Source organism: Quercus lobata, chromosome 10, assembly GCF_001633185.2.
Source record: "Quercus lobata isolate SW786 chromosome 10, ValleyOak3.0 Primary Assembly, whole genome shotgun sequence".
NCBI classification, from domain to species: Eukaryota; Viridiplantae; Streptophyta; class Magnoliopsida; order Fagales; family Fagaceae; genus Quercus; species Quercus lobata.
This window is the reverse complement of record NC_044913.1, coordinates 28,539,238-28,677,357: the sequence shown is the minus strand read 5'-3', so window position 1 is coordinate 28,677,357 and position 138,120 is coordinate 28,539,238. Positions and strand designations below refer to the sequence as shown.

General features: G+C 35.4%; 2 protein-coding genes and 3 pseudogenes across 6 annotated transcripts; 2 read left to right on the top strand and 3 right to left on the bottom strand.

Annotated features, from left to right (window-relative positions):
- Positions 1-36,739: 36,739 nt before the first annotated feature.
- LOC115962829 (cytochrome P450 CYP82D47-like) lies at positions 36,740-39,318 on the bottom strand. The gene is made up of 2 exons (XM_031081702.1): positions 38,331-39,318; positions 36,740-37,533 (listed from the first exon to the last, which is right to left on the bottom strand). The coding sequence occupies exons 1-2, from the start codon at positions 39,282-39,284 to the stop codon at positions 36,910-36,912; spliced, it is 1,578 nt and encodes a 525-aa protein (XP_030937562.1). The 5' UTR covers positions 39,285-39,318; the 3' UTR covers positions 36,740-36,909.
- Positions 39,319-44,754: 5,436 nt separating this feature from the next.
- LOC115964015 (xanthine dehydrogenase 2-like) lies at positions 44,755-49,574 on the top strand. Of its 3 annotated transcripts, none has more exons than XR_004085981.1 (5): positions 44,755-44,993; positions 45,420-45,496; positions 47,922-48,045; positions 48,351-48,385; positions 48,960-49,574. XR_004085981.1 is itself a non-coding variant. In XM_031083301.1 (5 exons), exons 2-5 carry the CDS (start codon positions 46,470-46,472, stop codon positions 49,086-49,088), a joined length of 291 nt encoding a protein of 96 aa, XP_030939161.1. In that variant the 5' UTR covers positions 44,755-44,993; positions 46,204-46,469; the 3' UTR covers positions 49,089-49,574. The 3 variants fall into 3 exon arrangements, 1 of the variants encoding a protein (XP_030939161.1); XM_031083301.1 differs by lacking the exon at positions 45,420-45,496 and adding an exon at positions 46,204-46,476 and having other exon boundaries at positions 47,922-48,041; XR_004085982.1 differs by lacking the exon at positions 45,420-45,496.
- Positions 49,575-53,847: 4,273 nt separating this feature from the next.
- LOC115964013 lies at positions 53,848-58,357 on the top strand (annotated as a pseudogene). Its single transcript, XR_004085980.1, has 9 exons — positions 53,848-54,544; positions 54,794-54,840; positions 54,991-55,115; positions 55,653-55,754; positions 55,908-56,135; positions 56,380-56,461; positions 57,521-57,574; positions 57,821-57,960; positions 58,046-58,357. The product of XR_004085980.1 is annotated as a bifunctional UDP-glucose 4-epimerase and UDP-xylose 4-epimerase 1-like (transcript).
- Positions 58,358-60,951: 2,594 nt separating this feature from the next.
- Positions 60,952-63,934, bottom strand: LOC115964014 (annotated as a pseudogene).
- A 13,076-nt stretch (positions 63,935-77,010) lies between these two features.
- LOC115965618 lies at positions 77,011-79,536 on the bottom strand (annotated as a pseudogene). Its single transcript, XR_004086118.1, has 2 exons — positions 78,505-79,536; positions 77,011-77,720 (listed from the first exon to the last, which is right to left on the bottom strand). The product of XR_004086118.1 is annotated as a cytochrome P450 CYP82D47-like (transcript).
- Positions 79,537-138,120: the final 58,584 nt, after the last annotated feature.

Below are 138,120 nucleotides of genomic sequence, written 5' to 3'. Positions count from 1 at the left end.
AAATGTTATATGTCTTACATCTATTTACAAATTAAAGAGATTTAGAAGATTTAAGCTGGAGTTATCTTATTCTATCAAGTTATTGTTTGTTTGACTCTATGAGGGCGTTTGGATTCAGATGAATCCTGCGTCCACGTTTCCAATGCTGCGTTTTCTCCTTTTTTTTTTTTGGCCCGCATTTGTTGACTTTGGGGGACAAATTTTACTGTTATGAACAGTAAATATACTGTTCACGCACTGTGTTGATACTGTTCACGCATTAAAAAATGGGTCCCACGGTACTATTTACACATTTAAAAATTATTTTGCTACAGTGTTTTCAGTTTTCAGTTTTCAGTTTCAGCAACAATAAGCTCAATCCAAACGGACCCTATTATAGCTTGCAAGCTAGGATGGTAAAAAAATTGTATATATAAACTTGCTAAAAGATATATATATATATATATATATATATATATATATATACTAAACTGGCCTTTGATAGTTTGATAAAACCGAGCTATTTTGTAATAGAATTTAGGGTCTGTTTGGATAGAACTTATTTTGCTGAAACTGAAAACTGAAAACTGAAAACACTGTAGCAAAATAATTTTTAAATGTGTAAATAGTATCGTGGGACCCATTTTTAATGAAAAAGTTGCTGAAAAGTGAAGTTTGTGGGTCCGTGAACAGTAAATAGGACCCACGGGTGTGCATTCCACGGCTTATTTTGTTGTGAACAGTACCTGAGTTTGATGAAAAGTGTACAATAAATAGGTTGAAAAGTCAAAAACAACGGCAGAAAAAAAAAAAAAAAAAAAAAAAAAAAAAAAAAAAAAAAAAAAAAAAAAAAAAAAAACGCAAACGCAAACGCAGAAAAGTTGAATCCAAACTCTGCCTTAGTATCTTTTCTTTTCTTTTTTGGGAAAGAATATATATATATATATATATATATATTTATATTTTACATCAATATGGTTAGTGTCAACATTCGCTGCTTTCATACCTTTCGTGGGTTGCCATTATTTTTTCGTCATTGTCTTCATTGCCGACGCGATGATAAGCTTGGTGGTTAGCACTTTGGCCATTAGTCAATGCTGCTTTTTGTTCTCAATTGTCTGTTGAATTGATTTCCTCCATTACAACTATACTTTCTTCACCAGCCAATGATAGTTTCTTAGTAAGGAGGTGGTTCTTACAAGATACGTGCAAGCAAGCTGAAAAATAAATTTGGATTGTCATTTTACATCTTACGTACCCTAAGATTTTCTCTTGTCTTATCTCGATGTCATTTTACTTTGCAAATCCGGCCTAATATTCGTATTTTACAACAAATCCAAAAACAGAAACATTGATGGGAAAGGATCTTTGCATTAAAATCCTTCATTTTTCTCTAATTTTAATTCCGACACAAATAAGATATGTGATATTTAAAAAATCAATGGAGTTAAAAGATTCATATAAATCACACAAAATCAAATAAATGTTATATGTCTTACATCTATCTAAAAATTAAAGAGATTTAGAAGATTTAAGCTGGAGTTATCTTATTCTATCAAGTTATTGTTTGTTTGACTCTATTATAGCTTGCAAGCTAGGATGGTAAAAAAATGTATATATACACTTGCTAAAAGATATATATATACTAAACTGGCCTTTGATAGTTTGATAAAATCGAGCTATTTTGTAATAGAATTTAGTATCTTTTCTTTTCTTTTTTTGGAAAGAATATATATATATATATATATATATTTTTTTTTTTCTTTACATCAATATGGCATCGTATTTACCCGAAACCCCCCCCCCCTTTTCTTAGTGTCAACATTCGCTGCTTTCATACCTTTCGTGGGTTGCCATTATTTTTTTGTCATTGTCTTCATTGCCGACGCGATGATAAGCTTGGTGGTTAGCACTTTGGCCATGAGTCAATGCTGCTTTTTGGTCTCAATTGTCTGTTGAATTGATTTCCACCATTACAACTATACTTTCTTCACCAGCCAATGATAGTTTCTTTCATATCTCTTCTAGATCCTCTTCCATCTCACCTATCCAATGAACTTGAAACAAGCCTTTGTGGGTGACAAAAGCTTGTTCGATGACAAGAATACTCACTTCTTTAGAAACAGTAAGCCGAATGAGGCTCTTCTACAGGTTCAAAGTTTGGAGAAGAACGTTTTTTTTTAATACCATAGTGAATTATCTTTTCTACACATCTATCATTCCCAGTACGTACTAATACCATTTCATTTATACCATATCATTTCCTAAACCGATTGCATAGATGAAAGGCGTGAACCGTGGTTTTTAAAACAAGACTAAACCTGTTGATATGACCTGGTTAATTACTTGTGAACTGGTTCTCAGGCTATTCATATCCTAACTAAAAATCAGCCAATTTAAAGTTTGGTAAAAAGTACAGTGAAACCAGTTAATCCTCAGAGCTAGAACCAGTTTAATTTGAACAATTTTTTACTTCAAAATGTTTTTGACTGCGTAAAAGAAAATGTTTCACATGCAATTTAATATTTTTCTTTCACTAAGAATAAATGGATCAAGTTATTCATTTAACAGAAGAAGGCTAACTCTAATGAATGTTAGCCCTTACATTCAATACTTTAAATACTTCGATTGTCCTGTTTATTAACGAAAAATCATGGCATGTTCATTTGTTTTCCCAATATGGATCGACTTATATAACACATTTTCTGTTAAAACCTCCCCCTTAGTTGCATAGGAATAATCATAGCATCTTCCTTTACTCTTCCAATATGTGATGTGCAACACTTATGCAATAGCAGTAATTATAGTAAATTCACTTGTGGTTTGGCCCAAAATCAATTTACCTACCCGTGGTTTAAAAAGTGTCACTTTATCCACCTAAGATAAGCTCTATTAGTCTTCTGTAACCCACCTCTATTAAAAATAAGGGTAAATATGTATTTTTGCATCCCTTTTATGTCAGTCTCCTTCAAAAAGAAAAGCCGTAAAAATACTTGAGAAACAAGATCAAAAACTGATATTGGTCACTCCTCTCCATTCACACAGATATTGAACACGAAAAACATACCCCAGGAAAAATAAAAAACAAAAGGATAGTAACCATGTTTGTCAAAATCGCGGTTGTAAGATCGCACGATTTTACAATTCTACCTCATCAAAACGTTTAGAATCGCACTAAGATTGTAAAAATGGTAGGATCATATGTAAAATCATGTAAGATCATATGGGATCCTACCGATTCTACCGATCCTACCAAATAGCAATTTTTTTTTTTTTTTTTTTTTTTTTATGGAATAAATTTTTGGTTTTAATGAAACTTTAAGGGTTTTTTTTTTTCTATGTTGTGATGGTATGACTTTTTTTTTTTAATATAATTATGTTAACCTAAGCAAATGTTTTCTAGTTTCCAGTTCACTTGTAATCAAAATGAAGGAATGTTTCATCATATCTAAATGAAGAATTTATATTGGCTTTGCTACCTTTTAAGCTATAATGTTGTTAAATTTATTTGATCAATATACTAATTTGTGTTCTAATATTACAAAAAAAAATTTCTTGTATTTGTATATTGATTGATTGATTTTTTTTGAGCATGCTCTATAATTACTGCTGAGTGGTATAGCTTAAATAGTTAAGTGTGAACTTGTATCTTGATCTCTTTTGCAGCTCTTGTATACAAATATACAAATATACAATGTCTACATAGATGATGAACTGAATGGTGATGATTAGGACGGTGGTTATAAGAAACTTAGAATGAGAATAATTAAATGTTCACTTTACCTTAATATTCATCTTACTTTTAGAATTCATATTGTAGTTAACTAGTTTCCATTTGATAACTTATTTTGGATTTTAAACTTAGAACTTGGAAAATATTTCCATATGTGTTGATAAATATTTTGGTACTTGGTTGCTAATTAAACATTTATTGAATTTTTTTAGATACATTGGGTCAAAACTTAAATATATTTATTTTATTAGTATAGATGTTGAGATGTATGACATGTAAATTGCATCATAGTATAGACGTAGTGATGCAAATATTTGTTTTTTTATGGATAAAATCACAATTTACGTGATTATTAAACATACAAAGTTATTATCAATGTTGGATATATTTCAACAATTTAGTTTTGTGATAAAGCAAAAGGAACAACATACAAATCTAAATATAAGCAATAACACAAATAGATGTGATAGACAAAAGTAATAAACAAACACTGAATATATGTAAGAAGAAATCTGCAAATAATTAAAACTCACGGACCAAATGCGTAAAGGATGAATGATTCAAATCAAGTTTTGTGTTTAACATAATCTTTTTAAAGCAGATTTCGCTCCTCACACAATCACTGTGATGCTTTGAGACTCACGAACGTCTACCTCCCAAGATAAAATGATCTACAGCACGAAAACGAAGCACACAAGGTTATGCCCTACGAACTACTCAATGTCTTTTTCTCTCTCTTTGACACAAAATGAAAATGCACAAAAATATTCTCACTTGGAGAGTTTTCAAAAAAGTGGTTTCTTATGAACGAGGGACATTGAAAAATTATATGTTACTGAATAAGCACTCTGTTTCAGTAATAACTGTTGTGCACAGACTAACTAACTCAAAAATTAAAATAATAAAATATTATTATTTGAACAAATAAGCTCAGTCCACATATGCCAAAGGTCCAACCCAATGTCCAACTCATGAGCATATAAACTCATATATTACCTCTTTCCTTTCCTATGTGGGACTCAGGATTTTTACCACTTTTAATAACAATAATAACATCTTCAAGTGAATATAGAAAACATCAATTTCTTATTTACTCCATGCTATTTTTCTAACAATCAATGTGTTTTTTGCTTTAAATATGAAAATATGTAGGATTTTATGATCCACAATCCGATCCTATGATCCACGATTGCACCTACCTCTCACGATCCTATGTAGGATCCCGATTTTGACAACCTTGATAGCAACAAAGTTTTCTCGCTAAGGACTGAAAACAAGAAAGAGAAAACTCATCTTCTTCTTCACAGATACACAAAGATAGACAAAACTCAAAATGAATAAGAGATCTTATCATCTTCACTGCCTATGGCCTGATTCTAATACCCAGATGATGACGACAAGCTATAATGCCAAGCATAGCTACTGATTTCAATTAAATGTTCCTTACCAACATAGCTACTAAAAAGAAAAAAAGTCAAGGCACCCATTTAAATATTCAATATTGGAGAAAGAATCGACGAAACAAAAACAAAAATAATTCTGCACAAGATGCAACCCATCCGTAGTAAAGTTGAAAAGAAAATGAAAAGCCAAATGAAAGAAATGGAAGTGAAAAAGAAGAAGAAAACATAACCAACACTGTTGAAGCATAAAGATTAATTGAAAAGGAAAGAGAGATCAGATCAACCACAACCAAAACCCAAATTGTAAAATGGCGTGCTCCTACTTAAAACCCAGACCCAACCCAATGCAGCCACACTCCTCTTCAAAACCCAGACCTAACCCATTGCTGTGCTTCTTCTCATAACCCAGACCAAACCCAATGTAGCCACCTCATGCTCCTCCACAGTCACCACCGAAGCCACTGTGACCCAAAGCTACCACCGATCTGAACTAAAGTGTGAGATATGATAAAGACAAGGACATAATAGAGAGGGAGAGGCAGAAAGAGCACGAGAAATAAATTAATGTATAGAGAAGAAAATTTTGGCTTTTGTGTTATTTTTCTCATACATTAAGTAAATTTTTTCATTTGATTGTTGCCGGTTTGAGTAGTTTGATTATTTCCGATTTCATATCAATAACTCTCTCTCAGCTCTTTAACTTTTCAGTTTAATCCAGATCTCTCATTCTCAACATTTTGATTTATGTATCATATTTGTTCTTGCTTCATTTTAAAATGCATGATTTACATTCCTTAATATTAATGTCACTTGTAAGGATCTTTTTTAGTGTGTATCTTCGTTATTAAATTTTCAGATATCTAATCAAGAGCCTTTTTAGATCCGATTCATTAACATTAGAGAAATGCTATGTGTTGACGAAAATTGTTAACTCATCTTTAACAAAAATTGTTAAATTATGTTTAACCAAATTGTCAAATTATGTTTAACTTGTTACATTTTGTTTAACAAAGATTGTCAAATTATGTGTAACAAAAATTGTTAAATTATATTTAACAAAAATTGTTATTTAATAAAGTTCATCAAACATAATTTCACCCATAGGTCTTTTGGCATATAGGTTTTATTGATGTGAGTAATGCCCATTCAAGATAATGTATCTCTTAAATACGATTCCTTGTTTCAAGGGAAGACCCTTTGATTACAACCTCGTTGCCTTTCTACATAAGTTTTCTTCTTCTTCTTTTTTTGTGTTTGTGTTTGAGGGGATATGTGTTTTCATTTATTTGTGGCTGCACCTAATAATTTATTTAGGTTGCCTACGTACCTTTGACGGGGATTAAGCTAATTCGTAATTCTTATTTTGAGGTTTTAGATCTAAAATCCTCAGATATGCTTTTGTCCAATTTAAACGATGGACATTTAAGTCAAATACTTGGTGTTTAATTAAGCATTGACTTAATTTTGTTTTTTGGATGACATAATTGATTTTAATTTCAAGGGTAAGTCAAGGACCATGTTTTTATGGAAATTGAAGGATTCTTTTTTTAAGAAGTTGAATGTCCAAGCAAATTTCCCTTTCTTTCATTTGCCTCTTTGTAGGAATTTTAAAAAGCAATGATAGTTTGATTGAAGTTCCCAAATTTAATTAAGGGAAAGAAAATTAATTTGAAGCAATTTTATTTTTATGAACATGTTTTAGAAATTGGGAATTGGAAAATTTCCTCGCATCAATTTTATGATCATTTTATTTTGGGAATTGGAAATTCCAATTTTGGCTAAGGAATTAGGAATCCCAAAGAATTAGTCATATTGGAATTTGAAAGAATAGAAACTCCCACTCTATTTAAAATAATTTTGGGAGTCAAAGACTCCATTGAAACATATTATTTTAGATTAGCGGAGTCAAGAATTCCAAATTGTTTAAATGGTGGAGAGTCGAAGACAAAAATTGATAGAATTAAGGATTCTATAAATTTAATTCAAAATGGTAGAGTCAAAGACTTTGTTTGTTTGTTTGATTTGTAAAGTCAAAGACTCAATTGATGTAATTCAACATGGTAGAGTCAAGGACACCATCAAATTAATTCATAATGGTAGAGTTAAGGACTCCATTAATTTAATTACTGTAGAGTCAAGAACTACATTAATTTATTTAATTGGTAGAGTCAAGGACTCCATTGATGTATTTGATTTAATAGAGTCAAGGATTTTAATTGAAAAAATATTGGACAAAAGATTAAGAGAATTTTTATTTTGTAATTCTCAAATAGGATTTGTGAGTCAGGGACTCATACTCCAAGTTTTATATATGGAGTTAGGAACTCCTTATAAAACCTGATCCTATTTGTTTTACCAAACGAAAATTCGGTTTAGAGAAAGAGGAAGAGAGAGATTTAGAAAGGAATTGACATATTTCCACATACAAACCTATTCCTGCAATTTTTCCAAACCTCTGCGTGCTCCTCCTTCTCTTCTTTTTGCTCTGTCCATGTGTCTTTTTTTTTTTTTTTTTAAATGGTAATGACATTGAGCCATCAATTTGACAAAGAATTAACCTCACTTCTTTTGCACATGGGTGTGAGGTTATTCAATATATATATATATATATATATATATCAACTATTGACTTTGTTAATTTTGGAGAGGGCATTTATTTTGGGTGCCATAAACTTGTCCAAAATTTATATTCTTTGATAAATCTTGCTGGACATTTTTTTATGTAACCACATTTTGCTTTTAAATTTCATTTTTCAACACTATGTTTACAATATTTTTAAAACACTTTCATAAGAAATCCTAAGTATTAGATTGTTATTAGTTATTATGAGTGGGCAAAAAATTAATTTAAGTTGTGGATTCAAATTTATCTATATATATATATATATCTAAAAGTTGAAACGTGGCATTTATTATTGCTACGCTCTGGTTGAGCCACCTCATCCGCCACATCATTAGTCTTTTTCATATTTATTTTTTATCTTTAATTTTTTACAATATTAGGTATATAAATATATTGACTTTAAAAATTCATTTTAGGCGGTTTTAATTTTAAATATTCATCTATTTTAATTCTGATGTTATAACTAAACAATAAATCAATGGAAAATCAAAACAAAAGTACATATATTCCTCTTGAGCGGTTTTAAATTTAAATATTATTTTGCCTTTTTATCTTCATTTATTTTGGCTCTTCTTATTTTCATTCTCTTATTATAAATTTGCCACTTGCTTCCATTCTATGCATATGATTCCCATACAAAAAAAATTCTCTCTCTCTCTCTCTCTCTCTCTCTCTCTTTTCATTTTCTGTTGGATTTTGTTTTTTGCATTTCTTCTTCGAATTGATAAATATTTGTGTTTTTTAGAATTCTACTTTTGATTGTTTATAACTAAAAATGTATTTACAAGTCTTGCTTAATTATTGATGTTAGAAAAGATACAACCTGATAATTGCCCATAGGAGGATCTCCAACTAGAGGTTTGTACCCTCATTGTCCTATTATTGACTAATTCGTATGTGTTTCTTGATGCAATTTTTTTTATCATTTTATTTACAACACTAAATACATTTAATGAATGGTGTTATTTGTTGATCTAATTTGGGGAAAAATCATATTATAATATGTCATATTTGTTGTTAAGTTTTAGTTTATTTGGAAAACAAAAGGATAGTTTGGACAAGCTGATGAAGAATAGTTAATGCAGTTGAAAATAATGGTCTTCTTGCAATTTCCTTTCACTATTTATAAATATTTTGTTTAACAAATTAGTAGTAAATTGTTATGCCTTTGTTATATGACATTCTTAAATGCTTGAGTAATTGTTTTAAGTGTTTACGAATGTTTTATATTATTCTTCATCATCTATATCTTATTAGGGTATTCTTTGAGATTTTTAAGAAAAAAAAAATTAGGTTTTGTGTTTAATATTATTTATTTATCTATTCATTTTTCACATGTTGGATTAGATGTTAGATTAGATTAGATTATGACAACATTAACACAATACTTCCTCTAATTTTTTTTTTTTTTTTAATTCTCTACTTTTCCACCTTAGGAATTATACTCTTTGTTTTTTTTTCTAAAATAAAAAATAGTTACAATCTTTTATTTTTCCAATTCTTTTTTTATTTTAAATTTTAATTTTGTTGAGTTTTATTAATTTTTAAATACATTTCTCGGTGTTTTTGATTGTATGGTAGAAAATTTGGGTTTGAGAAATTTTGTTTAAAACTAAAAGAATAACTTCCAAATGTTATATACTTTTTAATGATACGCAAAATGAGAACATTTATCCTTTTTAAATTTTTTTATTTTTTATTTTTATTTTTTAAAGCGGATGCATGGTTCTATAGAATGGATTAGTTTGTATGATGAATCCAAGAAAATAAGTTTGGCAAATTACAACTTATAACTTACCTACTTGTGGTTTGGACAAAATTTAAATTACCTACTCATGATTTGAAATTTGACATTTTACCCATTTGAGGTTAGCTTAGTTAGATTTCTATAACCTATCTCTATTAAAAACTCGGCTAAATATATAATTTTGCTCCACTTTTATGTCTCTCTCCTCCAAAAATACAAAAAAATAAAAATACAAGATCAAATAAGATTAAAAAAAAATTAAAAAAAAAATATCTAGCAGAACTTGCATTATGAGATTTCAAACCACAGATAGGCAACTTAAATTTCAGTCAAATCTTAAATGGGTAAAATGTCAAATTTTAAACCACAGGTAGGCAACTTAAATTTCAGTTAAACTATAGGTGAGTAAGTTGTAATTTGCTCAAATAAGTTAGAAACCTGTCGAGTTTTTCAATTAACTTCTTCTCAATATTTTTAACTTCTATCTGAATTTTCTTTATTATATCATAAATATCAATAATTGTTATTATCATATTAATGGTTCAAGATCCATCTTACCTCGTCTGTAAAATGAAATTGGATAAAATATCATTTGGTAGGCATAAAATTTCTCTTTTACAAATGTGGCCGTTACTATCACTTTGATTATGATCAAAATACTTCACCAAATGCTATATTGATGTGGCTCAATAAGAGTGTAACAACAATAAATACTACGTTTTAACTTTAGATAATATATAAATTTCATTGTCTGTTTTGTATATTAGAAAATTGTAGTTGTAGAGTTTTCTCTTTGCCAACAATAAATGAGTTTGTTTGTAAACAAGTGTTTCAAGCTTCTATGAATGAGTTTTTAGTGTGTTCTAATAAACTTCCAGCTTTCTAATTATAAATAAGAAAAAAAAATTCAAACCTGTACTAGACTTGAATGAATAGTATTAACACATGAAAATAAATCAATTCTAGGTTGATATTGCATCTGGAAACTTTAGAGATAAAGAATTTTGACATGACAGATATTATTGCTATAAATATGATAGGATTTAAACTTTTTTTTTTTTTTTTTTTTTTGGGGATAGGAAACTGAGTTCATTAAGATGAAATTGAAGTACAAGGCCACTAAACTACTAAGGGTACAATTTAGGCACGTTCCAGTTGGAGGAGATGTTGAACCATAGGAGGATCAATCCACTTCCAAACCTGATAAGTACCATTACATCAAGCCTAACTAGCTAGCTCATGAGCTACCTTGTTGTATTCCCCAATGTTATGAATACGTTTCGGATCCCGTTTTGATTTGTCCATTGGAACGGAATATTTCGATACCGGCCAATACCGGTAAATACTGGTGTACCATTTTAAAAGTACCATCATAATATATATATATATATATATATATTTACCATTTTGATATATATTTTTGGTCAAACCTATAAAAATTACCATGAATCTTAAAGTTATAGGCCCATATTTAATATTAATAATTATTATTATAATAACTAACAAGTTTTTTAAAATATAATAACAATAATATTTACTAGGCCCAAAAAAAAAAAAAAAAAAAAAAAAAAAAAAAAAAAATCACAGAGGGTAGAAAAGACACAAAGCTTGCAACCTATTAACTCTCCTTTTGAATTGTATTATTATAATGCTAGTCATGTGGAGTGGCTCACAAAACTAAAAAATTGGAACAAAAATGCCAAAATACAAAGCTCAATGAAAAAAAGTGGAGGGCAATTGAGTAAACAAATGGGCGGACAACTAAGAAAATGTACAAAGAAAAGAAGAAAACGGAAAGGATGAAGTGCAGAAGAAAAGAAGAACTGAAGAAGGCCAAGTTGCTAAGGCTACTGACGAAATGAGATGAACTGTGATGGGTGGCTCTATTAAGGTAATAGCTATTAAAACTTGAAAATGTAAAATCGTTCAGCATTTATCAGTAGATTCAGTACCGGCCGAAATATGTCTATTGGCCGAAATTCACCGAAATATGTCTATTGGTCTGAGGTGGAACAAGAGGGTGATTCATACCAGTTTAAGGACTGGTACGAAATTTTCCAGCCGTTCTGGCCAGAACGAAACAGTATTAATAACAATGGTATTCTGTAAGGTTGAATTTATTCAACCATCTAGTTGGCTTTATTCCGTGCCAAATTTGGTTGTAATTCAGCATTTAGTAACCCTGTATTTAGGTGGGTTTGATGTAAGGGTAGTGAGTGAGATAGAGTGAAGTTTGCTCAAGAGTGTGCAAGAAAACAGAGACTCGCGGCTTGGCCTCGCGGTGGACTTGCGGCTGCAAGCCGCCAGACGCAGCACACGTGCCAAGCATGCTGGAAGGTGAACAGTCATGCAAGCTGGAGCACTACAGGACAAAATAGGACAACTGGCCATACGGTTATCTCGTGACTAGATCTCGCGACTTAGTCAAGCCACGAACCACCTCTGTTTTGTAAAACCTGACGTTTCACATTCCTCTCCCACTCCAGTATAAATACCCCTTTTACCCACGATTGTAAGAGAGCTTCCAGAGAGAATTTTGAGAGAGAAACCCTAAAGAAAAATAAGATTGATTCACCCACAATCTATACATTAGAGTCTCTTCAAATTCCTCAACTCTCTTCCTCTCCATTGTCAAATCCTTGAGAGACATTATACCAAACCTGATTCTCACCATTATCATTACTGTGAGAGAGCTGTTTGGATTTTTGGGAAGCAGTTAGGAAGGAACCAATCTTCATTGGTTGATGCTACGGTCTAGTAGCGGAATCCAGGAAGTTAGAAAAGAAAAAGGTTTGGCGCAACCTCGTTGGAGCAAGAAGCTTGGAGGGCTTAGGTGCACTGGGTAGATTAGAATTGGAGGGTCTATTGCTGTCCATGTATCCCAACTGTATTTTCTAGTGGATTGTTTACCGCTTGGAGGGCGGCGGAGAGGTTTTACGCCGAGGGTTTCGGTTTCCTCTTCGATAACACATCGCGTGTTGTCTTTATGTTTGCATCTTCCTTCCTCTCTATCTTTGTCTTTTCATTATCTGCTGTGGATTGTGTTTTGTTTCAGCTTAGATAGTTTTTACCAATTCCATATTATAGCTTATGTTAAGTTTCCGCACACTAGTTGTTTGACATATTGCTTGAATTGATTAAGTTGTAATTTGGGGGTCTAAACGTTCAAAGGTGTTTATACACGTTTTTGAACTTTCATATTCCCTTTTCAACTGCTGAATTTTCCAACAATTGAAGGTCTCAAGGATGCTATTAATCCCCTGATGCAGATGGCCAAGACTACCATTTGTATTCCCAACTTGAATATCTTGGACAACCATAAGAGCATCTGACTCTACATAAATCTATGACAGCTCCAGCTCCTTAGCCAAGAGCACTCCATTCTCAACCGCTAATATCTCCGTCTCTTCGCTAGAATGTTGGCCAAGGAGTCTTGCACATTGCTGCTATGGTGTCGCCCTTTCTATCCCTTATGACTACCCCAATACTAGCCAATTTGCCATCAGCTGAGGTAGCTCCATCTACATTTATTTTGAACACACCTAGAGGTGGGCCTTTCCATCCTAAAACCATTGGCTGCTAGTTTTGATAGCAGATAGTACTTGCTTCTTTGAAGTCAAGGATAAGTCTCCTTGCATAGTTATAGACCTATGCAGGGGAATGGTCAATATCTTCGAAGACTATTTGGTTTCTGTTGTACCAAATGGCCCAGGCTAGCTCAAAAAAAGTTTCAAGATATTGGGGGGTTCCATTACATTTATGGGTAATGAGGGTATATATAGTATGGGTGAAGGGTAAGACAGTCACTCTTAAAAATCCTCAAGGCAGAGAGTCTTGCAGGTATCTCGTGGGAAGGCCTTACCCGCGAAGTACTCGAGAAATTGATAGCCTGGCACGACTCTTTAGCTTCCAGTCATGTATTTCTCACATGCCCTTTTCGCGGGTTAGCTTCTCGCGAGCTTCTCGCAAAATCTACTAATCTTCAATTAAGCTTAAGTCTTCACCAACTTAATACTAAACCCAATACAATAAAATCTCACAAAATACAAGGAACAAAATTAAAGAAATTACAACACTTTTTGTCATGAAATAAAGCCAACATAAAATATAGTTGTAAATCACAACTTTACAGATTTAAACATGTAACAAGGCGTAGCTAGCAATCAGATGCTTCTCTAATAGGAGACAAGATTAATTCTAACGCCAAATCACCTACTTTGATATTGTAGTAGATTATTGATTATCCAAAAATTTAAATTTACGAAATAATAAATTTAATTATTTAAATAACACTCTAACTGATCTATTTTAAACTGAAGGTAATATTTAAAACTTTGACAGAATAGTTTTAGCTAAAGAAAACTAATGTATTTATAGTGACCTATATGAAGAAAACACCCAACTTTGTAGTACAACTCATAAGATCAAAGTTTTTTATTTATTATTTTCATATTACATATGATCAATTGATATGATTTATCATACAAGACCATTCAAAATACGTATATGCTTGAGTAGCAAGGCAAGGAGTAAGATTGACTTCCAATGGGGTGGCTTTTAGGTGGGTAAGTCCAACTTTCTCAATCATGTCCACGGGATCCTTAGATGGGTTTGCGATTTCAAAAGCATGCAACAAGTTACTTAGTATGAGTTGTGTAACTTGTAGAGCAAATGAAATCCTAGGCACATTCTTTTACCCCTGCCAAATGGCATCAACCCAAAATGTTGGCTCTTAACATCAACATCCTTGTGAGTTGTAAGGAATCTTTCAGATCGAAAGTCAGTTGGATCCACCCATACACTTGGGTCTCGATGGGGATTTGGAATATTAACTGATGGTGTTACAAAAAAACCAATCCCTGAGCTCGTCCATATGGCTCGTCCAATGAGAGACCAACTAGGGCGAACCAAGCGCATGTAGTGATCGTCCCAGTAATGACCTCGTCCGCCTTTAAATGGACGAGGCCCCTTGAGAAGCTTGTCCGTCCTTAGAAATATTTGGACAGACAAGATCTACACTTGAAAAGGGAATTAGGAAGGAGTGAACGCATCAATTAAAAAGTAATCCCTAATAACTTCGTTCGTCCTTAATAAAGGATGGACGAGTTCATTGGACAACGTGTTGGACTTTGGATGACTTTGATTTCCACTGAGCGTAAGGGACGAGTTAAACTGCTATGAGCCGAGTTCTGCATTAACCAATTATCGAACACAGGTCCAAATAAGGTAACTTCCATGGTGGTTATGGAAGTTACCCCCAAATCCTCCGGACTCCTCGACAATAGGAACGGTTATTAAACAGATAACTGTTTCACGTATGCTATATAAGCATTCATCGATAAGAAGGTAAGGGATATTTTTGAGACACTTTTTTCAGAGAATACTTCCTTTTTACATGGAATCACAAATCCACTAACTTTACCATCGGAGGACTTTTGGCGGGTCTCCACCGGTCCCCTCTGACTTAATACTTGTTATTTCAGGATCAAGCCCTAAGATTATCAGCGCCCGAGACTTTCAACCTACTAATTTCCAAGAAACCATCAGTTGGCACCGTCTATGGGGACAAGACTGTTTTGCAGTTTTCTTTTCCGTGACAAAAGGTTGATGGTTCGGACCAGATCGAGGGCTACTAGCCCAGGCCATCAGGGAAGTAGGGACGCTTCGAGCAACCCCCATCGTGATCGCCAATCTGCACCGGACATGCAGACATTATCCGTCCAACATGTGCAATCTATGGCGGCTGCAATGGCGGAGTTAACTCACCAAAACCAAGAATTAAGAATGGAGATTAATCTGAGAAGGCAGACACGTGAAGAGCGTGAAGGAGGAGGACAAACACAAAGTCATGATGATAGAGAAAATACTAAAATTGGAAGTCAGTTAAGAGGCACCACTTCATGAACAGTACCACACTTGAAGGAGAAGATGGACCAAATGAAGAAAGTCATGGAAGAAATGAAAGAGAACATAAGAAGGGCAAATCCTATAGAAGATTTGGCCCACAGAACTGATTCCCCCTTTACGGCTTCCATCAACGGTCACCCTCTACCATCAAAGTTCAAGTTGCCTTCTCTGGATTCATATGATGGAACGCGTGACCCGTTTGATCACATTGCTACTTTCAAGACCTTCAAGGAGTCCCTAATGAAATTATGTGTAGAGCCTTCCCTACCACCTTTAAAGGTCTGGCACGAGTCTGGTTCAGCAAAATACCCCCGAATTCGGTAAGTTCTTTTGAAGAGTTGAGCAAGTTGTTTGTTAATAATTTCATTGGGGGGACAAAGACACAAGCATTCCTCGTCCAGCTTGTTAACCATAGAACAAGGAAAGAATGAGAGCTTGCAGTCATTCATCACTCATTTTAACAGAGAAGCCCTGAGCATGGATGAGGTAGATGACAAGCTTTTATTGGCGACCTTCCATAATGGGGTGAATTCGGACTTATTCATACATAAACTCTATGAAAAAGTGCCTCAGTCCATGGCCGAACTCGTCCATTCGGCCCAAAATTTTATGAATGCAAAAGACACGATCATTGTTAAGAAGAGGAAGAGATCTGAGAGAATAGAAGCAAACCCCAATCGTCATTCCGAGTAAGGCTCTCGTCCAAAGAAGGGACGGACGGAAGAAAGGAAAGACCGAGATAATAAGAAGCCTGGCTCTTCGGCACGGAATCAATAGTATACCCCCTTGAACATGCCACTTGAGCAGGTCCTTATGCAAATCAAGGATGATCCTTCCTTGAAGTGGCCGGAGAAAATGAAGGGAGATCCCAATAAGCGCAATAGGAATAAGTATTGTCGCTTCCATAGGGATCATGGGCATGATACAGACGAGTGTTTTGATTTAAAGCAGCAGATTGAGAATCTCATAAGACAAGGAAGTTGAGGAATTTCCTTAGACGAGACCACAAGGATAAGAAATTGAAAGGGAAGATAGAAGAATCATCACGATAACCGCTCGGAGAAATAAGAGTAATCATAGGGGGAAGTTTGACAGGCCAGTTGTCCAAGTTAAAGAAAGCATACTTGAAGGTAATGCAGAGCGTCCAACTCTTTGGACGATCACCAAGGGCAAGGTCCATGGACGAGCAAGCGATCACTTTCACGGACGAAGACGCTGAGAGAATTCACCACCCTCACGATGATGCTATCGTCATCACCTTGCTTATTGCTGACTACACAACCAGAAGAGTGCTAGTGGACAACGAAAGCTCGGCAGACATTTTATATTATCCAGCTTTTCAGCAGATGAGGTTAGGACGAGACCAGCTTCGTCCAGTGAACTCCCCCTTGGTAGGTTTTGGTGGAATAAAGGTACAGCCTGTGGGTACTATTTCATTATCAGTGGTAGTGGGGGCATACCCGCAACAAATCACCAAGGATGTGAACTTCCTTGTGGTAGATTGTTCATCATCCTACAACGCCATAATTAGAAGGCCAATTTTAAATAGTTGGAAGGCTGTTACATCTACCTACCACCTATCAGTCAAGTTTCTGACAGAACACGGAGTAGGACAAGAGAATGTTACCTGGCCATGTTGGCCATGGATGAACAAGTTTAGACTATGAATATTGAAGAAAAGAGAGTTGTGGCAAAGCCTACCGAAACATTGGAAGATATTTCCTTGGATAAAAATAACCCTGAGAGGTGTACCAGGGTTGGAGCAGATCTAGAAGAGAAAATTAAAAAGGACCTCATCCAGTTTTTGAAGAAAAATATTGATGTGTTTGCTTGGAGTCATGAGGACATGCCGGGTATAGATCCTAGTGTCATTACCCACCGTTTGAATGTATTTCCTACCTCCAAGCCAATGAGACAAAAGAAGAGGGTGTTTGCCCCTGAGAGAGATAATGCTATCAAAGATAAAGTTCAAAAGTTAATTGTGGCGAAGTTTATTCGAGAAGTGTACTATCTGGATTAGTTGGCGAATGTAGTAATGGTCAAGAAGGCAAACGGCAAGTGGAGAATGTGTGTAGACTTCATCGATCTAAATAAAGCTTGCCCCAAGGATAGCTACCCACTCCCACGCATTGACCAGTTGGTAGATTCCACTGCGGGCCACAAGTTGCTTAGCTTCATGGATGCTTTCTCCGGATACAATTAAATAAGGATGGACGAGGTAGACCAAGAGAAGACATCCTTTGTCACCAATCAAGGCTTCTGTTATAAGGTGATGCCCTTCGGTTTAAAGAATGCGGGGGCAACGTATCAGAGATTAGTTAACCACATGTTTCGTCCGCAAATCGAAAGGAATGTGGAAGTCTATGTAGATGACATGCTGGTGAAGAGTCAAGACAAGGGAGCGGGAGGACGATATCCACAAATGGAAAAATTAGCCTTCGCATTGATAACAGCTTCCAAGAAGCTAAGGCATTATTTCTAAGCACATGTTATTAATGTCATGATAGATCATCCGCTCAAGAAGGCAATAAACAAACTGGAAGCTATAGGACGACTGATCCAATGGGCTGTAAAGCTCAGTGAGTTTGACATTAGATATCAACCAAGGCATGCTGTAAAAGCTCAAGCCTTAGCAGATTTCATTGCGGAGTTTACCCCAAATCATGATGATTTAGATGAAACGGAAAACAATAAGAGATGGGTTGTCCATGTGGATGGTTCGTCTACACGGTACGCAGGAGGAAATAGTGTGGTCCTACAATTCCTAGAAGGAGACAAAATGAAACTCAAAGTTCGTTTGTAGTACCAAACAACTAATAATGAAGTCGAGTATGAAGCCCTCCTCAAAGGGCTAGAATTGGCTAAGTTTGTGGAAGCCAATTCCATACTTGTCTTGGGGAATTCTTAGTTGATTATGGGCCAAGTGAATAGGATATATGAAGCTAAGGAAGAACGAATGAGGAAATACCTTAATAGGGTGATGCGCCTTATGAAAAGATTTGAGGAAGCTGACTTCGTTTAAATCCCAAAGAAGGAGAACGTGGAAGCTGATACCATAGCGAAAGAAGCCTCAACAAATAAATCCATGGACGAATTTGATGAGATTCAGTATATGCCAAGTATAGATATCCCAGAAGTACAACAGGTAGAGAGCAAAGGAAATTGGATGACCTCGATTGTATCATACCTGAAAGACAAACGACTTCCAAAAGAGAAAGACAAGGCCAGGAAGCTGAGGGTAAGATCGGCTAGGTATGTTCTTATGGACGAGGTGCTATACAAAAGAGGTTTTTCTCAGCCTTATCTTAGATGCTTGGCTCCGAACGAAGCGAACTACGTATTGAGAGAAGTTCACTCAGAAGCGTGTGGCAATCACTCAGGAGCCAGGTCTCTTGTCCACAAGGTCGTCCGTGCGGGGTATTATTGGCCAAATATGCAAGTTGATGCTAAAGCATACGTCAAGGTCTACGACCAATGCCAACGGTTTAGCAACGTCCCCAGGCAACCATCAGAGTACCTCACCCTGATGATGGCACCGTGGCCCTTTGCACAATGGGGACTAGACATTTTGGGTCCCTTCCTATTAGGCACAAGGCAGATGAAATTTCTAATGGTGGACATTGATTATTTCACTAAATGGGTGGAAGCTGAACCATTAGCAAATATCACACAACAAAATGTTAAAAATTTCGTATAGAAGAACATTGTATGCAGGTTTGGAGTGCCCAAGGTATTGGTGTCTGATAATAGACGACAATTTGACAATGCACTTTTCAGGGACTTTTGTGCACACTTCGGAATTCAAAATCATTATTCCTCGCTCACCCATCCCCAAGCCAACAGTCAGGCTGAAGTTGCAAACCGATCCTTGTTGAAAATCATCAAGACTCGGTTTGAGGGAGCAAAGGGAGTATGGCCAGATGAGTTACCAGGTGTTCTATGGGCGTACAGGACGACAGTGAGAACCCCTACGGGGGAAACTCATTTCAAGCTAGCCTATGGGAGTGAAGCAATCATACCTGCAGAAGTGCATATGGCCAATCACAGGGTGATGATGTATCAAGATAAGGATAATGAGGAGCAACTCCGTTTGAACCTTGATCTAATAGACGAGGTAAGGACAGATGTAGAGCACAGGACAGCAAAGTACAAAAACCTCATGGCTAGGCAATATGATGCAATGGTGAAACCAAGGCGGTTCAACATAGGAGATCTCATCCTGAAAAAGGTCTCTTTGGCAACCAAGAACCCAGCTCATGGAAAATTGGGCCCTAATTGGGAAGGACCCTACAGAATTATCAACTATAAAAGGCAAGGATCCTACTACTTGGAGGCCCTGGACTGGAGAAAATTGGAGCATCCTTGGAATGTGAAGCACCTAAGGAGGTACTATTAGTAAAAATGAGCCTGGACGAGTATTACTATGGACGAGCTTGGAGCTTGTCTGTCTACTTACGTTCTACTTATGTTTGATGTTGTTTGTGTTTGATACTACTATTTATTATTTATGTTGTGGTTATTTATGTCGTGATTATGGACGAAGTTATGGAGTTTGTACTTATTAAATAAAAAAGGCATTAGCATGTATGTGCCTTATCTGTGAACAATATTTATGTTATGTACAAAATGTTATGTGAACTTCAAATCTCCATGTTATTTTCGTTCAAGCTAACCCACAAGGGGGCTAAAAGATTCAAGATGAATAAATTCTTTGGACGCAGAGATGTAACATCTATAAGTTTTCCTGAGTAAAACAAGGAAAAAACTTAGGCATACTCGTCCAAGTCATGGACGAGGTAAAGCCTTATAAAGAATATTCGTCCAATTTAAGGACGAGAATCAAAAGCCAACTGAAACAATCCAACCCTTGGACGAATGAAAAGTTAGGCAAAAGAAACTGGTAGTATGTAAAATCAGCTTGCAAGTCTTAGGACGAATAAAGCTAAATGAAAAATACTACCCACAGAGACGAGTTACATTAACAAAAATAATATAATATATATATATATATATATATATATATATATTCACCATGGACAAGCCAAAGCAGGAGTTGATATAGATAACAGCATTCGTCCACACAAAGATAGAAAATAAACTTTCATTAACTAAAGGGTGGACCTCCTACGTCCAAAAACCCTTGTTAAGTCAAAACATACTGAAATAATTGTTTAAGGCCCCATCCTAAAACCATGGACAAGGCAAATGTACTTTAGTTACATAAAAAGGTCCCAAAACTAAGGACCAAAGAAAAACCAAAAGAAAAGAAAAGAAATACAAGGATTGCTTGTGTAAAAGTCTCGTCTTTAAGAAGAGGGGGCTTTAGCATTGGGGTCGTCTTGGGGTGGCTGAGTGCTGGCATCGTCTTCCACATTGACGTCCTCAGAGCTAGTTTGAAGAAGAGAGCTGGTAGCAGTAGCAAGGTTAAGCTTAATAGAGCTAAAGTCCACTTCTGGGAAGTTTTCCATAGCGTCCGCTCTGAAATCCTCAAAACCTGCTGCATAATTGGCATCCAAAAGATCAGTGTATTGCTTGGATGCCTTAAAGTTAGTCACTGCATCCTCTTTAGCCTTGGACAAAAGAACACTCAGCTCGTCATTCTTCTTCTGTAAATGGTCAAGACGAGTGCCTTTTTCCGCTGCATCAGTCTTCAACTCCTCAATCAATTTCTGGAGCTCTGTTGTGTTCTCCTTAGCCTAAGCAACCACCCCAGACCATTTCTTGGATTCCTCCTTCACCTCCTGAATCCTCGTCTCTAACAAGACTCTCGTCTTGTCCAATCCTGTAGCTTGCTTAGACGCTGCTATAAATTTTGACATAGCCTAAAAAAAAAAAATGAAATAAAGGTTAGATAAAAAATATATATTGGCAAAGACAAGGAAAAATATATAATTACTTACTTTGAAAAGATCGTGAACACCAGAATGTTCAAAATCCTTCAAGGACATGTCATAGCAAACATTTATGTCCTCGTCCAAAACAGCCTTCTGAAAACGCTCCCAAGCCAGGTCTTCATTTTCAATGATATTTGAAGGGACCTGTTGAGAAGGCTGGGATGTGGCAAGCACAGTCATCTTGGACGGAGGAGTCTTGAACGGAGTGGTTTCAATTGGAGTGGACGAGTCCACGTCGTAAATTTTGACAAACTATTGAGACGAGGAAATGTTGGGCTTAATTATTTGGGATGACCCATGCTTGGCCTTTTTGCCTCGACAGTTGGGGAGATTTCCCAAATCTAGATTTTTGGACAAAGATCTCTTTTTGTCCCTAGCCAATGGACGAACTTGTGACTGGGACTCAGGACGATCTTCTTCATCTACAATCTCTTTTCCCTTATTTTCTTTCATAGTTGACACTCCTAAAGGTGAAAAACAATGACGATAAGTGAGAAATTATAAGTAGATTAGGAAATAAGTTAAGTGTTCAAAGTAACATCAGGTAGAAACTTACTTCTTCTAACTGTGACTTCGTGAGCAATAGCCTCGTCTGATGGTTCAGGGCCAAGTCCTCACTTGGCAAGACGTTGTAGAGTAACTAAAGAACCAAAATCCCTATCGACGAAAAGACGAGCTCTATGGACACGATCACAGTGAAATTTGCTTAAAGACGGATGTTTAACATCTATTAAACAAATGATAAACAAAAGTTAGAAGCAAATAAAAAACAAGTTGAAAGAAAGAAAAATGAAAAAGGGGAGGGACGTACTTTCAGGACGAAAGTTCCCTAAGTCCCCAAAGTAAGGGGCAAAAGGGTCCCTACCAACGTCCACAGGGTTCCCTGCCCAAAAACCGAAGACAAAGATAAACTCCGTCTTCCAATTTCTGTCAGATGAGGCCAGGGACTTGATTAATCTACAATCTTTACCCCTAGTTGTGAACTGGTAAAAGCCAAGGGATTGATTTATCTTTGAAGGTTTATAACAAAAGAGGAACTCGTCCACAGTAAGGGAACGGTCCCTCCCAAATACTTCACTCCACAAAATTTACATAGAAATAACTAATCTCCACGCATTAGGGTTAAATTAACATATATCTAAACCTAACCTAACTAATAACTCTCTAGCGAATGCATTCAATGGTAACCTAAAACCCCCAAGAAATAAGCTTCATAGATGCCTACCCCAAAACGAGGATTGCAGCACCACTCTCCATGGACGGGCAACCTAGGTTAAGCTCATCCGGCATCTGGTACCATGCCCTAAGATTGTTAAGCCTTTGTTCATTCGTTTTAGAATGAACACCTACAGCACAACTATAAACTTTCTCCTCTTCGTCCAAAGGACTAGACGAAGGCACATTGGATGAAGTGCCAGCTTTGGAACCAGAGGCTTTCCTAAGTTGTTCTTGGATAACTTCTAAAGGAAGCCCAGGCACACCAGAGGTATACCCCTCATCCGTAGAGCTCTTCCCACTACTATGACTACTATTACTTGAACCACCATTACTGATTGTATCATAATACTCATCTACAACTTTCTCTGTACTATCACTAGACGAGGAAATAACAGTTTGAGACATTTTTTGGAAACCAAATACCTAAAGACGAGAAGGAAGAGTGTACCTGACTTTACACGAGAGAGGACTATGGACGCAGAGAGACTTCTAGACGAGGGCACTAGACAAAGAAAGATTTCAGAAATGTGAAGGGTAGGGGAGGAATTCCACTACCAACCAAGATATGACATGTGGTTGGCCCCTCGAAAAAATAAATCGACGAGACTGGATATTAGTGAAACTATGACACATGGCATGTACAGTTGACATTAAATGCACAAATCCTTTAGATGACCCATGTGGACAAGGGGACAACTGATGGTGTTACAAAAAAACCAACTCCTGAGCTCGTCCATATGGCTCGTCCAATGAGAGACCAACTAGGGCGAACCAAGCGCATGTAGTGATCGTCCCAGTAATGACCTCATCCGCCTTTAAACGAACGAGGCCCCTTGAAAAGCTTGTCCTTCCTTAGAAACATATGGACGGACAAGATCTACACTTGAAAAGGGAAATAGGAAAGAGTGAACGCATCAGTTAAAAAGTCATCCCTAATAACCTCATTCGTCCTTAATAAAGGATGGACGAGTTCATTGGACAACGTGTTGGACTTTGTATGACTTTGATTTCCACCGAGCGTAAGGGACGAGTTGAACTGCTATAAGCCAAGTTCTACATTAACCAATTATCGAACACATGTCCAAATAAGGTAACTTCCATGGTGGTTATGGAAGTTACCCCCGAATCCTCCAGACTCCTCAACAATAGGAACAGTTATTAAACAGATAACCGTTTAATGTATGCTATATAAGCATTCATCGATGAGAAGGTAAGGGATATTTTTGAGACACTTTTTTCAGAGAATACTTCCTTTTAACTTGGAATCACAAATCCACTGACTTTACCATCGGACGACTTTTGGCCGGTCTCCACTGGTCCCCTCTGACTTAGTACTTGTTATTTTAGGATCAAGCCCTAAGATCATCAGCGCCAGAGACTTTCAACCTACTAATTTCTAAGAAACCATCATTAACAAGAGCCATGTACTGGTTGGGATGTTATAGCCAGCCAAAGTACAGTCTTCCAAGGACTCATGTGGCACTAAGGGTGGTCTAGTAGGGAATAAACATATTGTTTCTTTGACGATAGCTTGGAGGTATTCCAAAATATTCACATTTGATTCCTTCACTTGCCTTTCTCTACCAACTTGGTTGTCTAATTCTTGTTGAGCTTTCTTTAGAACTTCACAATTATTGAGAAGTAAAGAGAGTCTATGTCAATGTTACTGTTGTTGTGTCTATGGCCGTTAAGATAAAGGAATGCAAAAGTAATATAATTGTAATGTGAGGAATTAATAAGTGGTCTGCGATCGATCTATTTGTTTTAATGGAAACCATTATGTGAAGATAATTTTTCACATCTTCCCGTATTTGGTAGTATCCAAAAAAATAGATCAAAGGAAAACTATCTCTTAACTTTCTTTAGTTACCTCAAAAACTGCTATTTTGCGTAATTGACGCCAATAGGGACCATAAGAGCATTCGCACTGGGGATTGCAAATGCCAAATGTAAGGAATTGTATATGTACACTATTGCAAAAAAAATTTGCAATTGCGCTATAGTGCAATTTTACATGTAGAATTGCACTGTAGCACAATTGTAAAAATAAAAACATTACCTTATTCCTTTTCTCTCTCATCTGCTCTAACTCTCCCACTCTCTCAACTATGTCCTCGTCTCTCTCTCTTTCAAATTTCTCCCTCTCCCTTTCCTCTCTCTCAATGCTATTTGCTCCGATGGGTTTGACGTGGCTTCGATGGGTTTGCTCCGATGTGGGGTGGTTTGCTCTGATCGATGTATCATGGGTCAAGTGGTGGATTAGTGTGGTGGGGTTATGGGTTATGGATTTGGGTTGATTTGGGTGTGACGGAGCTGGGTGTTGATCTAGGCATGGATTGGAGATTTTGGATTTAGGTGTTGATTTTGGATTTGGGATCGGCGTGACGGAGATAGGTGTTGATTTTGGGTTTGGGATTGACGTGGATTGGCAGAGATTGAAGATAGTGGTGGCGGTGTGGGTCTGGGTCGATGATCGGGTCACGGAAGAGGAAGATCTCAGTGGTGGTGGGAAAGGCTTGTTCTTGTAGTTGGGGTTTTGGGTTGAAGTGACTGATCTCGGTGAAGAAGGTGACGAATCCCGAGGTTGAAGAAGAAGAAGGGTTTTGTTGGTTAACGGGTTTTGGTGTCATGGTGGTTGCTGTGTGGTGGTGACCGGGTTGTTGTGTGGAGGTAATGTGGTTGAGAGGGTGGTTGCTATGTAGATTGGTGTATTGAGTTTTCTCTGGTACTTGACCACTGGTTGAGAAAGAGGAAGGGAAACAGAAATGAGAGAGAGAGAATTAGATATATTTTATTGTATAATTTATATTATTTTAATGTGTAGTGTGGTAAAATAAAAGTTGGGATGCTGGTGTATTGTAAAATGGTATTATATAATTGATAAAATGACTTTTTGAAATGGTAAAATAGAATAGAATACAGATATGAGACGCGAATGCTCTAAGGGCTGAAACCAAACATGCTATAATTGTTGCCCAAAAGTTTTCCAGCTAAAGCTTTAGGACAGGTGGCAAAGGCTTTATCATTGGTGGTAAAACATTCTTTATCTATTTCCCAATTGGTTACTACTAGCATTCGATGCACACCTAAGTAGATAGTGAAGAGTGGTCAGTACTTGTCAGCCAAGCATGTTACCCAAAGTTGTATAGGGCGGTTGTGACCCTCCCAATAGGTGGAACTGTCTTTTTACTAGCAGTTCTTTGAACTCTTCTTGATATCCAAAGTAGAAAGAAAAAAATCAGGAAAATGCCAAAAATGCTGGCAATAGAAGTTGTGTGGGATGGGTACGAGATGAGCATGGTTGCTGTTTCTTTTTTTTCTATTTTAAATGGGAATTGGTCGCTGTTTCTGGTCTTTCACACCGAGGTTTAGTATTTATTAAAAAAAAAGTGTGTTTAAGTAAATTTTATTCTAACTTGCTTTAAGGGCTAGGTAGCATAGAGTATAGACACGACAGAATGGGCTGCATGTCTGTGTCGAACACGGCTTCTTGCATGACTCTAGTGTCTGGCTAAAAAATAATAATTCTTTTAGGAATTATTTTGCTAACTTTAACGTTAAGTCTTTGTTCAATATATTTTAATCAGTGGCAGCGCCACGTACAGGTCAGGGTGTTCTATTTAATCCATATTAGGAACACCCTCAATCACAAAATTAGGAACACCCTTAATCACAAAATTAGGAATACCCTCAAATTAAAATATATATATATATATATATATATATATATTTGTTCTACTTTCAAGCCAAAAAAAAAAATTGGTAACAGAGCCAAGCCCACTGCCCTTGACAAGCCAAGCCCACGGCAAGCCCAACATAATACAGAGGTACCAAACCCATGGATTCTCACCTAAAAAAAGAAAAAAGAAAAAAAAAAAAAAAAAAAAAAAAAACAGTACAGAGCAAATTAGAAATCAAACCACGATCACGTCGTTGGTAGAGAAAAACAAACCTACAGTCTATACAGAGCAAAAGCAAACCAAACCCCATTACCCAATACTGCAATACAGAGGTGTTTATAAAAAATAAATAAATAAATAAATAACCCAATACAGAGCAAACCAAACCCACAGTGAGACAGTCACGTCGCTCGCAGGCGCAGCTCGCTCCGTCGCTCGTCGTCCTCGTCTAGTCGTCGTTGCTCGCAGCTCGCTCGCCCCTCGTCGTCACTCGTCGCTTGCCCCTCGTCGCAGATCATAGATCACAGATCACAGATCACAGATCGGTCTTGGTTGCTCCGGTGCTCGGCCTGACGCCTCAAGGTATTTCTCTCTGTCACTCTCTCTCTCTCTCTCTCTCTCTCTCTCTCTCTCTTTATCTCACTGAAATGAAAAATATGAATGTCTGATGTCTCTCTCTCTCTTTATTCTAGTCTAAGTTGTCTAACTCAGTAACTCTCTCTCTCTCTCTCTCTTGAACTGTAAGACTCTGATTGGCTGCCAAATCTTTACTCTCTTTTTTTTTTTTTTTTTTTTTTTTTTTGAGAACCAATCTTTACTCTTTAACTTTATTTTACTTTTTGCCTGTTTTTTGGCTTTATCTTGGCTTTATCTTATCTGTTGGTGTTGCTTGTTGGTCAGTGACTCAGTGTATGTTGGTGTTGGTGTTGGTGAGATATTGATTATTAATGTGTATTGTGATTGTGAAATTTTCTAATTGGCAGGTTGTGACTGGGGGACGGCTTGTGCTTGTCTGTTGAGTGAGGTGGAGGTAGATGGGCTGATGGGCACATGGGGCAGGGTAGTAAATAATAATTAAAGCAGTGTAATGTGCTGCACATTACACTGCTTTAATTATTATGTTGCACATGGGATGTATAATGTTTGGCTCTTTTAGTGTAATGTGCACGAGAGACTAAACAATATAACAAATTAAAGCAATATAATTAATGACAAACAAATTAAAGTAATATAGTTTATTGTTACACTAAACAACAATAATTAAAGTAATATAATTAATCAATACATTATAAAAGACAAATAAATTAAATTATGTTAGGCTAAATAATAATTAATAATTTTATAATTAATGAAACAATAATATAACAAATTATAGTTTATAAAAGACAAACAAATTAATGAAACAACTAAACAAAAATAATTAATAATTTTATTAATATTTCAAATAAACTTATAGTTTATTCTTTTGCTAGAATTATGGACAAATATTTGATAAGAAAACCACGTACCCAAGATTCAGCTCCTGTGCAAGATTCATCTTCATCTTCTAAGCGAATTCATGTTGATTTTAACTTAGAGAATCTTCCTTTAGATCCTGGGCTACGAGAAAAAATATCATCTTATCATCCTAATCATCATGATGAAATAAGAAGATATTATTTAACAAAAGGCCCTTGTCAACCTGTTTTACACAGTGATGCTGGAAAGCTCCGTCGATTTATATCCAAATGGTATAAAAATAGATACTGGTTGGAATATAGTATAGATAAGGATGCAGTATTTTGTTTTTATTGCTATCTATTTGGGCAAGATGTTGGTAAGCAAGGAGGAGGTGACACTTTTGTAACGAAGGGATTCAAACTTTGGAATCAGAGATAAGTTAAATTCCCATGTTGGAGGAGTTAATAGTGCTCATAACCAAGCTGTCCAGAAGAGTGAAGATCTATTGAAGGAAAAGCAACACATTCAAAGTGTTTTTGTTAAGCAATCAAATCAAGATAAAATTGAATATCGTATTCAATTAAATGCAATAGTTGATTGGATAAGATTCCTTTTATGCCGAGGATTAGCTTTTCGTGGTCACGATGAATCTCAAGGTTCAAGTGATAAAGGAAATTTCCTTGAGCTTGTACAATTTTTGGGGGATCACAATGAATCTATCAATGAAGTGTTGCAAAAAGTTCCGACAAATTGCAAGCTTACCCACCCTGATATTCAAAAAGACATTGTGAATGCAATTGCACGTGAAACATCCAAAGCCATCATCAAGGATCTTGACAATGGGTTCTTTTCAATATTAGTTGATGAGTCACGTGATATCTCAGTGAAAGAACAAATGGCCCTCGTTCTTCGTTATGTGAACAAAGAAGGAATTATTATAGAGCGATTCCTTGGTATTGTACATGTAGCAAATACTACCGCTTTGTCACTCAAACATGCTATTGAATGTTTACTTTGTGAACATAATTTGAGTTTATCGAACCTACGTGGGCAAGGTTATGACGGGGCTAGTAATATGCAAGGTGATATCAATGGTCTCAAAACTTTAATTTTGAAAGAGAACAAGTCAGCATTTTATGTCCATTGTTTTGCTCATCAACTTCAATTGACACTTGTTGCTGTTGCTAAAAATCACATTAACATTGCTAAATTTTTTTATGTGGTTAGTAATTTAGTAATTGTTGTTGGAGGCTCTTGTAAGAGACGAGATGCTCTTTGAGATACACAATTTGCCAAAATTAAAGAAGATTTAGAGAATGGTGTATGTAGAAGTGAGCAAGGTTTGAATCAAGAGACAAATCTTAAATGTCCTGGTGATACACGTTGGGGATCATATTATGGGACTATTCTCAACTTGATTTTGATGTTCTCTGCTGTTGTTGATGTACTAGAGATTATTGAAGAAGATGGCCTCTCCAACCAAAAAGTTGAAGCTCGATCTATTATGAGGTCAATTCTCTCTTTTGAATTTGTCTTTACTCTACACTTGATGAAAAATATTTTAGGGATCACAAATGAGTTGTCAATAGTATTACAAAAAAAAAAAAAAATCAAGATATAGTAAATGCTATGGATCTTGTTAAAGTGTCTAAGCAACGGTTGCAAGTGATGAGAGATGATGGATGGGCATCTTTATTGGCTAAAGTATCTTTATTTTGTAGCTCACATGATATTCCTATCTTGGACATGGAAGCGATATTTGTAGTTAATGGGAGGCCGCGACGCAACACCCAACAAAATACAAATTTACATCATTATCATGTTGAGCTATTCTACACAGTCATAGATATGCAACTTCAAGAGCTTAACAACCGCTTTTCTGAGGCAAATACCGATTTGCTACTTTGTATGGCTTGCTTGAATCCAAGTAATTCATTTGTGGCTTTCAATAAGGAAAAATTGATACGTCTAGCTAAGTTCTATCCCTCTGATTTTCTTGGGACAGATATTTTGGCACTTGACTTTCAATTACAGAATTACATTTTTGATATGCGCAGCAATGACTTCTTTTTAGAGTTTCAAGGAGTTAGTGAACTTGCTGAAAAGTTAGTGAGCACAAGGAAACACGAGACTTATCCATTAGTCTATTTGCTAGTGAAGCTAGCTTTGACCCTTCCAATTGCTACTACAACAGTAGAAAAAAGTTTTTTAGCAATGAAATATGTAAAGAATGAACTGCGCAATCGAATGGGAGATCAATGAATGAATGATTACTTGGTTGTGTATATTGAAAAAGATGTAGCTTGTAGCATTGATAATGAGACTATTATGCAACGATTTCAAAATATGAAAACTCGTAGAAAACAATTGTAAATTCTATGTATTTGCGTATTTTTTGATTGTTGTTGTTGTCAATATATAAAATTTTCTTTTTATTAGATTGTGTAATTTATGTTTGTTGAGGAACACCCTGAAAAAATTTCCTGGAGTCACCACTGATTTTAATTGTAAAAAATTATTAAGATTTGGTTATTAATAAACGATGGTCCAGTTAAAATTTGATAGATTAGATTTATAAAAAATAAAAAATAAAAAAAAATTAATTTTTTTTTTTTAAATTATATTTTAAACATCATTTTAGAGTCATGGACACCATACATATTAAAAAATGGGCACATGTCTTGACTATCCATCCAGTGTTTTAAAATACTGAACAAAAGTCTTCTCTCTTTTTCCCCCTCGGATGTCCCTCTCCTGCTCTCCATGATGGTACTTAAGAAATCTCTTGGCAAGGGTTGAAATTTCTTGAAAATACCCCTAGCCATCAAGACTGTCAATCATCTTGCGATGCTCTAAACCTACTAATGATATCATGAGTTACATACTTAGGTATGTGACAAGGATTGCACATCTATAATGATATCATGAGTTACATACTTAGATATGTGACAAGGATTGCACATCTATAATATTTTACCTTAGATCATTCTCATTGGCTTCTTAAAAATAGGCGGAAATATATATTTCGTCCCTATAGTTTGACCTTTTTTAGTTTCCAAAATAAAAAATGTATTTTATTTTGGTCCCTATCATAATCTCACTAGCGGAAATTGTCAACGTGACAGACGGAATGCACTATTAACATACTAAATATTGATGTGGCTATTAAAATTAAAAAAAAAAAAAAATTATTTGGCATTTAAAAAATGCCACGTTAGTTTCTTAAATTTAAAATTTAAAATTATCAATTTTAACTAAATAAAAAACAGAATTAAAATTAAACATTAGGTCCACGTTAGATTAAAGATGAAATTTAAAACCTAGAATTTGAGAACGGACTTGTACCTTCCCCAAATAAGTCAACAAAATTCCTTGTCCGTGAATGTCCTCAAACATGCGTTGCCTTTGTTGAATTCCATTTTTGGCTAGATGTCACGAATTTGATCTTCTTCTTCATTTTTTTTTTTTTTTCCACAAAGTTTGGTTTGCTTCTAGTGTGAGAGTGAATTGGTCTGGGCACCATACATATTTTAAAATGCCACATGTCTTGACTATCCATTTAAATGTCTTGACTATCCATGTTTTAGGTATTTTATTCCTAAAAGTTTGCCTATTATTTAGGAGCAATTTTCTCCATGATTATATAATCTATATATATATATATATATATATATTTGAAACTTTCACAATTTTCCATGTTAGCACAATATTTAAATAAAATGTATTTAAATTAAATTATCATTTTATTTAAAAAAAATTATTTTTGAAACCACTTCAGAGCTTGCCACATCATTATTATTTTTTTTAAAACCAAATTATTTAACTTTTATTTACCCCATACGTTGCTTAAAGAGAGTTGGAAACCAAAAATTACTCCCATAGGTTGCATAAAAATAGTTGGAAGCCAATAGGTTAACCAAAGTAGAGTTGAATACTGATTACAACTCAACAAATTATCCACCGTCTTACAACTATATATATATATATATATATATATATAAAACAATGTACAAGCTGAAAAAGAATGAAGAGCCATGATAATTGAAAGAGCTATATTTAGGATTTTTATTTCTGGCTTTTGCTTTTGCCACTACTAATAGAATTAGACATACAATGAAGTTGGTGTGGTTGGCTATTGCTAACATGCTCAAAGCTCAAGCATGGCTCCATGCAACCATACAGTACCTATGGTATTCTTTTTTCATGGTTTAATTTAGTTGTTTTAGACGCTATCGTATTGAGTTACTCTTTGCCTCAAGTCTCGCATCTTAAGCTTGGTACTTTTTTTTTTTTTTTGTCATCTACATTATTATTATTTTTTTAATCTACGTTCTTTTAATTCTTCTATTACTCCATTATCATTTTTTTAATTATTCTCATTACTCTTTTAATGAGTTTATATGAAATCACTTTTTGGTATTTGATTTTGTGCATATGATTGTTTTTGTTGTTTAGAGTTTACACCAGTAAAACTTATTGCTTTATATATATTTTTTTTAAAAGCAACTATTTTCCACAATTATCATTTTATTTAAATAAAAATATTTTTGTTTAATCCAAACTTATCAAGGAGTGAAACTCTATCTCTCTAACAAGTCCAACTTAAACTCAAACTCATCATTACCTTTTTTTTAAAAACAAAATTATTTTTGTTTAATCCAAACTTAACAAGGAGTGAAACTATATTTCTTTAACAAGTCCAACTTCAACTCAAACTCAAACGTTGATAATTTATCTCCAAATTTGCTAGGTTAATTATGAACACTATAAAAGCAAAGCACCAATATTTTTCTTTTTAAAGCCAAGCAAAGGTATGAGCTCTTTTTATGTTATTTTCTTCTCGTCTACTTTGTTTTAAAAAAAAATATATTTTTTATGGTTTTTCATGGTATTTTTTAAAAAGTAATTTTTGTACATGAACCACCAAACTCTATTTAGCCATTTTTTACAAGATAAAAAAGATTGCAATAATTGAAATTATTCTTTTGAATGTAACCCATCTTTCTCTTATATTTCTCTATTGTTTAGTCATATATATTTTGTTTTGTTTCAATAATTTCTAAGCAGTAAATCATCTGATCCTTTAATATTTTTTGGCCTTTCAGAAGTTTGAATATCTGAATTTTTGAGTTATTTTTTTACAATATCAATATTCAATATTGAAGTTTTAATATTCAATGTTGAATTTTTTTGCATAAGTTTTCAAGCAATAACTTCTTCATCAAATTGTAACACAAATTGAAGTCATAAAAGAGCAAATCATGCAATGGTATAGTTTCTTAAATATTTTATATAATTATTTTAGTCTACCTCACAAATAGGTAAGTTCCCGTGCACGGGTTAGTGACTAGTATAATTTTATCTTTAAAGAAAATAGAGAAAAAAAATCCCACGTTTTAATGTGTTTAATTAAACCCAAGTGTTTTTATTCCTAAAAGTTTGCCTATTATTCAGAAGCAATTTTCTCCATGATTTTATAATTTTATCTTTAAAGAAAAAAGAGAGAAAAAAAAAAAAAAAAAAAAAAAAACCCACGTTTTAGGTTTCTCCACGATTCTTTAAAGATAACTTCCCCAAAATCATTTTTCTTTTTCAAGATTTATGTATATAGGTTTCTCGAAAAAAAAAAAAAAAGATTTACGTATAAAGTAATTTCTTACAGAATCATCAAATGTGCAATGAAAGGCACAACAAAGGACAATATTAAATTTCTTATGGTAGGATATTCACAAAAAATGGTCTTTAACAACTACTTGATAGATTGGCTACCACTTCACTCACCTGAATTCATCCAATGTAACTGCTATGCATTCTAACAAAATTGTTGATATGTCACCCTAAAAAAAATATAAAAAAATAGAGAGTAAGACTTAAATATAATGAAAAAAATAATAGGAGGAAGAGAGAGCATCACTTAGAACACATACACTAAAATAATTAGTCAAACCTGAAAACTAAAAAAAAAAGAGACAAAAATATATATCATTTTCACTCTTTAAAAAAGAGTCATTAATTAGAGAAAATATAAACATTCACCAAATTGACCAAATAATGGAGAAGATTAAAAAAGAAGAGTGTGGTCCTATTTTGTAGACAGTATTTTACGTGGGAGTTAAAAGATTTTATTTTATTATTATTTTTTTTTTCCTTTCAGATTCTAAATCATTATAAAAGAATAAAGTTTTTTCCCCCCCTAAACTCTAAGTCAGTGTTCAACTAATTTTTTTTTTTTTCTTATATTCAAGTTTTCAAATATGAGTTCTATTTGAACTCAATTTTTCTTATATTCATTGTCTGGCACCTCAAGCATGGAGGAATGGACGTTGGTTAGTTGTAAAACATCTTGTACTTGATGATAATTATCCTTCTTCTTATTTATGTACCCATTTTCAAAGGCAAATACCTCATTCAAAATATAACCATCACGTTGATATCCTTTCTGGCTAGATCTCACTCGACAAATTCGACTGCTTTTACCATCATCTCCAAGAGAAGCTAAACAACAATTGATCTTGCTTTCACGAAGATCATATTTGAACAAAACAATAGGAATATAAGAAAACATGACGGTGTAACAAAAATATAAGAAAACGTGAGTGTTTTTTTTTTTTTTTAAAGAGAAGATAATAATATGAAAAAGGATAATGATAACAAAATAAAGAAACCAAATACAAGAAAGTAAATATTGAACGACAACTCATAAAAGCAAACGTAATATAGAGAACCCAATAGGCATGAGGCATCTAAATAGAGGTGATCAAAGATACTTACATTTTTGTTGTTGACTACACTTTAGGTCCAAAGTCCAAACAGTTTGTTAGAGTTAGAGGACAGAGAACACGAAAATATTAAAGATCAACACCCATTGCACGTTCCTTGAAGTTTAGACAAGAAAATCTTGAAGATAGCACCCTAGTGTACGTTCCTTAAGAAATATGTGAAAGAAATCAAAGGTGAGGTTGAAATATAAGAGTTATTTTACACAAATATTCGAATTGTTTCTAGAATATAAGAAGTTGTTCATGAATTAGAAAACCAAAATAGAAAAGACCAATGTACATTAACATACACATAACATTAAGCAAGAGCAAATTTGAGTAGGGCAAATAGAAAAAATGATAATAATGGTGAAAAGAAGATTAAACCAAAATTGGAGAACTAAATAAGAATCAATTTGAGTTTGAAAACCACTATGAGTGTAATGAGAGTGTGATCCTATTTTGTAGATAGTGTTTTACATGGGAGTTAAAAGAAACATTTTTACCAAGATTTGCCCCTATTTAAATGTAGGTTGTAGGGGTTTTTGCACGGTTACTGTAGCAAATGTGCAAATATACACATTTTAACACCCACCAATGTGGATAGTTTTAGAGGTAAATTGTATAAATTTTGTCACTTTTTGTATTTTAGAAGCATCGTTATATTTGCATTTTAACACCCATTTATGTGGGTAATTTTAGAGAAAAATTGTGTTAATTTTGTCACTTTATGTATTTTAGAAGAACTGGTGTGAACACTCTAACTGTGGGTTTTTTTTATACATTATTTCAATTATTATTTTTTAATCTGCACACTACACTAAACACTACATGCATAGCACACTGCACATAGTATATTAGCATACCACAATCACATGGCTCACAGCCTCACACACTATCACTAACTAAACCCACCTATTGTATGCACATAGGCATATAGCATCTTGGCACACCACAGACACATGGCCCATGGCCCCACACAGTAAGCCACCATTGTACACGCGTGCGGCATTTGAATAATCTTTTATTTTAGGGTAAATTACAAATTACACCCTTAAAGATTGGGAATGATTGAATTTTACAAATTATAATGATATTAATTAGTATCATTGAATTTTACAAATTATAATGATACTAATTTATATAACTAGGTGATAAATTAATTTTTATTTGTGCAAGTTTAGACTTTAAATCCAAAAACTTAATTATTATTTTTGCATCTCAAAAAATAAAATAAAAATAAATTTTAAATAAAAAAAAAATGACACCACTTAAAATATTTGCCCCCCAAAATTGTTGAACCAGCCTGGTACCCAAATATTTTATCTTGCCTTACATCGTTGTCATTTTAAATTTAGAAGTTTGGGCTACATTTTATTTTTTACCAAAAAATCACCGCCATTGACCATAAACAGAAATGATGATGAAGGTTATGTGACGTAGGATTAGATCGTGGATCGTAAGATCCTACATTATTTGAGAAAAAAACAAAAAATACGCATTAGTATTTTAAATAATTACATAAATTATACATTCATTGATATAATTGTCATATATCACTACATTCATTTGTAAGCATTATTTAAAGAGGCCAAAAACCTCAAAATGTGACACTCTATTGGAATCTTTTTTTATTTAAGTCCAACTAACACTCTCTTTACATTAGAGTAGAAAAACTTGGTCTTATGGGATTTTATTTTTCATTTGGGTTCAACTGAACCTTCTATCAAGTTAAAGAAGATTACAAGAAACCAAGGTTGTTTGGGATCGTCAGAATCATCTGATCCTACTGATCCTGAATGATCGCAAAGATCTTTGAAAGATTTGGATAATTTTGGATAGGTGGGATTATAAAATCGTAGGATCGTAGGATCCAAATCGGAATTTTGACAACCATGGTGGCAGTATTGGAGGGCATAGTTGAGATTTTTGGCTGGATTTGAAGTTCCACATCTCCTCCATCTATATACATATAATCTTACCAGTTTTTGTATGTTGTGAGTTGTGTGATATTAAACCTTAGTCCCCACTCCCCTGTGTGTGTTAGTCTAAGTCTTTCTCAAAAAATAATATATATATATATATATACACACATATAATCTTAAAAACATAACCTCCCCCCATATATATAGTGAATACAATTCCTAACGGTTAATTACTCATATATAAGTCAAATGCTGAATTACAAGACACACATAAAATGACAATAAATAAATAAAATAAAATAACTTATTTTTAGAAAAAGATCCAACCTTCAAAAATAGAACTCACAAGACAAATGCAAATTACAAGTCACACGTAATATGACTTGACAAATACAGAACTTATTTCAAACAAAGCTAAATTAACTAAGATGATAACTTTTTCAAATGACTTTTACTTTTCTAATGTTTGCCTCTGGAATGGTTACATGGAAATGGCATACACCAATTCATTGCACCACACCATGCGTATTTTAATTTATCAAATGATACCTAGTCAAATTATGCATATCGCACCACACCATATTTTATTATACCTAGTCAAATTATGCATAAACTTGAGCATGAAGGCGAGGAGTGAGATAAACTTCAAGTGGGGTAGCTTTCGGGTTTGTAAGTCCACCTTTCTCTGTCAAGTCCACAGGTTCATTTGATGGGCTTGAAATTTCAAAAGCATGCAACAAAGTAGCAAGTGTGAGTTGCGTAACTTGCAAGGCAAATGAAATCCCAGGGCACATTCTTCTACCACTACCAAATGGTATCAATTCAAAATTTTGGCCTCTAACATCAACATCCTTGTGAGTTGTAAGAAATCTTTCAGGTCGAAATTCACTAGGATCCACCCACACATTTGGGTCTCGATGGAGTTTTGGAAGATTAACAATAAGTCGTGTGCCTGCGGGGACGTGGTAACCAACCAAAGTACAGTCTTCCATTGACTCGTGTGGCACTAGGAGTGGTGCAGCAGGGTATAAACGCATTGTTTCTTTGAGGATAGCTTGGAGATATACCAAATTTTTCATATCTGATTCTTTCACTCGCCTTTCTCTACCGATATGGATGTCTAATTCTTCTTGAGCTTTTGTTAAGGTCTCAGGGTTGTTGAGAAGTAAAGAGAGAGCCCATGTCAATGTTATTGTTGATGTGTCTGAAGCCGCTAAGATAAGGGCCTACAAAAGTAACATAATATGAATTGGTTAGAATGTTAGATGGTCGGCTAAAGCTTTAAGATTTCTAGCCATGGTCCAAGAATCTTTGGTAGCAGCAAGAATTCAGATTGCATTAAGAATTCAAAACTTGTGCTATTTGATTATATATGGCTTAATATTCGACAAGAAAATGACATGCCTTCAAGTTCAGGATTTAAATAAACCATTATGCACAAGATAATTATCATGAAATTTTTTGAACATTTTAATTCTGTAAAATGAAGTTCCAGATCCACGTTGAATTTTATGTGAGACACGGGGAATACAAATATTCTGTACCACTTTTTGTGTTGTACTTTATACTCCATTAATTGTGGTATGCCATGTGTTTGATTTGATTTTATTTCATTTAAAACTTCAATTATTTTATAAAATTAAAAAAGTAAAAACAATACATGATAAGTTGTAATTCGTAGAATATAAAATAGAATACAAAAAGTAATACAAAGAATTTGTATTTCTTACATGGACCATGCATGTGTTCATCTATCTAAGAAATTTAATTATTAGTCTACAAAGTCAATGGATCAACTCTACAAATTCAATAGAGCAGTGTTTATTACACAAATTATTTTATACAATTTTACAAACACACAAAAAAAAAAAGGTTATAATTTCAGTTTTTTTTTTTTCACGTATTAAAAATTGTGTAAAATAACGTGTGTTTAACAAGTTAACCTAATTGAATATATGTAGCAAATGAGATTTTGGAAATATATTATACTATGTGTGAATTAATAGGGTTATCAAAAGCTTACCAGGCATGTAGCTTTGACGACTGTATCAACATCATAACTGGAAGTCTCATCATCATCAGTGACAATGGATAGCATTACATCCATAAAATCTTGGTGTTCCTTCACCCCAACAGAAATTTTCCTCTGCTTATGCTCCTCTAGCCATTCTTTAGTCACATCATCCAATTCTTTTGCAGTTTTCTTCATGGCTTTCTCGCTTCCCCCCACGTCCAACCACCTTAGATATGGAAGTGCATCTGAGACCACAAACTCTCCACTCAAATCCATAAACTTTCTCAATGCCTTTCGACACTGATCATTTTTATCATTCTCAACCTTGGTTGTAACCTTACCAAATCGTTGTCCTACAACCATCCTACATATTATGTTTAGGGCTGTGCACCCTAGCCATCTCTCCATCTCCAATAACACCTTGTTGTTCTTGACCAATAGCTTATGTATCTCTTTTATAGAATCATTTACCTCAGCCTCTCGAATGTGTTTGAGTGTTTCCAGGCGGTGGTTTGAGAGGACCTCTAGCGTGACCATTTTTCTCACTTGGCGCCAGAAGGGACCATAAGGGCTGAACCCAATCATAGCATAGTTGTAGCCCAAGATTTCTAGAGCTAAACCTTTAGGACGGTTGGCAAAGGCTTTGTCATTGGTAGTAAAACACTCTTTGGCTATCTCCCAACTGCTTACTATTATTGTTCGATGCACACCCAACCAAATTGTGAAGATTGGTCCATACTTTTCAGCCATGTTACCCAAGGCTATATGAGCCGGTTGTGACCTTCCTAACTGGTGGAGGTGGCCAATCAAAGGCCAAGCCCCACCAGCTTCAGGTAGAACTGATCTTTGTTTAGTGGCAGTTCTTTGAACTCTTCTTGATATCCATATTAGAAAGAATATGAACATGAAAATGGTGAATATGCTAGCCATAGAATTTGTGAAGAATGGGCAGGAGAAGAGCATGGTTGATGTTTCTGGTGAGTGACAATTAATGTGAGAAAATATATATAGCCCGAACTTAGTAAGGAGGTGGTTCTTACAAGATACGTGGCAAGCAAGCTGAAAAATAAATTTGGATGGTCATTTTACATCTTACGTACCCTAAGATTTTCTCTTGTCTTATCTCGATGTCATTTTACTTTGCAAATCTGGCCTAATTTTAGTATTTTACCTCAAATCCAAAAACAGAAACATTGATGGGAAAGGATCTTTGCATTAAAATCCTTCATTTTTCTCTAATTTTAATTCCAACACAAATAAGATACGTGATATTTAAAAAATCAATGGCGTTAAAAGATTCATATAAATCACAAAAAATCAAATAAATGTTATATGTCTTACATCTATCTAAAAATTAAAGAGATTTAGAAGATTTAAGCTGGAGTTATCTTATTCTATCAAGTTATTGTTTGTTTGACTCTATTATAGCTTATATAGCTTATAGTCAATGGTGGCTCCACATGCAAGCTAGGATGGTCACCAAGTCACCCTAACTTGTAAAAAAAATGTATATATACACTTGCTAAATATATATATATATATATATATACTAAACTAATTTATTGTGATCACTCTAATAAAAATGTTGAACACCTTGACTTGGGAATTACAAAAATTTAGGTTTAACAAAAATAAGAGTATTACTACATTCACTATAATTTCACAACAAATTCAATGTAATAAGTTGTTATGATTATAATTTGGGCCTAATACTAATATTATTTTTTTACCCACCAATAAACAACTTTTTGCATAAGATTTATTGTAAAAATGTTGTGGAAGTATCATTACTCCAAAACCAATTCTACCCCCCCAAACATGATCCTTAATCCTTTTTAAAAAAAAAAAACTTAAATAACAACAATAAATATTAGCTCAAATAACAACAAATATAAATCAAACAAAAATAAGACAAGACCAAACAACAACAAATGAACAAATTATTCAACAAAAAGCCTATTATGAAACAAAAAGATAAAAATTGCTAATTATTCAAATTTGTAACTCATTCAACCTATTCAATAAAAATAATATCTAATTTCAATTTTCCTTTAAAAATGATACCAAGAAAAATATTGTAGTTGTGAGTTTTCCTTGATGGTGATGATAGTTATATTCTTTTTGGCTTTACAGTCGTAACAATTTTGCTTTCCTTTTTTGACTTGACTTGCAGTTTCAGTAAATATTTAAGTTATTACTTTATTAGATTTCATATAATTTAAATTTTATAGTGACAAATATAAAAAAAATAAAAAAATAAAAAAATTCCTAGAACCACCGTTACTTAAGTAGAGCAGGCTTTGCAAGGGGTGGTGCTGGCGAGTTTTGCTTCTTCTTCAAAGCTGTTGGTTGTACAGAATGAACGAACTTTTGTGATGGGGCCAAGAAATTAAGTCAGAAACTTGAATGATTTAAACGATAAGTCCAAGAAATTAAGTTAAGACACGTGGAAATTAACGCATCAATTTTGTTTATTATATCGTCAATCACAATAATTGTTGATTAAGTATTATTATACTTTTGGGTCCATATACATACAAGTACGATTAAGTCAGTTGAAGATCTTCTCAAAAAAAAAAAAAAGTCAGCAGAAGATCTTTGGGTATTTCGAATGTAAAATGACAACCCAAATTTTGTTTCAGCTTGCTTGTTTGTTTGAGCGTGAAGTCTAGGATTTTGACAGAAAAATAGAAGAGAAGGTCATTTCTTGCTTTTCCGTTACACGCAGAACAGGGAACGATTCTGCACATGCCCCTGCAAGATTAGAGAAGGAAATAGAAGGATCAAACGTTGGGCTAGAAACTATACCACGAATATTAGAACGTATAAAGCAATCAAATCTACCTTTATTATTTTTTTAAAGCTGATGGTTCTATAGAATGGATGAGTTTGTGCGATGGATCCAAGAAAGTAAGTTAGAAACCTGTCGAGTTTTTCAATTAACTTGACTTCTCTCTCAATTTTCTTTACTATATCATAAATCTCAATAATTGTTATTATCATATTATTGGGTCAAGATCCATCTTACCTCACCAGTAAAATGAAATTGATAAAATATCATTTTGTAGGTATAAAATTTCTCTTTTACAAATGTTGCCGTTACTATCACTTAGATTATGATCGAAATATTTCACCTACTACTTAGTAATCCAAACTTTCAAACGTGTACTGATGGGATAGGTGAGTGTCTATGGATAGCAAAAGTTCCTCCAAAATATATTTAGGTGTATTTGGATACTGTTTATTTTGCTGAAATTAAAAAATTATTACTGAAAGTACTGTAGATAAAGGTAAAAATTAGTTGAAATAGTACAGTGAGACCTATGAATAGTAGCAAAAATAAGATGAATAGTGAAATAATTTTCTTTTTTCCTTTCCACCCAAACACACACTTAGGGATGGAGGAAAATTTTAAACATGATAAAAGTATACTTAGCAAAATGGATTGAATAGATGCAAGTGGACCGAATTGGATGAAAGTGGACCGAATTAGACCGAACTGGACCGAACATTCTGAAATGCTACGTTGATGTGGCTCAATAAGAGCGTAACAACAATAAATATTATGCTTCAATTTTAGATATTATATAGATTCCATTGTCCATTTTGTATATTAGAACTAATTGAATTGTATTTGTAGTTGAGTTTTCCACAGTAAATGAGTTTGTTTGCAGGCAATTGTTCCGAGCTTCTTTAAGTGAGTTTGTTAGTGTGTTCTAATAAATTTCCAGCTTGCTTATAAATAAGAAGAAAAAAAATTCAAACTTGTACGAGACTTGGATGAATAGTGTCAACACGTGAAAATAAATCAATTCTAGGTTGATATCACGTTTGACAACTTTAATTGTCTAGAGATAATGAATTTTGGGAACTTAGCTAGTCCTGGACTACAAGGTCAGCTTGTAGTCCCAGCCAATAGAGAGAAGACACATCACTAAAAATGGTATTACATCAGTTTACTTGCCACTATTTGCTGCCGTTTCTTTCCATTGCAATGTTGGTAACACTTCAGCTCTGTTTCTATTTCATCTGTCCCAGCCACTACGGCTATCTCACTGCTTTTAGTTTTTATTTTTCGTTCTTAGCTCAATATTAACTAGGTTAAGTTCTTGTTGCCTTACTTTTGTTTTATATTAAATGGGTCAAGTTTTAATTGTATTTCTTTAGTAGCACTTTGTTGGAATCTTTAGGTTCTGTAAAACATGAACATGGATTTCAAATTTGATTTATAGTTGAAAACTTTATTGGTTGTTAAATATAAGTAATAGTTTTTTTTTCCTTATAAAAAAAGAAGTTTTTGTTTTTGTTTTTTTGGATTTGATTTGATTCGATAGTTTTTGGAAGTGATTGAATCAAAAGTATTTAGGCAAAACATCAATCTCCCACAATTTTTTTTTGGTGGCATAAAAAGTGTTTGTTGAAATGCTTCGTAGAGTTTTGGTTTGGTCTAAACTTGTTATGGCTTTGTATCCATGTTTATGTGGAGCTGCTTTTTTCAATTTTGTGAAATCCGGTGTAGCAGTTCATTGAAAGCTAAGAAAAGGGACGAGGATAATCAACCTTACAGATGGTTGAAAGGACTGGGACTCTGGGAGAAGATTATCCTTATTAAAAAAAAAAAAAACAAGACAAATCTAAAACTAAAGCAAATCACTACAAAAAACATGACTTGTTTCAACTCATTTTTTCCAAGGTTTCACTGAAAATGGTTGAAACAAATGCTAAAAACTGGCTCGCTAATTAAAATCTAATTAATCTTCTTACAATGGTCATTAAAACCCTTGAAATAAACTAAATACTAAAATCGAACACCCTTTCCAAATGACGGTGCTATGGTAATAATTTCGTTAGTTGCCCGGTTTTGAAAGAAAATGTGAAACTAGCATCTCGAGTTTCTAAAACTTGAGATCAATTAGAACTCGAGCTTTTAAAACTCGTTTTGCCCAGTTTGTCAATACAATTCAGCCACGTAGAAATCGAGTTTATAAGACTCGAAATCTGCACGATATATCAATCTGACGCTTTTAAACACTCTCTCAGTTCAAACACCCTCTCACTCAATCTCTCAGTTCAAACACTTTCTCTTAGTCTCTCAAACACTCTCACTCAAACACCCAAATCAGTCATCCTCAACCCCTCGACGTGCAACAAAAATCACCCTCACCCTCAAACGCTCTCTTTTTCCTCACAATCGGCTTTAGACTTGAAAATCCCATACCTTGAAAATCCCTTTTCCTCACAATCGGCTTCACCCTCACCCATACCTTGAAAATCCCTTTTGTCCCTACCAACGGAAGTTTAGATTTTTCAAGTTTGAAGGTATGTTTTTCTTATAAAAATTTGAGCTTTTTAAATAATTATTCCATCTGGGTTTAGCCCAAGTGTTTGGTGTAAGATTTAAGTTAGACAGATTTGTTTTGTTACTTGTTGTATGATTTGGGTTGCTGGCATGTTCTGTTTTTGTCTCTCTTTTTTGTTGGTTTCTGGGTAATAATGCTTGATATGTGTTTACTTGCTGGGATTTATGTTAGTAAAATCTTTGTTATGAGGTAGTTGCAAATGTTGCAGAACTCTTTGGATCTGTGTAATATGTCTTTACTTATAGTTTGTGTAGAAATTATGCAAATTTCTTCATTGGGCTCAAAATTAGAGAAATTGTTTGTGCTCTTATTTTTGTTCTTTTTCCTTGGGTTATAATTACAAATTTTTTAAAAAAAAAATTGAGGCTTTTGAATTTTGATACCTTATTTTGTTGTGATTTTTTTACCGTTGAAGTTGTTTGCAACAATTTCTTGGGTTCAAAGTGACATTACTTTCACGGGTTTTCCTTGTTCTGTACTCAGCTTTAGCATATAGATTTGTTCTTACTATCTCACATGGAAGATTCTGTTTAACCCTTTGGGATTTGCTTGATTTGAAAGTATTGTAGTTCTTGGTCTATGAAGATACATCAGCACAATTAGTTTATTTTATTCCATGAAATTGCTGCTACACATGGTTTTTCTCTGCTTCATTGAAGTTCAGTTCCACTGAGTTTCTTAAGGAAGCCTCCATCACTTTGCACCTGATATTGACCCCCACAATTGGATGTAGGTGCAGTTTGGATCTGCGTCCACGGCTGCGTTTTATGTTTTCACGCGTTTTCTTTTCTTTTTCTTTTTTTCTTTTTTTTTTTTTTTTTTGCTTCAGCCATACCTTTTGACTAAGTCAGCAGTGAACAGTGCACCTGTGCATTGTTCATGGGTCCCACAAATAACACTTTTCAGCAACTTTTTCATTAAAAATGGGTCTCACGATACTATTCACACATTTAAAAATTATTTTGTTACAATGTTTTCAGTTTTCAATTTCAGCAAAATAAGTTCTATCCAAATAGATCCGTAATCTTTGTGTATCAAGTGATCACTTGTAGTGTTTGCAGACCTTCCAGTTAAAACAATTCCACCAAAAGCTAAATAATGGTGGCTGGTAAAATGAGTGAAAAGAACATTTGAACTCAAGTTTGGTACACTTGGTCCAATGCCAAGATGTGAATGACTACAACAATAACCAATTTGATAACCCTGCAGCTCTTCCTCTTATCACACAGGTCGTTTACAGTCAGATTTCCAATCTGACTGCTGTTATTGGTCAGGATATTGGCAACCAGTCCAGCTTCTGCATTAGGGATTGGTGAGTGATCCCACTTTGTTTGCTCAAAAAAATAAAAAATAAAAAATAAATAAAATAAAATAAAATGCATGGAAGAATAGAAAATTGGATTTTGAATCTTATTATATTGATTTCGTTTGGTTATGAAAAGTCAGCACAATTTAAGTAAATGGGTGAATTTGGTAAGCTAAATGAAGTTCTTGCTATTAATGGTACTTTGGATTCAATTGCTAGATTAGTGGTTGCTTATTGAAGCTTTAGCTGCTTGAGAATATTGTAATTTTGTCTCTTTATGCGTTTAAGATCAACATTTTAATTTCCTTTCTTTCGTTACAAATTTTTTGCCATATGTGTATTTTTGAATCCCATTAATCTTTTTATTTGTTTACCAGTATAAAAGGGTTGAATTTATTTGATTTTATCTTGAAGCTTAGTTTATTGTTTTAGGAATACTGACTGGGATTGAGCCTTTAATTTTTCAACCAACTTGGATTTCTTAGCTTCTTGCATCCAGAAGACTAATGGTATAAGTTCTTTTGATTAGAAAGAAAATGATAATGCTACTCTTTGAAAGATGAGAAAATCCTGGAAAAAACTGTAGCTTAGAATTTTTGATATTTTAATCTCTATTTTGTTGAATAACATATAACCATATGACTCAGTTCAAATGACCTTCTCATTTAATGGGGAAATCTTTACAACATTAATCATACGCTCTTGATGTTTGCATCCTTTTTTTTTACTTCAGTATTTTGGGCAACCAATTGAGATGTTCAACAATCAGCGAGAAGCTGCATGTTGTTAGTGAACCAATGTAAAAACTGTGAAAGAGTAATGATTTAGTGGTCATTCATGCCTGATTATTGGGTTGCTAGATAGATGTATATTAGATTATATGTTCTTAGAATGTTTGGGATACTGTAGAATTTGCTAGATCTATTATTTTCTTTTCTTTTCTTGTGAACATTCAGTAATTGTATGGCACATTGAGTTCAACATAATTATCATTTTGTTACTGATAAGGTTCACTCTCTCTTCAACGAATATTTACTTTTCAGGAAAAGAATGCCATGGTTCACATTAATTCATTTCCAATATGTTAAGAATGAGAGTCAATTTACAAACCATCAATTTTTTGTCCTTGCTGACTTTTCTCAATCTACTTGAAAATCTTTTTAGGTTAACATCTCTATATCCTCATCTATTCATGGTGGTTTTCACTCTCCTACAGGAGACATTACACATCACTTGTGTTCAGCAGCAGAATTGAAGTTTTACTTCAATAGTTTCTTTGAAAGATCTGGGAGTACCAATTACTTGAAACCTAATAAGAACTGTAATTTAACCTCATGGGTAGAAGGCTGTGAGCTGGGATGGGCTTGTAGTGTTGGCTTATATCAAAAGGTTAACCTAAATGATTCAAAGGTCATCCCCGCAAGAACACTCAACTGTCAGGCTTGTTGTGAGGGTTTCTTCTTCCCTCATGGTCTTACCTGCATGATTCGTAAGTATTTGAGAGTCCTGAATAGCAGTTCTTTCTATAAAAACCTGGAGGAGCTTCTAATCAGGGGCGGAGCCACTTAGCTCCTTGGGGGGGCATGACTGCCTCGGAAACCTCGCCAACTCTCCGTGACGCCGCTGCCTCCTCAAGGTATCTCATTCATTCTTTACTTGACTTCTCTCTCTTTTTCTCTACAACTGAAGTACTGAACTAAATACTAATACTTGAATAGAAATATCAAATATCAAATATGTGTAAGTCAGTATGTGATTTCCCTTTGCCAGCAAAGCAATTTATACTTATTACTTTGTCTTTTGTCTTTTTGTGTTTGTTGTTATTGTATTCTTTATTATTTGATTAATTAACTCTGAGACTTAGACCAACCTTTTCCCTTTTGGCTTTTGTGTTGTTTGTCTTGTCCCTTAAGTGGGGGCCAGGTGGGGCTTGCCAGCTTGCATTGTGTTAGTAAATTATTAAAAAAAAAAAAAAAAAAAATTAATCTATGGAAGGAAATTGGAGTAGTGGGCCGTGAGTCTAGGTATTTGGTTTATGTTGTTTGTTTATACTTTTGATTGATTTGTTTCTTCAGGTTTTTTAAGTTCTTTTCAGCTTAATTTTTGAATCGTATTCTTAAAGCTAAAAGATTTATTAGCAAACAAAAAACAATTGATGCATTCTTTAAGAAAAAAGATGTTAGCAATTTAGAATTTAGGACACCTGTGGCTATAGAAACAAATGTGGCTGTAGATTTAAATGTTGATACTTCAATGCATGATGAACACCCCTCTAAATGTTTAAGAATTCAATCTGAAGAAATAAATCATGATCAAGAATCACGTAAACAAATATGTGAATTTCCTATCAACAAACAAGATGAAATCCAACAAGCTTATCTCAAAGAAGCTCCATATCAACCTAAAAATATAGATTGTTCATACAACGATGATAATCATCGACGTCGAAAATCGGCCCCCCCCCCCATGTAAAAAATCCTAGCTATGCCCCTACTTCTAATTGATAAAACTTCAAATGTCAATTGTCTTGTAGACATCAATTGCCATAATAAATTTGTGATACCAAGTTATTAAAATAGGAGGCCGCATATGAATGTTACTATTGGGATAAAATTTTATGAAAGGTCAACCATTTCCTTCCATATCTCCTAGGAATCAAGTAGTACTTATACATATGTACTTTTTCTTTTTCCTTGGTTAAAAGCTGTCTCTGATGTTTCTTCTGGTTGTTGGCATTTGATATGATGGTCTTGAAGCATGCCCATTAGGTTCCTATTGTCCCCTTGCAACTCTTAATAAAACTACTGGTGTATGTGTACCGTAAGTTCTGCTTCCAATCGTAAATATCACTTCATTTATGGTATGGCTTATGTTCTTACAGAATATATGAAGATGATATATGTTTCTGCAGATATCTGTACCAACTACCTCCAGGGAATCCAAACCATACTTGTGGAGGAGCAAATATTTGGGCTGATGTTGGAAGTAGCAGTGAGTTATTCTATTCAGCTGGATCATATTGTCCAAGTACCACCAGCAGACAGACTTGCACTAGTGGGTATAAAAAATTTTCTCATTATCGATCACTTAGCAACCTTCTCTAATGTTTTGCTCGTTGCAACCTTGTACTTTGTTTTTGAATAATGTTTTAACTTGATATGAAAGAGTGAAAGAGTGCTTTCATTATTGTGGACTTAGAAGCCTTCGTATCATTAATGCATGTATTTAATTTATTTGGAGCTATTAGAGCATGATCTACTTTTGGGGGAATATGAGTTTGAAGTAAAAAGAACTTTTTTTTATAATTGTCTTTCTTGCCTCTGTCATTATTTCCTAATGCTGTCATTTTTTTCATGGGACTAGACATTACTGCAAGATGGGTTCTACATCTGAGAAAAGTAAGTTTTTTTCCTCTCCCCCACCCCCTCCCCCTTTCAACTAAATTTCTGAAAAAGTTTTACATAATATATAGCAATGCATGTGGATTAGTTTATGATCAGTTAGTTGTGTTGTAAATTCTTTTTTCTATGCTGCAACAAAGAAGAGTTTATTTTTTTCCTTTTTTTTTGGTACTGCCATCTACGCCTTAATACAGGATTATGGATTTGTCTAGAGTTTCCTCTCTATAAGTTGTGTTTTATGGGTACCCTATATAGACTATAGAAGACTATATTCTTAAACCAAAGACCATAATCCAAGTGAATGCTACACTGCTTGTTACCTAGCCTTCAAACCATGTTTGCATTGCCTCCATGGATGACTCCCATTTGGTAAATTAAGTATATAATATTAGGCTATTAACTTTGGCTGTAACTTATTAGGGATTTAACTGTTTGTATTGCTATTTTTATGTCAAAAGTAAATTATTGTCTTCCCTTGCTTTTCTGAGTTTGCTATTGGATTTCTGGTGTAAATCTGTACCAGCTTACTGATAAGGTTCCCTGGCTCATGTGTTTCTGTGTCAATTGACAGGGTCATCCAAATGTGAAGGCCATGCATTCATCTAAAGGTGTTGGTGAGCCTCCATTTTTTTATGGCCTCAGCTATCTTTTTTGTCATCAAAGATGCCATTACAGCTGCAAGAGCAGAAGTGGGTTGTAATGACTAGTTTGCTCTGGATAATCCCGCAACACCCAAATGCATCCGGATGGCTTGTTTGGATGAGTTGACTGCACCATTTATATGTCTATTGTTTCCGCCCTAAGCTCAATGTTTGATGCAATAGCCTTATTTCAATTTAGCATATCTCTCAGTTCTCACTTTGTACAGTTTACTTGTCTTTAACATGGTGGTTACAAAATAAAATGAAATAAACTGACTCTGCTAGTCAGGGAAGAGCAAGGGGAACACCTTTTTTGTAAGTTAAATAATGGTATTCTCATTGTTTACTATGGTACAAGATGTACTTACATCAGCACAATTAGAGGATCTCAACTTAAAAGATGTACTTAAATTTTGTTTCTAGAAAAAATATTGTAATTTCATTGCTAATTGCTTCCCCGTTTGTAATATGTAAACCTGAAAATTCAGTTCTCTTTTCTGTCCATTTTGTTAATGGAAAGTATGAAGCAAATAAAAATTGAGTGTTTTAGAATTTCTAATGCTAACCTAAAGCATCCTACTTTCCCTTGCTTTCTTAGTGTTTTTGGCAAGAGAAGAATCTTGACAACCTATATGTATATATATCTCCACTAAATTTATTAGACTAACATTGCGGTTGTTCATAAGTATCTCATACGTATTTAACTTACTTTAGAATAAGCAAATTAAAATTTATGTTTTCATACACACACACATATTCCTCTCATTTTTAGGGTAGTGTCTATTTGTGATTTGAGTTTATCTTGACACAATAGTTCGGCCCCCTAACTCAAAATTTCTGACTCTACCACTGCGAAAAATTATACCCACCGTAAATGGCAATAAGCAACAAAAAAAAAAAAAAAAAAAAAAAGCAATAGCTAAGAAAAAAAGCTAATTTGTACAAAAGAAAAAAAAATGTGAGATTTTTAAAAATAAAAAATCACAAAAATCAAGATTTAATATATATATATATATATATATATATATATATATATATGAGAAGAACTTGAGTGTTTCAAACTCGAGATAGTCAGTAAAAAAGCTGATATGAAAAATAAAAGAGCGAGATTTAAAAAATATATATGAGAAGAACTCGAGTCTTTCAAACTTGAGATCCTCCGGAAAAAAAGCTCATATCTAAAAAAAAGTGAGATTTAAAAAAATATATATATGAGAAGAACTCGAGATCCTAAGGAAAAAAGCTGATATCTCCAAACAAAAAAAAAAAAAAAAAAGAGAGTGAAATTTTAAAAATAAATATATGAGAAGAACTCGAGTGTTTAAAACTTGAGATCCTCAAAGAAGAACTCGAGTGTGAGGGCTAATAATTTTGTCTGGGAATTTTGTAGATTGCGTGTAAGTTTATAAAATTTTTCCCAGAGAAACTCGAGTCTTTAAGACTCGAGTTCTATGTAAACTTTATTTAAATATCAAGTAGAAAATCGAGTCTTTAAGACTTGATTTTTATTTTGTAGAAATTGAGTCTTTAAAACTCGAGATTGATAGTTTTTAGACCCCTTAAAACAATTGATTTAACCTAGATAATTAGCCAAGTTGTTACTTAGTCCAATTTAACAAATCTAGGTTATCACAATAACAAAGATCATATCATGCAAAACAGCGGATAGATAAAAAACACAAGATATGATCACCCAGGAAACCAAACTGGTAAAAACCTGGGGAGAATTTGACTTAGCTATCCTCAAGGTAAACTTGAATCCACTATCTTAAAAGAATCGAAGTTCATACAATAAGACTTACAAGCCCCCACACTCGACTTCTTATTGCTACCAACCAGTAGAACTTACTAACACGACCATGTGCAAGCTCCGAATCCACGGACTCCTTCTTTCTTGGATTCACCACCAGATACAAGCACACCCGCTTGTGTTTTCTTTAAGTTTCAATGGCAGCAATCGAGTTGATCATCAAGATGTAGATAAATCTTCTCCTTGAAAACCCTAAGTTTGTGTAAAGGAAAGCTCCTCTAGATCTCACAAGAGATTTACACAAACCGCAATATGAGCAACACTAAAACGTGGCTAGGGTTTGCCTTTTATACTTAGGACAAATTAGAAAACCCTAAAACGTTTTAAAACAACTAAGGTTGAGTTGGAAAATCTGCAGGAAAAACATTCTGCCCGAGTTTCGATCGATCGAGCCTAAGCTTCAATTGATCGAGCCAGGCCGAAATGCATTAATTTTTTCTGCATTAGCTCGATTCCAACTTTACATTAAATACACAACTTTGAGCAAGACTGAAACACTTCTAAACACATTATTTTGATCATGGTTTGCCAACAATACAAATTAGAGTTGTAAATACATAAACACCTAAGTCTTTGGAACCTAACAGAGATCTATGTGGAATTTAATCTTAGTAAGCAGTTGCACAGCAATTGTAAAGCGAGTTCCTTAAACCTTTCAAACTTTAGTTAACTTACTATATACAATCTCCTTACACAGCTACTCTACAAATATCCCCCACTAAAATCCCACATAATTGTTTCCTCCAAAATTTTAAATTCTTCAACGGAATTCTAACATAACTCTCGAAATTGTTAAATGTATTATTAGCAATGCGATGTGTTATACCATGTTGTGTATGCTAGAGTGGATGCGGAAGGAGAAGCATAGAATAGGAGCACCAAGAACACAAGGGTTACGTGGTTCAGCCTTGACGGCCTACATCCACGGAGGAATCCTTTAAGGGTTATATCTTTATTGTAGAAGAGTGTAGTACAATAACCTATGTTACAATGAACCCTAACATGAGTATATATAGGCGATTAAACCCTAAACTACTAGTACAAGCAGAATTGGGCTAGGGCCTATTACATTGGGCTAATATGTCTACTATATATCTCTAACACCCTCCCTCAAACTCAAGGTGGAAGCTCGATGAAGGCTTGATATTGGATAAACATGAGAAGATCACTTGGAGATGCCTTGAAGAATGCCTTTGAAGAAATCACAATGAAGAATATGCCAATTGACCAATTTCGGAGCTTCAAATGAAGAAACGGAGCCCAAAATTGGAATCTATACGAAAAACTGAGCAAGATAGGCTATGTCGGGAATTTTGACTTTTGGTCAAAGGTCAACGCAAAAAGTCAAAGTCAACAAAAGTCAAGTCAACTGTTCCTATCAAAGTCAACGGTCAAAGCTCATAGGTCAGATCCGAGTCAGGTCGGTCTTGGTAAACATTCAGCAAGGTGACGTGTGCCGATGAGGCAACACTGCTGACGTGGCGAGCTGCGTGGTTGATGACATAGCCAGGGCTGACGTGGATCAAGTTGATGTGGCATTTGCTAACGTCATTAGATGACATCATCACATGGTTTGACGTGTGACTGGCGTGTGCAAAGTCAATTGACGCGTGAAGTGAATACCAGAAATCCTAGAGGCGCGTGAGAGGTCAGATGAGGGCTGTAATCTCAAGTTTTGTAGATCGGCGAACGAGGAGGCCATCAAGGCGACGCGTGTGCTAATAAGACGATTTGGAAGTCAGGAATCTGAGGCGGCGCGTCGGAGATTTTCCGAAGACAACTGAGGCGCGTGGAAGCTCTTTGAGTGACCGGATTTTTGGGGTTTGGTCGCGGGAGGTCATGGAGCACGTTTGTGGTGTTGGTTTTATCAAGTGAGGCTTGGATTTGCGCAAATCTGATAAGTTAAGTCATGGCTTGCTTGGTAGTTGGATTTTGACACAGCACAGAGCCATATTGGTTGCGAGATGCCATGGAGTCTAAATCCAATAGACAAGCATGTGTGACTTTTGATAGTGATGTGCACGTGAGAATCTTCTTTACTTGCTAGAAATGTTTGTTTGATACCAAGAACGAAGTTTGGCTCTGATACCATGTTAAATGTATTATTAGTAATGCGATGTGTTATACTATGTTGTGTATGTTAAAGTGGATGCGAAAGGAGAAGCATAGAATAGGAACACCGAAAACACGAGGGTTACGTGGTTCAGCCTTGACAGCCTACATCCACAAATAAATCCCTTAAGGGTTACATCTTTTTTGTAGAAGAGTGTTGTATAATAATATGTGTTATAATAAATCTTAACATGAGTATATATAGGTGATTAAAACCTAAACTATCAGTACCAAACAGAACTGGGCTAGGGCCTATTACAATATGCTAATATGTCTACTGTATCTCTAACAGGAATAAAGTCTCTCGAGGTTTTGTGCAGAACAGATTCACATGGTGATTCAAAATAGTAAGTTAGGAACGGTTTGAAAGAATTTAGAAAAGTAGCATCTCGAGTTTTTAAAACTCGAGATCCATATTAGAACTCGAGTGCTAAAGACTCGCGTTCTGAGTGGGAAAATGCCACATAGATCTCGAGTCTTCAAGACTCGAGTTTTATGCAAAAAATTTCACCTATAGTGGCGTTTTTAAGCCTTACAGTGACGTTTTAAAGCCCTATAGCGGCGTTTTCCTGCAAAATTTTTTTTTAAGTATCAGGTTTAGGGTGCCCTATAGTGGCGTTTTTAATCCCTATAGTGACGTTTTAAATCCATATAGCGGCGTTTTTTGCAATTTATGGAAATCGAGTCTTTAAAATTCGATTTTCAGCGCAATTTTTTTTCTCTAAATCGAGACTTAAAAACTCGAGTTCCAAGATGGAACTCGAGTTTTAGATACTCGAGATGTTATTTTTCAAAATTGTTTTGAAATATGACAATTAACTAAATTTTTTAATATTTATTGTTATTTTAAAAAAAAATTCAAAGTCTCTCCCTCTCACGAACTCAGGATTCAAAAAGCCAATTTTCGAATAAAGTCTTTGCTCACTCTCTTAGAAAACCCATTTTCATTTTGTTCAACCATCCTCCAAACAAAATGAGAACTCTTAGAATATTCTCTCTCTCGGAGCTCATCTCATCTCCGACGATAGGTTGAGGCGCGGTGGTCGGCGATCCTATCCCCGACGACGACTAGCCGTTGATAGTCAGAGCCCTCTCCTCCGCCCCTTTGTCCGATTACAGGTCTCTCTCTCTCTGTTTGTTTCCCGAGAAAAAAAAAATGAATTTGGAAATTACCTAGTAGAACTTTGCAAAGAATTTTTGGTATTCTCTCTTGTTTTCTCTCTCTCATTCTCTCCATTAATATTTCTCTTCCTTGCCAATAATGTAATTTGGGGCTAGGGCTTGGGTACTTTGGAAATGGAATTACATACCTGTCCTTTGGAATCTGAAGTATGGGTTGGATGTATGAGGTTTGAACATATTATCTGAACTACCTGTTCTTTATAGTTCGAGTTGAAAATGACTTTCTCGGAAAAGACGATTCTGGTTACCGAAGGAGCCGGTTTCATTGGCTCTCACACTGTGGTTCAGCTTCTCAATGAAGGCTTTAGGGTTTCGATCATCGACAATCTTGATAATTTCGTCACCGAAGCTGTTGATAGGGTTCGTGATTTGTTCGGCCCTAAGCGTTCTCAGAATCTTAAATTCCACCTGGTATTCATTTTGTGTGTGTGTGTGTGTGTGTGTGTGTGTAAATTTCTGTTTTGTTTTGTTACCGAGAAAATGAGGGAAAAGAAGGTTAGAAATTAGAGATTCTTGAATATCTTGAGCAATGCTGGTTTTAATTTTCGGGAGATTTGTATTTTTTTTTTTAATTTTTTTTTAACAGTTTCTTGGCAACCATATGGTGGCGTTTTGAGGTTTTGTGGCTTTTGGTTACATTACGTGTTGGTTTGATTGCAGGGTGACCTTAGGAATAAGGACTTGGAGAAGCTCTTTTCTCAAACACAGTATGTTTAATTTCAATTACATTAGCAGTGCTATGATTTTCCACTGTTTTCATTCAATTTTACTGTTAACTATTTTTTGCGGAAACAAACAGAATTATAGACTTTTTCAGAATTGGCTTAATTTTGTGCCATTGGCTTTGTTTGAGACAGATTTGATGCTTTGAACCATTTTGCTGGCCTAAAAGCTGTTGGTGAGAGTGTTGCAAACCCTCGCCATTATTTTGATTGGCACTATTAATCTTTATGAGGTTATGGCAAAATATGATTGCAAAAAGGTGTGTCCGCAATTTAATTTCTTGAACTCATTTGACTTTGTTTTTGAATCTTGCGCTTGTAACAAATGGTTTGGAAGTGAATCAACAATAATCTGTGTCTTAAAGAATTTTTGGCTGTTGAGTTATGCATTAAACGTTCATTTTAGTCATATTTGATTTTGCAAAATCTTTGATTCCAGTATATTTCTTTTCAAATCATAATTGCATAAACTATGATTTGTATATGTAGCTGTATATTTGCGGAAGCAATATTGTTGTTTTTGGTGTCTTACTGCTAAATTGAAGTTTTTATGTTCGATGTCTAATTCTTTTGTCGCCACAGGCCTTGTAAATCACCCACCTTTGTAACTATTGAATCATTAAAAATGTCTAATTATTTGTTTGTTGAAAGTAGTTATAGCATTCAAGTTCCAGTTGAATCTTCAACAGAGAATTGTTTAGTCTTAGAATGTGAACCATTTTTTTTATTGATTACATCACATGTTGGCATGCTCTGCCCACTATTGACACAAGTAATGTTATCCTGTGGCCAAATAGATGGTTTTCTCATCTTCTGCAACAGTTTATGGTCAACCTGAAAAAATGCCGTGTGTTGAGGATTTCGAATTGAAAGCTATGAATCCTTATGGAAGGACCAAGGTATGTATCACTGGGTGCTTAATAATGTTTATTTTGGGCATACCACACATAGGATCCGTCTTTGAAGTTGGCTAATCCCACTTGCTGTTTCTTGTGTTCATAGGAGTGCAGTTTCTTTTCTTTCCTGACTTTTAATATATTCTATATTTATAGCTTTTCCTTGAAGAAATTGCTCGAGATATTCAGAAGGCGAAGCCAGATTGGAAAATTATATGACTCAGTTACTTCAATCCTGTTGGGGTTCATGAGAGTGGTAGAATTGGTGAAGATCCAAAGGACATCCCAAGCAATCTCATGCCATAAATACAGCAAGTAGCTTTCGGCAGATTGCTTGAGCTTAATGTGAATGGTCATGATTATCCCACGAAGGATGGTAGTGCTGTATGTTCTTTTTTGTGTAACTATTTTTGAGTAGTAGTTGATAGGAATTTCCCTAGTTTCAGTAATATCCATTAGTCCCATCTCATGGACCTTTTTGACACAGACTATGTCTAGTTTTGTATTCCACTTATAATCCTTTATAACCATGGCAGTAGTATTTGACTTTCTGTCATTACATAAAATTCAATTAAATTGACAGTTTTTTTTGCGCTTACAAAATATCAAATGTTTTTGTGTTAAACAGGTCCGAGACTACATCCATGTCATGGACTTAGCTGATGGTCACATTGCTGCTCTTCGGAAGCTTTTTACTAAAGAGGATATAGGTGATCATTCTTCCTTGCACACGAATTTATATGTCAATGAATTTTCTGTCACCTGTTAACAGTTTATTAGGCATTTAGTTAACACACTCATGCTTTTATCATGGGATTTCTATGAAAATCTTGTTTTAGCCATATTTTACAAACATATGGCATTAACAAGCTGTTTTTATCCAATGCAACTCAAGTCTCTGGGTGATTTCAATTCTGAAATAAAAAGATCTTCGCTAGTAGCTAGTAGGTTATGGTTTTAAATTTTGGGTCTTCAAAAATAAAAATAAGATTCTATATATATCATGTTGCCTGAAAGATGATGCATTTAAGTTCAGCAACAAAATGACAGTCTGTACAGTGATAAATGGGTAAAACAGTGAGTATCTTTCTTCCTCACAACTCACAAGCAAGATGGAGATTGAGATCGCAATAGAGACAAGTGAAGGCATATGATTTGCTATTGATTGATAACATCATTTTTTTTGATAACATAATGTCACCTTGAACACACTGTGAATGATAAGATGGACCAATTTCAATTTGTTGGTACATCTTGAGCAAAAGTTGTAAGGTCATATGAGATAGCAATAGTAAAACAGATTTTGACTGTTGATATAAAGCCTTAGTCCCAAGACATTGGAGTAGTCTATAGATCCTCAACAAGACTGAAACTCTAACGTTGAAATATTTTTTTATGCAGGCTTTTTTGTTGAATTTAGTACTCTTTTCCGGTTGAGGACAACTTAAGGTGTGTCCCTCATTGAAGATTTTTTAAAAATTTTAATCCAACTTTAGATTAAACAGAATTGGGTAAAGCTCAGGAATTGGGTAATTTTTTTTTTTTTTTTTTGGCCTTTTGGATTGGTTTTGTGTAGGGCTTTGTGAGTTCTTACAATGAGTTATTTCCCTGCCTCTTCGCTACACTATCTCCACCCAACCTTTGCCTTCATTACCTCTATTTTGTAGTAATATATTAATTGTTGTGTTATTTTGTTTATGCATGTGTTGGTTGCTTTAATTCAATTTTCATTTGCATCTGTTTTCTTGCCTCACATTCTTTGCTTCCAGATTATCAGCGGCTTTCTCATAGGTTGAATACATCAAAGCTTATTGAAAATAGTGGTTAGTTCCTAAACTTGATTGTATTTAATAATTTTGGAGAAACTCTAGTCTTGGTAACCTGCTACATGATGTGCCTTGTGAGTGGTGGCTATGTCAAGTTGTGTACCTATTTTGATGAAATTCACTATGAATTCTTATACTCGGCTCTGCTTTTCTGTTTTTGGCATAATGTTGCTTCTTGGATTTTCTTTTCTCTGCCATTCTTTTTCCTCTTATTATAAAGTTTTTCAACCAATGGATTGGCAGAATATTTCCAAAATAAACTGGTGGACACAATACATTTTATGCAGATTCTAAATTTAAAAGACACTGTTGAAAAGGATACCTTCTTCCGCAAGCTTCCAAATTTAGCAAAGCAGCTTCCTCATCCAATTGTCCTGAAAAAGGTGTGACATGGAAATTCTAATGTTATATATCTACTTGAAATGTCTTTGAATGCCAGCTTATGTTTTTGTTTTCTTGTTTCTGCAGTTAGTTCCATTATTAGCTTCTACACTTGAATTTGGTTCAGCTGCTGCCCTTGCTTTGGCTGCATCTGGGTTGATTGATATCTATCCATATAATGCATAGAGCTCTAATTGCTAGTTCGGCCAATTTGATGGCTCTATATGAACTAGCGGTTTTTGCGATGCCCTAGGAATAAGATCTATGTATGTGCAAAGGAGAATTTTTTTTTTTGATAAGTAATAAGATTATATAAATCCGAAAAAATAAGCCACCCAAGTGTACAGGAAATATATTGGTTTGACAATTAGTACATTGGACTTGATGTATTTGGTTGTAGTATGTGGCTTTTGTGCATGATTGTGGTTTTTTTTTTTTTTTTTTTTTTTAAAGAAATCTTATTTTGAGGGTCAAAAGACCCTTAAATAACCTTATTTATCAAGGGTTGTATATGTAGATCTTTTAACCCTTGGTAAATAAGGTTATTTAAGGGTCTCTTGACCCTTAAAATAAGATTGGAGTACTTGTTTGAGGGCCATGAAGGCCTTCAAAATTTCTTTTTTGATGGTATAAGTTTCAAAGGTTATTAAGGGTCGATTTGACTCTTAAAATAATTTTTCTCGATGTTTTTTAATACCTCTTTCAAGGATTTTGACCCTTGAAAAAAGTCAGCTTTGTTGTAGTGAATCTGGCAACATGTGGTGTAGAGTTGCAAGCTCTCCTAATCCATACAAAAGAAACAGCATGAAAAACTTGGAATAAGAAAGAATATTGGAGATAGCAGCACTAATGGACCAGTTAGGGGCAATACTTTTGTCCATTAGGGGGTCAAAACAGCACTCCGCATCACCCTCGAAGATAACATGGCTCCAACACTCTCTTTTTGCAATCTCCATAGCCCAAGGCAGAGCCTCAGCCTCAGCATTTTTTTGTTTTGGGGGGGGGGGGGGTTGAGTTTTTTGGTTATTCTGGCCCAGATAATTTATGATAATTTCAAATTAAACTTTGAATTTTTAAAATTATATATTATATAACAAGCGATTGGGTTTTGAAAACCACTATTGAATCAAGTTGCTACGTTCTCTTTACGCCAAGTAGCCAACATTTATTAATGACTTTTGATAAATTACATAAACTTTGAATTTTTAAAATTATATATTATATAACAAGTGTTGGGTTTTGAAAACTACTATTGAATCAAGTGGCTACGTTCTCTCTACGTCAAGTAGCCAACATTTATTAATGACTGATAAATTATATAAACTTTGACTTTTTTAAATTATATATTATATAACAAGCGTTGGGTTTTGAAAACCACTATTGAATCAAGTTGCTATGTTCTCTCTATGCAAAGTAGCCAACATTTGTTAATGACTTTTGATAAATTACATAAACTGTGACTTTTTTAAATTATATATTATACAAGCATTGGGTTTTGAAAACTACTATTGAATCAAGTTGCTATGTTCTCTCTACGCCAAGTAGCCAACATTTATTAATGACTTTTGATAAATTACATAAACTTTGAATTTTTAAAATTATATATTATATAACAAGTGTTGGGTTTCGAAAACTACTATTGAATCAAGTTGCTACGTTCTCTCTACGTCAAGTAGTCAACATTTATTAATGACTTTGATAAATTACATAACTTTGATTTTAAAATTATATATTCTATAACAAGCGTTGGGTTTTGAAAACCACTATTGAATCAAGTTGCTACGTTCTCTCTACGCCAAGTAGCCAACACTTATTAATGACTTTGATAAATTACATAAACTTTAAATCTTTAAAATTATATATTATATAACACGCCTTGGGTTTTAAAAACCACCATTGAATCAAGTTGCTACATTCCCTCTATGCCAAGTAGCCAACATTTATTAATGACTTTGATAAATTATATAATTTCGACGCAAGTTGGTTCTTAGATTTCCTTTAGAATGAAAGTAGCTATGAAGCCCCTTTCTTATAGTTTGGGTTAGCTTCACATTAAACTATAATTTTGGAAGAAGACCATGAATCTATATTTTCTCTGTAACCCACCAACTCAATGGGAAAAGGTAATGGGTTGGGGGGTATGAACAAACGGAAAGAAAGAATCCTACAATCTGTTATCAGCAAGCTGTGATAGGGGGGGTTATAGTCTACCATATTTGGATTTAAAGAAACAAAATTTTCCATGGCAAACAAATCAAGTATTAAAAAAATATTGTCCAGTCCGTCAGATGAGAGATTAAAGTTCATGTAGCTATCAAAGGAAGGTTCATTTTTGTACCATATCAAATATTTTTCGTTCAGATGAGAATTTCTCTAGTGGTACTAGGTTTGTTGTTAAAATTACATAATTATAATATTGTTTTATATAAATTGAGAATGTATTATTAAAATTTAAAATGACTTATTTTTTAAATAAATCATAATTAATTGACTAATTTAAACATATTCCAGAATATTTAAAAAATGCACACCCCAACTCCATGGAACACATATTACATGTTACTTTAAGTTTAAATTATTATATAAGTTTAGAATTATAACATTGTTTTTTGTTTCCAAATGTAAGTATAATGCCTATATTATTGAAACTTGAATTTTAAAGTAATCTATAGAATATTTATAATTTTTTTTGCTTTTTTAAGGCCCATATCTCTAATTTCTAATGCCTACTTTGTTTGTATTTTTTAGCCCAAAACTAAAGATTTAGCCTAAATAGAAAAAAAATAAAAAATAAAAAATCTTACTTTTCAACCCAAAAATTAAGAATCAATTTAATTAAAAAAAAAATCTTAATTTTTGTGTGTGTATATATATATATATTTTGTGCATAATCGTGGTTTTTTCTTTTTTTTAAGTAAAATAAAATCTTATTTTGTGGGTCAAGTGATCCCTTAAATAACCTTATTTATCAAAGGTTGTAAATATAAATCTTTGAAACCTTGGTAAAAGGTTATTTAAGGATCTCTTGACCCTCAAAATAAGATTAGAGCACTTGTTTTGAGGGCCATGAAAGCCTTCAAAATTTCATTTTCGATGGTATATGTTCCAAAAAATAATTTTTTTTCAAGGTTTTTAATACTTTTTTTAAGGGTTTTGACCCTTGAAAAAAGTTAGATTTGTTGTAGTATCAGGTCGAAATTCAGTTGGATCCACCCACACACTTGGATCTCGATGGAGTTTTGGAACATTAACGAGGAGTCGTGTGCCTGTTGGGAAGTTATTGCCAGCCAAAGTACAGTTTTCCAAGGACTCATGCGACACTAAGAGTGGTGCAGCAGGATATAAACGCATTGTTTCTTTGAGGATAGCTTGGAGATACTCCAGGTTTTTCACATCTGATTCCTGCACTTGCCTTTCTCTACCAACTTGGACATCTAATTCTTGTTGAGCTTTCTTTAGATCTTCACGGTTATTGAGAAGTAAAGAGAGAGCCCATGTCAATGTTATTGTTGTCATATCTATGGCGGCTAAGATAAGACCCTACAATGCAAAAGTAATGTAAATGGAATGTGGCGAATTGACGTGATCCTAACTCCACAATAAGATAAGAGTAAATCAATTTTGCTATTTTCAGTAACATGTCGTAGACAATTTCGTCTTGGTGAATGACTTATTTGAAATACTAATATTGGATCACCAATTTTGAATGGACTCACCGATTTTGGGCCATGACATATGACAAAGGATTTCTTAAAGGAGTGTTCAAAAATCAAAATAGCTCTACTACCCAACACCTCCCCCTCCCCACCCAAGAAAAAAAAAAAAAAACTTCGTTTGCCTATGCGTATTTGAGATTTAGCTTCAAATGAGAAAATATTATTATACACTCGTTAATATATACTACTATATAGTACCTATAATTTCACACATGTTGTCCACATGATTTTATACACGTCCACACTTAATAATGAAATGCATAATATGTACAAACAATGTACACTAATGACTGTATAATAAAACCTGTTTGATATTTAGCAATTTTTCAAGTAGTGTTTATTGTATGCATGAATTAATATGGTTATAAAAAAAACAAATGGGTAAAAAAAAAAGCTCTTACCAAACATGTAGCTTTGACGATTGTATCAGCATCATAACTAGAAATCTCATCCTCATCAGTGACAATGGATAACAATGCATCCATAAAATCTTGGTTTTCCTTCATTCCGCCACACAATTTCCTCTGCTTATGTTCTTCTAGCCAACCTCCAACCATATGATCCAATTCTTTGGCTGCCTTCTTCATAGCTTTCCCATATTCTCCCACGCCCAACCATTTTAGATAAGGTAGTGCATCTGACACCACAAATGTCCCACTCAAATGGAAAAAATCTCTCAATGCCTTTCGAGAATTATCATTCCCTTCTTGGTCGTAGCCCCACCAAATATCTTCCCTACAACCATCCTATATACCATATTTAGTGTTGTATACCCAAACCATCTTTCCATATCCACAAACTTCTTGTTTTTCTTGCCCAATTGTTCAAATATCTCTTTTATAGAATCATTTACCTCCGCCTCTCTAATGCGTTTGAGCGTCTCAAGGCGATGATTTGAGAGAACTTCTAGCATGGTCATTTTTCTCATTTGGCGCCAATAAGGACCATAAGGGCTAAACCCAAACATGGCATAGTTGTAGGCCAATAGTTCTAGACCTAGAGCTTTTGGACGGTTGGCAAAGGCTTAGTCATTAGTGGTAAAACATTCTTTAGCTATCTCCCAACTGCTTACTACTAGAGTTCGATGCACACCCAACCAAATAGTGAAGATTGGTCCATACTTGTCAGCCATGTTACCCAAGGTAATATGGAGTGGTTGTGACCCTCCTAGTAGGTGGAGGTAGGGCTGTAAATGAATCAAGCCGATCATGAACAACTCAAGCTTAGCTCGATAAAAAGCTTATTTATATTTGTTTGTTTATAAATAAGCCAAGTTTGAGCCTTAGTCTTAGACTCGTTTAATAAACAAGCCGAGCCCAAGCAAAAAAAAAATTTTCACAAACAAGCTCGTGAGCTATTAGGCTTGATACACAACAATTCAAGTATAGACTTATTTATAAATTCATATGTGTTAGCTAAATATACTCATTACACATATCTTAATAATGATATTGCCAAAATGGGACCACTACCTATATTACCTTAATTTTTCCTTCCTTTAAACTGATCAAGAACCATTTTAGACTATAGTTACATTCAAAAATAAATAAATAATTAAGTAGGCCACATATGATCCTTCCCTATCAATCATCTAAAATAAAGTTATGAAACATGTTAATATTTTCTCATTCATAATAGTTACAAATAGGTATTTTTCTAGTCCTTCACCATCTAACGTGAATATAAAAATTGTATTTTAAACAATTGCTGAACCTATGGACAAGGAATGATGAATGAATGAATTTAATTATGTAAATTATTAATTTGAATAATGGCTAATCATAAGTAGGACTAGATGCATGATAAAATGAGTATACTATTTTCTTTTTCTTTTTTCTTAATTTTAGAGATTTAAGTATTTAATAATGTAATTTTTTTAGATCTTAAGCTCAAAAACTTGACCTGAGCTTGATTTTGAGCTTGATATTAAGCTTGAGTTTGGCTTGACTAATTAATCAAACCAAGCCAAGACAAGTTCAAGCTTTTTAGCTTTCTCATGAGCTCAAACTCAAGCACTATTTTTAGGCTTGTCACAAGCTCAAGCTTTTGATTTTTCCTAATGAGCCAAACTTGAACATACACTACTCAACAAAGCTTAGTTCGTTTATAGCCCTAGGTGGAGGTGGCCTATCAAAGGCCATGCACTGCCAACTTCTAGTGGAACTTTCATTTTCCTATCAGATTTTTGAACTCTTCCTGATATCCATAAGTATAAAAGAAAGAAGAGAAATAGGAAAAAGGCTAAGATGCTGGCCATAGAACTAATAGAAGATAGAAGCTGTGAAGGAATATTGTAAGAGAAGGAAGAGCGAATATTTGCTATTTATGGACCCTAGACTGTGGCAAAGGTGTTCTCATAATGTGACATTTCTTAGTTCTTTAACATAAGTTGAAGCACACACCAACCATGAAGTTATCGGGTACTCCCAAAGCAATGCTCCCCCTTCCCACATAAGGATTGGGCACACCTCTCATGTGAGAGGAGAGAGCATTGCTCAGGGAGTACCCAATAAATTTCCTATGCCAACCTCACATTCAATTGTGTAATATGTAGCATATACCAGCTCCATTTGAGTGAGGCTTTATTTAAGGGTTGTGTTTAGTTTATACACTAGTGTTTAGTTTATTAAAACACTAACGTTTACCCTTTATTTATTATACGATAAACTATAACTCAGAACTTACCATATTTTCCCTTATTGAAAAGAACAATCTTGAAGGTAAGAGAAAATAGACGGGTATTAACATACCATATAATAAAATAATCCTAAAATTGTAGATGCCAGCGTCAATTGATTCATATTTATTAAAATTTTTAATGAATTACATAGTCTTCTTTTAATTTGTGAGAATTTCATATTAGACTTTGTATTTTAAAAATTGCTATTGAATCAAGTCGATCACTACAATCTCCCTACGCCAAGTAGCTAACATTTATTAAAGACTTTGATAAACTATATAATTTTCTTATAGTTTGGTTTAGCTTCAAATTAAACTATAAATATTTTAAAATTATTATATACAATATAATAAAAATTGAATCATAAAAATTTGTGATTGTACCAAGTGGCTATATTCTCTCTACTTCAACTGGCTAACCTTTTTATTAGACTTTTCTAAATTATATAACTTCCTTATAGTTTGGAGTAGTTTCAAATTAAACCTTGAATTTTATATTTTTCAATTAAAATCATTAATCATACACCATATAAGAAAAGTTTTGTCCTAAAATACCCGGTTTAGGCAAGTGACTACTTATTCCCTTGTACCAAGTAGCTAAACCTTTATTAAATACTTGTGTAATTAAATTATAAGATATTAAATAATTTTCAAATCAAAACCATTTAAATTTCTAATAAATTCAATTCATGCTCTCGATGAGATATTATTACTTAAAAGTAGTAAAAATTATCATAAATTGTGACTAAAAGTATCACTTAGACAATAACATATTTAGTTATTGTCACCATAACAATCATAATTAAATTCATATTATATGATAGGCCAAGAATGTATTGACTCCTTATGATGAATAAACCAATTAATTAGCCAAGTTGATTAATTAATCAGATAAACATACAATATGCGTGGTAGCATAAACAAATCACCAATTAAACTAAGTATGCAGCAAAAATTAAATTGACACGATGATTTGTTTATGAATGGGAAAAACCTACACAGCAAAAACTCCACTGGGTGATTTTAAGGTCACCACTCCCGATAATCCACTATTATCAAAACAAGTGGTTACAAGTAAAGGAATCCCAATACCTTATACCAACCTATAGTTGAACCCTTACCCCAATACCTAATTGGACTTGTTCTCCTTTTCAATGCACGACTCCCATTACGTAACTAACCAATTGTGCAGATCCCAGTACGCGACTTGATCACCAACTTTAGAAGAATGTTGGCTGCAAAGTTTTTCAGTTCATCACATGATGAAGATCATGAAGTTGCTTGGTCACAAAACCTTACGGTGTACAAACACAACAGCTTCTTCAAGAGAAAGAAGAACTAGGACAAAGTAGGTTTTCAGTTACGCTTTTCTTCACACTTGTGAAATTTTGCTCTTGTGCAACTGTGTGTAACCTTTTATAGCCCTTAAAATAATCCTTATATATGTTTAGGGTTGTCAAAAAAGAAAACCCAAACATACATTCACGGATTAGATGAAAATCAGCTCTGAAAAACTGAACTTCATAAATCTCGACAGATACCCTATCTATCGAGCAGGTGTCAAGCCTCGGGCTGAAACATTGCTCTTAAATCTTGATAGATACTAGCTGTCAAGTTAGCTGTCGAGATTTAATGAACAACACTTTTTCACTTGATTCTTTGACAGACTTGCATGGTTTAAACACATGAACTTTTTCTTGAAGCATTAAACACATCCTAGATCTACCCAATTATAAATAAAGTGCGTTTTGTCAAAAAATTAGCCAATTATATAAAATGTTGACATATGTTCCTAACATGAATCACATATGTCCTAACAATCTCCCCCTTTGACAATCTGTGACAAAACCACAAAAAACATATGAATATATGAGAGAAGTCATAAATCACTCAACTCATACTCACTTGTTGAATACAATAAAATCTATCCTAACACAAACTCTTGAAAAAATTTGCAAAAAGAGATTTTATGGCAAGTAGACTTTGACAACCTATATTTCTGAAACACTTTAAACAAAACTCATTAAGGCATCTTAGTGTGAAACAGAAATATAAGATTCCATACAAGAAATAAGAAACATGTGTATTAAGAAATAAAAGAAACAACACATGCAAAGATAGGTGAAAGAACTATAATAACAACCTTAAATGTATATATATCAACAAGTACAAGGTTTGCTATCATAACATGATCACAAGATCTAAGGTACAAGAACAATGTATCTAAAATAGAGAGAAAAGAAAAAGGTACATAAAATCCTCACTACATCCCTTAAACTATGAACACTCCCCTAACAAAAATCTCCTATACTAACCCTCCCCCTACGATGACTACTCTCATATCCAAAACAACTTCCCCTTTTTGTCACAAGTGGCAAAGGATAAGTATATCAAGTAGACATCTCATCAACACTGGAAGAGCTAGTATCATCATCCTCATCAGCATCAGAAGCATCAGTATCACCATCATTGTCCTCATCCTCAAATGCCAGTGGAGAAGGAGAAAAAAGTAGCAGTGTAACCACCTATGGCAACCTAGCATCGTGTGATACGACCAACACAAGTGTTCACCTGACACAACTCATCACTGAGAGTATCAAGGTGAGTATCCATGCGCACAAGATGTGTATGGAGCTGTAGAAGCTAAAGGAATCGCCGTCCCAGGCCGACTCAAATGTAGCTGCGCCTCGCTCCGTTTAATGGTAGCGACGTCTATGACACATATGACATGAAAGTGATCGGAAAGGGGAAAGGGAACAGAAAAATGGCGTAAAATCCTTGTGATAGCCAAAGGGAAGATAAACTTATCACGGGTTGTCGTATCCCTATACACGTGTATGAGTGAGAGAATGAAATGAAAGGGAAAATCTATAGTAAGATGCTCTAAGAGGGAAAGCAAAAATCAAGCATAGGGCTCTGTAATAGAGTTATAATGAGATAAAAGATGCAAAACAAAAGTCATAACCATGTTCATGAACCTAGGACCTTTAGTAAAGGCCGTACAAGAAGTGAACTGACGATCACCCTAATCAGAGGGACACTCACAAAAAGAAGATATAAGCTCGTCTTTAAACACGGCCTTAAGACGATCACAACTATGGTAGTCCGGATGCGCTACCCTATGGACATGGAGCACATCGGATACAATATCCGAAGTGACCACGATGCGCGTACCTCGAACGTGAGTAACAAAGAGAGGTACTGAATAATCAAATCCATGCATGTTGGAGTAGAACTCTTGTATAAGCATGGATGGACAAGTGACCGGAACGTCACACAGTAACTCCTAACCCCTACTGTGTATAACAGTGGGTAGGTCAGTGTTGGAGAAGCCCGACAAAATGACTTAGCGTTCTAAATGAATGCCTCGTCTAGAAAAGTTCTCTGAAAAGTCCTGTCCGGTTTTATCATTATGGAACCGAACATGTGAGGGAGTAGGATCAGAAGAAGTGGATGCCCCAGAACGAAGAGGGTTCAGGGACGTAGTAGATTTACGTTTAGGTGCCATGATGCAACTAACGTAAACAAGAGACAGAGAGGGAGATAAAGAGACATGTAGAAAAGCACCAATCATAATCAATATATAAGAATATAGAGAATGTAAGGTACGAATGCATGAAAATGTATGAGCATGTGATATGCAATAGTAAAAACATCATGGGCTCAACTCAATCCAATCCTACCAGCACACAATCATTTCAACAGAGTAAACATACATCTACAATGCATGAAACATTGTTATGATGCAAATGAGATGCAATGCATGATGATTTAGAACCATTTTTACAAAGCCCATCCCAAAAATTTCACAAAAACTCCATTAATTTTGAAAAACTCTAAAGTTTATCAAAAATCCCAAAAGTTAGGCAAAAAAATCATGTAAATGCATGATAAAGAGGGAGAAATCAACATACCAGCTGAAGATAATTGATCTTGAGGCCAAAAAACTCTTGGGAAAGAAGTATTGAGCGAGAAAAATGTGTTTGGGAGGTGAAAAGACACAAAAGTATTGAGAGAGATCAAGAGAAGTGAGTTTGAAATTGCGTGGATCCTATATATAGAACCTCTTAAATATCGACAGATCGAGAGGTGTCGAGAGGTGTAGAGGTTTAAATTTCGACAACTACATCTATTGAGCAACTATCCAGAGGTGTTCACAGCAAAAACAGGCTCGATGGATCAAGGAGCTATTGAGAAGCTACCAAGGTTGCGATAAAAAGAAGCTAAAGAGCTTGATAGATAGGCTAGGTGTCGAGAGGTGTCGAGGAGTTGTCGAGATTGCTTAAAAACAATTTTTCAAGAGGAGAAAAGCACAAACATGAATGCAATCAAACAAACAACTCAACCAAGGATCCAAACAACATTTTAAGCTCTCAAAAATATCTCTTAACAAAAGACAAAAAAATTTTAAGCGCATAGATCCGAAACACACACACACTAAATAAGTCTAACCAATTTTATAATTCAAAAACAAGTTAAGATAGTTTAGTAAGCATACATTAACACATGTATTCCTTGTGATAGCCAAATCATATTGTACCTGCACATGTATCAAAAGTAGCAAAGAATATTGCGTGTTGTGTGTGAAAAATATCGCAAGATTGCATAAGTGTCTACATGTTATGACAATCTGAGATATGAGAAAATCAATTTAACTCACACACAATCATAACTGTTTGATAGGGACTATCACCTTTGAGATACATCCTATAACTCCTACATCTCCTAGAAGACACGCTTGAAATCATATATAAAGCATTTTCATTATTTTTGCTTTTATTTTTCTTTGCATATTTTTCTTTTTAAGCAAACCATGCATTGCAATATAAGAGAGAGAAAAGAAATACCCAATTATTTTAAGTATTTGACATTCCACTTTTGCTATGCCGAAGCATACAAATGTCATTTCATGATTGGCAGGTAACAGTAATGAGTTGGTTATTTATGTCTTTCTCTTAAGATTTTCTAGTCCTTCTCGTCAAAAAGAATAATATGAGTGTTAAGTGCAAGAAATTACTTAATCTACTCATCACAAACATGAGCGACAAAGCTCACTTACTTAGTTGTGTATAGAGATGCTCATCTAAGTTACAAAAGATACAAAGTTTAAAAAACTTTGTTTCAATGGCCATTCAAGATACACAAGTACCAATGTACACAAATATACACTGTTTTTATATTTTTTTATTTTTCAATTTTTTTTATATGAAAAATAAAATAAACCAAAACTAAAAAAGAAAACAAACAAAAACAAGTTAAACAAAACAATGCATAAAACTAGACTGACTCAAAATAATAAAGCAAAACACACAAGTAATGCAAAACAAAAACACGAAGGGGAAAGAGAATAAGTGACAGAATCACTTAGAGCCATTTTCCTTCCACACCTTGGAAGAACTTTTCCGTTCAGCAAACCCTTGATCCAGCGGTAAGTGGGAAGAGTTAAAACCATTCAAGTTTGAAAGAAACATGAGGGTTTTGAGAAGATCTCCTAGAGGAGCAAAAGAGGATGGAAATTGACTCTGGTCTCCTGACGCGATCATGCTGTTGCTCTTTTAAGTGGCTAACTACTTGTAGCAATTAGGTCTAGTATGTCCAGCTGTGCCACAATGATTACAGAAATGCTACCTTTTTTTTTTTTTCCTTCTACTTAGGCTTTTAAGAGTTTCCCTTCTTAGCCCTAGGGTTCTTAATCTCTTTCTTATCAAGTTTAGGGGGTGCTTCTAAGATAGATTTACCCTTGTCTACGTTCTCACTAGCTAATTTATTCTTATCATTATTGTTATTAGTTTCAACATTATTAGTAGAAGGAACAAAAACAGTAGTACTAGTAGAAGTAATACTAGGAGAGGAGAAATCATACCCTAAACCAGTTTAATCAGAAGCAGATTTCTAAAAACTGAGCATCTTATCGAGCTTAGTGCTTGAAGTCCTTTCCAGCTAAGTTTTGACTTGGAACAGTTCTGTCTCAAGTTTCTTGGTCTTCTCAGTCAAGAAATTATTCTTAAATCTCAGTGCTCCAATAGTCTGATTGGTTTCATTAAACTTTGTAGAGATTTCTTCTCGCTCAAGATCCACATCACTGAGCTTCTTGGTGGCCAACCTATACAACTTTCTTGCTTTTTTGAGACCTTGTTTAACTTTGCATAGGCTGTGTGGATGTCATCTAGCTCATCCATCTTTACAAACTTAGACTTCAACAATTCCTCTTCTTCATTCACATCTTCAACAATCCCTTCAGCAGGATTTACAGTGATAGTGAAGGCATTTAAGATTCCATCATCCTCATTATCGAAGTCATCCTCAAGCTCAATGTCACTCAACGTAGCAGGAAGTGCCTTGCTCTTCCCGATGGTCTTGAGATATGTAGGGCATTCTTGTTTCATATGACCGAAACCTTGACACCTAAAGCACTTTGGTTCTGAGGGTACAGTGTACTAACCACCATCCCTAGCATCCTTCTTCCCTTTGTCTTGACTTTTGAATTGCGAAGAATTGGATTGCTTTCGGTCCTTGTCAAATCCTTTCACGTTGGCATTCTTCATAAACTTCTTGAATTGCCTCGTGATATAGGATTTCATCTTAGAATCTTCATCGTCTCAAGACCCATCAATGTCATTGCTCTTGGCTTTCAAAGCCATGCTCTTGCTTTTGCTTGATTTCCTTATCCTTGTCAAACCCAACTCATAAGTCTGTAGATTTCCAACCAGCTTAGTCAAAAGAATTTTGTCAATGTCCTTTGATTCTTTAATGGCAGTGATCTTGGCATGGAATCTCTCGGATAGAGATCTGAGTACCTTTCTCACAATCTTAGGTTCATGAATGGTTTCCCCAAAATTAAAGGCTGAGTTTACTATGTCTTTAAGCTTGGCATTGAACTCATCGAACGACTCATCCTCCTCCATCTTTATCTCTTCAAAGCTTGTAGTGAGCCTCTGAAACTTTGAATCCTTGATGGCCTTGATATCTTCATAGGTTGTCTGAAGAATAGTCCATACTTCTTTAGCAGTTTCAGTAGAAGATATTTTCTTGAATTCCTCATTTGTGACTGAACTGAATAAAGCATTCAATGCCCTGTTGTTGAAGTTTGCTGCCTTGATCTTAGCATCATCCCAGTCAGTTGACGATTCCGTAGGCGCGGTCCAGCCTATTTCCACAGCTTGCCACACTTTTTCATCTAAAGACTGCAAGAAAACTCTCATGCGTACTTTCCAGTATGAATAGTTAATGCTATCAAATAAATGAGGTATAATAAGAGATTGTCCTCTATCCATGACAAACAAGGGTTAATGGATCACATAGCAAAGATTAAACCTAATCAAAGTGTGTCTGCTCTAATACCACTTAATAGGCCAAGAATGTATTGACCCCTTGTGATGAATAAACCAATTAATTAGCCAAGTTGATTAATTAATCAGATTAACATACAATATGTGTGGTAGCACAAACAAATCACCAATTAAACTATGTATGCAGGAGAAATTAAATTGACACGGTAATTTGTTTACGAATGGGGAAAACCTACATGGCAAAAACCACACCGAGTGATTTTAAGGTCACCACTCCCGAGAATCTACTATTATCAAAACAAGCGGTTACAAGTAAAGAAATCCTAATACCTTATACTAACCTACAGTTGAACCCTTACCCCAATACCCAATTAGACTTGTTCTATAGTGACAATCTCTCATTTTCAATGCACAGCTCGAAGTATGTAACTAACCAATTGTGCGAATCTTAGTACACGACTTGATCACCAACTTGAGAAGAATGTTGGCTATAAAGTTCTTCAGTTTATCACACGATGAAGATCATGAAGTTGCTTGGTCATAAAACCCTACGGTGTACAAACACAGCAACTTCTTCAAGAGAAAGAAGAATTAGGGCAAACTAGGTTTCCGGTTACACTTTTCTTCACACTTGTGGAATTATGCTCTTATGCAATTGTGCATAACTTTTTACGACCCTTAAAACAATCCTTTTATATGTTTAGGGTTGTGAGGAAAAAAAAAAGCCCAAACATACATTTACGGATTTGATGAAAATCAGCTCTGAAAATTTAAACTTCATAAATCTCGACAGATACACTATCTGTTGAGCAACTATTGAGCCTTGGGCTGAAACAGCTCTCTTAAACCTCGATAGATACTAGCTGTCAAGATTTAATGAATAACACTTCTTCACTTGAGTGCGTTTTGTCAAAGGATTAACCAATTACATAAAATGTTGATATATGTTCCTAACACGAATCACATATGTCCTAACATTACATAAAGTCAATGTGCATATCTTATAAAATACTAAAATGGTGTCAAATATGTTGTAACTTTTTTTATTTTTTTATTTTCTGTTTATTCTCCTTTCATCATGTGACATAGTAGAAGTATATTGAGCTAGCTAAAAGTTCGATCTATTATTTAATTTAAATTATATTATATAAATATTTTCTTTATTTACTATATGTTAAGTTATGATTTTTCTCATAACATTTGTATTGGCTTATTCCATGACAAAAAGATGTTGTAATTTCATTAATTTATTTTCTTGTATTTTTGTGGGATTTATTTTTATTGAGTTTAGTATTAAGCGGTGGAGATTTGATCAAGACAGTTAAAAGTCACATGAGGAGCACATGCTAGAAGCTGAAGAGTCAAGTGCCAGCTGTGGAAGTTGAAGAGTCATGTGCAAGTTGTGCTAGTTGTTTTTGCAACTCAGGTGACCCGTGAATTTCATTGGTTAGATGATTTTTGAGTGTGACCTATTTGCCCATCACTTATACTATAAATACCCTCATTACCCACAGAAATGGTGAAGAGCCTATTAAGAGAAAAACCCTAAGAGAGGTTTCTACAACACACCCACCTTATTAGAGAGAGAGCTACTCATTTTTAAAGAGAAATCTTTGTAGTCTCTTCTCCTTCCATCTCCCATTGTTATACCTATTGAGAGGAGTTTTGTACCCAAACACAACCCACACCCATTTAGAGTGTTGAGAGTGTTTTTGGAGCTTTGGGAAGCATTGGAAGATGCCAAGGATGACGGATACAATATGGAGCTTATTGCGGGATCCGGTAAACTAGAGAAGACAATGTTAGGCTTAACCTTGTTAGAGCAAGAAGCTTGGAGGGCTTAGGTGCATCAAGTAGATTAGGCTTGAAGGGTCTTTTGCTATTCATGTGTCCCAATTGATTTTTTAGTGGATCATTTTACTGCTTGGAGGGCGGCAAAGAGGTTTTTCGCCGAGTTCTTTGGTTTTCTCTTCAATAACACGTGTCGGTGTTATCTTGCGTTTGCTTCCCTCTATCCCTTACTCTTTGCATTTAATTACTGCTGTGTTGTGATTAAATTATGGCTTTGAGTAGTTTGTTTATTTGAGTATAGCTTATATATATCATTCTGCACATATATTGTTTGTTACACACCAAGTGAACTTTCACTATATATAGGATTCTTAAGTAAATCAGTTTTCACACCAAGATAATACTAATGTGATATGACAATCTGAATTTTAATTTTGCTTGCTTCTTAGATGGTTACGTTGGATTAGTCAGGGATTATGGTGGCAAAATAGTAGAGAAAGTGGGCAATATAGCTAGTCATGTAAATTAGACTTTTTTTCTTTTTCTTTTTTTTTTTCTTTTTTATTTTTCTTTTTTATAACGAGTAAATTAGACTTGGTAAAAGATTAACATTTTTATTTTATAGCATTTGGCATAAAAATTTAAAATGACAACTTTTGCTAGATTTTCTTGAGTTACTGGGTCTGGGGACTAATGGATGAGCGTGCACAATTTATCGAGTAAAGTTTGTAGCATGTGGAGTTTATTAATTAGTTTTAGCAAATTATTGTCTTAGAGCCCGTTTGAGATTTGATGCAAGTTTCAGTTTATTTGAGTTTATAACTTCTTTTTGATACTATTCATGAGTTTCATTGTACTATTCAGCTAGTTTTTAACTTTTTTTGCTAAAAGGAACAAGGTGGGTTTTTTTTTTTTTTTTGCAAAGCCCATATTTTATTGCTAAAGCATAAAAGTTCATCACAAAAGCCTTATTGGCAACGGCAAATAGCTATTGAAGTTTTCTAAAAAGCCCCATTGGGGGGGGGGGGGGTGGTGTTTACAAATCAACAATTAGTTAGAGCTTCATACTCACAAGCCTTTTCAACAATTTGGGGAGGGGTAGGGGATTCAAGTTGATTGTTTTGTCTTTTTTGAGATAGTTACAGTAAGTTGCTGAGTTGAATTCTTAAGTTTCTTGGTGATTCAAGCTGAGTTCGTAAGTAAAGAACCAAACAATACCATTGAGTTACAAGGTTTGTGGTCTTATAAGTATAAGTATGTTCCATAAGCACGACGTTATCATGTTTAAGTGTGACTAATTTGTTAGATTCTAAAAGTTTAGAATGATTCGCAAATTGTGAACACAAACTTGTCTAGATATAGATTCCAAAGTCTATAAGTATGATTAGACAATGCTCAAGGTGCTGCAAGTCAGAATACAAGAACAAAGAAGTTGCAGGTTCAAGAAATTTGAAACATGCCATGTTCAATTGATTGAGACTGTGGTTTGACCGATCGAGATGCATTTTTGTAGAGTTTAATTAAAGCCCATCAGCCCATTAAGTGATTAGGGTTTCAAATCTAATTCTCCTAGTATTTAAAGAAAACCCTAAGGCACGTTTTAAGGTGGTTTTTTAAAGAGAGAGAAGAGTGCTTCTTGTGCCTTCTATTGTAGATCTAGAGTTTCTATACTCAAAACTCTCTAAAATCTTCTACCAACAATATTTTTTTAAGAAATTCAAGATTCGGTGTTGTAGAAGTTGCTGCCATCATTAGTCATCAAAGGTGTTAAAGATTTAAACATTCAATGGTTGTCTTGGAGTAACAAACTGGAGAGTTTGTGTTGATGATCTAAATCTTTAAGTGGAGCTCTCAGAATCACAAACAGGGATGTTTGTGCACAACAAATTCAGATAGAAGAATCCATGGATTCAGAGCTGGGTGTGGTCACGTGAGTAAGTACTACGAGAAGTAACATTAGATTTAGGGAAAAGTCTATTGTAAAACTTCCATTCTAAATAGTGAATTTGTGTCTTGAGGATTGTTTAGGTAAATCATCCCCAAGTTTTTTACCTTGAAACTGGATGGTTTCATTGGTTTGCTTGAGTCATTATATTGCTTGTCTTATTGACTTTTCCACACTTAACGATATGATTATTTGTGTTTAACCTAATTCTGCATAATAAACCTAAGTAAAAACTTGGTTTATTAATTGGGTTGAACAATCTAAGTACACTGGGGTCTAAACAAACAAATACAATTTAATAATTTAGCCTAAATTTGGGAAGCTTATATCTTATTTGTTAAATAGATAAATTTAAACAAGCATTTTCATACATTTTACAGATATTTTTCATATAATTAATGAACTCACGCAACATGCACTTCAACATCCACTAATTTTAATTAATGTTAAAATATTATCCTATAAATAAAAATTGTACTATGTTAATGCGTATGTTACGTTAAGTTTAATTATTATATTAACTTAGAATTGTAGCATTTTTTTTTTCCAAATATAAGTATAATGTCCATATTATTGAAACTTGAGTTTTAAAGTAATCTTTTGAATATTTATCACTTTTATTATTTTTTAGGGCTTATAACTCTTCTTATTTTAAAAAAAAAAAAAAAAAAAAAAAAGGGGCTTATAACTCCTATTTCCTATGCCTATTTTGTTTGTAGTTTTTAGCCCTAAACTAAATATTTTAGCCCACATAGAATAAAATTTCATACTTTTTAACCTAAAAATTAAGAAAATAAAATAAAAATTTGAGCCTAAAACTAAAAAAGCAACCTACAAAAAGAATCAATTTAAGTCACAATTAATCTAAAATGGACTAAATAGAGTGAAGTGGACCAATTGGACACATGTAGACCAAGTGGACCGAATTGTACTAAACTGAACTAAATTGATTGAACTTGACCAAAGTACTATATTGATGTAGCTCAAAAATAGGATTGTAATAATAATAAATGATATGCTTTTAACTTTTAGATATTATATAGATTCTAATGTCTATTTGTATATTAAAACTGATTGAATTGTAGATGTAGTTGAGTTTTCTTTCTGTCAACAATAAATGAGTTTGTGTACAGATAAGTGTTCAAGCTTCTATAAGTGAGTTTCTAAATAAATTTCCAACTTGCTCATAAATAAGAAGAAAAAAAAAATTCAAACCTGTACCTGCAGACTTGGATGAATGGTGTCAACCCATGAAAATAAATCAATTCTAGGTTGATATAGCGTCTCGCAACTTCATTGTCTAGAGAGAACAAATTTTGACATGAAAATTTTTTTTATTATTTTTATATATATGATAAGATTTAAACTTGTAACAGGTTGTAGCTAGCAAACAAATGCTCCCCAAAATGAGATAAGATTCTAACTCCAGATCACCTACTCTAATATCACAATAAATTATTGATTATCTCAAAAATTTAAATTGTTACGAAATAATGAACTTAATCATTTAACTAACATTCTAACTAATTTGTTTTAACTTAAGAATAACATTTAAAACTTTGACAGAACTGCTTTAGCTAAAGAAAACAAATATATTTATAGTGATCTATATGGAGAAAACACAACTTTATAGTACAACTCATAAGATCAAAGTTTTTTGCTTATTATTTTCATATTACATATGAATTGATACTGTTTATTATACAACATCATTCAAATTATGCATATGCTTGAGCCGCAAGACGAGGAGTAAGATTGACTTCTAATGAGGTGGCTTTTAGGTTGGTAAGTCCAACTTTCTCGGTCATGTCCACAGGTTCATCAGATGGGGTTGCAATTTCGAAAGCATGCAACAAAGTAGCTAATGTGAGTTGTGTAACTTGTAGAGCAAATGAAATCCCAGGGCACATTCTTCTACCGCTGCCAAATGGTATCAACTCAAAATGTTGGCCCTTAACATCAACATCCTTGTGAGTTGTAAGGAATCTTTCAGGTCGAAATTCAGTCGGATCCACCCACACACTTGGGTCTTGATGGAGTTTTGGAACATTAACAAGGAGTCGTGTACCTGATGGGATGTTATAGCCAGCCAAAGTACAGTCTTCCAAAGACTCATGTGGCACTAAGAGTGGTGCAGCAGGATATAAACGCATTGTTTCTTTGAGGATAGCTTGGAGATACTCCAAATTTTTCACATCTGATTCCTTCACTTGCCTTTCTCTACCAACTTGGATATCTAATTCTTGTTGAGCTTTCTTTAGAGTTTCACGGTTATTGAGAAGTAAAGAGAGAGCCCAGATCAATGTTACTGTTGTGGTGTCTGTGGCTGCTAAGATAAGGGCCTGCAAAAGTAATATAATTGGATTGTAGGGAATTAATAAATAGCCTACAGAAGTAAAGAGAGAACCCAAATTTTTCTACGTTGATGCTGTAAAGTTAAAATATAACTCAACTGAATTTCGCAGTAATAACAATTACTAAAAAAATAATTCAAAAGTTTCAAAACATGATCCTAACTCCACATCCACAAAGACAAGAGGGAATCAATTGTTCAATTTTATTTTTTAAGGATCCAAAATGTCGTCCTAACCTTCGACAATTTTGTCTTCTTGGGCGCTTTGGTGAATGATTTATTTAAAATGTTGATCTTGGACCAAAGATTTTGAATGGACTCATCGATCATTTATCAAATAGCTAAAGAAAAAGAAAGAAAAATCCAAAATTTGATTGTTTCTTTCAAATCTTGGGACATCACATATGAGTTATGTATTCAAAGTAGCTACTACTTTGCCCAAAAAAAAAAAAAGAACTACATTTTTTTTTTTTTTTTTTTTTTTTTTTTTTTTTTTTTTTTTGAGATTGTCAATGCATATCTGATGTTAGAGATTGTTCACACAATCATTAATATATATACCCATTATCCACAATTTTTTATATACATCGACACGTAACATATGAATATGTAATATGCGTTTTAACGATATACATAAATTAATGTGTGTCATGAACAGTATCTTATCCAGTATTTAGCAAGGTTTCTAGTAGTGTATAATATATATGGAATTAATATGGTTATGAAAAAAAAAAAAAGGGACAAAAAAAAAAAGAAAAAAAAAAAACCCTTACCAGGCATGTAGCTTTGATGATTGTATCTGCGTCATAACTAGAAATTTCATTCTCGTCAATGACCGTGGATAACAAAACATCCATAAAATCATGGCGTTCCTTCATCCCGCCAAACAGTTTCCTCTGCTTATGTTCTTGTAGCCATTCTCCAACCATTTGATCCAATTTTTAGCTGTCTTCTTCATAGCTTTCTCATACCCTCCCATGTCCAACCACCTTAGATAAGGTAGTGCATCGGCTACCACAAATGTCCCAGTCAAATCGAAAAACTCCCTCAACGCCTTTCGACATTGATCATTCCCTTCATTCTCATACTTGGTCGTAGCTCCACCAAACCGCTTCCCTACAACCATCCTAGATACCATATTTAGTGTTGTGTACCCAAACCATCTTTCCATTTCCACAAATACCTTGTTTTTCTTGCCCAATAGCTCAAATATCTGTTTAATAGAATCATTTACCTCGGCCTCTCTAATGTGTTTGAGCATCTCAAGGCGATGATTTGAGAGGACTTCCAGCATGGCCATCTTTCTCACTTGGCGCCAATAGGGACCATAAGGGCTAAACCCAAACATGGCATAGTTGTAGCCCAATAATTCTAGAGCTAGAGCTTTTGGACGATTGGCAAAGGCTTTGTCATTAGTGGTAAAACATTCTTTAACTATCTCCCAATTGCTTACTACTAGAGTTCGATGCACACCTAACCAGATAGTAAAGATTGGTCCATACTTGTCAGCCATGTTACCCAAGGTAATATGGGGTGGTTGTGACCCTCCTAGTAGGTGGAGGTGGCCAATCAAAGGCCATGCACTGCTAGCTTCCGGTGGAACTTTCCTTCTATTATCAGATTTTTGAACTCTTCTTGATATCCATGAGTATGAAAGAAAGAAGAGAAATAGGAAAAAGGCGAAAATGCTGGCTATAGAACTCATAGAAGAGTGAAGCTGTGAAGGAATATTGTAAGAGAAGGAAGAGCATATGTTTGCTATTTATGGTCCCTTGGCTGCAGCGGAGGGGTTTTTATAACGTGGAATTTCTTATTTCTTTAACATTTGTTTAGGTACACACCAACCTCAGTGGAATTTAGTGTAATGTGACATATACCATCACCATTTGAGTGAGGCTTAATTTATGCATTGTGTTTAGTTTACACATGCTAGTGTTTAGTTTATAAAACACTAATGTTTACCCTTAATTTATTTTGACAAACTATAACTAAAAAGTTAAAACCTTCAACGAGGAATTTGAGAGTTAGAGTTAGGAGAGTGGCTTTGTTTAGCTGTGTGCAATAGCTCTAGTCTCCGACTGCTGCTTAACCACTGAAGGTTTTTTTTTTTTTTTTTTGGTTGTTAATACCTATCATACCAGCCAGTATGATCGGAATAATTTGACGTATCGGTCAATCAAAATACCAGTCTGTATCACATTGTACTCGACATATTGGCGAAAATGGGCCATTTTGGATGGAAAGTAAAAATCGATTAGTACAAAGAGTTAAAAAAAAAAAAAAAAAAAAAAAAAAAAAAAAAAAAAAAAAAAAAAGGTGATTATCTGTTGCTCACAATGCCACCACATGGCCGGTCTTTAACCCTAAGTCTTCGAATCTTGCCTCTTCTTGGGAAAGTATTTGTTTGCTAGCTACGACTTGTTACAGGTTTATAATAAATCTGTTAATGAGTCAAACCGTATATAGAATCTGTTAAAGCTTATAATTAAAAGCCCAAATCTCACTAGTAGCGTACAAAAGACTTCATCCCAATAATTGTAGTTGCTCAATCATGATGTACTAAATTATATTATATATAATAATAACAATAATAATAACACAAACAAAAACTTTTTTAATAGTTATTTTTTATGACAGATGGCACACAATATTAAAACTTTTTGAGTAAGTCTAGTACTAAAATTATTTTCACAACTTTATCACAACTTGTCCAGAAAATAATTTGTGAGTGGTGGAATTATAAACCCACATAGATCCATTATTTTTTTTCCACTACTTACAACTCACCATGTAGGCAAGTTGTGGCCAAAATTGTGGAAATTGTTGAACTCTTCTTGATATCGATAAGTATAAAAGTAAGAAGAGAAATAGGGAAAAGGAAAAAATGCTAGCGATAGAACTCATAGAAGATAGAAGCTGTGAAGGAATATGAAATATTGTAATAGAAGGAAAAGCGTATGTTTGCAATTTATGGTCCCTTGATTGTGGCAAAGGGATTTTTATAATGTGACATTTATTAGTTCTTAAACAAGTATTTAGGCACACACTAACCTTACGTACAGTTGAGTGTGATGCATGTGACATATACCATCACTATTTGAGTGAGGCTTTATTTATGAGAAATGCTAGAACCATGTAAAGTTGGGTTGTGTTTAGTTCACACATACTAGTGTTTAGTTTATTAAAATACTAATGTTTACCCTTTATTTATTACGATGAACCATAACTCAAAACTTGCAACGTTGTCCTTAATTAAAAATGACAACCATGAAGGTAAGAGAACATAGACGAGTATTACATACTATATAACAAAAATAAAAAATTGATCCTAAAATTGTGGATGCCTCAATTTATGCCTCAATTGTGGATGCCTCAATTTATGCCTCAATCGTCGATGCCCCAATTATATACTATATAGTATTACATACTATATATGCCTCAATTTATTAATATTTATTAAAAACTTTAATAAATTATGTAATTTTCTTATAATTTGTAATAATTTCTAAAGTTTGAGTTTTAAAATTATATACTATATAATAAGAGTTGGGTTCTAAAAACCACTCTTGACTCAAGTTTCAACATTCTCCCTTTGCCAAGCAAGTTAAAATTATTAAAGAAATAAATTACATAATTTTCTTATAGTTTGGGTTAGCTTCAAATTAAACTATAAAATTTTAAAATTATCATATACTATACAATAAAAGTTAAATCATAAAACTTGTGATTGTGCCATGTGGCTATATTCTCTCTACTTCAATTGGCTAACCCTTATTAGACTTTGCTAAATTATATAATTTCTATATAGGTTGCAGTAGTTTCAAATTAAACCTTAAGTTTTATAATTTTTAATTAAAATTATTGATTATATACTATATAATAAAAATTTGTTCCTAAAAGCCATGGTTTAGCCAAGGAGCCGTGTCTTCAGTCTATGGTGGTGGAGGGTGATTCCTTACGGATTATTCAAGCTTTAATTGATGATAGGCCTTCGAGGACTATGTTTGGTAATGCTATCGCTGATATTCATAGTTTAGTTTCTAACGTTGATTGTAGTTTTTGTCATGTTAAGAGAGAGGGAAATAAACTTGCTCATGCCCTCGCTCGTAGAGCAGTTGCATCTGCTGATTCTGATGTGTGGTTAGAAGAGCTACCATGTGATTTGGAGGATATTTTTCAGTTTGATTTGCATCAATAAATGTTCTTACTGGTTTCTCAGAAAAAAAAAAAAAAAAAAAAAAAAAAAAAAAATTCTTTTGTAAATTACAAAATTTCATTATAGTTTCCGCAGGTTAGTTTCATTATTTTAAATTAAACCCTACGGTCTAAAATTTTCTAATCAAAACCATTAAAATTTTAAATAAATTCAATTCATGCTCTAGATGAGATATTGTTACTTAAAAGTAATAAAAATTCACACAAATTGTGACTAAAACTAAACAAAAAATAAAATCTATAAGTCAAAAAAAAAAAAAAAAAAATAGAAGAACTCTTGTGCACTATAATTATCAATAATATATTTAGTTATTTTTTTTCAAAGCAATCATAATAAAATTAATATTATATAAACTAATGTGCAAATTGAGGCATCAAATAGACAACCTCACCCTTTTATTTTTCTTTTTATCTTTTTCCTTAGAGTCTCCTTGCTTCGTGTGATGTATTAGAAGTATATTGAACTAGTTAAAAACTTGGTCCAACAAGGATTGTATCCACTCTATTATTTAATTTTTAAAAAAAATTTAATTTTTTATCATAAAATTCTTGATTAAATCGTGCATCACACCAGTATAATACTAATGTAAAATGACAATCCGAATTCAGTAATTATGGTGGGAAAATAGTAGAGAAAGTGGGCACATTACAGTCACAAATTAAGATTAGACTTGGCTAAAAAGCTGAGACATATTGATTATGGTGGGAAAATAGTAGAGAAAGTGGGCACGTTACAGTCACAAATATTAGACTTGGCAAAAAACCTGAGACATATTGACATAGATAGGTGTCGCATTTTTTTTGGATGGATTAGGCTGTTGCATTTGGCATAAAATGACAACTTTTACTACATTTTTTGACTTACTGGGTTGGGGCTGAGCGTGCACAATTTATCGAATAAGGTTTGAAGCATGTGAAGCTTCAGTAAATTGTTGTCTTAATTTTATTTATCACTAGTTATAGGCCCGTACGTTGCATGGTTTTATGAAAAAACTTATAAAATAAATGTATAAATAATTATATATTTTAATAAATTCAATAAAGATAAAAGAAAAAATTATCAAGTGTAAATAATTATCTCACTAAAATAAAGGGTAAGATTTCTTCGTAAAACTAAATTAAATTGATAATTCCAAATTGAATTTTAAATTGATAATTATTTTTAAAAAGTACTATACAATTGATAAATCTAAAATTAATATAATCTTGATAATATTATAAATTAAAAATTAAAGTTGATAATTCAAGAATACAGGTGTAGAACATCTTGATAATTTAATGTAACATTAAAATCAAATAAGAAAATTTTTAAAATTAATCTATTAATTCTAACCATATTTATTCATTAATTCTAAGACCCTAACCCTAAGCATATAAATTAGTTCAAAGCTAAGAAAATTAGTTTAAACAAAAGGCAAACAATACACAAAACCTAATCAATTTAATAAAAAAAAATACAAAAATGAAGAAAGAGCCTTTAGAAACTTGACAATGTTTTGAATTCATTAATTAAAATCACATGAAGAAAAAAAACCAATAATAACACTAAAGAAAATAAACAAAATGAAAATAATAATAATAAAAGAAGAAAGAATGCATACCTGCATTGTCATAGGATTTATGCATTCACATATTTAAATAAGCTTCACTCTAAAAAGGATATATAGGGTTATATATATTGGTGGAGTTCCATTTGAAATATAATTCATTTAAATCTAATTGAAATTAAAGATATCTAATCAATGTGTTTGTTTTTATCCCATAAAAATTGGAATTAAAAAAAGGTCATATGAATAGAAAAAAAAAAAAAAAAAATTGATTCAACATAACGTAACATATAAAAATTAAAAAATTTAAAAAAAAAATTTAAAAAGAGAGAGAAAGAGAACGTGGTTGATAGCTATAAGGAATTTTGATATATATATATATATATATATTTAAATGTCATTAACGTAGAAATTATCAAATTAATGGAGATATATACTGTTTTTTGGAATAAATAGAGATTATCAAATTATTGGCGATATATACTATTTCTTAGGATAGATTTATATTAATCACCTCTTGAAGAATTTGGATTGTGTTTATCCCTTAATAATTAAGTTTTTTAGCTTGATATTCTAATAAAATAATGTTAATTTAATAATATTAAAATTTATAAAATTTAGATGATAAATATTATCTAAATTAAATTTTGAATGTTAAATATTATCCCCTAATTTAATAAATATATCCTAACAAATAAAAAAACAATGTTAATTAGATGATAAATATTATCTAAATTAAATTTTTGTATGTTCAATATTATCCCTTAATTTAAGAAATATATCCTAACAAATAAAAAAAATAATGTTAATCTAATTTAATTTAATGATAAAAATGAATTAGAGTTCTGATAGTATACTATTCCTTTTTAGTTCTTTAAAAATCTAAAAATTTAATAAAATTTCTACAATTTGGTGAAGCCACATAGTATTTTGATAATATAATTAAATTGAATAACAATTAAAATGAATATTATGTAAGTTCAAGTTGGGCATTTTTTTTTTCAAAAACAAATATTATAAAATATTTTAAAAACTATGGCAAATTGTAAAAATAGTATAACAATTATTAATGAAATCTCTCTCTCTCTCTGTATATAAGATAAAAAATATATATCTATTTTTTTAAAATCTAAAAAATAATTGAATTTTGTATAATTAAAAAATAAGAGAGTTGCATAATCCTTTACCTCTTGAAAAACCTCAGCAAGAAGTCTTGTTTATTATTCATCAAAATCCTTCCTTCTCTTTAGCACTATGTGTCTGCTGGTCTCCCAATACTGCTGGGTTTAGTATTCCAATTGTGATCAAATTCTTCTTCTTTTTTATTTATTTATTTTTCTTAGGATTGTCTATTTAGTTTTATTCATTTATTTATGTGTCTTAGATAATTTAGTTTTAGTTTTTGGAAGTGGTATTTGAAATTTCAGTTTAAATAAGAATTGCAATGTGACTATAACTCATTCATCACAAACCATGGTCTACATATATGATATATCTAGAATACTAAATATATATATCATATAATACTATTTACGTTTTCTCGTTGATGATAACATTGATTTTATAATACTATTTACGTTTTCTCTTTGATGATAACATCAATTTTAAGAAGGTGCATGATCTACTCTTGGAATTTTCTGTGGTCAAAAAGTTAAGCCAAGATATATAGGGTGATGACGACAGTTTTTGTGTTTAGCTATGACTTTAGGGGTAAGGAATTTAGTGATAAGTTGTTTAGCCATAAGGAGTTCACTGATAAGTTGAAATTTTTTAAGCAAGGTAGAAATTATTACTTTGTTTGTTTTGTTATTAAGATGAACAACTTTGGTTACTGTTATTTTAGCATTTCTCTACACATGAATGGAAATATTTTTATGAAAGAAAATTAGCACATTAACACATTTGTCAAAAAAAGAATGCAACACCGAAAACCGAAAACATGTACAAAGTACCTATCCGAAATAAAATTTTAAACTGAATTAGCGTATATACAATAGCCTAAAAGTAAAATTTTCCAAACTCAACTCATTCTAAAATGAAAACAATCTAAAACTCTAAATGTGAAATTAGTCTTTCATTTAAATATTTTATATGTTCTCTAATCGTCTAACACTTCTATTTGGTCCTCCACTTTCTCTTTTTTTATTTCTTTGCAAAACAAAAACAATACAAAAGTTATTTTCCTCTTAAGGAAAAAAAAATAGTGTGAAGTTTTAAAAAAGAACCAAATAATATTTAATTCGGCACATATTTTTTCTTCAATTACTTCATTTCCATTGTTAGCCCCTCTTTTTGTTGTTTCCTATAATCAATTTGATGCAATATGTCATTATGTACTAATATATTTTTTTCTTCAATATATTTTTTGTTCTTATCTTCTAAAAAAAAAAATCATGCAATTTAAGAAGATAAGAACAAATATATATATATATATATATATCTATAAAAATTTATGAAAGTGTGAATCTTAAGAATATTTTTTTTTTCTTAATGGATGAGAAGAGGTTAAGTTGATATTAAATTATCAAGTTTTTGTGTCTATCAAACTTTATCCAAAGAAGTGATTTCAAATTAAAATTTTTATCAACTTAGAAATTATAGGAAAAAAAGATAAGAACAAAAAAAAAAATTATATTTATTTTTCAAAAATCTACTAAAATTTCTACAATTTTGTGAAGACACATGGCGCAACCACGGCGTCTAAGCCCAACTTTTATTATATATAATATGATATGATGTCATCAGTCACAATATAATTATTGATTTAAGAGTTGAATTATCGTTTTAATTTGCACGGTTTTAGTCAAGAACTTATGCCATATACAATTTTATTTAAAAACAATAAATAACTCAATTATTATTATATAATTTTATAGGTCATGTTAACAGATGCTCTTAGGGTAATTTTTTTTTTTTTTTAGGAATTCCTTAGGATAATTGTTAATAAACTTTTTTTTTTTTTTTAATTTGACACCACTTTTATGAGAAATATAAAAGGATGTCAAAATAATAAAATTGTTTTATATGGTAAAAACATTTTTCAATGGAACCTGGTATGTCATTGATATAAAATTTATAATAATTATCATTTATGAATAAAAATTATATCACAAATCTTATATTTGTTTTGTAGAATTCATTGGCATTTTTTTATTGGAAAATGGAAAATAGTTATTATCAATATTAAAAGAATAATTTAATATCTCATAAACTTATTTACATACTTAAACAAATTAATCTCAAGTTTATATAATTTTATCTTATGCATGGGTTGCTCCACATCCAACCCCAGGGTTCAAATGAATCCCTTGACCTATCATTTTTTTTTTTAAAATATATTTGTGGCAGTTTTAGAGTGTAAAAATTTCTATTTTTCCAAATATACAGGAGGTGAATAGTATTTTTCTTTCAAAATTAAAATTGATAATTTTCTAAACAAATTCACTATTGAATACCAACAATTATTTTCACTATTGAATACCCTAAACAAATTTTACTAATTAAGATAATTGGAACCCACACACAAAATTCATTTAAGGTTGAAATTTTCAAAGATAGTCATATACATGTATGGGTGATATTACTTCTTGTGGTAGTTTTGTCAAAGTTACATAATTCAATAAATTTTTGTATGTATTTTGACAAATCAATTGTTGAATTATATTTTCTACTTATACCCCTCGATACCTACAAAATTCCAAGATAATAAGAGTTTAATAGCTATATCAGGGGTTCAAGTGATGATTCAACAGTAATCACATTCTTTGTGGCACCCCATATCTGTGGTTATCCCACTTCTGCCTCGCCTACAATCTACCTATAATATATATATATATATATATAAAATATTTTAATTTCATGTTTTTCTTTATATTTTAAAAATTATACATAAAACATGAGTTTATTATTGAATATAAATAATATCCAATTAACATGAAACCTACCGTATATGTCAAGATTAATAAAATTGTGGAATTTTTAAAATGTTAATTCTCTCTCTCTCTCTCTCTCTCTCTCTCTCTCTCATAATTCAATAAATGAAATTATATAATATATCAATGTTAATTGTGGAATTTTTAATTGTGGAATTTTATTTATACTATGAGAGAAGTCCTCTCCATTTATATAGAAAATGAATAAGATCTTGATCTAGGTGATGCATTTTCCATTGATATATTATATAATTAATTTCATTGTTAATTGCTTCATATATAATGGAGTTACAATAGAATCACAACAATTTGATGACAATGGACAAGGATAGGCCGAGTAGGACATGATATGTTCTGCTCGACAACTAGGTCAAGGCCTGTTCTCCTCAGCCACAACGTATGATGCTTTGTTTGAAAGTGAGAAAGCTTTAACAGGCCACATGAGGCTTTCCCTTACCCAACCCATAAGCCATGAGCCAAGTGAATAGATAAACTATAAGAATGATTAACGGCCATTTATTAATTTTACACCTGCTCCAAAAACAGACTATCAAGAGTAACATTCACAACAACTTTAAAAGGAAAACAAACCTAAAGGAAAAATGTATGCAACTCATGAGCGACTTATCCTTTCAGTAAAAAAAAGAGATCTAACTTTAGAATCGAAGCACTGGCACATGAGGCATTTTTCCTTTGTTTCTTGCATGTATTATTGTCAAGTTGGACTTATGATTAGTTTGTATCGATCATCAGTCGGCATCTTCTGTGAAACACACGTATTTTGCTAAGAAAAAGATTGTATGTCTGAAATCGCTCGATGGACACTTGTCGTGACATTTCCATTGCATAAGGCAACTACATAATCCAAAATGAAAATCCAAGTCTGGTTGCTACGATACAATTGCTACTTTATCTATTTTATCATCTCATTTTACAAATTAAACACCCAACATTAATGGTTTTATTTTATCATTCAACACATTAAAATAATATATCCACTACAATAAATAACAATCACAACCACAACCAAAAGGAAATAATCATTATAATAATAAGAGGACAAGTAAAATATATTTTTTAAGTATAACATCTTAACTATAGTGCACAGCCAACTATAGTGCACAGCCAAAGATGGCTGTGCACTATAGATTAAGAGCCAAAAATTATACCTTTAGCTCCACAGATGCAGCCCTATTTTTCTTGTATTGGTTGTTAAATTTGGCAATATGGCAATTTGACACCACCAATATTAATACTCTACATATTATAGATTCTTACAGGGATACTGAAAGCTCGATAGTAAAATTACTAGAGCTAGTCTAGACTCCCAATTTTAAAACTACGGCTTAATTGCTTTTAATTTACTCAACTAGATGTGGAATAAAAGTAATTAAAATGTGCAATTAATCGGAAATACTACCTAGTGCTTGGGCATACATAATTAAAAATTAAGTATAAAACACAAGGAGTAAGAGAAGAGAGATGCAAACACAAGATAACACAGCGATATGTTATCGAAGAGGAAAACCAAAGTGCTTGGTGTAAAAACCTCTTTGCGGCTCTCTAAGCCGAATTAATCCACTAGTGAATAAGTTGGAGTACAAGGATTACAATATAGTCCCTCCAAACCTAAACTACCCTCTATACTTAGACTCTCCAAATCCCAGTTACCAACGTGCTTCAACGAGCTTTGTCTTCACTAGCTTCCCAAATCCTGCAATTATCACCAATTGCATCCACCATAGAATGGCATGACAAGAGCACCAAAACAACTCACAACATTCAAAATGGGTGAGGTATGTGTTTGGGCTAAGAACCTCTCACGTGATATGAAATTAGAGTGGTTGAAGTAGAGGAAAACTAAGAGAAATGAGCTTTGTCTTCACTAGCTTCCAAAATCCTGTAATTATCACCAATTGCATCCACCATAGAATGGCATGACAAGAGCACCAAAACAACTCACAACATTCAAAATGGGTGAGGTATGTGTTTGGGCTAAGAACCTCCCACATGATATGAAATTAGAGTGGTTGAAGTAGAGGAAAATTAAGAGAAATGTGTAGAGGATTGTAAGTAAGCAATCTCTAACTCTTCAATGAATTTCTAGGGTTTTCTCTCTGAAATTCTCTTTACAATTTCATGCGTAATGTATGGGTAAAGAAATTATGAAAGGCACACAAAACAGCTGGCAATGCATCTCGCGAGTCGAGTCAAGTCACGAGTTGGCCAAGTCACAAGCCACTTGCGAGATGCCATCAGGCACTAAACGCTTCAACTTTCAGCATGTTCTCCTCATGTGACTTTTCCCAGGTTGCTCCACTCGCGAGTCAATCGCAAGATGATCTATCTTCACAATTCTTCACCAATTTCACACACTAAACCCATTACATTGAATCCTAGAAATATATAGAGAAATAATTGAAGAATTACAATCAAATCTGACACAGAATTAAAGCCAACAAAACATAATTGAAAATCACAATTTTACATATACGGTATTATACCATGATATTGCACTCTAGGTGTTAATATTTACAATATTTCCAATTTACGCTTTCTTCTTTTGGATTTTCAATTCTACACATAGTTCACTTGAGTTATTTTATTTATACTCCTAACATTATAATTGCAGTCACATAATACTATGCAATTTGTTTTCCTTTATTTAAGAATAATTGTTTTAGTTGTCCTTGACCCTAAAACTCTCCCCCATTTTAAAATTCTTTTTAATACGTAGAAAACTTAATGTTTAATTATAAAATTTACACTTGATTCCACAAGAATGCATCATTCATGTAGGCACTCATATATTGAGAGTTCAGAAGTTCTAGAGTTGTAATGGGATACTGCTGTAATTTCATCTACTGGTTAGAATTTACAAATAAAGGTTTTATACTAGAATATAAAATTCTCTTCATATGGTGGATTGCTTTGTTAGGGTAGATTACCCTCATAGTAGTTTGTTCTTTGGAGAAGTTCTCCCCTGGTTTCCTACTTCGTTAATATATAGATGTGTTATTTGTTTATTGATTTTCTTGCATGCTTTACATATTCAGTGAATTCTTGCTAACTTCATTGCTTAATTGTTTTAAATTGGCATTCTCATAGTTTAACAATTGAACATTATTGATAGATACTAAAGCTTTCACTTCACCTTGGAATTACTTTCAGAGCATAAGCAAAATTATAAACATACTCTATGGTCATTATTAGGGTCATATTTTTTGTATATGTTGGCAAACACATGATAAAACACGCTTTTACTATACTTGAGTCTTAGTTTAAGTATGCCTTAATCATACACGAGTGGTATACTTTGAAGACTTAAGAAACTACTCAAAAGGCTACTCAAGAAAAGCTATCAAACAGGACTTCAATACGTCTCAATACCTAAATGGGTTTGTCTAGTGATTGCTTGAATTACAACAATGTACTATTTTGCCTTAATCAATGGTAAACCTAATGGTTACATTGCTCATTTTCGAGGGTTGAAACAAGGTGATCGTGTATCACCTTACCTCTTCTTGTTTTATGTTGAAGGCTTGGGTGCTCTTCTTCGGATTGTTGAGTTGGACAAACATATTTGGGGTGTGATTAGTTGTAATGGTGGGCCTTGGCTAACCCACTTATTATTTACAGACGATGTTTTACTTTTTTACAAGGCATTTCTAATAACGTATCAAACTAGAGAGCACGGACATGACATTTGGATTGTCATGCCCATGTGATCGAACACGTACAAGAATTAAGAAACGTGTTGGACACAGCTGCATGTGTGTCCCAGCCATTATTTTTTTGTTGAAAAATGATAGACACGGTGGGGACACAATTGGGACAAAAACTGAGCCAAAAAAAAAAAAAAACTGAAACACACTACTTGTCATGCCAATCTCCTCTTACTTCATCCTCTCATGCCGATCTCCTCCTACTCCTCTCACGCCAATATCTTCTTCTTCTTCTCCTCCCACTCTAATATCTTCTTTTTCTTCTTCTTCAGCTTATCTATTTCACTTTTACCGTTCTTTTACCCTTTTTCCTTATTTTCTCTGTGTGTGTTTTTTTATTATTTTGTATCACACATGAAGAGTTCTTTTATCTTTAGCCACTCACATGAACAAAAAATGTGTAAATAGGTGCTTCTTTTCAAATTTTTGTCTTTTATGAGTTAAAGTCCACCACTAGGTAGTTAATGTTTTAAAATTATTTTTCATTATCTAGGTAAACAGTAGGCACATGTATATATTATTAGTGACTAGGCTTTAATATGCTTCTAAAATTATTTAAAAACAAATAATATTTTTTTTATAAAAAAAATTTATAAGCTTTGAAATATATATATATATATATATATATATATATATATATATAATTAATATACGTATCACCACCATACCTGTATTCTAATTTTTCAAAAATTGCGGTGTCGCCATATTGTACCTATTCTTGTACTTGTGCCAGTATCCAGGTTCGTGCTTCCTATGTATCAACGCATCATTAACACCTTAGGTTTGAGGTTGCATTGGGGTAGAAGATCTACAATGGGAAGACCACTCTATTCTTTAGCTAAAACATCAACCAGAAGACTCAAGTCTCAATCAAAACAGCAATGCAAGCTAGTAGTGAGAAGGAATATGAGAGATATTTGGGGCTACCAGATATGGAGGGGTGTCTGTGCAAACGGACTCAGACGTGGTAGAGGTGAACTTCATTGTCGTAGATGCATACTCCCCTACACAACTATTGTGGCCCGGCCATGGCTTCATGCACTAGGGGCTGTGCCATCAACCTTGCACCAGAAAGTGAAGTACCCATCAGGAGGTCAAGTCAAAGAAATAATAAGGAACCAAGGAATGGCTAGACAATGCATGGTGTCGGCAATCTCACGACGACCAAATAGTGAACCTTCCACTTCAGCCGAGAATGGCTTATAGCAATCAATGACCCCGGTCCCAATTGCGGGTAGTGGAGGACCGGCCATGGAGGTGAGCTGTGAGGAGCTGGAGAAAGTGCTCGTCGGATCAGACCCTGAGAGGTTTTTTCAGATCGACTCGGAATTGCCACCAGAGGAAAAGTCAACGCTAGTTGATTTTCTTCGACGGAATGAGGACGTATTCGCCTGGGATCCCTATGAGGCCCCCGGGGTTGACTTAGATCTCATATGCCATCACCTTAATGTTAACCTGGCTATAAAACCGAGGAAGCAGCCCCCTCGTCGGCCGTCAAAAGAACATTCAGATGCTGTAAGAGAAGAGGTTGCAAAATTGAAGAAAGCTGGGGCTATCAAGGAAGTATTCTACCCCGAATGGTTAGCCAACACAGTCGTGGTAAAGAAGAAGAGCGGAAAATGGCGGATTTGCGTAGACTTCACGGACTTAAACAAGGCCTGCCCGAAAGATCCTTTCCCAATGCCACAGATAGACCGATTGTTAGATGTGACTGTCGGACACCCCCGAATGAGTTTTTTGGACACTTTCCAGGGCTACCATCAGATATCCCTGGCTGCCGAAGACCAAGAAAAAATTGCTTTTGTCACCCCAGTTGGAAACTATCATTATAAGGTGATGCCCTTCGACTTAAAGAATGCCGAGTCGACCTATCAGAGGATGATGACTAGGATGTTTGAACAACAAATGGGTAAGACCGTTGAAGTATACATAGATGACATGGTAGTAAAAAGCAAATTGGTGGCCGACCACATCAGAGACCTCGGTGAAGTATTTCAATTTCTGAGAAAGTACAAGCTACGACTGAACGCATCCAAGTGTTCATTTGGGGTGGGATCAGGAAAATTCTTAGACTATATGGTAACCCACAGAGGAATAGAAGTTAACCCTGACCAAATAAGAGCCATCCATAGCCTGCAGCCCCCTCGGAATCCCAAAGAGGTCCAGAAACTTACCGGCATGATAGCTGCCTTAAACCGTTTCATCTCCCGCTCAGCGGACAAATACAGGCCTTTCTTCCTCCTATTGCACAAGTGGAAGGGCTTCGAGTGGACTGAGGAGTGTGCTTTAGCTTTCCAACAGCTCAAGGAATACCTTGCCCGACCACCGATTATGTCCAGTCCCGATGCCAACAAGGTGTTGTTCGCATACATCGCGGTAGCCCCTCATGCGGTGAGCTTAGTGCTAATCCAAGAAGACAACGGCAAACAGCATCCCGTGTATTACGTGAGCAAATCATTGCAGGAGGCGGAGACCCGGTATCTCCCCCTCGAAAAAGCTATCTTGGCCATCGTACAAGCCACGCGGAAGCTCCCCCACTATTTTCAGGCACATACAGTTGTTGTGCTAACTCAACTTCCGTTGAAATCCGTCCTCCGCAGCGCCGACTACACAGGTAGAATTGCTAAGTGGGGAGCAATCCTGGGCACCTTCGACATTAGATACATGCCTCGCACCGCCATAAAAGGACAGGTCCTCGCCGATCTAGTAGCTGAATTTGCGGAGCCCACTTTGGAAGGAATGGAAGTGTCGAGGTCACCAAATGCTAGTGAGAAACTGATCAGCACAGTCTCTCAACATGAACACAATTGGTGGAAAGCACACATCAACGGTGCAGTGAACCAAAGGGGCTCAAGCGTGGGGCTGGTTCTAGTCTCTCCCGAAGGGATAACCATAGAAAAGTCATTGAGGCTTGGATTCTCAGCCACGAATAACGAAGCCGAGTATGAGGCGCTATTGGAGGGGATGTCAATGATCCGAAAAATTGGGCGGAAAGTGCGTAAGTATATCCTCGGATTCGAGACTCATCGTGGGACAAGTGAACGGGGAATTGGAGGCGAAGGATGAAAGAATGCAAGAGTACCTTGCCCGGGCCAAACACTTGCAGACCCATTTCAATCACTTCCGCTTAACGCATATACCCAGGAGTGGGAACACCTATGCTGATTCTCTCGCAACGCTGGCCACCTCCTCGGCTCAGCCCCTTCCGCAGGTTATTTTGGTTGAAGATCTCTGCCACCCAACAACAGAGAAGGCCAACGGAATTCGAGTACACAACGTCGGGGTAGGACCTAGCTGGATGGACCCTCTGGTGCTGTTCTTAAGGCACGTCACCTTGCCGGACGATAAGGTTGAGGCTAACAAAATCAGGAGGAAAGCTTCTCGATTCTGGCTGTCCGAGGACTCCAAACTTTACAGACGCTTGTTTTCGGGGCCATCCCTGCTGTGTGTGCACCCAGAGGCTACAGAACTCATCTTGGAGGAGTTACATGAAGGGATTTGTGGAAGTCATACGGGGGGTAAGTCCCTCTCCCACAGGGCCATGACGCTGGGTTACTGGTGGCCGAGCATGCATAAAAAGGCTTTGGAATATGTGAAGAAATGCGACCAATGCCAAAAGTTCGCCCCGAACATACATCAGCCGGGCGGAGAACTTAACCCACTGTCCAGCCCTTGGCCATTCCCGCAATAGGGCCTAGACATACTAGGACCGTTCCCCAAAGCGGCTGGGAACAAGAAATTTCTCCTTGTCGGCACCGATTACTTCACAAAGTGGGTCGAAGCTGAGGCGCTGGCAAACATTAGGGGCATCGATGTCAAGAAGTTTGTTTGGAAAAATATTATCACTAGGTTCGGGACCCCGCACAACTTGATCTCGGACAAAGGCCTCCAGTTTGACAGCAAAGCCTTTAGAGAATATTGTAATGAGCTGGGAATTATCAATCGATACTCCACACCGGCCTACCCACAGGGTAACGGACAGGCAGAAGCCATCAACAAAATCATAGTGAATGGATTGAAAAAGAGGTTGGACGACGCGAAAGGGAGGTGGGTTGAAGAGTTAGCCCACGTCTTGTGGACATACCGCACCATACCTCGAAGGTCCACAGGAGAAACCCCCTTTTCATTGACCTACGGAGCCGAGGCTATCATCCCACTGGAGATAAACTTCCCAACACAAAGGACTACTGCCTTCAACTCCATTGTTAATAACAGCCTTCTGGAAAAAAGCTTGGATCTCCTTGAAGAAAAAAGGGAAAGGGCAATGGTCCACCTAGCGTACTATCAGCAAAAGCTCAAACGGGGCTACGACGCCAAGGTAAAGTCAAGACCATTGGCGCCCGGGGATCTAGTGCTGAGGAAAGTCCTGGGCACAGCGAGGAACCCTGCATGGGGAAAGCTTGGATCAAACTAGGAAGGCCCATACCGTATCACTTCCGTAGCCGGCATAGAGGCATACTTTTTCGAAGATTTGGATGAACATGTAGTACCACGCCCATGGAATGTAAATAACCTGAAAAGGTACTGTTATTAATGAAAGACACCATTCTTGACGCCATATTACTATGCAGCTACTCGGACTAAGTGTTAAACAAAACCCAAGTCTTGCCTGGCTCCTCGGACCACAGACTTGGGGGAAATTAACCACGAAGCAATTTTCACTGAGTGTTAAACAGAACCCAAGTCCTGCCTGGCTCCTCGAATCACAGACTTGGGGGAAATTAACCATGAAGCCATTTTCACTAAGTGTTAAATAGAACCCAAGTCCTGTCTGGCTCCTCGGACCACAGACTTAGGGGAAATTAACCACGAAGCCATTTTCACTAAGTGTTAAACAGAACCCAAGTCCTGCCTGGCTCTTCGGACCACAGACTTGGGGGAAATTAACCAAAAAGCCATTTTCACTAAATGTTAAACAGAACCCAAGTCCTGCCTGGCTCCTCGGACCATAGACTTAGGGGAAATTAACCACGAAGCGATTTTCACTAAGTGTTAAACAGAACCCAAGTCCTGCCTAGCTCCTTGGACCATAGACTTGGGGAAATTAACCAAGAAGCCATTTTCACTAAGTGTTAAACAGAACCCAAGTCCTACCTGGCTCCTCAGACCACAGACTTTGGGGAAATTAACCACGAAGCTATTTTCACTAAGTGTTAAACAGAACCCAAGTCCTGCCTGGCTCCTCGAACCACAGACTTGGGGGAAATTAACCATTAAGCCATTTTCACTAAGTGTTAAACAGAACCCAAGTCCTGCCTGGCTCCTCGGACCACAGACTTGGGGGAAATTAACCACGAAGCCATTTTCACTAAATGTTAAACAGAACCCAAGTCCTGCCTGGCTCCTCGGACCACAGACTTGGGAGAAATTAACCACGAAACAATTTTCACTAAGTGTTAAACAGAACCTAAGTCCTGCCTAGCTCCTCAGACCGCAGACTTGGGGGAAATTAACCACGAAGCGATTTTCACTAAGTGTTAAACAGAACCGAAGTCCTGCCTGGCTCCTTGGACCGCAGACTTGGGGGAAATTAACCACGAAGCGATTTTCACTAAGTGTTAAACAGAACCCAAGTCCTGCCTGGCTCCTTGGACCATAGACTTGGAGGAAATTAACCAAGAAGCCATTTTCACTAAGTGTTAAACAGAACCCAAGTCCTACCTGGCTCCTCAAACCACAGACTTTGGGGAAATTAACCACGAAGCTATTTTCACTAAGTGTTAAACAGAACCCAAGTCCTGCCTGGCTCCTCGAACCACAGACTTGGGGGAAATTAACCACGAAGCCATTTTCACTAAGTGTTAAACAGAACCCAAGTCCTGCCTGGCTCCTCGGACCACAGACTTGGGGGAAATTAACCACGAAGCCATTTTCACTAAATGTTAAACAGAACCCAAGTCCTGCCTGGCTCCTCGGACCACAGACTTGGGAGAAATTAACCACGAAACAATTTTCACTAAGTGTTAAACAGAACCCAAGTCCTGCCTGGCTCTTCGGACCACAGACTTGGGGGAAATTAACCAAAAAGCCATTTTCACTAAATGTTAAACAAAACCCAAGTCCTGCCTGGCTCCTCGGACCAGAGACTTGGGGGAAATTAACCACGAAGCGATTTTCACTAAGTGTTAAACAGAACCCAAGTCCTGTCTGGCTCCTTGGACCATAGACTTGGAGGAAATTAACCAAGAAGCCATTTTCACTAAGTGTTAAACAGAACCCAAGTCCTACCTGGCTCCTCGGACCACAGACTTTGGGTAAATTAACCACGAAGCTATTTTCACTAAGTGTTAAACAGAACCCAAGTCCTGCCTGGCTCCTCGAACCACAGACTTGGGGGAAATTAACCACGAAGCCATTTTCACTAAGTGTTAAACAGAACCCAAGTCCTGCCTGGCTCCTCGGACCACAGACTTGGGGGAAATTAACCACGAAGCCATTTTCACTAAATGTTAAACAGAACCCAAGTCCTGCCTGGCTCCTCGGACCACAGACTTGGGAGAAATTAACCACGAAACAATTTTCACTAAGTGTTAAACAGAACCCCTGCCTAAGTTGGGGGACCTGCTTAACCCACGAAGCGATTTTCACTAAGTGTTAAACAGAACCCAAGTCCTGCCTGGCTCCTTGGACCATAGACTTGGAGGAAATTAACCAAGAAGCCATTTTCACTAAGTGTTAACCCCAGGCTCACTAAATTAACCACGAAGCTGTGTAAACAGAACCCAAGTCCTGCCTGGCTCCTCGAACCACAGACTTGGGGGAAATTAACCACGAAGCCATTTTCACTAAGTGTTAAACAGAACCCAAGTCCTGCCTGGCTCCTCGGACCACAGACTTGGGGGAAATTAACCACGAAGCCATTTTCACTAAATGTTAAACAGAACCCAAGTCCTGCCTGGCTCCTCGGACCACAGACTTGTTAACCACGAAGTGTTAAACAGAACCCAAGTCCTGCCTGGCTCTTCGGACCACAGACTTGGGGGAAATTAACCACGAAGCCATTTTCACTAAGTGTTAAACAGAACCCAAGTCCTGCCTGGCTCCTCGGACCATAGACTTGGGGGAAATTAACCACGAAGCGATTTTCACTAAGTGTTAAACAGAACCCAAGTCCTGCCTGGCTCCTTGGACCATAGACTTGGAGGAAATTAACCAAGAAGCTATTTTCACTAAGTGTTAAACAGAACCCAAGTCCTACCTGGCTCCTCGGACCACAGACTTTGGGGAAATTAACCACGAAGCTATTTTCACTAAGTGTTAAACAGAACCCAAGTCCTGCCTGGCTCCTCGAACCACAGACTTGGGGGAAATTAACCACGAAGCCATTTTCACTATGTGTTAAACAGAACCCAAGTCCTGCCTGGCTCCTCGGACCACAGACTTGGGGGAAATTAACCACGAAGCCATTTTCACTAAATGTTAAACAGAACCCAAGTCCTGCCTGGCTCCTCGGACCACAGACTTGGAAGAAATTAACCACGAAACAATTTTCACTAAGTGTTAAACAGAACCTAAGTCCTGCCTAGCTCCTCAGACCGCAGACTTGGGGGAAATTAATCACGAAGCGATTTTCACTAAGTGTTAAACAGAACCTAAGTCCTGCCTGGCTCCTCGGACCGCAGACTTGGGGGAAATTAACCACGAAGCGATTTTCACTAAGTGTTAAACAGAACCCAAGTCCTGCCTGGCTCCTCGGACCACAGACTTGGGGGAAATTAGCATCGCTGCCATTTTTGTCTGATTATCGACGATCATTTTTTGCACATTCATCCACTCATGTTTGGTTTTCAATAGTTAATAGCAGAATAAACATCCATTTATGATGAAAAAATGAAGAGAAAGTAAAACAACAAGAATAAAAGGAAACGACACCTTTCATTAAAATCCCAAAAAAAACGATCCTTTTACAACCATTAAACTGAACAAAATATAAAAGGTCTAACAAGTAAGATCCTACACTACTTTCCTACATCTGATCCCTGAGCAGGCCCGGGTTGGTCGTCTGCTGGTTATGGCCCCGGAACAGTCTCCTTAGCCTGTGCAACAACCTCCCTGATTGAAAGACTGTCCTCGGGCAACCTGTCCTTCACGGTCGGCTGTGCATCCTCAGCTTCAGGCACAGCGGAGTCCGAGGCTAAAGCCTTCGTTAGGAAAGGCTCTTCAGGCGCGACCTCGTCAGGGGTCTCACGAACGTCCCCGAGAAAAAAGATATTCTCAGTTTTCCTAAGATCGGAATCCGCTGGGACTGCCGCCCGGTCCAGGGCTACACCCCAAGACAGGGTAATGTATTCCCTGCATACAGTAGCCACCTCCTCGGCTAGCCTGACCTCAGTTTCCTTGACCCCGCGATCATAAGAGGCTGCTACTGCTTTCTTGACCGCCTCCCTAGCCAAACGGGCCTCCCCTTTGACCTTCTCAAGCTCGGCCCTGAGATCTGAAACCGCCTGCTTCTCTGTCGCGAGATTTTCCTCGGACTGGCGAAGCTGTAGATGTAGATCCTCAGCCTGCTTAGTGGCATTTTTAAGGCCGGCCTCCGCGCTTGCCAGGCCCTTCTTTGCCTCATTCACTTCATGGCTCAGGCCATCGTTTTCCTTCTTGAGGTCACCAGCAGTCCTCTCGGCAGCGCAGCGGAACTGAGCCTCATTATGAAGGTCCTCACGTGCCTTTTTGGCCCACTCCACAGCAACGAAAATTTGCTGAGTGACCTGCGCCAGAAAAGTAAAGGCTTAATTAAAGAGAATGATGAATAAATGGCAGCGTAACAAGAGAACGAGATAGTAAAAGTTTTCACTTACCATTGCCATGTCCCTTTTCAACGACATGAAGAGTTCTGGTTGCCGAGTATCCCGGAGCCCCTTCATGTCGCGAGGCAAAAGAAGAGGCTGCTGCAGGGCCTCAGCCAAGAATGATGCCTCCCGTCATTGGGATTCCCACAGAGTTGCATCCCAAGAAATTGGAGCGCCATCCAGTTCGAGCCGCGGCGACCATATTCGTTGTTCCCTCCGAATAGCCGCCTCGTCTCGGTTGTCAATGGACTTGGTCCTCTTCTCTTTGGGCTCTTTAGTCTCTTTGCCTCTCTTCTGAGGCTTGGCTTTTTCTTGGCCAAACTCGCCCTCCTCCAATTCCCCCACAGGCCTCTTTCGCCTCAAATTGGGCATGGGCTACAGCGCCGCATCCTATGTGGGAGGAGGAGGAGGAGGAGCCTTGGTGGTCAGCTGCTCCTTCGGGGCATCCTTGAAGGATTGCCCCTTATTCCTATTGGCAAGGAAGCCCCTAAGACCAGACCTTTGTTTCAGGTCCATTCCTTCTTCTTCAAGCTCTTGGCTGGTACCAACTTGTGCGGTTACTAAACCAAGATCAGGGGCTACTGAGGGGCGGTCTAAATTTGACTCAGAATCCGAGAGCTCTACTGGCCTGGCCGACACCTCTCCCTCCTTGGTGAAGTGGAATTGGTCTATCTGTTCCTCCAAAGACGAATGTGAGGAACCGGCTTCTTCCTCTAGGACAACCACTGCGGGAAAGGCACGCTGAGCAGGCAGCTGGACGAGAGGCAAATCTCTCAAGGCAAGAAAACCTAGTACGGAGATGTCGATCCGTGCCAATCGCGGACTACCAGCCCTGATTGCTTGGCCGGGCTCCACTAGAGCACGAGTAAGGGGCACATAGTCCAAAATCAGAGGTGCGGCCCGCAATTGCCCGTCTGCACTCACGTAAATCTCAGACCTTAGAAGGAAATTGAATGCCTGGACGTTGACCAAACTTAGCCGAGGAGTCATATGCGCCTTGTCTGCAAAGTCCGAAGAGAGGGTTATGTTAATCCGAAGAGGCAAACAAGCAAAGTCAAAATCGAAACAATAAAAAAAAGGGGGGGGGGGGGAAAGATCAAAACTAGGATCCTTTCCGAGGGATCCAACTCTATGGTGCCCCACCTAGTTTTCCTGCCTTGACTGGGCAGTGAATATCGTCGTGCCACTGTCCGGAGACGATCAAAAGGTCGTCCTTCAAGCCTTTGTTGGACTTGGGAAGGCAGGATATCAACCTCACCTCATCGGACCTGGACTTCAAGTAATATGAGTCGCCAAGGCTGTGCAGTTCATATAGATGAACCACGTCATGCCATGTAAGGCCGAGGTTCATCTGATTGTTCAGGACCTCTACGCACCCCAGGATCCGGAACATATTCGCGACGCATTGGTGAGGGGCTAACCTATGACCACGCAAGTAACCCCTAGTTATCCTCCCTATAGGGATGGTCATTCCTCCTTCCACAAAAACTATCACTGGAATGGCAACCTGCCCCGTTCTTCTCTTGAGTAAGACCTCCTCCAGAGAACAATACTCTAGGCCTACCTCCGGCGGAATACGGTATTTGGCCCTGAAGCCTTCCATACCGGCCAGGGAATCTACCAATTTGTCAAGCTTACCCATCCCCCTAATCCTAGGTGACACGAAGACGATCTACTTAAGGAATAACGCCGGAAAAGGCAACGGAAAAAGGAGCGCGCACTTACAGGTGAGGAACTTGCAGGAAATCTTCAAGGGGACGACTGTGAAGGCTTGAACGCTTTGAAGGGGAAAGTGCGGGAGTGCTCTGAGTGCTTGGATACTTGTCCAAGAATGAGAAGGAAATGACTTTGAAATCTTATGTAACTGGGAGAAGCTGGACAGACATACTCGCGCCTAAGGAAACGGAAATGATCCCAACCGTTGATCTAACATCCAGCCGTCAGATTAAAGAGATATAAAACCGCTAAAAGTAATAATTAGCGCCTTCTGGGTCATTAAACACCCCCGTCATTAATGGGTCACGTGAGAAGCATACCGCCGCACGGGTGAAGCAAGAATCCACAGTAAATAGTCCTATGAATGTCAAAATCCCGTCTTTCCTCCTCGGACAAGAAAGAAGGAGCCGAAATTTTGAGGGGCTATTGTAGGGGTGAAATTTACAAGTCAACAGTGGGCTTTGGGCCTCGCGCGGAGTCTAGCCATGACAAGGAGGGAAAACGGGGCCAGAAGATTTCCAGCCCAATCCTGTTGGGCCAGACTTATTTAAGGGGCGTCCGAGGAGGAGTGCCTCCTCGGACACACCAAATGGGAGTCCAACGTACACCTTGCACACAGTGAGGAACCATCCCAAGCAAGAGGAAAATGTTAGACGTCCAGGAGGCAACCACAGCTGCCGCATTAAATGCAAGGAAGCTATTTTTCCAACCGCATTAATGTAGAGAAGACAGGTGAATAGTGTTATCTTGGCCAGTGCAACTCACAGAAAGATAAGGTGGATGTCCGATGGGACAGGCACTCAAGTGAAAGTCCAGATGGTTAACAAATGTAAGGCCCTTATCAATTTGAGGGTGCTATATAAGAGAAGGAAATCCCCATGAAGAAGGGATCGAAAAATTGAGAAAGGAGAAAGGAGAGAGAGAGAGAGAGAGGTGAAAGAATTCAGCAGTCTGTAACCAAGAGCAAGAGGTGCACTTATATGTCTCCTCGGATCGATACCCTGTGAATTAAAATGGAATATTCTTAGTTCAATATGTTGCATGGCATACATCTAACTGACGTTCACTTTGTCTAGCCCTAGTTCTGTGACCCGCTCTCTACAAATTCATTGTCTAGGATTTTTGGGCCAGAACCACTTACTTGCTGAGCCTGGACCCCAAAAACTGTCCCTACACATCTCTCTTATTATTTGTTACATTTTACTTGTTTCATTTAGCTATGAAAATCAGTAAGAATTTGTCAATATTTCCATATTTGTTGATAAATATTTTGGTACTTGGTTGCTAATTAAATATTTATTGAATTTTTTAGATACATTGGGTCAAAACATAAATATATTTATTTCGTTAGTATAGACGTAGCGATATATAACATGTAAAATGCATCATAGTATAGACGTAGCGATGCAAATATTTGTTTTTTATGGATAAAATCACAATTTACGTGATTATTCAACATACAAAGTTATTATCAATGTTAGATATGTTTCAACAATTTACTTTTGTGATAAAGCAAAAGGAACAACATACAGATCTAAATATAAGTAATAACACAAATAGATGTGATAGGTAAAAGTAATAAACAAATACTGTATATATATAAGAAGAAATCTGCATATAATTAAAAACTCACAGATCAAATGCGTGAAGGATGAATGATTCAGATCAAGTATTGTGTTTAACACAATCTCCTTAAAGCAGATTTCGCATTTCACACAATCACTATGGTGCTTTGAAACTCACGAATGTCTGCCTCCCAGGATAAAATGATCTATAGCACAAAAACGAAGCACACAAAGTCGTGCTCTACGAACTACTCAATGTCTCTTTCTCTCTCTGACACAAAATGAAAATGCACAAAAATATTCTCACTTGGAGAGTTTTCAAAAAAGTGGTTTCTTATGAACAAGAGACAATGAAAAATTATACATTACTGAACAGGCACTTTGTTTCAATAATAACTACTGTGCACAGACTAACTAACTCATGAATTAAAATAATAAAATATTATTATTTGAACAAGTAGGCCTAGTCCACATATACCAAAGGCCCAACCCAATGTCCAACTCATGAGCATATAAACTCATATATTATCTCTTTCCTTTCCTATGTGGGACTTAGGATTTTTACCATTTTTAATAACAATAATAACATCTTCAACTGAACATAGAAAACATCAATTTCTTATTTACTCCATACTATTTTCCCAACAATCAATGTGTTTTTTGCTTTAAATCTAAAAATATGTAGGATTTAACTATCCACAATCCGATCCTATGATCCACGATCACACCTACCTCTCACGATCCTACGTAGGATCCCGATTTTGACAACCTTGACAACAACAAAGTTCCTTGCTAAGGACTGAAAACAAGAAAGAGAAAACTCATCTTCTTCTTCACAGATACACAAAGATAGATAAAACTCAAAATGAATAAGAGATCTTATCATCTTCACTGCCTATGGCCTGATTCTGATACCCAAATGATGACTACAAGCTATAATGCCAAATGTAGCTACTGATTTCAATTAAATGTTCCCTACCAACATAGCTACTAAAAAGAAAAAAAGTCAAGGCACCCATTTAAATATTCAATAATGGAGAAAGAATCGAAACAAAAATAATTTTGCACAAGATGCAACCCATTTGTAGTAAAGTTGAAAAGAAAATGAAAAGCCAAAAGAAAGAAATGGAAGTGAAAAAGAAGAAGAAAACATAGCCAGCACTATTGAAGCATAAAGATTAATTGAAAAGGAAAGAGAGATCAGATCAACCACAACCAAAACCCAAATTGCAAAACGGCATGCTTCTACTTAAAACCCAAACCCAACCGAATGCAGCCACGCTCCTCTTCAAAACCCAAACCTAACCCAATGCTGTACTCCTTCTCATAACCCAGACCAAACTCAACGCAGCCACCTCGTGCTCCTCCACAGTCACCACCGAAGCCACTGTGACCTAAAGCTACCACCAATCTGAACTAGAGTGTGAGAGATGATAAAGACAAGGACAGAACAGAGAGGGAGAGGCAGAAAGAGAATGAGAAATAAATTAATTTATAGAGAAGAAAATTTTGGCTTCTATGTTATTTTTCTCATACATTAAGTAAATTTGTTTCGTTTGATTGTTGCCGGTTTGAGTCATTTGATTATTTCCAGTTTCAGATCAGTAGCTCTCTCTCAACTCTTTAATTTTTCAGTTTAATCCAGATCTCTCATTCTCAACATTTTGATTTATGTATGATATTTGTTCTTGCTTCATTTTAAAATGCATGATTTACATTCCTTAATATTAATGTCGCTTGTAAGGATCATTTTTAGTGTGTATCTTCATTATTAAATTTTTAGATATCTAATCAAGAGCCTTTTTAGATCCAATTCATTAACATTAGAGAAATGCTATGCGTTGATGAAAATTGTTAACTCATGTTTAACAAAAATTGTTAAATTATGTTTAACAAAATTGTCAAATTATGTTTAACTTGTTATATTTTGTTTAACAAAGATTTTCAAATTATGTGTAACAAAAATTGTTAAATTATATTTAACAAAAATTGTTATTTAATAAAGTTCATCAAACATAATTTCACCCATAGGTCTTTTGGCATATAGGTTTTATTGATGTGAGTAATGCCCATTCAAGATAATGTATCTCTTAAATACAATTCCTTGTTTCAAGGGAAGACCCTTTGATTCCAACCACGTTGCCTTTCTACATAAGTTTTCTTCTTCTTTTTTTGTGTTTGTGTTTGAGGGGATATGTTTTTATTTATTTGTGGCTGCACCTAATAATTTATTTAGGTTGCCTACGTACCCTTGACGGGGATTAAGCTAATTCATAATTCTTATTTTGAGGTTTTAGATCTAAAATCCTCAAATATGCTATTGTCCAATTTAAACGATGGACATTTAAGTCAAATACTTGGTGTTTAATTAAGCGTTGACTTAATTTTATTTTTTGGATGAGATAATTTGTTAGGACATATGTGATTTACTTGTTAAGAACATATATCACTATTTTATGTAATTGGCTAATCCTTTAACAAAACGCACTTTACTTGTATTTTGGGTAGATCTAAGATGTGTTTAATAATTCAAGAAACTTTGTTTCAAGATCAAGTGTTGAAACTATGCAAGTTTGTCCAAGATTCAAGCTGAAAAGTGTCTGTCATTAAAACTCAACAGCTAGCCATCTATCGAGCTTAAAGAGCTGTTCAGCCCTGTGGCTTGACAATAGCTCGACATATAGAGTATCTGTTAAGGTTTATGAAAAAACAGATTTTCAGTTCTGTTTTGTCTCCAATCCGTGTTTATGTGTTTGGGCTTTCTTTTCTCACAAACCTAGACATATAAAATGATTATTTTAAGGGTCGTCAAAGGGTTCACGAGTTGCACAAGCGTTGAGCAAAGTTTGTTCAAGCAATTTGTGACTGGAGACACAGATTTGCCCAATTCATCTTTCTTGTAAAGAAGTTACTGTGTTTGTGCACTGTAGGGTTTTGTGATCAAGCATCTTCTTGATCTTCATCGTTGGGATGAATTGAAGAACTTTGCAACCAACAACCTTCTCTAGTTGGTGATTGAAGTCGCATAATGGGATCTGCACAATTGGTTAGTCACATACTGGGAGCTGTGCATCAAAAGGAGAAATTGTCACTACAGAACAAGTCCAATTGGGTATTGGGGTAAGGGTTCAACTATAGGTTGGTATAAGATACTGGGATTTCTTTACTTGTAATTGCTTGTTATGATAATAGTGAAATTTCGAGAGTGATGACCTTAAAATCACCCGGTGGGGTTTTTGCCGTGATTGGTTTCCCCATTCGTAAACAAATCACCGTGTCAATTTATTTTCCGCTGCATTTAGTTTAATTGGTGATTAGTTTGTGCTACCATGCGTTTGCATGTTAATTTGATTAATTAATAAACTTGGCTAATTAGTCAATTAATCTATCACAAAGGGTCTATTCGTTTTTGGCCTACCATAATTGATTTTAATTTCAAGGGTAAGTCAAGGACCATGTTTTTATGGAAATTGAACCAAGGATTCTTTTTTTAAGAAGTTGAATGTCCAAGCAAATTTCCCTTTCTTTCATTTGCCTCTTTGTAGGAATTTTAACAAGCAATGATAGTTTGATTGAAGTTCCCAAATTTAATTAAGGGAAAGAAATTCATTTGAAGCAATTTTATTTTTATGAACATTTTTTAGAAATTGGGAATTGGAAAATTTCCTCACATCAATTTTATGATCATTTTATTTTGGAAATTCCAATTTTGGCTAAGGAATTAGGAATCCCAAAGAATTAGTCATACTGGAATTTGAAAGAATTAGAAACTCCCACTCTATTTAAAATAATTTTGGGAGTCAAAGACTCCATTGAAGCATATTATTTTAAATTGGCAGAGTTAAGAATAGGGGTGTCCATGGAAACCGACAACCCGCCCAACCCGTCCAACCCGCCGCCACCTGATCCAACGACTCCGGTGGTCAGACACGGGTTCCAACCTCACTAACCCGACCCCAACAACTCGGTTGTCGATTTTTAATTTCAAAACCCATGAAACTGACCTGAACCGAAGTCCATTCAAAATCCGGCCATTTTTCTAGATTCCGACCATTTTTTTCAGATTCCAACCACTTTTTCACTTAAATCCGTCGATTTTTGGCACAATAAACACCGGATCTGGCCGAAACAGTGATTTCTCATCATGATTTGCTAGAAATCTCGTCGAATCCGACAGGATCTCACCGGATCTTGGATGGATCTAGCAAGATCTCGCCGGATCTGGCGAGATCTCACCTCATTTCGAAGCATTCTGACGATAATCGGGTTCACCCGAAACCGACCACCATCCATCAGCAACCCGAACCAACGAACCCGTTACTGTTACGGGTCAATCGCAGGTTTGGCAAAAACCCGACCCGCCCGACCCATAGACAGCCCTAGTCAAGAATTCCAAATTGTTTAAATGGTGGAGAGTCGAAGACAAAAATTGGTTGAATCAAGGATTCTATAAATTTAATTCAAAATGGTAGAGTCAAAGACTCTATTTGTTTGTTTGATTTGTAAAGACAAGGACTCAGTTGATGTAATTCATCATGGTAGAGTCAAGGACTCTATCAAATTTATTCATAATGGTAGAGTTAAGGATTCCATTAATTTAATTACTGTAGAGTCAAGAACTTCATTAATTTATTTAATTGGTAGAGTCAAGGACTCCATTGATGTATTTGATTTGGTAGAGCCAAGGATTTTAATTGAAAAAATATTGGACAAAAGATTAAGAGAATTTTTATTTGGTAATTCTCAAATAGGATTTGTGAGTCAAGGACTCGTACTCCAAGTTTTGTATATGGAGTTAGGAGCTCCTTATAAAACCTGATCCTATTTGTTTTACCAAACGAAAATTCGGTTTAGACAAAGAGGAAAAGAGAGATTTAGAAAGGAACTAACATATTTCCACATACAAACTTGTTCATGAAATTTTTCCAAACCTCTGCGTGCTCCTCCTTCTCTTCTTTTTGCTCTGTCCGTGTGTCTTTTTTCTTTTTTTCTTTTTTTTAATGGGAATGACATTGAACCATCAATTTGACAAAGAATTAACCTCACTTCTTTTGCACATGAGTGTGAGGTTATTCAATAAATATATATATATATATCAACTATTGACTTTGTTAATTTTGGAGAGGGCATTTATTCTGGGTCCCATAAACTTGTCCAAAATTTATATTCTTTGATAAATCTTGCTTGGACATTTTTTTATGTAACCACATTTTGCTTTTAAATTTCATTTTTCAACACTATGTTTACAATATTTTTGAAACACTTTCATAAGAAATCTTAAGTATTAGATTGTTATTAGTTATTATGAGTGGGCAAAAAAGTAATTTAAGTTGTGGATTCAAATCTATCTATATATATCTAAAAGCTGAAACGTAGCATTTATTATTACTACGCTTTGGTTGAGCCACCTCATCCGCCACATCATTAGTCTTTTTCATATTTATTTTTTATCTTTAATTTTTTACAATATTAGGTATATAAATATATTGACTTTACAAATTCATTTTAGGTGGTTTTAATTTTACATATTCATCTATTTTAATTCTGATGTTATAACTAAACAATAAATCAATGGAAAATCAAAACAAAACTGTTGTCTACATATATTCCTCTTGAGCAGTTTTAAATTTAAATATTATTTTTCCTTTTTATCTTCATTTATTTTGGCTCTTCTTATTTTCATTCTCTTATTATAAATTTGCCACTCTCTTCCATTCTATGCATAAGATTCCCATACAAAAAACTTTCTCTCTCTCTCTCTCTCTCTTTTCATTTTCTGTTGGATTTTTTTTCTTGCATTTCTACTTTAAATTGATGAATATTTGTGTTTTTTAGAATTCTACTTTTGATTGTTTATAACTAAAAATGTATTTACAGCTCTTGCTTAATTATTGATGGTAGAAAAGATATAACCTGATAATTGCCCATAGGAGGATCTCCAACTAGAGGTTTGTACCCTCATTGTCCTATTATTGACTAATTCATATGTGTTCCTTGATGCAATTTTTTTTATCATTTTATTTACAACACTAAATATATTTAATGAATGGTGTTATTTGTTGATCTAATTTGGGGAAAAATCATATTATAATATGTCATATTTGTTGTCAAGTTTTAGTTTATTTGGAAAACAACAGGATAGTTTGGACAAGCTGATGAAGAACAGTTAATGTAGTTGAAAACAATGGTCTTCTTGCAATTTCCTTTCACTATTTATAAATATTTTGTTTAACAAATTAGTAGTAAATTGTTATGCTTTTGTTATATGACATTCTTAAATGCTTGAGTAATTGTTTCAAGTGTTTATGAATATTTTATATTATTTTTCATCATCTTTATCTTATTAGTGTATTTTTTGAGATTTTTAAGAAAAAAAAATAAATTTTGTGTTTAATATTATTTATTTATCTATTCATTTTTCACATGTTGGATTATATGTTAGATTAGATTAGATTAGATTATGACAACATTAACACAATACTTCCTCTATTTTTTTATTTTTTTTTAAATTCTCTACTTTTTCCCCTTTGGAATTGTACTCTTTCTTTTTTTCTAAAATAAAAAATAGTTACAATCTTTTATTTTCCCTTTCTTTTTTATTTTAAATTTTAATTTTGTTGAGTTTTATTAATTTTTAAATACGTTTCTCAATGTTTTTGATTGTATGGTAGAAAAATTGCGTTTGAGAAATTTTGTTTAAAACTAAAAGAATAACTTCCAAATGTTATATACTTTTTAATGATACACAAAATATTATAAATAACTGTAGGGCCCGAAATCTGAGGTCCCAGCCCACTTTGTATTAGAAGCCCAAGCCCAGGCCGAGGAGCCTTACTGCTAAGGACGCGCAATGAAAGCTTCTCGAAGGTCCACGGATGTGGCCGAGGACGACTTTACGCCCAACATCTTACAGAAAGGCCTAAAGAAAAGGACAAATTCAGCACAAGATAAGCACAAGGGGGAAGGCTGCCAACGCCTTAATGTGGAGCCCAGCGCCTGACAAACCCACACTCATATCCAGCTATCCAGCCTTCCCCAACCACTCTGACGTGATGATTGATAAGACAAGTAACCACCCTGAACAATGAGAAACGGACACGTGGGTGAAGAGTGGGAAGGAAATACTAGTATAAAAAGGAAGCTCGTCGCATTGACAAAGAGGGGGGCTTCCCAGGAACCGGAGAGAAGGGGGAGAACGAACTCCTAAAAAGGAGGATGGTGAGGACGAGACGCTCCTCAGACCAATTCCGAGGAGATAGATCTTCACACCCTATCCGTGTAAGGCTTAGCCACTCAGGCCAGACACATCTTCGGATGGGCTTCCATGAAAATCCCGACGAAACCGTTGCCCAAAGACCAAGGTCTAGCCTTTTACAAATCGTATTGTTTGGACCCTTTACACACAAGCCCAATGTCATCCTTGGGTCGTAAAAATCGTGTCCTTACAATTGGCGCCGTCTGTGGGAAAGGCTTGCACGTTGGCGCAGGTGGCGGTGGAGTCAACTCTCTAGCAAGCAGAGGTTCGCGGAGTTTCCTCCATCTCCGGCGACATGCAGTTGTTGCCTTGACATAAATTTCTGCCAGGGGCTACGCCTTGCAGTGCCAACGGCGCGGACAGCTCCAGGGGCTTCTGACCTCAAGCCGGCTCTCCCCGCCCTGGCCTAGGGGCTCACGTTCGAAAAATAAACAAGCAAAAAAGAAATCTTACAAGTTTTGGACAGAACCAAGGCCTTGCATGGTCCTCGGACTCAAGCCTATGGGGAAACCAAGTACATAAAAGAAAAACTACAAGTTTTGGACAGAACCAAGGCCTTGCATGGTCCTCGGACTCAAGCCTATGGGGAAACCAAGTACATAAAAGAAAAACCACAAGTTTTGGACAGAACCAAGGCCTTGCATGGTCCTCGGACTCAAGCCTATGGGGAAACCAAGTACATAAAAGAAAAACCACAAGTTTTGGACAGAACCAAGGCCTTGCATGGTCCTCGGACTCAAGCCTATGGGGAAACCAAGTACATAAAAGAAAAACCACAAGTTTTGGACAGAACCAAGGCCTTGCATGGTCCTCGGACTCAAGCCTATGGGGAAACCAAGTCCTAAGTTTTGGACAGAACCAAGGCCTTGCATGGTCCTCGGACTCAAGCCTATGGGGAAACCAAGTACATAAAAGAAAAACCACAAGTTTTGGACAGAACCAAGGCCTTGCATGGTCCTCGAACTCAAGCCTATGGGGAAACCAAGTACATAAAAGAAAATCCACAAGTTTTGGACAGAACCAAGGCCTTGCATGGTCCTCGGACTCAAGCCTATGGGGAAACCAAGTACATAAAAAAAAAAACTGTTATTTGAACATTAAATTTTATCCGAGGAGAACTCCCCGTTAACAGTTGGGTTAATCCCTAGACTGCACGGATCCCCCAGTCTACCCTCGGATCCCCAACACCAAAGGGATTGATGTAATATAGTGCAATATATTACCCAAAAACACAATCGAAGTCCTTCACTATTCGGCTACCCTCTCGGACGAATTATTCAGAGTTCATCGATCTCGGTCATTTGTTTTGCATGCATCGCTCAGTGCTCGGCCGTTATTCCGGTTAGTTTCCAGAGTTTAATTTACTGATAATTACCATTGTGATACTTGATAACATCGATAAGTTTAAAGACGAGCGTGTATTTAATGTTCATGCACTAAGTAGTTGTTGCAGAAAAGACAAGTATTTAGAAAGAAATAAACTTATCTTTTATTAAGACAAAGAAATAGTACAGTGTACAATGAAAAGCTGAAATAAGCTTATACTAAAGCTAACTACATGAGTAAAAAGAAAAAATACAAGGGAATGAAGGAAAAGCCGAAGAAGAAGCACAGATGAGAGGTTGGCTGCTGTTCCGAGGAGTTGTGTAAGAAAACCATTCCTCAATACTTTTACATGCCCATAACTCAGGCAGCCAAAGAACCCAACGTGGGGCCTGCACCGTTGAAGAAAAGGTGCAGAGAGCACCTGGCCTCGGGCTAGCGCCGTTGAAGAAAAGGTGCAGGGAGCCGGAAGTTGAGGAGCCCCCGCGAAGGTTTGCCTGCTACAAGGCAGACGGCGATGATGGCGGAAATTCCTTCTTTTGACATACCAAAAATCTGGCATGACCAGAACCTGCTTCGGATTTTGACTAAAAGAGGGAGGAATACCATCTTCCCCCTGTCAAAACGGAGGACTGGCTTGAATCTGTGCCATCCTTGTCCATACCATACCACCTTGAGGATTCGGTGCCTCTGAAGCGTGCGGAGACCTTTCATCCCTATCCACGCCTCGAACATCTTGCTTTGAGGCAGAGTGGCACTAGAAATGAAGATCACGAATATGAAAGAAGAAGTATGATCCTGAAGAAAACAGGAGAGTTCATGTGCAGATGGAGTGACCCCCTGCCCTATTTATACACAGAAGTAAACCGGTGGCATTTAATGCATGCAAATTTCCAAGGGATGCTACGAACGAAGCAGACTTGGCTCAATTTCCAACTTCATCCTCAGCCGTAGGATCTGAAGATCCTCGTGAAGGCGCGCCTCGGGTACCAAAATGTCAGAGGACCCTGTGTGAGCAAAAAATAAAGGAATGGCCCTTATCTTGACACGCCTCCCATGTAAATGAAAAAATACAAATAATAGTCGAGTACTGAATTTGGGCGAGCCATAATGTGGGCCCAACGTCACCAAAACCCTCCTCCCCAACTAAAAAGCCGGACAGCAGGATTTTGAGGGGCTATTGTGGGGCCCGAAATCTGAGGTCCCAGCCCACTTTGTATTAGAAGCCTAAGCCCAGGCCGAGGAGCCTTACTGCTAAGGACGCGCAATGAAAGCTTCTCGAAGGTCCACGGATGTGGCCGAGGACGACTTTACGCCCAACATCTTACAGAAAGGCCTGAAGAAAAGGACAAATTCAGTACAAGATAAGCACAAGGGGGAAGGCTGCCAACGCCTTAATGTGGAGCCCAGCGCCTGACAAACCCACACTCATATCCAACTATCCAGCCTTCCCCAACCACTCTGACGTGATGATTGATAAGACAAGTAACCACCCTGAACAATGAGAAACGGACACGTGGGTGAAGAGTGGGAAGGAAATACTAGTATAAAAAGGAAGCTCGTCGCATTGACAAAGAGGGGGGCTTCCCAGGAACCGGAGAGAAGGGGGAGAACGAACTCCTAAAAAGGAGGATAGTGAGGACAAGACGCTCCTCGGACCAATTCCGAGGAGATAGATCTTCACACCCTATCCGTGTAAGGCTTAGCCACTCAGGCCAGACACATCTTCGGATGGGCTTCCATGAAAATCTCGACGAAACCGTTACCCAACGACCAAGGTCTAGCCTTTTCCAAACTCACTCTCTACAAATCGTATTGTTTGGACCCTTTACACACAAGCCCAATGTCATCCTTGGGTCGTAAAAATCGTGTCCTTACAATAACTTTTATTAAAAATTAATATTTTCATTAACTTACCTTTTGAATTCTTAAGAAAAGTTATATTGTTTTGATTTTTGTACAACAGAAATTATATATATTACATATGTGATTTTCACTATAATTAATGAAAATATGACTATTAATTACATTACTCTTTCTTAAATTAGTTCAAATTATATATATAAATATATATGAGATGAGTTCAAGTTACACCTTTTTTTTTTTTTTTTGAGAAGGGTGTTTAAGTTGCACCTGGTGTAACTTTAAAGGGTTACACCTTTTTTAAACCATTAGATTTAAGTAGATCCAACGGTAAGAAAAAGACCCTCATTAATGCTAATATTCTAATTCAACTCATTTATTATCCCTTATTTAATACATTCCATACTTCTTTCTAAACCCAAAAAAATTTATAACACAACTATTGCTTTTAGTTGTTCTCTATCTCTACGTTTCTCTCTCTAGAACAATCTTCTTTGGATTTTTTTTATTCTTTAAGAAAGTGGTTATCCTTCTCTTTTGTTTTTGTTTGTAGATTTAAGTTCCTTATGTTATTATGTTTGTGTAAATTAATTTGTAAACTATGTGCTAATGATGACAAACGATTGGACATGATCCACTGCAACAACATTAGATGTTGTAGCTATGAAGATCAACTAATTTACCCTTTTGTTTCTGACGCTGAAAGTTCGAAATAAGCCATTGGTCATTGTAATGGCCCCTTAAAAAATCAAATTTATCCTCAAAATCAAAGTTTTTTATATTCGTTTTTAACTTTTGTTTTTGTTGGTAGAGTGTCCCTATGTTTATCTATTTTTTAACTTTCGTAACAATTTGCTAATGATTATAAACATTTGGGCATGAGATGCAACAAAAAAGAGAGTGTTCTAAAGAGAGAAACGTAGAGATAGAGAACAACTAAAAGCAATAGTGGTGTTATAGTTTTTTTTGGGTTTAGAAATAAGTATGGAATATATTAAATAAGGGATAATAAATGAGATGGATTAGAATATTAGCATTAATGAGGGCCTTTTTTTTACCATTGGATCTACTTAAATCAATGGTTTAAAAAATATGTAACTCTTTAAAGTTACACCCGGTGTAACTTGAACCCATCTCATATATATATATATATATATATATTAATAAGACTACCCTCAAAATATTATCATGCACAATGCGCGGGGTCTGCTACTACTTAGAATCCATAACAACTTACCACATATAATCAATAGCACTTCTCTTAACATCATGCATGGTTCAGTTTTTTTTTTTTTTTTAATTAAAAACACATGGCAACTTAGTTGGGAAAAATTGATATTTTAATATCACCATTAGTCACGTCAGCATTTTCCATCCATCAATTAACAGCAAAGACTATTTTAACTCAATACCGAAATGTTATAGACTAAATTGACACATTTGAAATGTTAGGGACCAAATTGACATTTAATGTAAACATTAGGGAACAAATTCGTAATTTACCTTATTTTTTTTTTGGAAAAAAAAAACACTTTAATAAAACCAAAAGATGAATCAGAAAATGAATAAGCCCTCTATTAAAGAGAGAGAGAGAGAAAGCAAGTATTTTAGGAGATCAAAATATGTAAGAAAATAAATTATAAATATGTTATGTGTAAAAAAAAAATGATTATATAAAAATAATTTAAATATATCTTAAATAAACATACTCATATTTGGCGCGGGAAATGTTGAGATGGAACAGGGCAAGCAAAACTTGTTCTCGCCCCGTCACTACCTAGGGACAAGGAAAAAACCACGCGAAATAGAGCAGGGCAGGTAGTGGCAGAGCCACATTGGGGCCATGGTCCCCCAAGCTTTTTGAATTTTCTATTAACACTAGCCTAAGTACGCAACAAAATTACTAACTTAAACAAAAATTTGCTTACTGACCTCCTCCCTCCCCCCCCCCCCCAATACCTAAAATTTTAGTTAGAATTTGGCTTGCTCACTTTTTTTTCTTTTTCTTTTCTTTTTTTGAATATGATCCATCAAAAAGTAAAATTTAGATCCTAAACATTTATAATTGGCCCATCAAAATTTTGCAGTAATCCAAAAACAACAACCAATTAAATTGGTAAAAAAAATAAAAACCCAAAAACAAAATACCCTTTAGATGGCCCATTCCTCAACCCCATGGCCTTCCAAATGCTAAAAAAATTCAAATTCTCTACATTCCAAATCACCAAGGATCAACATTAAAAACAAAAACTAAAACAAATGTCTTAGTTACTATGACTTGCGCCACCGGTCCTCTTGCTGTTAGCTCATGGTCGTGAACTCAGCTTTAGGCTTTTATTCTCCCGTGCAAACCAAAACCACCATGTATCTCTCTTTCTCTCTCTTGCTCTCTCTGTGTTTGTTTGTTTACTACTAAAGAGTAAAAACTAAAAGGAACTGAATTTAGACATCAGTTTAGAACCAACCAACCAACCAACTAAAGTAGTTTTAGTTTACCATGTGCTGGCAAAAACTCTTACACTATGTTTGGATTGGGGGGAAGTAAGTGAAAGGAAAAGAAAAGGAGGGAAGGAAAGTCATTTCCCTTGTTTGGTTAGATGAGAGAAGATAAAAGTGGGTTAATTTGGAGTGATTAAATTTTCATAGGGCTCTCCATTTTGCTAACATCCCAAATTGGGTGGAAAGAGAGGGAAAGGAAGAGGAATTTTTAGAATATTATAGTTTATTATAAAATTACCAATATGCCTTTCTATTTTTCTTTTAAATCATATATTTAAAGGTATAAAAGTAAATAACAATTATTTTCCTTTCCATTCTTTTTAAATCCCAAACAAGGGAAGATTTTGGTTCCTTTCTTTTCCTTCTTACATCCAAACACATATAGAGAAAGATATTTTATTTTTTCTTTCTTTTCTCTTTCCACTACTGTATCCTTTTTCCAGGTTTTTAAAATTTTGCTAACTTTCAATTGGTGGCTTGTTTTCTAACTTAAAATAATAATTATAAAATAACTTTTAGGCTTGTAGCTATTGATGGGAAAGGCAAGTATAGCTCGTCCTTGCATAGTCGTCCATGGAATGTGAGCTTGTCTATGGGTTGTCATCCATAGGATGTAAAGCGCCATAGAAGCTGAGCCTAACGCTCAACTACTGTCCATGGGTTATTAAGGAGAGCTCGTCCAAACTTAGGAAGGTCGTCCAGATATGGACGACCCTCAATACAAGGATTGTCTACCTGAGCTTGTGAACCAAACCACATAGTGAGATCCTGATGCATCATTGCAATCTCCTGTCAAGCACTTAACTTCCATTAGCAGTTACAAAAAATGAGAGTACATATCCTAACTTCCATAGCGGTTATGAGAAGTAAGTGTAAACCTTCTGACCTCCACAAATGTTGGGGAAGTTACAAGACAAATAACCGCTTCCATAGCACTATATAAACACTCATTTCCCAACAAATAAAGGCAAGTTTTTCATTTTACACAATTCCTAAAAATTTGGAATTCCAAATTTTGAAAAGAGAAACTAACTTCATCATCGGAGGGTTTTTGGCCGGTCAACCCCGGTCTCCTTTGATTCATTGTTTTCCTTTTTCAGGCCCTCCAAATCATTGAAGCTCGAAGCATCCAGCCTACTAATTTTTTGAGCATTATCAGTTGGCGCCGTTTATGGGAAAGAGATTTTGTTTTTGAAATTGATCTTTCTTCAACAAAAAGGCTGCATGATTCAGACAAGATCAAGGGCCACTAGCCCAAGCCACCAGGAGAGAAGGGATTCTTCTAGCAATCCCCACCGAGATCGCCAGTCAGTGCCTGTCACGCAACCGTCTTCCGTTCAACACATACAGTCCATGGCAACCGCCATGGCAGAGTTAACTCATCAAAACCAAGAGTTGACTAGGGAGATTAATCTAAGGAGACAGTGTCATGAAGTATATGTTGAAGGACAAGCACAGAGTCAAGAAGATAGAGGAGGAAATGCTGAGCCCAAGAGCCAGTCAAAAGGCACCACTTCACAAAGGGTGCCACACTTGGAGAAGGAAATGGATCAGATGAGGAGGGTCATCAATAAGATGAGGGAGAACATGAGAAGGGCAAATCCCATAAGGATTTAGTTCATCGAATAGATTCCCCTTTCACGACTTCCATCAATGGTCATCCCTTGCCTCCGAAGTTCAAGAGGCTTTCCTTGGATTCGTATGATGGAACGCATGACCCTTTAGAACATATTGCTACTTTCAAGACTACAATGCACCTCTAAGGGGTTCTAGACAAGATTATGTGCAGAGCCTTCCCTACCACCCTTAAAGGACCAATGCGAGTGTGCTTCAGCAAAATACCTCCGAACACAGTGAGTTCTTTCGAAGAGTTGAGTAAGATTTTTGTCAATAATTTCATCGAAGGACAAAGGCACAAATGTTCCTCGTCCAGCCTGTTAACCATTGAACATGGAGAGAATGAAAGCTTGCGGTCCTTCATCACTTGTTTCTACAGAGAAGCCCTGACAATGGGCGAGATGGACGATAAGTTGTTATTGGCGGCCTTTCATAATGGAGTTAACTCTGACTTATTCATCCATAAACTTTACAAGAAAGAGCCTCAAACCATGGCTAAACTTATCCATTCAGCCTAAAATTTTATGAATGAAGAAGACGTGATTATAGCCAAGAAAAGGAAGAGAGCTAAGAGAATGGAAGCAGATCTCCCACGCCACTCTAAACAAGGTCCTCGCCCAAAGAAGGGGCAAACGAGAGAGAAGAAAGACCGAGACAACAAGAAGGTAGGCCCTTCGACACAGAGTCAACAATACACGCCTTTGAACATACTACTTGAACAAGTTCTCATGCAAATCAAGGACGATCATTCCTTGAAATGGCCAGAGAAAATGAAGGGAGATCCCAATAAGCGCAATAGGAACAAATATTATCACTTCCACAGAGACCATGGGCATGACATGGACGAGTGTTTCAATTTAAAGCAGCAAATTGAAAATCTCATCAGGCAAGGAAAATTGAGAAATTTCCTTGGACGAGATCACAAGTACGAGAAGTTAAAGGGGAAAGTAGAAGATTCGTCATGCCCCCCGCTCGGAGAAATAAGAGTTATCATAAGAGGAACCTCAACAGGGCAATTTTTCAAGTCCAGAAAGACATACCTGAAGGTAGTGTAGAACATACAACTCTCTAGATGATGACCAAAGACAAGGGCAATGGACGAACAAGCCATCACATTCACAGACAAGGATGCTGAAAGGGTTCACCACCCCCATGACGACGCCATCGTCATCACTTTGCTTATTGTCGACTATATGACCAGAAGGGTGTTGGTGGACAGTGGAAGTTCAGCAGACATCTTGTATTATCCTGCTTTTCAACAAATGAGGCTTGGACAAGATCAACTTCGTCCAGTGAATTCACCCTTGGTAGGGTTCGGAGGAATGAAAGTGCAACCTGTAGGTACCATTACATTACCTGTGGTGGCGAGGGCATACCCACAACAGATAACCAAAGACGTGAATTTCCTTGTGGTAGATTATTCATCCTCTTATAATGCCATAATCGGAAGGCTAACTTTAAATAGTTGGAAGGCAGTCACGTCTACTTACCACCTGTCGATTAAGTTCCCTACAGAGTATAGGGTAGAACAAGTGCAGGGAGATCAGCTAGCAGCAAGAGAATGCTATTTGGCCATGTTGGCCATGGACGAACAGGTTCAGACAATGAACATTAAGGAGAGGAGAGTTGTGGCAAAGCCCACTGAAGTATTGGAAGACATTTCTTTAGATGAGAATAACCCTGAGAGGTACACAAGGGTTGGAGCGGATATAGAAAAGAAGACAAAGCAAGATCTTTTCCAGTTCTTAAAGAAGAGCATTGATGTGTTTGCATGGAGTCATGAGGATATGCCGAGTATAGACCCTAGTATCATTATCCACCGTCTAAATGTATATCCTTCCTCTAAACTTGTACTACAGAAGAAAAGGAGTGTTTGCCCCTGAGAGAGACAATGCCATTAAAGAAGAGGTTCAGAAGTTGACTGCAGCAAAGTTTATTCGAGAGGTTTATTATCTAAACTGGTTGGCCAATGTAGTAATGGTCAAGAAGGCTAATGGCAAATAGAGAATGTGTATGGACTTCACCGATCTAAACAAAGCCTGCCCCAAGGATAGCTATCCATTGCCGCATATTGACCAGTTGGTGGACTCGACTATAGGTCATAGATTGCTAAGTTTCATGGATACTTTCTCTGGATAAAATCAGATAAGGATGGATGAGGTAAACCAAGAGAAGACATCCTTTATCACCAGTCAAGGCTTGTTTTATTGCAAGGAGATGCCCTTCAGTCTGAAGAATGCAGGGGCAACATACCAAAGGTTGGTTAACCATATGTTTCATCCACAGATTGGACGAAATGTAGAAGTCTATGTAGATGATATGCCAATAAAGAGTCTGGATGAAAGGAAGCACTTGGACGACCTGCAAGAAACCTTTGATACACTTAGGCAATAAAACATGAAGTTGAATCCCAGCAAGTGTGCTTTCAGAGTTTTATCAGGAAAATTCCTTGGATTCATGGTTTCGCATAGGGGAATTGAGGTAAATCCCGATAAGATTCAAGCAATACTAGATATGAAGCCTCTACGAAGTATCAAAGAAGTCCAGTCTCTTACTGGACGAGTCGCTGCCCTTAACAGGTTTGTCTCAAAAGCTACTGACAAATGTTTACTGTTTTTCAAGGTTCTTAAAAAGGTGTTTGAATGGACGGGCGAGTGTTAGAAAGCTTTCCATGACCTGAAGACCTACCTCACTACGGCTCCCTTGCTGAGTTCGTCCATGCCTGGTAAAGAGTTGTATTTACATCTGGCAGTGTCCCCACATGCAGTGAGCTCGGCTTTGATTAGAGAAGAAGGAAGGGTGCAGAAGCCGGTCTACTATACAAGCTGAACGCTAAGAGAGGCAGAAGGACGATATCCAATGATGGAAAAACTCGTCTTCACTTTGGTTACAGCCTTTAGGAAGTTAAGGCATTATTTCCAAGCTCATATCATTAATGTGTTGACAGATCATCCACTAAAGAAGGCAATGAATAAGTTGGAAGCTGCAGGACGACTGATCCAATAGGCTATAGAACTTAGTGAGTTTAATGTCAGGTACCAGCCAAGAAATGCGATAAAAGCACAAGTACTAGCAGATTTCATTGTGGAGTTTACCTCAAATCAAGGAGAACTAGACGAGCTGGACGAAGCTTAAAAATGGGTCATCAGTGTGGACGGCTCGTCTACATTATCTGCAGGAGGAATTGAAGTCATACTCAAATCCCCGGAAGGAGACAAGTTGAGGTATAAAGCTCGTCTAGAATATCAAACCACCAACAATAAGGCCGAATATAAAGCTCTCCTTAGAGGCTTGGAATTGGCTAAGTCCCTAGGGGCGGAGTCAGTAATAATCCAAGGGGATTCTCAATTAATTATCATTCAAGTGAATGGAATGTGTGAAGCTAAAGAAGGCCGGATGAAGAAGTATCTAAACAAAGTAAGGCAACTCGTCAAGAAGTTCAAAAAAGCAAGTTTTGTTCAACTCCCGAGGGAGGAAAACATAGAAGCAAATGCTTTGGCGAAAGCAGCCTCGGCAGGGGAAGCTATGGACGAGTTTGATAAAGTCCAAGACATGCCAAGCATAGATCTACCAGAGATACAACAAGTTTGAGGAGAAGAAAATTGGATGACTCCAAAAGTCATCTACCTCAAGGACAGAAGGCTTCCAGAGAGCAAGGACGTGGCCAGGAAGTTGAGGATCAGAGCTGCCAAGTATATTCTCATAGACGAGGTGTTGTACAAATGGGGTTTATCTCAGCCCTACTTAAGGTGCTTAGGCCCGGATGAGTTGAATAATGTATTGAGGGAGGTTCATGAAGGAGCATGTGATAACCACTCAGGAGCAAGAGCATCGGTTCATAAGGTTGTCCGTGTAGGTTATTATTGGCCAACTATTCAAGCAGACGCAAAGGCTTACGTCAAGGTGTGTGACCAATGTCAACGCTTTAGCAATATTTCCAGGCAACCATCGAAGTATCTTACCCCGATGATGGCCCCATGGCCCTTTGCAAAATGGGGATTAGATATCTTAGGTCCCTTTCCACTTGGAACCAGGCAGATGAAATTTTTGGTAATTGGGATTGACTATTTCACTAAATGGGTGGAAGCAGAACCCCTAGCAAAGATCACACAACAGAATGTTAAGAACTTAGTCTGAAAGAACATTATGTGCAGGTTTGGGGTGCCCAGAGTATTGATATTAGACAACGGACAATAATTTGATAATGAACTTTTCAAGGACTTCTGCAAACACTTCGAAATTCAGAATCATTACTCCTCACTCGCCCACCCTCAAGGAAACGGTCAAGCAAAAGTGGCAAACCGATCCTTGTTGAAGATCATCAAGACTCAGCTTGAAAAGGCAAAAGGAGTATGGCCAGACGAGCTGCCAGGTGTTCTGTGGGCCTACAGGACGATTGTAAGAACCCCTACAAGGAAAACTCCTTTCAAGCTAGCCTATGGAAATGAAGCAGTTATACCTGCAGAATTGCATATGGCCAATCACAGGGTATGAAGTATCAAGAAGAAGATAGCGAGGAGCAACTCTGCCTAAACCTTGATCTAATAGACGAGTGAGGATAGATACAGAGCAAAGGATAGCAAGGTATAAAAACATCATGGTTAGGCAATATGATGCAATGGTAAAACCTAAGCGTTTCAACATAGGGGACCTTGTCTTAAAAAGGGTTTCTTTGGCAACTAGAAACCCAGCTTATGGGAAGTTAGGACCTAATTGGGAAGGACCCTACAGGGTTATCAATTGCAAAAGACAAGGGTCCTATTACTTGGAGACCTTGGACAGGAGGAAATTGGAGCATATTTGGAATGTTGAACACCTAAGAAGGTATTACCAGTAAGGTTCTAGCCTGGACGAGCATCATCCTAGACGAGCCAAAGAATGTTTTGTTTACCTATGTGTTGTTAGCATTATATGTTGTGTGTTAACTCTTTAAGGGTATGATAGTTTTTAAACTATGTGGTGTGAATTATGGACGAAGTCATGGACTTGTAGTATTTGTTTGTATCTTTAAAATTCCATAAAGGCATTAGCTTCTAAGCATGTGCCTTACCTATGAACAATATTTATGTCATGTACATAATGTGTGAATTCCTAGTTTTCTTATTCCTATTGATTTTGTTCAAATTAATCTGCAAAAAGGCTAAAGGCCTAAGACGAGTAAATTCTTTGGACGCAGGGATGTAATGTCTATAAGCTTTCCTTAATAAGGATAAAGCAAAGAAAAATGAACCTAAGGTGTTCTCATCCATTGGTTGGGTGAATACTTTAGGTTTTACCTCGTCCATTGGTTCGCAAAAGAAATATTCAAAATCTATAAAAGAATTTGATAAACCAAGTCCAACTTATGGATGAGCAAAAATTGGCAATTTACACAAAGACGAGAGTATAGAATCATCCAACCTATAGACGAGGGGTAATGCTGTGTTGAGCCTATATAAGGCTAACAAAAGGAACACCATTCATGGACAAGTTATACTTGCAAAAATTTAAAGAATGGTGGAAGATGCTAAACATGAATAAATTCTTATCATGGATGAGCCAAGGTTGAGATCAGGATCTTGGGTGCAAAAAACGTTCATCCATGCAACATGTTTAATAAGTAAAAAAAAAATGAAGGAAATAAACATTCATTCATCAATTAAAGGATGGATGACCTACGTCCAAAAACCCTTATAAAAAGTAAAGCTTAACAAAGCAATTGTTTGAGAACTCGTCCTAAAACTATGGATGAGATAAATGTACTTAAGTTACATTAAAAGGTCCAAAACAACGGACCCAATAAAATGAGAAAAAGAGAAGAAAAAATACAAGGATAAACAAAAAATTTAAATCTCATTTTCATGAAGGAGGGGCATCAGCATTAGGGTCGTCCTGAGTTGGCTAGGTGGTGGCACCGTCCTCTATGTTGACATCTTCAAAGCTCGTCTAGAGGAGGGAGCTTGTGGCAACCCCACCAAGATTGAGTTTGATGGTGCTAAAGTAAACTTCAGGGAAGTTCTCTATAGCGTCCATCCTGAAGTCTTCAAACCTGGCTGCATAGTTGGTGTCCATCAAGTCAGTAAACTGCTTGGATGCCTTGAACTTTGCAACCGCATCTCCCTTTGCTTTTTCAAGAAGGGTACTCAACTCGTCATTCCTCTTTTGGAGGTGGTCAAGATGAGTATCCTTCTCTATAACATCGGTCTTTAACTCCTCAACATGGTTTTGCAGCTCCTTAGCCTCATCCTTGGCCTTAGCCACCACCTTAGCCCACTTTTTGCACTCATCCTTAACTTCTTGGATTCTAGTCTCCAGCAAGATCCCTCGTCTTGTCTAGTTTTGTGGCTTTCCTGGACACTGCGATGAATTTTGACATTGCCTATAAAAAGGTAAATAACAAAAACAATTGTTAGACAAGAAAAAGTATAAAGTAACCAGGACGAGGTAAAAATTCAATTGGGACAAGATAGGCACAGTTTTGGACGGAGTGACATCAACTGGGGTAGACGAGTCCACATCAAAAATTTGGATGGATGCTTAAGACGTGGGAGGATTAGGCTAGACAACTCCTACCTTGGACGACCCGTGCTTGGCCTTCTTCCCTCGACGGCTGGGGAGGTTTCCTAAGTCAAGATTCTTGGACAAGGTTTTCCCCTTGTCCCTAGCAGAAGGACGATCAGGCCTGCTCCCCTCGTCCATAACTTCCTTCCCCCTATTCTCTTTCATAATTGCCATTCCTAAAAAATGATGATAAGTGAAAGTTAAAACTAGATCAGAAGGTATAGCATATAACATTCACATAACTATAAAGTAAAAACTTACGTCTACAAACTGTAACCTCGTGAGCTATGGCTTCAACGGATGATTCAGGGCCAAGTCCCCACCTGGCAAGACGTTGAAGGGTAACCAATGAATGGAAACTCCTATCAGCGTGAAGACGAGCCCTATGGACATGGTCACAGTAAAACTTGCTCAAAGAAGGTCGTCCAACAGTTGTAAAAAAAAAAAAAAAAAAAAAAAAGGAGGGACATACCTTCAAGACGAAGGTTCCCTAATTCCCCAGTGTAAGGGGCAAATGTATCCCTGCCAACGTCCAAAGGGTTCCTAGCCCAGAAACCAAAGACGAAGAAAAAATCCGTATTCCAGTTTCTATCAGTCGAGGCTAGGGATTTTATTAGCCTACAATTTGTACCCTTAGCCGTAAATTGATAAAAGCCAAGGGATTGGTTGATTTCTAAGGGTTTATAGCAAAAGAGGAACTCGTCCACACTAAGAGGACAGTCCTCTCCAAACACTTCCCTCCACAAAATTCGCATAGAGATATCAATCTCCATGCATTAGGATTAAACTGACACACTGCTAAACCTAATTTAATGAGTAATTCCCTAGCAAAAGCGTTTAAAGGTAACCTAAACCCCCCTAAAAAGTAAGCCTTATAGACGCCTATCTCAAAATGGGGGTTACAGCACCATTCTCCACGGACGGCTAACCTAGGGTTAAGCTTGTTTGGAATTTGGTACCACATCCTAAGGTTGTTAAGTCTTTGTTCATTTGTTTTGGAGTGGACACCTACTGCACAACTGTACACTGTCTCCACCTCGTCCAAAGGACTAGAAGGAGGGACACTCGTCGAGGTGCCAGCTTGAGACCTAGAGGCTGCCCTCTTCCTAAGTTGTTCTTGAAAAACCTCTAAAGGGACTCCAGGGACGCCAAAAGTGTATCCCTCATCCGTGGTATTCCCCCCACTACTACTATTGCTAGTGCTACTACTAGAATCACTATAACTGGTTGTGTCGTGATACTCATCTATAGCCTTATCTATACTATTGCTAGTCGAGGAGATGACAGTTTCAAACATTTTTTAAAGAAAACTAAAAGGAAAACCTAAAGACGAGAAGGGAGAGAATACCTGGCTCTAAATGGAAGAGGAATATGGATGCAGAGAAACCTCTAGGTGAGGCTCTAGACGACAAGTGTCAGGAAGGAGAATTTTTTAAATGAGAAGGGTAAGAGAGGAATTCTACTATTTATAGGCAACGAGGTTCAGCATCCGAAGCGACAGGGCCAATCAGGGTAAGCCACGTGGCATCTGTCTTGAAAGATGAAAAGCCATGATTGAAACATATCAAATTGGACCACGTGTCCAAAAATATATATATATATATATATATATATAATAAATAATAAAGGACATACTTAGGATGGACAATGCAAGGACAAAGGGGCAATTGATGGGAAAGGCAAGTATAGCTTGTCCTTGCATAGTCGTCCATGGAATGTAAGCTCGTCTATGGGCTTGTCTTGCATAGGATGTGAAGCGCCATAGAAGCTGAGCCTAACACTCAGCTACTGTCCATGGGTTATTAAGGAGAGCTCATCCAAACTTAGGAAGGTCATCCGGATATGGACGACCCTTAATACAAGGATCGTCTACCTAAGCTTGTGAACCAAACCACATGGTGAGATCCTCATGCATCATTGCAATCTCCTGTCAAGCACTTAATTTCCATTAGCAGTTACAAAAAATGAGAGTACATATCCTAACATCTATAGCGGTTATGAGAAGTAAGTGTAAACCTTCTGACCTCAATCTCCTGTCAAGCACTTAACTTCCATTAGCAGTTACAGAAAATGAGAGTATATATCCTAACTTATATAGCAGTTATGAGAAGTAAGTGTAAACCTTCTGACCTCCACAAATGTTGGGAAAGTTACAGACAAATAACCGCTTCCTTAGCACTATATAAACACTCATTTCCCGACAAATAAAGGCAAGTTTTTCCTTTTACACAATTCCTAGAAATTTGGAATTCCATATTTTGAAGAGAGAAACTAACTTCATCATCGGAGGATTTTTGGCCGGTCAACTCCGGTTTCCTTTGATTCTTTGTTTTCCTTTTTCAGGCCCTCCAAATCATTGAAACCCGAAGCATCCAGCCTACTGATTTTTTGAGCATTATTAGCTATCAATCCTTTTATCTTTCTATATTAACTTTATATAATAAAATATATAAACTTGTTATTGAACGAACAAATATAACTATTGTTTTTTCCTTTTACATTTCTATACTAACTTTATATAATAAAATATATAAACCTTTTTTTTATGGAATAAAATATATAAACTTGTTATTGAACGAACAAATATCAGTATTTTTTTTTTTTTTTTTTTTTTGGAAACCAACAAATATCAGTACTGTTACGAATGAATGTCATATAATATTTGGAAAGTTATTTATATATATATATATATATATATATACATGATAATATTTATCTCACTTATCTAAATAGTAATTTACGCTAATTTTTCACTCAACTATTCTTTTTCTTTTTCTTTTTCAATTTGTTCTATAACTAGATTATAAAATTAAAAAAAGGGTCAAAGCTTCCTTTGGATTACGACAATTGATATGTAAATCAATGCGATGAAATTCGTCAAGCTCATAAAGCTTGATCTCCCTTGGAAAAAATTTATAACTCCACCACTAAAGGTAGGGTTGAAATTGTTGTCATCTCAAACAAATGTAACCAAAAACCCATAACTACAACTTTTTAATTTTTGTTGAGTAATTACAACTTAGAATTAGATTCTACAAATTTTGGATAAGCCACTAAAACATTTTAGATTAAATCCAAATCAATAGCACTTTGTGGTGTTTCCAAATTCCAACAATGGTGTCTGTAGGGACGCGTTTTGGATACTTGACCCAAAGAATGATTGTAGAGAGTGGGTTGGAGAACTAGGCTCTAATGAATGGGATAACAATTAGAATGGAATTTAACAGACAATTAAATAGAAATGGACGGGAATTGTCTAAGTAAATTACTAAATTTATACTCAGCACAATTCAAGGAGGCCTATTTTAATATATATTGATTGAGAATGGTTATAGATATGGTTCAATCTGTTACAATACTTTCTCTCACAAATCTCCGATCTTTTCATTCATTGCTTCCTCCTTTTATACTCTTTTCTCCTTTCATACCTTCCACATGCAGGCCAGATGGTTAGTCTTGATACTTATCCCATTAGCACCTTCCTAAAGTCTTTAGGTAATAGCTGTAAGGCTGAGAACCACTGTTTAGGTATCACTTCCATATTAATGTAGCCAGAGAGTTAGTTGCAGAGCAATTAATGCGGTGGTAGCAGCTTTCTCCTTAGATATTTTAGGACTCCCCTCTGTACTTTTATTTTTGCAATGCTTATCCATGCCAGCAGAACTTTCTGGAACATCCCCCTGGACGGCGAATCGCCTGTTCAGACCTCGTCTTTGGTTAGCCGAGGTGACATTTGTCATCGGCCTACCCTCTTGTGCCATTATGTCCAAAACTGACCTCGTCATCTACTAACACAAGCTCCCTTGATAATGTTTATTCCTTCTCGGATGATTTCTAGTCCTCAACTTGGGTTTTAGGTCCAATACATATATGGATAATGAGCTCCTGGGCCCAATATTCCCTACAGTGTCTGTGGTTCAACTATTCAAATTCCTAATCTCTTGTTGTAAATATCGAATTAGTTATTTTTCAAAAAATTTTGTCCATTGAAAAAATTATTTAAGTCAAAATTGTCTAGCCATATCTTTGACTAGTTACGCATTTAAGAAAATTAATAAAATTGAGTTACAATATATTAGTTTCTTTAATTAAATTCAAACATTTTCATGAATTGAATTTATCAATCAATATTAATAATTATCTTTTATTTATTAATGTATTCATATTTTTAAATTTAATTGGAGAACGATTTACTGCACTTAGGATCTATTTGGGATCCACTTATTTTGCTAAAACTGGAAACTTTTTACTGAAAGTACTGTAAATAACGGTAAAAGTTAGTTGAAATAGTACAGTGAGATCCATGAATAGTACCAAAAAGTTCAGTAGAGCCCATAAATAATAACAAAAATAAACTAAATAATAAAGGCGAAAACCACATTTTCGTCCCTATATTTTCACGCAATTTCCACTTTGGTCCCTAACTTTTTTTCCACCACTTTTAGTCCCTAAAATAGAATAAAATAAAGCGATCTCGTTTTTGTCCCTATCGTCAGTGCCCTAACAGCAAAGTCTTAGGTGGCAAACGGAACATCCTATTAGCTGACGTAACACTGATGTGGCGATTAAAATATTATTAAAAAAAATATTATTTGACATTTTTATATGCCACGTCAGCATTTTAATTTTTTTAAAAGCCACGTTAGAAAAAAAAATTTTAATTTTAAATTTAAACAAAAACCTTAAATCTAATTAATATAAAATTTTAATTAAAATTTTCTTTTCTTAATATTCATGTTCTTCAGCTTGTTCTTCGTGTTCTTCACAAACCAAACCTAGCAACCAAGAACTCAAACCCATATTAGAAGAACACAAACAAAAACAAAAAGAAAAAATTAAATTAAATACTAACAGGAAATTTTCTTCATGTTCTTCCCAAATCCAAGAAGCAACCAAACCAATCTCTAGCAAAACCCAAATCCAAATCCGGCAACCAAACCCAATCTCCATCCAATCTAGAAAAACAAAAAATAAATCCAAGAAACAAACCCATAAACACATACAAAAACGAAAGAGGGCAAAGATGAAGAGGAACCCGGATCAAGAATCATAGTTGTGGGGCCCAAATAATTTATGGGCCAGGCCCATTTACCCGTAGGGAGTCCAAAGGCCCAAGCCGAGAAGGGTTATGGCCCAAGTTTGATAATATAAAGCACAAAATGGCCTCGAGTTACAGCCGATGACAGTTCAGTCCTCAGCAGGATCCAAAGTCCTACCGGTAAGAGGGGCAAAAACGGTATAGAACTAAACTTGAAAGAAAATCTAAAATATCCAGGGAAAGCTGCCCTTACTGCCATTCAATACTCTGCACCTGACAGAGCCGTATTCTTCAGCTTTTACAACCACCCCCCAACGACTTTGGGTATGGGCTGATGGGACAAGTATCAATCTTGGAAAGGTTGACCCTATACGTGGACGAAGGACAGTGAACGCAGGCGAGTATAAAAGGAAAAAGGAGTAATCTAGAAAGAGGGGCTGGGAAAAGTGGCCAAAAACCAGAGCCTCCCAGCCCACCTCCAGGAGAAAGACTCCGGGGGTGAAGAAAACTGAAACATGTATGAACTCCACGAAAACCCACTATCTGGTGACCAAGGCCTAGCCTCTCAAACCCACGCTCTACAAATCATATTGTCTGGGCCTTTTTACGTGCGAACCCAAAACTGTCACGGTCCACCACGAATCGTGTCCTTACAATAGTAATAGACACAAAAACATGAATAAATCAGGGAATTGAGGAAGGTTAGAAAGGAACCACTAGAAATCTTTGACGGTGTCGAAGGTGGAGACCTTGCGGAGAGAAGTGCCAGATCAGACCTTATGGTGGCAGATCGAACCCACCACCACTTCCACTAGTAAAAACCCATTACTCTCTTTTGCTCCATCACTCATTTCACTCCTCACTTTCTTCACATTCCACCTCTCACAGCTCCTCTTCTCTGCTTCTCTCTCACTCATCTCCTCGCCCTATCCCCGTTCCCCTACTTACCCTTTTGAGCTCTTTCTCGGCCTCGTCCGATTCTTTCTCGTTTTGGACTCTACGACTTTAGTATCGTCGGATTTTCGAATCCAGGCTAAGGTTTCTCTGAGTTTTGTGTTGTTTGTGGCGACCTGTGTTGTGTCTGGGTTTGTGGGGTTAGTGTCTGTATTCTAGGTTCTAATTTTGTTTTTGTTTTTGCTTTTGTTTTTTTGTTTTTTTTCTCAAGTGCTTTTGATATAGATTTGTATGTTGTTTTTCGAAATTGGGCCGATTTGTTTCTTGGATTTATTTTTTGCTTTTCTGGATTTGATGGAGATTGGGTTTGGTTGCTAGATTTGGATTTGGGGTTCGCTAAAGATTGGTTTGGATGCTTCTTGGATTTGAAAAGAACATGAAGAAAATTTCCTGTTAGTATTTAATTTAATTTTTTCTTCTTGTTTTTGTTTGTGTTCTTCTGATATGGGTTTAAGTTCTTGGTTGCTGGGTTTGGTCTATTAAGAACACGAAGAACAAGTTGAAGAACATGAATATTAAGAAAATAAAATTTTAAATAAAATTTTAAATTAATTAGATTTAAGGTTTTTGTTTAATTTTTTTTATTAACTTTCTGACATGGCTTTAAAAAAAATTAAAATGCTGATGTGGTATATAAAAATACCAAATAATATTTTTTTAATAATATTTAATCGCCACATCAACGTCATGTCAACTAATAGGGTGTTCCGTTTGCCTCCTAGGATTTTGCCGTTAGGACACTAATGATAGAGACAAAAACAAGATCGTTTTTTTTTTTATTTTAGAGACTAAAACCGATGGGAAAAAAAAAAAGTTAGAAACCAAAATGGAATCGCATGAAAATATAGAGAAGAAAATGTGGTTTTCGCCTAAAATAAATTGGCAAAAAATAAGTTATCTAAACGCAACCTTAAACTATTATATCTAAGATTTACTCTATGCAAATTTATTTAAGAGATTTTTTTTTTTTTTTTTTTTTTTTCTGTCTCGTGGTGTACCGACCCACATGCTTAGGATTTTTTTTTAATATATATTTTTTTAATTTTGAAATATGAAAAAACAGAGTTTGGTTAGGAGGAGGACCACCATTTGCAGTGATAAATCAAATATCTGATGTGGCCATGCGGGTGCTGCTCAAAAAAAATTTATTTGATGTGGGTTCCACCCTGCCGTTGCAGAAGCTCAAAGGACATCCACGTGACACTGATATGCAAAGAGACAAAACGAAATTGCTTTCCGTGTTTTTTGTTCTTTTCGATGAAAAAAAAAAAGGAAAATAAAAGTGTAATCGATCCCGTGATTTCCGTTGCCGTTTTGTCAATGTCAATAATACCCTCGCACCATTGAACGCGGACATAGACGATAAGACCCTCGAAACGCCATTATTTACTGCAAGACGGCATGTGCGTTATGTACTCGGATCTTAAGGATTACCTTAGCCCATCTTCTTCTTCTTTTCTTTTTTGAATTTTTTCTTCTTTTTTTTTCTAATTTATTTTATCAGATCCCGATTGGTTAGCTTAAAAAAAGTAGTATTTTTTGTTTTCATTTTCAAATTTTCAGTGGTATTTATTTATTAAAAAAAAAAAAAAACCTATTTATTTTAAAAATTTGTACTCAATTTTTATTTTCAGTATTCTAAAAGTTGAATTTGAATACAAAAAATAAAAACACATTTTCATTATTTTCATTTTCATAAAAAACTATAATACAATGGCAATTCTATCAATATTGTGAAAAGTGAAAATACAAATGGCCCCATTTGATTGATGTAAGTAAAAAAAGTAATTTTTTTTTTAATTAAAAACAATGCCAAATCTGTGTATGATGTATTTTATACTCAAATTATGTATTTAAAACAACTTACCAAGTACCCTTAAATATGAAAATGAGTAATTTTTTCTTTATTCAATTTCAAACTTGAATACAAAATACAAAATACAAAAAAAAAAAAAGAGAAAATGAAAAGTGAATACCCCACTTTTTGGAATCTTTTGTTTTCTAGTTTTTTTTTTTTCATTTAAATTTTTTATAAATTCAATTTTTTGGAGAAATTTTTTATAAATTCATTTGATTGATAATATTAGTATTTCCCCCTAAGGAATAAGGATTCGTTTTAGTATAAACTTGTTCCCTCCTAATGAAAAATCTTGAGATGATTAAAGTATAAAAACTAGAATGTATTAAAAAAAAATCAAGAAAAATACAAAAAAATTATCCTAAGATTTGGGTTAATATTAGGTATTACGAAAACTTTTAAAAAATATATAATTTGTTTCATAAGCACAAATTGTCATTATTCTGTTTTAAAAATCTCGTGTTACTTCTCATTCATTCACTATCTCTAATAACTATTTATTTATCATTGGTTACCCAAACACTCCTTTGCAAATATAAATATATAATGCAGTCACCATGACACCTATTCAACCAAGGCAAGCTGTTGGAAGAAAATAGAAGATTAAGAGGAGTAGGGAACTTTCAAGCCGTGTTAAGTATTGTTTTTTTAGAGACTAAATTGGATAATTGTTTTTAAACTCTCAATAGAACTAGTACTGGCAATTTATTTTTTAAAAAGTTTTAGACTGGGGGAAAACTGTTAAAGTATACCTACAATATGTTATAAATAATGATTTTAGATAAGGATGGTTTTGTAAGGATACTAATTACATATGATTGAACGTTTGAAAATAATTAAAATGATTTTGATATTTTGAGATCTCTTTTATTAATAGAAGAGTTTGCACTCTTTCATGAAGAGTCACAATCTTAAGAACTCTCAAGAATTACAACCATTCACCAAACAATGCAATCATATGCGAAACAAATTACAAACCATTCTTTTGCAAGTGGAATTAATAAAGAAGATTAGAGTATATCATTTTTTAGTTTAATCATTGCCATTTTCTCATGATAAACACCGTAAGTGAAATGGTAGAACTACTTGAACTCTTGAAGACCAAGGGGGTGATTCCTCCCCCCGACCAAAAAAAAAAAAAAACCACAAAAAACCAGCAAAACAAAAACGAATATCATACTAAGATTAATTATGACGTTTTTATTTTATTTTATTTTATGCAAATGACTTATGATTCTTGATTACCAGCATTAAATTTTCAGTCTAGGGGGTAAGATTAGAATTTTTTATAGTTTTGAGGGTAAGGGTCTATTTGGGAACCGCTTATTTTGCTGAAACTGAAAACTTTTTACTGAAAGTACTTTAGATAATGGTAAAAATCAACTGAAATAGTACAATGAAATCCATGAATAATACCAAAAAAGTGCAGTGAAATCAATGAATAGTAACAAAAATAAAGCTAAATAGTAAAATAATTTAATTTTTTCACCCGCATTCAAATGCACACTAACTCCATCTAATAAGGTCATAAAAATCAATAACCTACCAATTTATTTGTAAAGTGGTTATACTTGTATTAATTATTCCAAATTTTAGTGCAACTAAGGTATGGGCACATTTTTCGCCCAAAAAAAAAAAGGTATGAGCATTTTCGGTCATTAATTATATTGTCAAATCTAAGTTTCATAACAAAATGAAACCAAAAAAAAAAAAAAAAAAAAATTCTAATGGAATCTTTGACTTTGTATATTGAAAGTTAAATTATTGTAAAATTTAATAGAAAATCAATGAATGTTGTTGAATATTAGTATTAATATATCATATTGAATATGCTAGAATAGATGTGAAAACATAAAATAGAGCAACACAAGAATACAAAAGTTACGTGATTCAGCACAGTTTACTTCCACGGAGGAAACTATTAAGGCCTACATTTTTAATATATGAGAGTGTAATACAAATGTTGTGTTATAATGAACATAATCTGGGTATAAGAGGCTAAATTCTAAACTAGTCATACACTAACTATGATTAATAAACTTATAGTATAAGTAGAAGACTTGTCTTACACACAAGATAAGATTGGGCTAACATATTGCTTCATTTTGATAAATTATTTTGATAGACTATAGATGATTAAATTAAAGCATATTAACAAATAGTGATTTTTTTTATGTGATATTATATATATATTATTAACATTGAATAGATATTAATTTTATTTCATTTATTAATTTAAATTTGAATTTTATAATGTTTTTTCTCTTTGAATTCTTTTTTTTTTAATTTAATTTTATTTTTTGGTATCAAAAGATAAAAATAATGATTCTGGCCCTGCTTATTAGTGGCAATGGATTTGAATCACATTTCCCCACTTAGTTTTTGATGAATACATTTCCCCACTTACTAAACGCATGATGCGAACCAACAATTAATTGAAGTAAACAATGTCGAGTGGTTAGTGGTTACAAAAGTGTTTCTCCGGGTGGGACTACTAATCACATGGCAAGGACCATTGAAATAGAGTACAGAAAAAATAAGATGGGCCTTACTAATGTCTGCCACTTATAGCATGTATTAGTAATCTATTCTTTTAAAAAAAAAAATTATGGAAAAAAGAAAAAATAATTCACTATTTTAATAGTTTTTTCAATTTCTCATAAAATTTTTCTTATAATGGATTGTTAATGTGTGCCCTTATAGCACAAATTAACAGGACCCAAATAAGATTCAACTAGATTCTGACAAATTATGCATCACGACTTATAAAAGTAAACTTTCCTCTTTTTAGCAAGTCAACAATAATTAATAGCAAAAACTCTTATTTTTTAAGAGGAATTAGAAATTTTGTATTATAAGAGATCTCTCACATAATATAAATTTTTACTATAAATATTTCACACCATGATATTATATATATTAGGGTAAATTCCACAAACCACCCCTGAGGTTTGGGTTAATACAGATCAGGTCCATGAGATTTCAAAATTGACCACTTTAGTCCCTAAAGACAATTTTGTCCCTAAACACCGTTAGCCTTTGTTAGCTTCTCTCTTCTCTCTTTTCATTGTAGCCTCTGTTAGCTCATCTCTCTCTCTCTCTCTCTCTCTCTCTCTCTCTCTCTCTCTCTCTCTCTCTCTCTGTGAAAATGCAAACTGAGCACAAACAAACCCAAATCCAAAAAACTGAGAAAACCCTCACTTTTTTTTGTTGAGAGCGGAGGCCCTTCAATGTCCACTGCCTCCATCTCCTTACCCTCTCAAGCCTCACCACATATCAATCCCTCTCTCTCTCTCTCGCCCTAAATAAAAATTTATCCAAAAAAAAAAAAAAAAACCAGAGCAAGAGAAAGAGAGAAAAAAATGAAGCAGAGTTCACCTGAGGCGGTCTCATCGTCATCCTCTGTACCCGTCCAATCATTGTCATCCTCTGCCAACCATAACCACCACCTCAGCCAACCACAACCACCACCTCAGCAACAAAACCCAAATCCAAAAAAACCCAACAAACCCACCACAGCACCACCATATCTTAACCCACAACCACTATTGGCCACAAAACTCAGCCAAATCCATAGTAACAAAACCCAAATCCTTCAACAAAACTTAAATCCAAAAAACTTGCAGTAAACCCACAACTCCATCGGAACCCAAAACCACCCCCACTCTATGGAGACCATTGCTGACCATCGCCAACAATTGCGGAGACCATCGCCTACCATCACCTTCAAGAACGTCGCTACAGCGTTACGCTTGGTGGAGAGTGGTGTGGAGGACCTAACTTGGCTGAACAAATTTGGAAAATTTGTGAAGGGGCGGCGGATAAGAGAGGAGAGGTTGAACGAGAGAAAGAGAGAAATAGAGGGATGAGAGGGAGAAAGAAAAATAAGTAACAGAAGTTAACTCCGTAAGGATAAAATTGTCCTTAGGGACTAAAGTGGACAATTTTGAAATCTCATGGACCTAGTTGGATATTAACCCAAATCTCAGGGGTGGTTTGTGGAATTTACCTTATATATTATTACCTCCAAATAATTGAAGAGTTTTATTGTCCGTTTAGAAAAAATTATTTTTGTCAACTTATTTTATTATTTTATTATTTATATTACTATTTAATTTATTTTTACTATTATTTATAAGCCTCACTATATTATTTCAGTTAATTTTTATCTTTATTTATAATATCTTTAATAAAAAAATTTCAACTTAAAAAACTTAAAAAAAATAAATGAATTTTAATCAAGAGAAAAAAAAAAAAAAATACATCATATCACTCGTGTTCGTGTATGTTTTCTCCCTACTTCCACCGACTGCCGAGCCACAGTCCCACACAGATCACATTGATGTGATATCATGCAAAAAATAATAATAATAATGCAAATTAAACGCATGATGCGAACCAACAATAATTGAAGTAAACAATGTCGAGTGGTTACAAAGTGCTGCCCCGGGTGGGACTAGAGAATCACGTGGCGAGGAGCATTGGAATAAAGTAAAGAAAAAGCAAGATTCAGCTAGATTCTCTCCTCTTCAACTCTGGCCGTTCTCAGCATCCCACTTATTAGTTATTAACATGATAATAATGTGTGGGGCTGTCGGCAGATTTCTACTAAAAAATTAGGGTAAGCTGGTCCCTTGTGTTTGGAACGCACGGAAAACGTGCATTCTTGCATTTTGCTAAAAAGTAATGGGTCTTACGAATTATTTACAAAACTGATAAGTACTTTTTTTGTAAAAAAAAAAAATTAATTGGGTCATACAGTATTATATATATTTAAAAATTATTTTGTTATAGTATTTTTAATTTTCAATAATAAGTGATATTTAAACTGACCTTATATAGTGTGTACCAAAAAATCTATTATGTATATTGAATTTATGTATATATCAATTTTCAGCAATATCATTTTTTTGTTGCTTACATAGTACTCGTCAAAATGTTCAAACTCTTTATCATTGATTCGTTATTATTGTCACCTAGCTATTTTTCAACCTTCGTCTAGTAATGTTTGAAATTTTCAACAGCCTCAAATTAACTTAAGCAAATAGGTGTACTCATATCTAGAATAATTATTAACGAAGTTAACAAAGTATTTCATCTTGCTATTTGTCTTGATTCTAAGTGGTCCACATATCCAAGTGAATTTGTTTAAATTTAAATTTATGCTTAAGCAATGACGGAGCTAAAATTTATTTTTAGAGCATTCATATCGGTGTAGTTATTTTAATATATCAACATATAATTAAAAACTCAAAAAAAAATCATAAATCATAAACTAGTGCAAAAAACTTAGCGAGGACTAGTGTCATGGCAAATGTGGCGAGGCACTTTCCTACTTTCAAATCTCTCTCTCTATTACTTCAAATCAAATCTCCATGGCCGAGCTCCTTTTTGAACATTTCTCTCTCCTTTGTCTTATTTTATTTTCCTTTCTTTCTTTCAGTGATGGAAAAGAGAAATAGTGATCTGAGGGAGAGAAAATGAAAGAAATTTCACAAAATCAAGTTAATAGACTTACCTGACTCTACTTCTGTAGAAGTGTTGTTGCGTAAGATGGGGCCAAAATTGGAAATTAATATTGTTTGCCAAACAATATAATTAGTAGACACTGTTTTCAAACTATATATATTACTAACATCTCGAGTCTTAAAGACTCGATTTCCATGGTCTAATCACGTCTGATGTGGCGTTTTTTCCACGTGGCGTCCACCTAGAAATCGATTCTTAGAAACTCGATTTATAAGTTGACCCTTTAAAACAAATAAAACAAAACACTTTACATTTAATATTATTCAAACATTATCAGTGCTGTTGCTGCTACTATTGTTGTTGTAACCCATGGAAGAAGCTGTCATTGAAGGAGTTCTACCCAGTTGTCCTTTCATCCACTGACCCAAACCCGACCCGCTTCTCTTTGACTCTCTGATTTCCGCTCCGTCTTGGTTTGGACCCTCCA

Excerpts from the sequence above, each read along its gene's own strand:
- LOC115964015 (XM_031083301.1), top strand. Across the intron at positions 48,042-48,350 it reads CAGCAGACAGACTTGCACTA|ACATTACTGCAAGATGGGTT; the intron begins GTGGGTATAAAA and ends TCATGGGACTAG. Across the intron at positions 48,386-48,959 it reads GGGTTCTACATCTGAGAAAA|GGTCATCCAAATGTGAAGGC; the intron begins GTAAGTTTTTTT and ends GTCAATTGACAG.
- LOC115962829 (XM_031081702.1), bottom strand. The coding sequence starts at position 39,284 with ATGCTCTTCTCCTGCCCATTCTTCACAAATTCTATGGCTAGCATATTC. Across the intron at positions 37,534-38,330 it reads TCGTCAAAGCTACATGCCTG|GCCCTTATCTTAGCGGCTTC; the intron begins GTAAGCTTTTGA and ends TTACTTTTGTAG.